The sequence below is a fragment of the Perognathus longimembris genome, chromosome 11 (assembly GCF_023159225.1).
Source record: "Perognathus longimembris pacificus isolate PPM17 chromosome 11, ASM2315922v1, whole genome shotgun sequence".
Classification (NCBI taxonomy): domain Eukaryota; kingdom Metazoa; phylum Chordata; class Mammalia; order Rodentia; family Heteromyidae; genus Perognathus; species Perognathus longimembris.
In genome coordinates, this window is record NC_063171.1 from 56,724,234 (window position 1) to 56,866,073 (window position 141,840).

Sequence of the window (141,840 nt, forward strand, 5' to 3'; positions counted from 1 at the left end):
AGGTCAGTGCCTCCTCTCTCTGGAGCTGAGTCCAGGCCTAACAAGACTCTGAGATCAGTCCAGCTTGAGAGGAGACCAGACACAACCAGGGAGCGAAAAAGGGAGAAGCACAGTTCTCTCAAGTTCCTGGAAGTTCAGCCTGCCTTTTTGTTTGTTTGTTTGTTTGTTTGTTTGTTTAATGCTCTGGAGCTAGTCAAAGGGGCTTTGCAGAAGTTGGGTGAAGGGTGACAGTCCAGGCTACAAGTCCGAGGGAATAGGGAGATGTGAGGCCAAGGATTCACACAGCCATTCCAACCACTTGTGCCCAACCTAATGACTGTCTTTGTACCGTGCATTGAGTCAGGCATCATCTACTGTCTATGTGTGTAGACTTGATACTACCATGCCAATCTTACAGACGAAAAGAAATAAGATGACTCACCTAAGGTCTAACAGCTATTGTCAGAGCAGGATCTTCCTGTTTGACCCCTGGGTCCCATATCCGGTGCCTGCAATGATAGATTCCTAAAAGATTCCAAGGTCAAGAGAAAGCCATTGAAGCTCGCCAGGAAAGCTGAGAGGGAAAGGAAAGCCAAGGATCTATCTGGAGAGTCACGTGTCCTGGCTGGTGGCCGTGCCTATGGGAGGGTGGCCCTTTAAGAGCCCAGGTATGGGTCAAACCCTGAGCACACTTTCAGTTTTGCCAGCACTCTCCAAGGGCTGGCTGGCAGCTTCTAGAAAGGCAGGGGTTACAGACTGGCCAGCAGGCTGTGCCCCTCAAGCTGGACCGACGGAGAGAAGGAAGTAGTTACAAGTAAGTGTGCCTACGGTGGGATGCTCCCTGGGACCGTAGCTCAGGCGATTGATTCCCTTACACCCCTGACTCCCAGTTTCCCTGAGAGCTGTGAGGAGGAGGGAGGGGACAGACCATGTGGGGGCATTAAATGGGGAGGGGGGGCAAGAAGTCCCTACCCCTGAGCTATCAGGAAGGATGGGCAGGCAAGCAAACAGGTCCCAACCTTTTCTGCAGAATAATAGTGAGTGAGAAGGAGCACCTGTGGTCATAAGATGGGGTTCTTCCCTTTAAACGGGGCCCCCAAATTCCTTTACTCCTCCATAGCTTATTAACTGTGTGACCTTAGGCAAGCCACCTGTCTCTTGGACCCTCATCTATAAAATGGGGATATAGCATCTACTGTGCCAGGTAGATTCAGGCTTAACAATGAAATTATGTATACATATAAAATAGCTCTGTGCCCTCTACAGAAAAATTGTGATTTTTTTCTTTGCAATTTATTTGATTCCTCCAATATTTGTTGAGCCCCAGATGTAGCTGAATTCAGCTGATGTGCCATAAGTCTTGAGGCCATCGCAAAGCTTCTTCTAGTCTTTGAAGTGTTCTCTCTCTCGCTTTCTGGGGAGACCACATCCAATCCTCCTTTCTGGGGGTTTTCAGAGTTTCTGAAATGCTTTCTGATTTCAAGCTAGACTTGTTTCAGAAGATTGCTGCCACCAGAAACACAGATATTTCTCATGGTATCATCCCGCCCCTGCTCTAAGTGGGAAAAGAGACTCTCACAGAGTCACAGAGCCATCTCCCCAGTACAGACACAGCCCATGCACGCGCAGCCCATCACCGCAGCTAGGGAGCCTCAAACATGACCTGCCTCTACTTGCCCATCAGGGCAGGATTCCCGAGCCAGTGTGGTGTCTGACAGCATACAAAAGCCAACAGCTGGTCTGGCTTCATCCCTGGCTCCCAGCCCCATTCCTGCAACTGCAGGGGGCTGGGGCTACTCTGGGTGTCCTGTGTATGACAGCTATTGCCTTTGCTTTTATCTTCACTAGAGGGAAGATCTTCCTGAAGATCTAGGGAGGGGATGCTGCTTCCAGGGGTCTTGTCACATTGCAGCTATCTGGGGAGACTCAGAGGAGAGGGTCAGGTCCCAGCCAGGTCTGTATCTCTCCATGTGTGCTTCTTCCCACCTTGGGATAGAGATGAAGAAGGAAGAATTGAACCGGGGGTCAGAAGAGAAACTTGCTCTGTGCTCATCTCCTCTCTTAGCAGCAACAGATCTCTGGTTATAGTTTATGAAAAGTCTGGTCACATCTGGACATTCCCAGCTTATCTTATTCCCACCTCCTACACACACACACACACACACACACACACACACACACACACACACACACACACACGGAGACAGTCGGAGTAGGTACCTTGGTTCCATTTTATATAGCTGACAGAACCATGAGCTCCTGAGTTTCATGAGGGATTCGGAGTCACCCAGACAATACAAATGGTGACATGTAGGTAAAGCCATTCTGATTCGGATATGGTTCTGAGGGTGTTCTTTGTGTGTGTCAGTATTGAGGCATGAACTCAGGGCTTAGGCACTGTCCCTGAGCTTTTTGTTCCCCAAGGTTAGTGCTGTACCACTTGCACCATAGCTCTACTTCTGGTTCTTTTGGTGGTTAATTGGAGATAATAGGCTTATGGACTCTTCTGCCTAGCAGGCTCCTTCAGATATCAGCCTTCTGAATAGCTAAATTACAGGCGGGAGCCACCAGATTTCTGTTATGAAAACATTTTGATACCACCTAATAAACGCACTGCCTAACTTTTAAACAAGATATTATAGCTGGGTGTGACAGTACAGTACATACCTGTAATCCAAGCAATTGGGAGGGAGAGGCAGGAAGGTCATATTCAACACCAGATTGGTCGATATAGCAAGATCTTCTCTCCAAAAAAGAAAAAAAAAATACCTGCAGGTTTAGCATCCTGAAATACTTCAAAACCCAAACCACATTGAAAAGCACCACGATGCAGTAAGAAATTCCACACCAGGCTTCATGTGACAAGTCTTGGTCCAAATATAAGCACATTATAAAATATCAAGTTATTTTGTGGGGCTGGGAATATGGCCTGGTGGCAAGAGTGCTTGCCTCGTATACATGAAGCCCTGGGTTCGATTCCCCAGCACCACATATATAGAAAAGGCCAGAAGTGGTGCTGTGGCTCAAGTGGCAGAGTGTTAGCCTTGAGCAAAAAGAAGCCAGGGACAGTGCTCAGGCCCTGAGTTCAAGGCCCAGGACTGGCCAAAACAAACAAACAAAAAAACCCAAAATCAAGTTATTTTGTGGCTATGAGTATGATCAATATATAAAATATAAATTAAGTTTTGGTTTAGAGTTGGGTCTCTAAGGTATCTCTAAGATGCCTCCTTTCTGTATATCCAAATACTTCTAAATAAAAATGCCTAAGAATTTTATGTAAGGGATACTTAACCTGTATTGCTGTACATTATGTTCAGCAATTCTCCACCCTCCTCGCCCCCCGCACTCTCAGTGAGAAGTAGCAAAGGCCGAGATGCAAGAATCACTGACGATGGTGCAGTGGAATGGAACAGGGAGAAGCATGGGTGATGGTGCTCCCAGTTACAGGAAATAAAGGTGCATACCCTTTGCAGAGTAGATGCTAAATAAATAGCAGCTAATGCTTTTCAGGAAGAACTTTCTCTCTTGGCACCTACTTCTGAGTCTAGATGTCTCTTCAAGGCAGAAGAAGACAGGACAGGATGGAACTTCCTGCTCCTCCCTCACCCGCTGTTTCTTCTCAAAGGAGGACGCTCTGAGGCCCAGTGGCTCAGAGCTGGCGGTGCTCTTCATCTGGAATCTCATCTCAGTCACTTAGCAACTCTGCAGCCTTGAGCAAATGTCTTACCCTGGTATGCCTCAACTATCTCATCTGCAAAATGGGCTTTTCCATTTTATCCTACCTCCTAAGGTGGCTGCAAAGATTAAACTGTTAACATGGGCAAGACACTTAGAAAGAACTCAGCTGTGTTCTCTCAAGCTAGTCTACAGTACGTATCTTCTCTGTCAGCCATGGATAATGCAATAGCTCACTCCTAGTCTTGAAAAGATGTCCACCTAACAACTCTCTATTCTCTGCTCACTCAAAGACAGGAAGAAATACAAAACTGTGTTGTTTTTAGAGAGGAGAAAGGGGAGAGTAACTTTTTTTTTTTTTTGGTCGATTACAGGGTTTGAACTCAGGCCTGGGTGCTGTCCCAGAGCCTTGCTGTGCTCTAGGCTGATGCCCTACCACTTGAGCCAGACCACCACTTCTGGTTTTTGAGTGGTTAATTGGAGAAAAGAGTCTTGTGGGGGCTGGGGATATGGCCTAGTGGCAAGAGTGCCCTGGGTTCAATTCCCCAACACCATATATATAGAAAACGGCCAGAAGTGGCGCTGTGGCTCAAGTGGTAGAGTGCTAGCCTTGAGCAAAAAGAAGCCAGGAACAGTGCTCAGGCCCTGAGTTCAAGCCCAGGACTGGCAAAAAAAAAAAAAAAGAGTCTTGTGGAGACTTTTCTGCCTGGGTTGGCTTCAAACCATGATCCTCAGATCTCAGACTCCTGAGTAGCTGAGATTACAGGTGTGAGCCACTGATGCCCAGCTTAAAGAGTAGCTTTTTAAAAAATTCTGTCACCTTGCTAAGGTTTCTTATGTATACTGTTTTTCTGCACCCTTGTAACAACTCTGCCAGTGAAGCATAATGGTCTCCAGTTTATAGATGAGGAACTTGAGACTCAAACTGTCTAGAGAGCCTTCCCCAAATAACAAGATCTCTGAGTGTCAGGGCTGAAAGCCAAGTGGAGGGGTCCGTGATTTGTGTCACACAGAAACAATGAAAGTCTACGTACGGGGTCCCAGCTCCAAAGCCCTTCTACGCTTAAGAGTAATTATACCTCCTACGATTGAAAACTTGATGCTAATTGAAGTACCCCTATATACATCATCCCACTATTCCCTCCCATATTCTCCCACCCCAAGTACACTAGTTTTTCGAGCTAGAAGAGGCAGAGGTTAATAGACCCATTTTACAGACGAGGGAGGTGAGCCAGCAGGTATGGATAAAGTTCAGAGTTCGGCCGGTAGGCTATGATAGAATAGGAGCTGGATTCCCTAGTTCTCGTCTATGGTCAGAGCCCTTCTTCATTGCATCTGTTTCCAAGCTCCCTCTAGTCTTCTTGTTCTTCTACCGTGAGAGATGAGGGTGACAGTTCCAAATGGACTCAGGCTGTGCCTCTCCAGGAAATAAGGAGAGAGACTATGTTGCTCAAAATTCCTTCTTGCCACGATGGTTCTCGAAGGTTTTCTCTTTCGGTACGTGTGACTGATGTTCTGATCCCTGAATTGAGACTGTGAGAAAGGTAAGGGGTGTGCCCACCTGTCTCCACCCCCCCCCCCCCCCACTTTCTGGACAGACAGGCAGCCACCTAAGCATGTCACAAAACAAGAGGAAGCCTGGAACCTGTTACACAGGATTTACTAATCCAAAAGTCGATTTACTAATCCAAAAGATCTTCTAGTTCTGCCCATGGGAAACCCCATGAGAATACGGAGGGCTACGCTAAACATTGCTGGTTTGGGCACTTGAGAGCATGTGGCATTTGTTCTTCCCTTTTGTGACTATACCCAGAGCTAGCACAAACAGCAAATGGTAAATCTCCAAGAACTTTGTGGCCAGCACACCCAAACTGCTGCAGAAAAGACAAACTCGGGTGTCAGGCCCTCTCCCCATGTCGCACCCCAGCCAGCAACCCCTGAGATGATTCCAGTTTCACTAAGACAACACTCTAGGAGTTTGTCCTGGTGAGAGGGGGCTGAACAATTAACTAGACTGGAGAAAGTGTCTGGGGTTGCCACCTGACACTCCTATCTGTCCCCACCCCCATCCTTGACTCTTCCAGTGAACTAGAGAAACAGAATACCTTTATCTCCACAAGGAAATAAAAGGGTTCCTTTCTGGGAAATTCCCTTCCAGAAAAGAAATAGCAAGATTAAAAAAAAACACAACACTATTGCCTTTGGCTCAAGCTAGTAAAGGAAGTAGCTGGGCACAGGAGTCAGTGTAGGCAGGGAGAGGAGATAATGGCCTGGTGCTCCCTCCAGCTTGCTATCTCCTTATCTTTATGGCTTTCCACTGCTCCTGGGTTATAATAATTGTGCTCTCCTTTAGCACTCTTAGTCCAATCCACTCCAAAGTTTAAAGTCTGTCAAAGTCCTCAAAGTCTGTTGGGAAGTGGGGACCTCTCTCTCTCTCTCCTTGTGTCCCCAAGCTGTACTTAGGTTCCTGATGACAACAAGCAAGGGCCTCAACCCTCCCCAGTCCTGAGTTGTGTCAATGGTCATGACAAAGTCCTCAGGGGTTGCCTAGGATCCTCCAACCTCACCAGGCTAGAAAGGCTAAACCATCTACATTTTAACCCTCGCCCCATAACCTAGTCACCGGGAAAACTTGAGCACCATTCCTTCAGCATATTAAAATTGCAGGCTTCTTATACATAAATTATCTCTTGGTGTGTGGGGAGGAGGGGGAGCCACTAAGGTTTAAACTCAGGCAGTCTACCACTAAGCCATGCCTCCAGCCATGTATCTTTCAAAGGAAGTTGTAAAGCTCAAATGAACAGTGTTAAAGACAGTGCTTTGATAAGCAGCAGAGCCTCTACAACCCACAGGACTAAGCATCAGATATAAAGATGCTGCCATATTTGGATGAGGCAGAGAGCATCATACAGTAAACAGGTGCACAACATGGACTGTGCCTGGAATCCTAGCTAGCACACAGCTAGCTTCAGGTTCAGAGGAAAAACTAAGGTAGGAGGCGAGACGTATAGCCTGGTTGCCCACCATGGAAAAACTCGACGGTGAGACGTTCTAAGAAGTTATAGCCATTATATGAGGTGGGGGCAGGGATCATTTTAACCCTTGTCACAAGGTATTTTTCTCTCTGTCTTGCCCTTTCTGGATCCTAAGGTGATTGCAGAAGAGAGAGAGAGAAAGAGAGAGAGAGAGAGAGAGAGAGAGAGAGAGAGAGAGAGCGCCCTGGAGTAAAGGAGGCAGAGGCAAAATGGAGGAAGGCAAGGATATCAGGCTTTTATCTTGCTTTTAGTTCCAATTGAGGAGTTAGCATTTTTCAACAAAACCAGTTTCTAAGTACCTGTTATATCATGAATGCATAGCTTCACAAAAGCAACTCGTCATTATTGAGGAACATAGGGTGGTCAAACTGTGAATTGTTCTGGGAAAAGGAAGTGTTCATTCATTCATTCATTCGGACTTATTTGGTTGAGGCTCAGAAGACAGAAGGGCTTCATCTACTTGTGGTTCTGTCTTTCAGAATCTCACAGAAGAAGTCGGCCTGAGCAGAAGCTACCAGCCATGATGCTCTTCTGGCTTGCCTTTCTTCTAGCTTGCTTTCCAGGTGTGTCTGCCAGCTAACTGGAACTCTTCTCCTTCGTTCCCTCCAGGATCTAGTTCCCTGGATACATCGAAATCAGACTTATCCAAAGAGATGCCCCTCTCAAAATGTATACTTCCCAAAGAAGGAGTCACATACAAGCAATAAAGGCTAAGTCAGAACATGAGTTGGTGAATTCTGGAAATTGGGGAAGATGGCAATTCCTAACACCAAACCAGTAACTTGGGGAAATATCAGCTCTAGAGATCTTAAAAAAAAAAAAAAAGAGAGAGAGAGAGGGCTGGGAATATGGCCTAGTAGTAGAGTGCTTGCCTCATAAACATGAAGGCCTGGGTTCGATTCTTCAGTACCACATATATAGAAAAGGCCAGAAGTGGTTCTGTAGCTCAAGTGGTAGAGTGCTAGCCTTGAGCAAAAAAAAGCTCAGGGACAGTGCTCAGGCCCTGAGTTCAAGCCCCAGGGCTGGCAAAAAAAAATTAAAAAATTTAAAAAAAAGAACTTGATCTTAAGTCAAGCATCATGCTGTTATGGGATTTTTGAGGACATTAATTATTCTTCTTGGCTCAATATGTTTATCAGGGGGGAACAGTGTTTTTAAACAGAAATAACAGAAACACAAATGTAGTATTTTCTTTAAAAAAAAAAAAGGCTATCTCGTGCTTACATCCATCATCCTTAAAACAGATTACAGTAAATGAATTACAATTGGAATAATGCTTAAGCAGCCATCTTAGCCAATGCAGCAATTGTCTAGCTGGTAGGTGGGAAACTGCGTCACCTCAGGGTGGCCTCCCCAGGATCTCAGAAAGATTCTCTCTTCTCTTCCCCCAGGGGCCTCCACAAAAAGTCCCATATTTGGTCCAGCTGAGGTGAGTGGCGTGGAAGGAAACTCAGTGTCCATCAAGTGTTACTACCCAAACACGTCTGTCAACCGGCACACCCGGAAGTACTGGTGCCGGCAGAGAGGCAGTGGCCCCTGCATGACTCTCGTCTCCTCGGAAGGCTTCGTCTCCCAGAACTATGCAGGCAGAGCCAACCTCACCAACTTCCCAGACACCAACACATTCGTGGTGAACATCGATCAGCTCACCCAGGATGACTCTGGGAGCTACAAGTGCGGCCTGGGTATCAACAATAGAGGCCTGTCCTTTGATGTAAGCCTGGAGGTCAGCCAGGGTAAGGATGCAGGCTCTTTGGGGTCTTGGCAGAAGTCAGAGGAAACCATTTCAGGTGTAATAGCAGGGCCTGAGGAAGAACTGCCAACCAGAAGCACATCCCACCATGGGGTCTGAAGGATTCATCCTCTTGAGACAGACTTTCCATAACAGGATACAGGACTGAGATTGGGGGCAGTGGGTGACTCTTTGTAGGTCTTTGGGTCTGAAACATCTAAGGGATTTACTGAGATGCTAGCTTTAACTGCTATCCAGAGGACAACTTCACTTGTGTTTGTTAAGGTGGGACACAAGGTTTAACAGCATTAAGAGAGAAAAGGCACCAGGAGATTGACAGGGATTCTTAAATTCCTGCCATTAGTATACCCTTTAGATCAAGGCCTCGAGTCACCAGAGTGTTTCATTTAACACAAATATTTTCATAGACTCATTCATCTGTTAAAGCTATCAAACACATAAATCTGATTCTCAGTTCTTGACCAAAGACCTTGGATCCTGAAGGGTCAAGCCACTGAACAGGCCTGTTCTAACTGAAGAAAGAGAGGAAAAGAAAAGCTTGTTCTGACAAGAGTTCAACAATGGGGATAGTCAAGGGCAAGCTAAACAAGAAAGCATCAAGGAGGAGACTTGGAGGAACTCTCCAAGATAGCTGCTGCTCCTTTGGGATATGAGTCTGTGCACAAAATAAAGAAGTCATTCCAATGGCAAGGGAGACTCATAACCCACAGACTCTTCAATGCTGAAATGGATGCTGATGTTGGCAATGCAGGCTTCAACTAAACATTTTCAATAGGAGAAACTCACTTCTGCATAAGACTGCAGTGTGCATATTAGGACTGTTGTAAGTTTTAGGAGCTCTGATTACAATGCACTGGAATCCTGTAGTGATGTTCATTGTGTTCGTGCACATGTTCATTTGGGTACCTACTGCATAGAGGCATTGTGCCCATCAGAGAAAATATCTCTGCCCTCCAGTTGGTGGAAAACATGCTTCACTCTAGCCTACATAGAATTGAGTGATCCAGATGTAAGCATCGGAAGGTGAGAGAGACTAATGCTAGCTTAGGGAAGGCTTCCTATAGGAGGCAGTAAATTGGGCCAAGGAAGATGGAGGAGATGACCCTGCTCATCATAAAGGTCACATCCAATACCTCTATAACAAAATACAGGTAAACAAGAGAAGGTATAGCATGAAGCAGGGATGGCCAGATTGAGGTGAGACAGGACACACACACACACACACACACACACACACACACGAGTGGGAGGTAATGCTAGTAAGGGGTAATACCAGTGGGTGACCTAGTAAAGCCCATCTGTTCAGAATCTTCATGGTTCCCCTAGTCCAGACCCCCAGCTACAGTATTTCTTCTTCTTGGGTTTTGAGGCGGGACCCTTCAGCAACAACACACAAGACTTGCTTTAGGTCCAGCTATCACAAACAGAGATGCAGGAACCCTGAGAGTCGTACTTTTAGGGTTTATGGGTGGCTTTGAGCTAACAGGGTCTAGTTTCTACAGCCCACCTTGGGAATTCTTGGGAAGTTTTGCTTCTTACCTTTGGGGAGAATGGAGTGAGAGACAGGAGGGCATGAGAAAGTCAGTGAGAAACTTAGCCTCTGGCATCTTCACTTTGGGGTAGATTTTTCTATACTTCAATGGAATGGTTTGATCATGCTTCTTTGGCAATCAGGGCACTCTAGGTCTTAGGCCCAACCAGAGACTCCCTGGAAGCAAAACTATGATCCTTTGTTACAAAACAAGGAAGTCATGATTTTCCTCTGCTCCTCATCCTGCAGTTCCTGGGCCTCTCGACGACACTCATGTCTACACAGAGGATGTGGGAAGAACAGTGAACATCATCTGCCCTTTCGAGAGTGAGAATGTTCAGAAAAAGAAGTCCTTGTGCAAGAAGACAGGGCAGGCCTGCGAGACAGTTGTCGACACCACCGGGAATACGAGCCCCAGCTACAGGGATAGAATAAAGCTTTCTCTTCAGGGAACCATTCAAACCCAATTCAAAGTCACCATCAGCCACCTGAGGCCCAGTGATACGGGAATGTATGTGTGCAAGGCTGGGGATGGGCCCAGTGCTAATACAAAGAACATTGACCTCCAGGTGCTAGAGCCTGAACCAGAGCTGGTTTATGGAGACCTAAGGAGCTCAGTGACCTTTGACTGTGCCCTGGGTCCAGAGATGGCCAGAGAGCCCAAGTTTTTATGCCGGATGGGCAAAGAAGGAGCCTGTGATGTGGTCATCAACACCCTAGGGACGAGGGATCCAGCCTTTGTTGGCAGGATCTTGCTCACACCCAGGGAAGACAATGGCCGCGTTAGTGTGCTGTTAACAGGACTGAGGAAGGAAGATGCAGGGCGCTACCTGTGCGGTGCCCACTCTTCTGGTCTGTTTCAGGAAGGCTGGCCCATCCAGGCTTGGCAGGTCTTCGTCAATGAGGGTGAGACCCCAGCATGGGAGAGGGAAGGGTGGGTAATCGAGAAGGTGAGAGACCAGCTTAGCTCCCTGAGTGTATTCCTCAATGTTCCTCCATCAGTCCACAGTACCCATTCACTGGGGATGAATACAAGGATGAATAAATACAATACAGACGAGCGAGACAATGAAGCCTCTATCTGCCTTGTGCTAGCTCCCAATTACTCTCTGTGACCAAAGACTTTTACATGGCTATTCCTGGATAATAGGAATAAGAAGGGCTAAGCTTCTGATAAAGACAATAATTGTAGATCAGCCAGGTTTCAATGCCACAGTTGTCCCCGTCTTTTCCCCTGGCACAGACAGAGCAAAGTAGTTATCATATCCCTCGTGTCCAAATGGAAGGATTGGCCTATCTTGGTCTCAAAGATTTCTAGAAAAGCAATACTCCACCCTCTAAATGTTCCGCTCCTATGCTTCTGAAGGTTATTTGTCATTCAGCACCATCTGGCTATGCTCTGCTGGGCTACCACATCACGTAATCGAAAAGAATTGAATTTCTGCTCTTCTCACCCCAAAACACAGGACATAGAGTTGTCTTCATGAGGAGCAGCAAACAGTAACTTTAAGTTCAAGCATCTTTCCTTGTGACCTTTCTGTGTTTCCCGGGCATCCTTCGTCCTTCAAGCTTGGCATCCTCATCGTGCTCTCCCACTTCTTTGCTTGCTCTGAATTCTGTCTGCACATTGGTATTAACTGTTTGGAGACTGGCTGCCCTCTTTGCCGGACGTTTCAGTAATCCTGAGCCATTCTAAAAGACCGGTGTCACTCATTCCAAAGACAGTGTCTTAATTTAGATACTCTCCATTGAGCTGTTTTTGCAAGATAAACTAAGAACTAGGTTTAAGAATAAAAAGAAACTTAAAGGGCAACTTTTTAAGAAGCCAAGGGAGAAGGGCTGACAGTCTCTCTTAAATCCCTTCCATTCGGTGCTCAGAATACAGGTGATAAAGAGATATTCAAAAGGAAATTACTACTATTGTTCCTAAGGAGGGTGAAATGATCTGTCTAAACTTCCCTCTCTGTCTTGGCTGAGACACTGGGGATGGGGGTGGGGGTGGGGAAGTAGCTCAGGCCATACAAGGACATTCAGAGGTCACCATCTTTCCATGCCATCTCTGCCTATGCTTTCAGAGACCACAATGCCTCAAACTCGCTCCGTGGTGAAGGGTGTGGAAGGAGGCTCTGTATCTGTGCTCTGCCCCTACAACCCAAAGGACAGCAACAGCCTCAAGTACTGGTGCCGCTGGGATGGGACTCAAAATGGCCGCTGCCCACTGCTGGTGGAGAGCCAAGGACTGGTTCAGGATCAGTACGAGGGCAGGCTGGCACTGTATGAAGAGCCGGGCAATGGCACCTACACAGTCATCCTTAACCAGCTCACCAGCCAGGATGCTGGCTTCTATTGGTGTCTCACCAATGGTGATTCTCACTGGAGGACCACGATAGAGCTTAAGGTTGTTGAAGGTAAGAGCAAGACTGGGCTGGGGAAAAGGAGAAAGCTTCCAAAACGATCTCAGTCCCCTATCTATCTTTCCTCCCACCTCACCTACATCTATGCCAACACACGGGCACGGAGAGTTCACAAGAGGAAACCTACCTCCATGCTCTTCTAATTCCTTCCTGTAGCACTTCCTAATCACAGAAGGGCATTGGCTTCTTTTGCAGTAGGTGGGTTCTTTCTATTGAGTCTACAAGAAAGGGAAGTTAGTAAGCAAGGTTCTATGTTCTTTTTCCCCCCTCCCTCCCCCCCCCCCGCCAGTCCTGGGCCTTGGACTCAGGACCTGAGCACTGTCCCTGGCTTCTTTTTGCTCAAGGCTAGCACTCTGCCACTTGAGCCACAGCACTACTTCTGGCCGTTTTCTTTATATGTGGTGCTGGGAAATCGAACCCAGGTCTTCATGTATATGAGGCAAGCACTCTTGCCACTAGGCCATATTCCCAGCCCCAGGTTCTATGTTCTGTAGCAGACTATAGATTGTTCATGGTGGGTATCAATCAGCATTATATTACATCTGCATGTCACGCCCCTGTTTCTTACATATTCAGCAATATTTATTCACAATGCTGTTCTAACAGGAAATACAGACTAAAGACACCAATCACTTTGGGCAGTGTCTCCAACTTCCAACTTCTTGTGCCTTTTCCTTCCTCCTTCCCTGCTCCAGGAGAGCCAAGCCTCAAGGTACCCAAGCAAGTGACTGCCGTGCAAGGACAGAGCGTCAAGATCCCCTGCCATTTCCCATGCAAGTTCTATGCCTATGAGAAATACTGGTGCAAGTGGAGCAACACGGGCTGTCAGGCTCTGCCCAGCCAAGATGAAGGGCCCAGTGAAGCCTTCGTGCACTGCGACCAGAACAGCCGGCTCGTCAGCATGACCCTGAACCCAGTCTCCAAGGAGGATGAGGGCTGGTATTGGTGTGGGGTGAAACAAGGCCACGTCTACGGAGACACTGCAGCTGTGTATGTGGCAGTAGAGGAGACGGCACAGGGTGAGCCTCCAAGGGCAGGGCCCATGCCCTTGGCATCTCATGGCAGGACTCCTCCGAGGTCCCTTTCTAGCATTTTCTCATGCAGGGATAGCCCCTAGGTTTGGCTATAAGAAGCTCGGTTTGAGTGAGATCATGACAGTCCTTCAACAACGGCATCCCTAACAAACATACAAACTAAAAACATAGTAGATTTGCTATGTAATTTGAATATTAAGACAAATCCTATAGGTTCCCTTCAAACCATATTGAAGTCCCTTTCTATAATCTAGAAATACTTTTCTTTATATAAAGAAACTCCAGAAACACTATTGCATACAATATGCTCATTCTCCCTTCCTCATCCTAAGACTCCAAATAGGCCCAGGTACTTGCATTTACAATACCTGACAAAGAAGGTTGCATAAAATGTGCTATCCCCACGAGGATATTCTTAGCACCTTAGAAATCTCAGTGAGAATGGGCTCAAGGGGTCTGGCTCCTGAGGGGCTGTTGCCAGGCTACCACCAGGGGGCAGCATTGGTGCACCCAGCCCTGCAGTTGGGGGGCATGGAGCAGGGTTTCAACACCGTGGAAAATCACCCTAGGTAATTAATTCATTGTCCCTGTTCTCAGCTGCCTCTGCCACACAGAGCCTTGAAGATGGAAATGAAGTAGCTGTGGAGCAGAGATATAATCTCTTAGAGGAGGCGGTCGCTCCTTGGTTTCCAACGCCATCCTGGGCCCCACTGTAACCTTGAGTCCTTGAGTCCTGACCGTAACCTCTCAGAGCACAAGAACATGGAGAAGAAGATGCTCACCTGGCCCTTGCTCTGCTCTGTTTTGCTCTAGGTTCCCGCGACGCCACCCAAGTGAACACAAACGCTGCTCCCAAGGTGAAGGTGGCAGAGTCCGGTGCCAGGGAGCTGATGCCGGATAACAAAGCTGTTCTGAATCCCAGGCTTACTGCTGAAGAAACAGTGCTGGAGGAGAGAGGAGACCAAGCCCAAGAAGGCAGAGCATCTGCCGGGGCTGGCAGGTGAGGAGAGATTCGGGTCTTCCCTGTCATAGAACAACTCAGGCAAGGGCCCCTTAGTACCGCCACCCCTTTCTCCCATGGCTAGGGCCACATGGAGGCTTGGGGTCTATCTCCCAGGCCTGAGGTGTGCTAGGCTCGTGTCTTGCCAGGGCTGGGCAGGCTTCTAAGGAGAATGAGGCTAGGGAACTATGTTTGGAGGTCAGAGTTCACAAACTGGGAGGAACAGTAGCTTTGACACGAGCTCTAAGCCTTGAATCTCTCTTCCAGTGATGGACTTAATCCTTCTTCCAGCTCTGAGGGACATGGCAACAGCTCCCAAGTGCTGCTCTCCACTCTGGTGCCTCTGGGCCTGGTGCTGGCCGTGGGTGCCATCGCTGTGTGGGTGGCCAGAGTCCGGCACCGGAAGAATGTGGGTGAGTCTCCAGGGTGCTCTCTGCCCTACCTCCAGCCCCGAGCCTTCAATTCTGGTGCAGCTGTCCCTAGAGGAGGCTCCCATACTCTCCTCCTTTCTATAGAAAGCATGTGAGGGAAGATACCCCACCCCCACACACCTCTACAACCTAGTTCAGCACTTCTGTCCTGATCCTGCTCTGGTAAAGCTGCCTCTGTGGCTCAGGATCCAACCTCAGTGAGCAGGGCTGCCAAGAAGGTGACCAGAATCCAGGATGCCTGGACACCATCTACTTGATGACCAATTGGCAGAGTACCTTTAGGGCATCCTCATTTCATGCCTCAGTTTCCTTGTGGCTCAAGACAGAGTGATAATAACCACATTACAGGGCTGAGGTAAGGACTGAACAATGCCACTCTGTGCACTGAGAGTTAAGAGGTCCAGAGTGACACTGAGTCTTGATTATCCATGAAAAGACTTAGATGGCTTCATTCTGGCTTGGGTCCATCAGAGACGAGTAGCCCAAGGCCCCACCACCCCCTGGCACCCCAGAGGCCTTGAGAATCCCCCCACAGATGAGTAGCTGGCCTTGATTTGTTTACCCCAGCCATTCCCCAACACTAACTCCTCTTTCTCCTGGGCAGACCGGATTTCACTCCAAAGCTACAGGACAGACATTAGCATGGCAGACTTCAACAACTCCAGGGTCTCCGGTGGCAATGACAATATGGGGGCCTCAGCAGTCACTCTAGAGACAGTTATTGAAGCGAAAGAGGGTATGTCTCAAGGGAATGACCAACCCCACAAGGGATGATTGGACCTGACCCCCCCCCCAAAAAAAAAATATCCATGGTAGAAGTAGAGGTAGCGAGAGCTAACCACACTCTTTCCATGGACAGAGCTGGAGACCACCACCGAGGTTCCCACGGACCCTGAAGAACCCAAGAAGGCAAAAAGGGTGAGGATGAGAAGGGGAGAAGGAGACGCCGCTTGTGTAATGAAGACCTCGTCACTTCTGGGGCTGAAGTTACACATCAGAATGCAATCACCTCACACAAGTGGGCCCCGGGACAGGGAGGATGGTGGAAAGAATGCCAGGAGGACTTTCAGAAGGGAAGACCTAACTTCCTAGATGCGGGATTGGTGTGAACGAGGCTGAGGGAGGAGGGAGGCAGAGGAAGGAGTGACGCTGTGTCTGTAGGCTCTGGGTTTGCAAGAGCAGAAGCCTGGAGATAAGCAAGGCTCGTGCATGTGCATGTGCACGTGGGTGAGAATGTCACGCGTCCGTGGCGGGGGCGGGGCTTAGGCGAAGATCCTTTCTGGACTGTGGAACCTGAGTTTAGATGACGTTCACACACGTGGGGATCAACTTGTCACTAGGAGCCCACCCCTGCCCCTGCCCACCCCAGCCAAGTGCCACAGGACCTGAAATTGCAATGGAGGCAACTCTTCTCTTCCCTTCATTCCCCGCTAAGACTCTAAAACACCGCCTGGCCTCTGACCCAGAGGCCTTAATGATTTTTTAAAAAATATCAGGTCTGCTCTCCCTCAAAGTAGCAGCGAGCCCACATTTCTCCCAGTCAGGAGGAGATGGAGTGAGTCTTAGAAGCAGCCTTCCCTGCTGGTCTGGTGCTGCTGGAAAGCCATGTCTCTGGGTTTTAGGAGAGAGACAAGCACAGGCCACCTTGGCCTTGAACGGCGCTGGCGCAGCTTGCGGGGGGACAGGCCCCACCAACAGAAGTGGTTCCGCCCCACGTGGCCGAGGGAGGTAGTGAGACCAGGGAAGATATTTTTAGAGCCTGCAACTTTCCATTTCTCAAAATGAATCCCTCCACAGGCACGTGAGGGGGTTGGACTGAGGACAGGGAGGGGAAAGAGGGGTGAGTTCAAGACACTGAACGCCTCCCCTTCTTCGGGACCCTCACATCCTGACGCCTCTCCCGTTGCCCCCTAGTCATCCAAGGAGGAAGCCGACATGGCCTACTCAGCTTTCCTGCTCCAGTCCAACAACCTCGCTGCCCGGCTGGAGGATGGTCCCAGGGAAGTCTAGAAGCGCCAGCCGCCTGCCCCACCGCACCGGTCACCTTCGGAATCATGCTGATCTAGTCACAGCTTGCACTCACCCCCTCAGTTAGGCTTTTCCTACCTGTCCTCAGGGCTGTGCTGGTCCCTTCCTCAGTGGCATCAAAGCCTCACCTAATTGTTCCCATGGGGTAGGGGGTGTGGGGAGGGCACTTCCCAACTGAAGCTCATTATGGAGACAGAACTGAAGGTGTGGAGAAAGATTCAGCTCTTGGGGGCTGGGGGGAATCTCTAAAAGTAGAAGGGGGTCCAAGTGGGGGCTCGTGTCAGGCAGGAGAAACATTTGCAATCTCCCTACACATTCATGACAGAATGTCAAATGAGACTTGCCCTTCTGGTCTATCTTCCCTTCCCTCCCTTCTTCATTCAAAAGATATTATTTAGCCAGGCTCAAGTGGTAGAGTACCAGCCTTGAGTGAAAAAAGCCAAAGGATAATGCCCAAGCCCTGAGTTCAAGCTCCAGTACTGGCACACACAACCAAACATGCATACACGGAAACACAGTTGAATATTCACTCAAACCGAGGAGCCCCACAAGATGTGGGACATACGACTCAAAGGTCTTCATGAACGTCATGAACATCCAGTTCCTCTCAGTGTCTGTCTTTTCACTAAAACATCCACAGCAGGTGGACTCGCCTCTGTTCTTATTGGACATCATAAAATGCTTGGAGTCCTCAGGTATATATACACAGCATAATAAACACATGTTCTTCCCACTTCACAGGTAAGAACACTGAGGACCTCAGAGGAGAAAGAAGAGTATCTCTCTAGGGCACCCTTGAGCTAAAAGTATCAAAGCAGGTTTGGCAGCCCCTGTCCTGCTGACTAGCCCTGCGCCTCTGTTAGAAGGCAAGGTTTCATTGTGAGGAGGAGAGGGAAGAGAAAAATGGAAATGACAATTGATCGTTCGCTGGTCCCCCTGCAGGGAAATAAACCCTTTCCACAGCCCTTTTCTTTCCTGTCATTTTCTTGGGACTAAGATAAGAAAGCAGTGGAGCACAACCCCCGAGAAGAAGGGAACAGGAAGATAGGGTTTTTGACGGCGCCTGGGAGCTAAAGCTGAAATCTTTCTCTCCCTACTCTGTACTTCCAGCAGCACCTACAAGCTGGCACTTGCTAACCAATCAGAAATGTGACTTAACTGATAATTAAATGCTGTGATTACCACCAAGGAGCCTCAGACTGCATTTGTCCCCACACTGTGGTTTCCCAGGCAACCCTTTTCATGCATCCAAAGCAGTGGTTACCTCCCTTCCCCACTGCCCAAGGGGTGGCTGAAAGGGGCAGAAGAGAAGGTCTAAACCTGGAACCGACTGTCTTCAATAAAAGAATTGTTTTGTGTCAACTCCAATGATCAAGCCACTGAATTTCTATATGTTAATCAAGACCATTTACAGTAGGATAAATTAAAAGCATTATGATTGGTAATCCTCATGGACATGAAAAAGGAAATCTTGATCAAGCATCCACAGAGATCTTCCAGGAATAGCTCTAGAGGCATTAAGAATGGCCTGTCATTTGATATATTACCATCAAACTAGGGTGTCTTGAACACCTAGCAATAGAGTTGCTTACCTTTATACCAAAAGATTGGCTGAACACCAAAATTTGCATGTAATGGGTGCCCAGGCTAACTTGAGGAGCTTATGCTGCAAAATCCTTATGAGACTTTCTGAAACAAACAAAAACCAACACATGTCAACAGGGCTGATGGTAGTTCCATGTATGCAGAATATGTTAGTGGCAGGATCAAGTGTGCTTTCCTTACTGAGGAACAGGAAATCGCTGAGAAAACAGTGAAGGCACAAGCACAGAGTCATAAAACTAAATAAAAATATAAACTTTTCTTTATTTGTCTAGCTTGGATGAAGTCTATGAGAACTTTCCAGCACTGAGATAAAATAAAGATTTTTTTTGGAAATATAAAAGGCTTTTTGAATAATAAAATATCAAAAGGCTTTTTTTTTTTTTTGGCCAGTCCTGTGCCTTGGTGTCAGGGCCTGAGCACTGTCCCTGGCTTCTTCCCGCTCAAGGCTAGCACTCTGCCACTTGAGCCACAGCGCCACTTCTGGCCGTTTTCTGTATATGTGGTGCTGGGGAATTAAACCCAGGGCCTCATGTATATGAGGCAAGCACTCTTGCCACTAGGCCATATCCCCAGCCCATCAAAAGGCTTAAAAAAAAAAAAAAAAAAAAGCATCCATGGACAATTTAACCTTGAATTTCATGTGCTTCTGGGGTACCATGCAAGATCAAGAGGTAGCTAATTAAAGCCAAGGTAACAACCTTAGTAATCTATTCCTAAAAGGTTATCAACTAGGAGCTAGTTAAATGATCACTTAGGGTTTAGGGTAGTTGATATAAAAATCTCCATGTGGGGGAGAGTGATTAGATAAAAGACCCTTTGCCTATTAAGCTCATTCTAGGTCCTGGCACTAAGCCATGCCATATGCTGTAAGGAATGTCCCAGCTGTCACTGGTAGCTTGCTCCCCTCTGTGTCCCTAGACTCTTCCTCAGGGCCTGTGTCTGGACACTTTCTCTGCAGGGGAGAGTCCTCTCTTGTCTTCCGTCTGGCCTGCAGTGACCTTTGTCTTCTAGGTAGGCATTGAGGATAATCCTCCAGGTACAGACGCTTTTCAGCCTTCCTTTGCTGGGACTTCAACTTCACTCCTCCAGCCTCACTTCCCATCTCCCCTCTAGTGCACCAACCACAGTGCTCACTCTTCAATTTCCTGATGCTAGCTTAGAGCAGAGAAAGCCTTGGGCTTCTCCCCAGGCAGTGGGAACAGCCGTCAGGAAAGGGAATTCACCTCTTTTCTCTGTTGGGGATGGATGCAGTTCTAGCTTCCAGAATTCCCCCAGACCAGGGGGTTCTCCTGGTGGGTCACGACTCATGGGAAGAACCACCTGAGAATGGAGACCTTCTGTGCCGTGCAGGCCCAGAAGACGGCTCTCCAGAGCCTGGCCCCGGGAGAGGCCACGCTAGAATAACGCAGTACTCAAGCAGAACCCGGGGATGGGGTACGTCTCTACGCACTCCCACTGCACTCCAGGCTGGGCGCCAAGCCCGCGTGAAGCTTGTCTCATGCCGTCTTCGCGGGCATCTTAGGAGAAACGCTGTAACAAGCAGCGTGTTGCACCACACAACAAGGAGGCCATGATGGACAGCAGCGAATGAATTCACCTTCAGGGCTCGGGGGGGCCTCCACTTTAACTGATATTGTTTATTTCCTCCTTCTGCCTGTCACCTAGCTAGGAATGTCCTCCATCTGGTTCTTCCCTTTGGGCCTCCAGAGCATGCATGTTGGGTCAGCTGAGTCCCCATTCTTGGTGGGCTTCTGCCTGCCATGCTCCCGGGAAATAGAAGCCTCAAGGGATGAATCAGAATGGAGGTCAAGTGCACACAGGAAGTACAGAAGGGAGTCAGTCCTATCCACAGTCCCTTCTAGCCCGGGGCCTGACTTCCTCTAGGCCCAGCTTCTGAGACCCTGGGGCACCGATCTCAAGGCAGAGACTAAACAAGCTGGGGTCCGAGAGGTCCGATTCCTTCCGTTACTTCTTGACTGTGCTCAGATGCCTTCCTACTTCTTGCTCCTGACCCCGTGTGATTTTTCTTTAAGGGTCTTGTTTGTGTTGCACGGATAAAAAGCTTTCTGACCCACTGTCATCAGGTCCTTTCCTCACTGATCCATCCTGGAGCTTCTCGGCCATACGTATACACCATACACAACCCACGAGACACAGTCCAACGCACATATTCACACAACACACACATGCACACACACACACACACATTCATAGCCACACATCACACAATACGCATCCCATGCTCACACCGCAACACACCACACACACACACACACCTACACACAGGGTCCTCTCACCTATCACATGGTCTCTGTACACACACCTCCCACTTACATTTGCACCCACACTCTCACACCCCTTGCCACATCCATCACCTTCACTCATTGGTACCCCACCCACCCTGGGGTACCAGTTGCCACAAACGTAATCCTAGCTCTTCAGCCATGCAAATGGCAGTGCCCTGTTATACATAGACTTTCCGGCTGGCTTCTGACATGTCAGGCCGTTTGCTGGATGGAAGCTGCTCTGAGCATTAGGGGTGGGGCAGGACAGGGCAGGGCTGCTGGCCCGCCCCCTCACCCACTTCCTCCACACCTGTGCAGCTCCCCACATTCTACAGCCACCACACAGCTTGTTTTGTGTCTTGGAGAACATGTGATGAAAGCTGGTGTGTGTGGGCGAATGGGAAGTGGTGAACACGCACCCCGGAGGCTGGCGGTCCTATGCAAACAGCTGGGATCCTGAAGAGCCCAAAGAGGCTGCAGTGCCTGGAGGGGGAGCCTGGCCCTCCCACATGGTGGAGTGGAAAACCTGGGAAGGGGGCCCTGGAGATCCTTGGCTGTAAAGGGCTCACAGAAATGGGTGTCGTAATGGCTAGGTGAGGCAGGACAGAGACTACCTTCGTGTCATCTGTGAGCAATTTGAGGCTCAGTAAAGCTTGAGTCCTAATGTTCCTCCATGATACCTCATGAACTCAGCGTCTCCCTCTTTCCCCTTGTCCGTGGATCTTCTGCTGGGGCACGCGAAGGGACAGCTCTTGCGACTTAGCGGCAGAGTTGCTATGGTCAGTGGTCAGTGCTCCGTGTCTCAGCAGGAAGGAGGCACCTCGTGGAAACAGCTGGGGGCAGGTGGCAGCTTAGGGATGGCAGAGGCTCTGGACAAGCTGTGGGTGAGACCCCAGCAATGATGTTCTGTGTGAGGAAATGCACCAGGAGTCATCCAATCGCAACCTCACTGAGGCTCAGAGAAAAATGGACAGTTGCTCCAAGTCTGTGGTTAGCAGCCCCCAACATCGCAGATGCTAAGCAGTGTTTGTCAAGTGTGGCTGAGGCGCAAGGACCACCGCCAGCGTCTTCCAGCCAAGCCTCTGCCCGCACAGCCTTCCAGAGACGAGGAGGGTTGGTGACGAGTGTCTTCGGCTCCGAAGACTGGGATAAAATCAATGACTCAAGGTCAGGAGCCGACTAGGATACACAAAGCTCGCACACAGCCACATGCTTCCTCTCGAATGTGGAAGCTGGATCAAAAATACACCCAGGCATGAAATATTAAACAGGACTCCATCCATCCATCCATACACCGTGAGAAAAAAATGGAGGATACTCTTAGGGGAGGACCACAAATCCCAACGCCTACGTGCCCCTGATCATACAAAATTATGTAATATTCACCAAGATGAACTCTAGGAAATGGAAGCAAGAGGTTTTTTTCCCCCTTTGTTGTTGTTTTTCTTTCCTTTTCTTTCTGCCTTATTTGTTTCTCTGAATTTGGGAGGGAAAGGGGGCACAGAAATGGAGGAACAAAGGGTGAACAAATGCAGCAATAGTACTCGCTGGACACTATGTTGAAAATGAACTATGTAACTTGTGGGTGGGATGGGAAGGAAAAACTGGGAGAGAGCGAGGGAAGGGGTGATACTGTCCAAACAGTGTGCTCTTTACCTGACTTGTGTAACTGTAACCCCTCTGTACATCACCTGTATAATAAAATAAAATAGAATATAGCATACCATAGCATACCACAGCATACCATAGCATACCATATCATAACATTACATAACATGTGTGCCAAGGCAATGAAATCCACTGTTCACTGGCAAGGAACCAGATGGCCCTGGTGGCTGCATGCAGTCTTGAGAGCTTCCTAGAGGCTCTTTGAACCCCGGTTGACCCATCTCATGTAACCTGTTTTCTCCACCCCTGACTTCCGCTGTGGTTTGCTGTCATTTTCTTTTTTAGTCTAAGAGTAGTTAGCGAACATGACGGGTTGTCGTTTCCTCATTTTTATGCTATTGCCCCTCAAGAGGATCAGAATCTCCATCAAGCTCACCATTGCGCAGGGCTCCTGGGTGAGGAGCAGGTATCCGGCCCCCTCGGGAGCTCTTGAGTGGCATCGGGCTCTGGAAAGAACCATGGAACTCTGGCTTTGGTCCCTTTACTTCCTGCCAGGTAAGTGCTTTGGGAAAACACTTCCAGTTTTTTTTTGTTTTTTTTTTTTTAAGGATTGAAATGACCATAAAGATTCAATTGCCAGGCACCTCCGTCTGGGACATTTCTAGACAGATCCAGGTGCCAGTCAGTATATTGGGCAGAAGGAGGATGGAGGCCTCCAAGCAGCCTTAAAGGCCCTCCCCATTCCTTTCTAGTGGTTCCCCTCTCCAGGCACTGCTCAGGTAAGATTTATCTATCAAGGGCATTCTCCTGGATACCTTCTGTATGTTTGTTTGTTTGCTTTTGCCAGTCCTGAGGCTTAAACTCAGGGCCTGGGTACTGTCCTCGAGCTCTTTTTGCTCAAGGCTAGCACTCTACCACTCGAGCCACAGCAGCATTTCTGGTTTTTTCTGCGTATGTGGTACCAAGAAATTGAACCCAGGGCTTCATGCATGCTGGACAACCGCTCTACCACTAGGCCAAACTCCTGGCCCCTCTCCTGGATACTTTCTTTGCCTACTGTACTGGGATCCTGAAGGAGGCACCTCTAAAATTTTGTTCCTACCTCTACTTTCTCTTTGTTTATGTTTTTCTTTTCCATACTTGAAATTCCAGCTTTTAGATGAATGAAGATCCTCTACTCTTTCCAACAGCTTGAATCTATTTTCTGATTCCATAATTCATACCAAAACTTTCTTCTGACACCTCCACTTCAACTTCCCTACGAGATGTGAAACACAGCCAGCCTAACACCTTGCCTCAAGCTCCTCACTGGTCACCATGAGAGGCAGCTATTCCACCTGGCCTACGTATCTCTAACATCATTACAGAATAGTGGGTTGCTGTTTTTTTTCCTGCCATTTCCTGCCTTTTATTCCCATAAAGACTGGGTCAATCAGTGGCTGATTCCTGTGTTATCTAGATCCATATTTACCAGGCTAAGGTGTGATCATCAGAAGGAAAAGAAAAGAAAACACACTCATCCTATAATTATCCTTCCTACTTTTCTCAAGGTAGCTGGGAGGGCAGTTCCAAATGGATCTTGACTTTAATCGCGGGATTGCCCTTGTGAAAACTGCAGTGGCCTCCACTGCTTACTAATTAAATATACTTACCATGCCTTCCCCCAAACCAAACAGGACTCTCCCTTGAACTAATGCTAACATTCCTACCACCGTGCCCTTCCTCAGGCTATTCTTGCTGCCAGAAACATCCTTCCTCTCACCTTCACTGCTGTGGGTTTTGTATTGCATCTCAAGCACCATTTCTTCTCATAGACACTTCTGAGTGCCAATCACTGATCACGTTCGGACTGTAGCTCAGTGTGAGTTTATATTCTTTGCTTTATTAAATGATAAATTCCTCAAGGGTCAACTGGTTTCATATCCATACTTTAGAATGTCTTGAATATGGAAGAAACACAAATACTTGTTATGTTGTTGTTGTTGTTTTTAAAAGAATGAAGTACATTGAAAGGCCAAAGGTATGGAATTTAAATGCACTTACGGGAGACTCTGGGAAGTAGAGAGAGGCATGTGTACAACAGATGGTCAGCTGAACATAGGCCCCAGAAAGAAGAGGAAGGAAAGAGTGGAAGATGGAAAGGTATAAAGGGTGCTTAGCTTATGCCTCCACAGCCTTCCTAATGAGCCCCACCATTCAGGATTCTGCTCCAGGCCCCGGCCTGTCTAGCCATGCCCAATGCTCCTGGGTAAAGAGCACGCAGGTCCAGGATGGAACCCCAAGCTCACATTCATTTCTCCCCTGCTAGAGCTGGAATTCCTCATCCAGGTGACTCTGGGCCCACCTTCAAGGCACAAGCTTCTATCCTGGGTCTTTCTCCTGAGGCTGACACCTGGCCTATGAAAGTGGCCATGGTGTCTATCTGGGAAGGAAGTAGGCGTGGGAAGTTGTACATTCAGACTAGTGTGTCCACTCTGTCTATACCAGGACCCTTGTGGTGTAAGCAAGGCTCATGGATGGAAAGAGAAGGCAGAGGGACCACAGGCGAGGGACAGGAAACTTGGGGCCACTTTCCCCTGCACGACGGTGTTATAAAGTGAACATCCGGTATGATTTTGCTAAGATGGGGAGAAAATAAATATTTTCTTCAACAGTTTATTAGCTCAATTATAACTATTAACGATTCAGACAGGTGGCATTTGGACCTTCATTTGCATTGTTACCCTAGGTCCTACAAATGTAGGAGTGGGCCTATCCCTGGAGCCCAGGGCGGTAGACACACACACTGACTGGATCCCAATGAGGAGTAACAGTGTGGGACGTGGGCTTGCAAACCTCTTAGTATCTTCACCTTAATAATAATAATAATACATATATTTAATGTTGTGACCCAGTGCACATACACATACATGTGTACACATACACACATATCATACACCTACAATGAATTTCTGGGTCATTAATATGAGGGTAAGTTTGGATGAATGGTAGCTCCGTTCTGAGAGGGAGAGAAGAACAGGGTTGGGAAGTGGAATCAGGAATTCTCTTGTGGCTGTTATGGTAGCTTCTTAGATATTCCAGCGGAGTCCATATGGGTTGATGTCAGAGGGGCAGGGCAGGAGCTAGAAATAAGACATGAATGGAAGCAAATAGACAGAGGAAAGATATACACTGTCTTCGTTTAAAGCCATTGCATCTTTGATCATAGTTTAGGAAGAGTGGAGTATTTTCCACAACTCTAACATATAGTTACATCCAATTATATATGAAGAGAAAGCACACACAAGTGTATTTGTGTGTGTGTGTGTGTGTGTGTGTGTGTGAGAGAGAGAGAGAGAGAGAGAGAGAGAGAGAGAGAGAGAGAGAGAGAGAGAGAGAGAGTCCTGGGCACTGTGTCTGAGCATTTTTTTTTTCTCAAGGCTACCTCTCTACCACTTGAGCCGGAAGTTCATTTCTGCCTTTTGAGGGAGATTGGAGTTAATTTATTGGAGATAAGAGCCTCACAGACTTTCCTTCCCGAGCTGGCTTTGAATTGTGATCCTCACATCTCAGCCTACTGACTAGCTAGGATTACAGGCATGAGCCACTAGTGCCTGGTAAGAGTGAGTTTTAAAACCACACAGCTCCTCACCTCTATCAGAGCTACTGAAATTTCCAGTCTTCATTTTTACATGTAGTTATTTATACAGGATGGAAGAAGTATAGAGGGAAACTATGTTCCTTTAGAATATAGATTCCACACACACACCCATGGGCTGGGACTATGACCTAGTGGCAAGAGTGCTTGCCTCGTATACATGAAGCCCTGGGTTCAATTCCTCAGCACCACATTCATAGAAAAGGGCCAGAAATGGTGCTGTGGCTCAAGTGGTAGAGTGCTAGCCTTGAGCAAAAAAGAAACCAGGGGCAGTGCTCAGGCCCTGAGTTCAAGCCCCAGGACTGGCAAATATATATATGTATGTATATGTATTAAGCAATTAGGTTGTTAAGATCCTCTGTTAAGAATATCATAGACATATTCTAGTTCTTACATATGAGAGAAACCATGCAACCTACTTTTCTTTGGGTTTGGCTTACTTCACTTAACATAATTTCCAAGTCTTTCCATTTCCTCGTAAAAGGAGCAATGTCACTTTCTGATGGAGACATAGAATTCCATTGTGTATATGTACCACATCTTCTTGATCCATTCATCTACTGAGGGGCATCTGGGGTTCCATATCTTCACTATGGTAAATAGTGCTGCAATGAACATGGCTGTGCTGTTAATTTTTTTATTTTTATTAATTTTTGTCTTTCATCTCTCTTAATTTTCTGTACCTTGTGTCTTGTACTTGTTCTGTAGTTCTGTGTCTTGTATATAAGATTATTCAACCAGGGGAAGGGAAAGGGAATCACAGAAATAATAGGTCAAAGGACAAAATAATATAACAAATGATACTCACTTAACAATAGGTTGGATATCAACCTTACAACTTGGGGGAGGGAGGGGAGTAGAAAGGGGTAAGTGGGAAAACAAAGGATCTGGTAACATTGTCTAAAAATGAATGTAATCATTACCTTACTTATGTAACTGTAAACCCCTTGCTCATCACCTTTTCAATAAAGACAAAAATTAAAATATAGACAGAGATCCCTGCCAGAGATCGGAGGGATTGAAGTTCAAAGAGAAAAGTTTATGTGACTCTTATCTCCCAGTAACCAGCAAAAAGTCAGGTGTGGAGGTGCGGCTCAAGTGGTAGAGTGCCAGCCTTGAGTGGAGAAGCCAAGAGACAGATCAAAGTGCTGAGTTCAAGCCCCAATGTACAGTGCGTGTGCAGTGAGACTTCATAGGCAATGGCCCCATCGCTTCTCTCTCTTCCCCCGTTCCACTGTGTGACACCCTGCTCTTAAGCCTCCCCTCCCAGCCCCCGCTTCTGGCTGGGTTAGACTCATTCAAAAACATTCATGGGTTTCCACGTTCGGGGCTGAGCTGCTCAGCTCCGGGCTCAGCTTTCCACACAGGTGTGGGCTGTCTGGGTGCAAAGGGTAATTCATGCCCCCCACCCCCACCCCCACCTGATTAGTCCTCATGAGAAGGTCACCCTTCCGTCGCCGCAGTCCTGTTGCGGTTCTGCCTGGCTTTTCTATCTGGGCCCTCTCCATCGCTTTCCACATTAACGTCAGCTCCACTTGTAGAACCCAGTGAGCTCCTGTAGGCACCAACTTTCCAACCCCACTGCTTTATCCGGTCTACATTCTGCCCTCTAGCAGGAATGCCCCCAATCCAGAAGCTTCCAGCCCTGCTGCTCTCTGACCCTTTTCTTGACTCTCATTTGACTAGACTTGGAGCTATTCTGAGCATACAGTCCAGATACAGCTAGTCACTGTGACGTCCTGCGTCCAAGGACATGCTCTGGTCTCTCTTGTATCCCCACTGTTACGGCGACTTTTTTCCTTGCCATTTAGACTCCTCTCTGCTCTAGTCCTCTAACCTCACTCCAACACACACACACACACTTTACCCTGCAAATCTTCTTCCTAGAAATACACAAACACTATGAGACCCACTTAGCTGACAGGTCATCATCCCAGCTTTTACCCTCTTCTGTACCAGCCAAACTGCATTAGACTGGCTTTCTCTTACTCACTGCTTAAACTTTTTTTAAGAGTTAGATGCATGTAATCTTATAACAAGTTTGACATTATTCTTGATTTTGTTTTAAGGTTAGATTTATTATTATTATTTTTTTTTTTTTTGGCCAGTCCTGGACCTTGGACTCAGGGCCTGAGCACTGTCCCTGGCTTCTTTTTTTGCTCAAGGCTAGCACTCTGCCACTTGAGCCACAGCACCACTTCTGGCCATTTTCTGTATATGTGGTGCTGGGGAATCCAACCCAGGGCCTCATGTATACGAGGGAAGCTCTCTTGCCACTAGGCCATATCCGCAGCCCCTTAAGGTTAGATTTATGAAATAAATGAGTATTAATTACATGTTACAAATTCTGGAAAGTATACATCATTTTTAGAAAGAAAATCAATAAATGCTTAGCTTATTATAACTATTATTATGTTATAACTATATTAACTATATATTAACTAAATATATCATTGTATTATAATTATATTAACTATTAATATTATAACTATTATATTATTATAAATAAGAAATCCAACAAAAGCAATTTTCCAACCTTTTTATTAATTAATTAATTTATTCATTGTCAAAGTAATGTCCATAGGTGTTATAGTTTCATACATAAGGCGGTGAGTACATTTTTATCACACTCCTCCGTTTTTCTCCCTCCTTCCTTACTCCCCAGTTCCCTCCCCCACCCTCCCCCAGGTTGTGCAGTTGGTGTACAGCATAATGTCTTGTAAGTGTGGCTGTTGCATTGGTTCGCCTTGTACCCTGTGTCTTTCCATTTTGGTGTTCCCCTTCTGCCTAAGCTTTTTAATGGTAGGGATTTTTAATATACATCTCTCTTACTCCTCTCCAACACACACGCCCACATAGGTGTGCACTCACATTCACACACGTCCTTTCTTCCCCTCCTACGAGTTCCCTCCCTCAGGGGGGAGCACGGCCTTTCTTGACCGCTTTTCCTTCCCATTCCTTCCGGTCACAGCTTGCACTGCACCTCTTCCAGAAAGCCTCGCTCCACCTCTTCACTCTCTCTCAGCAACTCAGATCAGGGGCCCCTGCTTGCTCCTCCCAAGGTGCCCTGTGCCTATCTCCATCATGTCTCCGTGCCACGGTGTCTGTCTGATTTGTACGCAAATGAAAGGCTTTCCATACCTACTTGTTGGACGTTTGAAGACAGAGAACTGGTGTAAGGAACAGGTGGCTGGACAAGACTGAGCAAAACAAAACTGAAAAGGAGAGTTTGCTGCAGTGTAACTCTACCACACACCCCAACTCTACCACACCACCCTAAAATAACTTGCTGGGGTGTAAACCATCGCGGGAGGTGGGGATCACCCAAAGCATAGGAGTTCTCCTTTGGCGGGGCATGTGTAGTTTTGACTATATTCTCAGAGGAAAGATATCTCCATCCCTATGTGTTTAGTAATGAGGCTAGGTCTGGGAATAAGGGGCAAGTAAAGGCTGGGAGATAGGGCTGGGCTGGGCATGGAGCTAGCCTGAGGCTGTGACTGAGTTGGGCATGAGAAGAGGCTAAGGATGAGGCCAAGCTAGAGATCACCATAGTGAGGGCACTGAGGGCTGGCTGACACTGGGCTGATGAGGGGGACGGGGCTGGGGCTGAGGATGAGTGTGAGGTTGGATTGGTGCCTAGGGTGAAGAGATGACTCGGGGTATGGAAGCTGCTGGGTTGAACTATAGATGTGGATGGACCTTTTCCTGTATCAACTCTCTCTTCTTTGCAGTATCTGGGGCTCTGAGGGTCCTCCCAGAAGTCCGGCTGGATGGAGAGCTGGGTGGGTCCATTATCATCCAGTGCCCACTTCCTGGCATACACAGCAGGATGTACCTGTGCCGGCAGATGACCGAGCCTGGGAGCTGTACTACTGTGGTGTCCAACATGTTCACCAAGAAGGAGTACTGGAACCGAGTCACCCTGGAACCATGCTCAGACAAGAATCTCTTCGTAGTAGAGATAATGAAATTGACCGAAAGTGACAGCGGCATCTATGCCTGTGGGTGGGGCAGGTACACAGACTTGGGAAAGACCCAGAAAATCATCCTGAATGTACACAATGGTAGGTGCCCCAGCTGCGTGAATGCTCAGGTCACCCGGGAAATGTGTTCATCTAACGGGAACAATCCCTGGGCTATTACGTTATTGTTGTGCTAGCCCGTCCAGTAACAGCTAGGACCCTCAAAGCTGAATGTCGTAGGCACTTCATCTCTGGGCCGTGAAATTTTCTATCCAACAGTGGATGGAAGGAAAAAGATGGGGGTTGTCTAGGCGTTAGCCCATCCTGCCTGCGGCTTGAGGAGAAATGGAAGGCATGAGATTGGGGACAGGCTCCAAGGCTGAAGAAAATTCAAAAAAGGGACATGAGAAATATCAGAAATGAATATAAAAGATACTCATTTATTGAGCCACATTTTAAGAAACATTTATCATTGTTTGTAAATCACAATTAGTATTATTTATCTTGCATCCTGCCTTTATCTTCCTCTTTTGCTGCACCAGTGCAGCATAATTCTGCAATTTACGGTCCATGTATCTCTGATGATTTTGTAAGAAATGTTGCATCAGTTAAAGAGAGAATATTTCCTTCTGAGAAGCCCCAAGCCCATTTCATTCCCTGCTCATCCTCAGCTCCTCACTGCAATCTACCCCAGCTGAGTCAGCATCTATTAATACCCACCATCCTTTCTCCAGGCCTCCTCCATTCCCCCAAGATAACCACCATATTTCTCTTGCCTCCAGCAGCGTATGAGCCATTCTTGGAAGAGGAAAAGATTTCGGGGTCTTCAGAATGGCTGCACAGCTTTCTGCACGTGCAGATCCCCAAGAGGCTCCAGGGGGCTGTGCAAACCAATTCTGGATTCCTTGCTGCAGGTCAGTCTACCAAAACAAAGAGTGGGAAAGATGGGGCTGGGGAGGGAATGTTGTGACATTGTGAAAAATGGAGGACAGATGTGTTCATCTTGTAGCGCAGAGCCGAGTCACACGTGTATTTCCCTACCTTAAGAGAAGGAATCGCTGTGAGATCCGTTCATATCTTCCAAAGCCAGCGCTGTTGCAGGACTTACACATCACCACCAGGTGGCACCACAATACCGAAGTCTGTGTTCATTCACAAAATCTAGATTCCCTTTTGAATGACTGCCCACACCCTGATTGTCCCCACACTTCCCTACTGAAGATCCTCGAGCTTCCTTCTACCTACAGGGTACCTGTTAGTGATTTTAACAAGTCAATTTTGTAATTAAAAGGTGAATCTCATACTAACAGTAACTTCATATTTCAGAATCGTTTTCCAGTTTTAAATACAGTCTGACATACACCTGTTTCATCATATCTTCACACGTATCCTATGTGAAAGATACACTAGTGGGCTGCTGGGTGCTAGAATGGTATAACTGGGCAGGTCATGGAGCCATGGGTGTGACCGACAGGAATAGTGTTGAGGGAATAAATAGGCACACACACACACACACATAGCAGTAGGTAGTGTGAGACTAGAACTATAAACAGAGGAGGGTCAGTTTTCTCCCTGGGAAGTTAGCGAAGGTTTCCCAAGGAAGTGGTGCTTGAAGCGAATGCTCAGGGCATTAATACAGTGTAGATTACACATTGGGGAGACATCTGGGCCATGAGAACGTCAAAAGCAAAGGCAGTCTGGACAGAAGGAAAGAGCTTCATGAAGTCTCTGAAGACTAGAGAACATTGTATGTATGAAAAAATGCTTTCTTTCCCCCTACCATCTCCTGCAGTTACCACCCCAGCTGAAAGCACTGAGGGCTCTCCAGCCCACCACGCCTCCCCCACCACGCCAGCAGCTCACTATGCTGGAGTTTCCAGAACATCTTCAGTAGCAGCTGCCCAGCCCTCAACTCCTCCAACAACCACTGCCTCACAAAACCCTACTCAGGAGGGAATGTTCAGGCCCCAAGTGACCAACTACCACACCAGGGAGAGGTAAGAGGCTTCACCATCCAGGACAGACCCCAACCCAGGCAAAGCAAGCTAGATTTAAGAGAGCTTCAGAGATCATCCATCAATGTCCACTTCTTGGCTCTGTCACCAGAAGGCCGCTGCAAAATATACTAACTATAAATGGGTCACATCACCTCAGTTCTATTAACAAGAACGCCCTGGCCAATCCTCCAAACACTGACCTTGTAGGATGAAATGAGGTATCTTTCAGTCGCTCAGGTTCATTCAAATCTGTTTTGATGGATGGAGAAGAACTACATGAGAATGAAGTTAAGGAAAGCTACTAAACCACTGACTTTTAAAAAATTGCTTTCATCTTTTTAATTTTTTTTCAAACATGGCTACCAGGGAAATTGAAATTACATGGTGACATACTTTGCTATTGGATTGCATTGTTGAAGTTTGCCCTGCAGTGGACCACTAGGTGGCAGAATCACAGCAAATGCACACACACACAGTTCTCAATAATTGGGATTACTTCTGCCTGAGCAAATATAAACATGTTAGGGAGGAAAAAGACATCTCACATCGTTTGGGATCTATAAATGGGGAAACTGAGACCATGAGAGCTAACTAAGTAGTTTCAAAAGAAATCGGGACACTTGATTACCAGTTTGGGTAATTCACACCCATCTACAGGTTTTACTACAGTGTTCACAGCCAGTAAAGGATGCTGTGCTAGCAGTTTGAACCCAAGTCTCTTGTCTCTTTGGGAGACCTGGGGAACTTCTGTTCGCAAAGGGACAAGTCTGTGAGTCATCTCCAAAGGAAGAGTAGCCACCCAAGAGTGCTTCTTTAAACCTTTAAACCTATCTTCCTTGCTAATCTCTCCCCTCTCCCTCTCCCTCTCTCCTTCCCTGCCTAGATCGTTCTACCATCGCCATGGCTCACGGTCAGGGAGCTGGGACCAAGGGTTTCACATCCTGGTACCAACCATCCTGGGCCTTCTCCTGCTGGCCCTTCTGTGGCTGGTGATCAAAAGAGCCATTCGAAGGAGGAAAGGTGAGCAGCTGAGCTGGGGCTTGGGTAGGGGGGCGCCGCACCCCCAAGTACCCAGAGCAAGCAGAACCGGCTTGGGCTTCCAAGGAAATGCAGGGTTAGCAGGAGCATCGCTGGCATGTAGGAAGGGGGGGTGGGGGGGACGGTGTCAATGGACTGGAGATGGGAAAGGGGGGTGGGGAGGGGGGAGGGCTTCCGTGGAGGACGAGGCTGTGCCCCCTCCGTTCTGCACACCGCAGGCACTGCGGGGCCCGGAGAGGGGGCGCGGCCTTTAGTTTGGGGGTAGGGACGGTAGGGTGACCACTGAACCACTGGGGCCACTTGTTTTCACCCTTCTTTTCCCTGTGACGGCCGGGAAGCCTTCTCCAGGCAGGTCCGCCGATTGGCACGGAGGGTGCGCACCCCGGAGTCCGTCCAGCAGCCCCGGGCGCAGCGGACCCGGGGGACGCCGCGGCCGCGCTCCCAGAACAACGTGTACAGCGCCTGCCCGAGGCGCCCCCGGGGCCCGGACACCGCCGGTGAGCGGACGCTGGTGGTGGGAGGCTGTGGGGAGCGAGGGGCACACCCGGCGGGGATGCCCTGCCTGCCGGGCGGAATCCGTGCCCGGCGCCTGCAAGCCCGGCACTCCAGCGCCCTAGTCCTCCCGGGGCTTCCCGCAGGGGCCGGCTGGGGCGGGCTGGATGGGGCGGAGCTCTGGCCATGCCCTCATCTCTGCCCTGGGGCGGGGGAGAGGGAGGGACTGACGCTGTGGCCACGCCCTCATCTCAGCCCTGGGGCGGGGCAGGGGAGGGACTGATGCTCTGGCCACGCCCTCATCCCAGCCCTGGGGCAGGGGAGGGACTGACGCTCTGGCCACGCCTCCATCCCAGCCCTGGGGCGGGGGAGAGGAGGGACTGACACTCTGGCCACGCCCTCATCTCAGCCCTGGGGCGGGGCAGGGGAGGGACTGACGCTCTGGCCACGCCTTCATCCCAGCCCTGGGGCGGGGGAGAGGGAGGGACTGACGCTCTGGCCACGCCCCCATCCCAGCCCTGGGGGCGGGGGAGGGACTAACCCTCTGACCACGCCCTCATCTCTTCCCTGGGGTGGGTCGTGGGGAGGGATTGACTCTGGCCACGCCCTCACCTCAGCCCTGGGGCGGGGGGGGGAGGGACTGACACTGGCCACGCCCTCATCTCAGCCTCTCCACCTTAGGACAAGGAGAGGCAGCTCCTTCCCATCTCCCAGCCTCGGTGCCACCCCAGGGCCCTCCGCAGGTAAGCCTAAACTTGGCTCCACCACTAGTTGTCAGCCATCTGCGTGGACGTGAGCGCAGGTAGTCTGGCCTCGCTTTCTCCCAGCATCGTTTCCCAAATGGGGCACAAATTGGGGTCCTTTGCCTCCTTTGGTGGGGTTCAGAAGCCGCTGGCGGTCCAGCAATTGGGGTAGCCTTGGTTTACCTGGCTGTTGGCCAAGCATTTCTCAAGGGGTCAATAGGTGTCGGATGCCCACAGCTTGGTAGAGAATGAAAGGTGGTAACTAACTCTTATACTGATGTGGGAAAGATTCGATTTCTGGAAGGTCCTAAAGGGGTGAAAGCTACCTGGACAGTTTCTTCTCAAAGGGAGGAAAATTTTTTTTTCCCCAGTAAACTCTGATGAGAAAAGTGATTTCCTCATCACCGGGGCAATTAGGCTAGATTTACACAGTGACTTTGTGAGACTTGGGCAAGTTTTAACACCAGCGTGAGGAGGACTCATAAGCCTAGAAATGGGTAGAGGGAACACTCAAGCTTCCATTAAGTAAGAAGCCTTTAAACTGTTCATCCCTCATTTTCCCAAATTAAGAGACATTTGTATTCTCTGAAGTACCTGCAGTCATTAAAACACTTTTTTTAAAAAAAATCCGAAATTCAAAAGGATGTACAAGGAGGTTACAATGTAACATGCCCATCTAACTGTCCAGGGCTTCTTGATCGGTCACAGTCATCAGAAAAGGAATAAAACTGTAAGAGGAGTAAATACGTATTTTAATTAGTATAGACTAAGCTAATGCAACAGGCACGAAAGCACAGAGCTCAGGAAATGGAGAGCAAGTTTCCTCTCAAGGGACAGAGAAGGGGACAAGAAGATGTGGCCAGAGGTGTGTGGTCACCCAGAGACTTCTTTCTCTGCCATCCCCTGGAGTCTTGCCTGGTCTGTAGTCAGTACACAGCCACCGGCACCATGTCCATATTCCTGTGCACAGGGAGAAAGGTGAAGAAAGCTGCTTCGGTAAGACCATGTCCCTAAAGTTTCACAGATGACCTCCGCCGCGTTCCATGTTGCACTGCAACCCGTACCTTCAAGGGAGGCTGAAATCAGAGCTCTGGCTGGCATGCATGTGCCTTACTAAAACGGAGAGAGTGCAGGTCTGCTGCAGTCTTTCCCAGATGCTTGTGTTTGCCCTCACCCACCCATGCTGGAGTAAGCTTCCCACGGCTGAGGAATGGCTGGGCAGGCCCTGTCTGTTCTACCCAGCCACCTGCCTTTCCCTCCAAAGCCACCATGACCAGGCTTTCTCCTGGGGCTGTACCTGGAGGAATCTTATCCTGCCTCCCTCCCGGAGACCCTCATTTCCACTATGAGGGACAAACAACTTCACAGAACAAGTTTACAACAAGGTTCATATGCCTAATGGCTGATGATTATATGTTTCCGAGGGGGTATTTCCTTCTTCTTCTTTTTTTCATACCAAGGCCTTGAGCTTTTTTGCATTCTAACCATTGAGCTGCAACTCCACTTCTGGCTTCTTTGGTAATTAATTGGAGATAGGAGTCTCATAGACTCTGTTGCCCAGTCTATCTTCAGACTGCAATCCTCAGCCTCCCGAGTGGCTCAGGCTGTGAGCCACCAGCGCTCAGCTAGTATTTTAATTTTTAAAGCCTAGCAAATTCCTCTGTTGATGACAGTGGGAGATATATGTGTGTGTGTGTGTGTGTGTGTGTGTGTGTGTGCACGCGTGCACGTAAGTATACATGCACTAGAGCTTGAACTCTGGGCCCCAAGCTCTCACTTGGCTTTCTTACTCAAGGCTGGTGCTCTACCACTTAAGCCACACAACTACATCGAGCTTTTTGCTGGTTAATTAAAAATAAAAGTCTAATGGGCTTTGTCCTGATTGGTTTGGAAGCACGATCTTCAAATCTCAGTCTCCTCGAGTAGCTAAGGTCACTGGCATGAGCCACCAGCCCCAAGCTAGGAGATATATTTTGGAAGCAGGCTACAACTGCTGCTTCCATCTTTCATGAAGTACAAAACGTAAACGTTCCTTGTAGTGAGCACTTGCTGATGCCCACTGGGTTTCTAAGTTCTTAGTACTTGTGTTTAAATACACGATCACAATCCCTACTGCGGGATTCTTGGATGGGCATTACAGTAATTCGGAACTAACCACCCTGAAGGCAGATGATCCTGAAGTTTCTGTCTGGGGATGAAAAGCCCCCTCACCCGTGCGGTCTGCAGTCCCCCTTGTCTTCCCTGCCCAGCCTCAGTGTGGAATGCATTGCCATGCCACGTCATGCCATAGCCTTCCCAAGCCCTGACACAGGTACAAGAGTGACTCACCATACCAGTGAATAACTCCCGACAGAAGAGGCATAGCTATCCCATAAGTCATAGCATCTCATCCTCAGGGAATACTGCTGTATATCTGACTTTGTCTGCTTCAGGCCATGCATGACCACATGACCTCAGTCTGAGCCCCCACTGAGGCATTTCCTGCCCACATTAGATCTGAGTGTTTTCCTGTTATTTGGGGGTGAGACACCACCCTGAAAACCCCCAAGGCTTGGTGAAGTCCAGCCACCTCTGTGTCTTTGCTTTCTAGAACTCAGCAACCGTACCTATACCCACCCACCCAATCCCCATCCCCTGCCGTGAAAACCCCTCTGGAGAGAGACTCAATTCATCTACCCAGATTGAGTGAGGCTTCTTTCATATCCCCAGGAACCTGAGGCTCCCCGTCTCCTTGCCCAGCCTCTGAAAGCCAGCTGTGACTACGTGAGCTTGTGCCATCCGCCTGCTGTCAAGATGGAGGACACCGATTCAGGCGACTACGTCAATATTCCCAACCTGACCCACCTTCCCAGCTGTTCCCTTGGGCCCAGACCTTGGTGCCAATGAGGCTTAACTGTCCACTCATTTCCAATACCCACTCCATCTTTTTGTAGGGTCCTCAGCACCTCCCAGGGCCCAACTCAACTCTCACCCCTGGATCTGTGCCTTGACATGGCACTGTCTTCAGCCAATCTTACATCCTCCTGTTCACCAGCTGGGCTCTGGGCAGGCATGCAGATCATTTGTCCCAGTGCCATCCGCTTCTTTTCCATGCCATCAAACAGGCTGCAGGCTTTGCAAGTATCTTTAGTCACAAGGTCATTGCTTCCCTGACTTCGATTGCCTAGCATCAGGCTGGACCATAGGCATAGCTGTAGCTTCAAAGCCCCTCCCAGGTCTGGTTTCACACAAATAGAATTCCATTGCATGGCTTGGTGAGAATGTGCCCTGATTCTCAGAGCTAGGAAGGGGGCTGGTGTAACACACCAGGGGTGGTCTTTGCCTTCGCCCAGGTTCTGGCATTTGCTCAGGAGCTACTCCCTACCTTCAATCCTCTAGGAAGGCAATGAGATAGTCTAAATTTTTAGACCCCATCTTATTAAAGACATGGGTAGATATGCATGGCTGAATCCTCTTTAAATCTCCTTCACTTGCTATTGATAAATAGCCCGACTCCAGCATCTCCTCTATTTTAGAAAGAACCTGTCATCTTCTTATCCTTCTTGCACATTTAGCAATGCTCCTTGTGCATTTATTTACCTTAACTTGGGCCCATTTTAGTCAACCCAGCCCCCCACTCTGCTTTTAGAAATATATCAGTTCCAGACAACAGAGAGCAAGGTGGGGAGAGAAGCAGCGCGGGTCTCCTGGGGTTCAGGGGACTCTTCAGGAGCATGTCCCCTTCGGAAGCTGAGGCCTCCTACCTTCCGCATAGGCTATTTTCTCTGAAGTGTTTGATGCAAAGTCATACTTGGACATTATCTTTGGATTGATGACAGCTACAAAGTGCAGCCAGAGCTTGGGGCTAGAGGCTGCTTCCTCTTGCCATTGGCCTTTCCAGATACACAGCCCGTCTCCCTGGGCACTCTTCTGAAGTAGAAAAGAAAGGCTTCCCGACCTGAGTTGACTTGCCAAATAAATGTCCTCACAGATTAAACAGTACACCCAGGGACATTGTCACCATCAGCAATGCTCGCTTGACACTGTCACCTGAGGAAAGGAGAGTGACTACCATGAGGAAAGGAGGACATCGAGGAGAAGGGACGGCCTGGGCTGAGTGCAATGGGCTGAGAGTATGGACAGGACACGAAAGCTTTATTGATCATCTGCTTTGTTTTTGCTGGGCATTTAACTACATGTTGTCTGCTGTCATTCACTTTTCAAACCCTTGCCCCTGACTCCTACCTCAGTGTTCTGCCCCTGCAGATAGGCGATTTCCGTGCACCCGAGTTCAATTTCATATCTCAGCATCTCTCCTTATTTCTCAAGAATCCACAGGCGAACAAAAATCCACTTTATTAAGTGTTTTTCTGAGTACCCATCCACCCCAGACTGCAATTGGACCATGGGAGGTTAAAAGGGGAGTCTGGGGGGGCGGGGGGCGGTCTGCTGCCTTCGAGAAACATGCATCTCACAAATAAATACAAGTCAGTTGAAATACTGAGAGTCATTAAATAGCGTTGTGATAAATACAGGAATCTGCTTCATGGCTTCCGTACAGCATGCAAAGGTGCCTTCCGTGACTGGTGTTTGAGCTACTGAGGGATGAAGTCCCGTGAAGACGAGCCTGGGCAGCAAAGGGGGTCCACTGCCAAGGAGTGCCGTGTTCAGAGGATGGCACAGGAAGGAACCGTGGCTTGAAATGATGAGGAGGACGAGCAAGGAGGGCATCCTGGACTAGATGTTCAGAGATGATAGAATTTCTCCATCCAAGTCAAGAGAATGTCCACTTCCCCAAAGGCTTTGGTCAAAGCTGCTTCTGTGTTCAACTATAGGGAATACAGAGTTGACGGTTGGTGGTGTTGGCTATTAGAATGGTTTTCCTTCTGACTAGCCATGCCTAAAATAGGCCTGACTCCCGATTAGTAACTAGTTCACCTGCACAACGTACCCACCCATTGTTGATGTGTGTTGGCTTCAAGGGTGTGGACAAAGAGGCCACTGAGGCACAGCAGGAGGTCAGGGCCAGGGGGAAATACAAGTACATGGAGCCTCTAACATCAAGAACCATGGAGGGCAGCCTGGGAGGATGTGGCTCCCACCTGAGTGCATTTGCAGATAAAGATATGAGCCCAGGTGGCCCCTTTCCCTCCTAGGTTTTTGCTCTTTACCATTTCTTTGAAAAGTGATCCAAACCTGGCACCGGTGACTCATGCCTATAATCCTAGCTACTCAGTGTCTGGGATCTGAGGATCTCCATTCAAAGCCAATTCAGGGAAGAAAAGTCCATGGGACTCTTATCTCTTATCTCTGTATGTCTTAACCAGTGACATACAAAAGTGGAGTGTGACTCAAGTGGTAGAGCACCAGCCTTGAGCAAAGCAAGCTAAGGTAAGGGAGAGGGCCCTCGTCCTGAGTTCAAGCCCCAGTACCTGCACACAACAAAACAAAACCCTACCAGAAAGAAACGACCCTTTTATTTGTGATGCTTATACAAGATATATGCAAATTGATGCAAATGTACTGAGTTCTGGCTAAATCAGGTGGGTCGGGGGGCCAGGCTGGTGTCATGATCTGCATTTAATTCCGCACTCGGCCTCTGTGGTGCCCTCTGGTGGCAGTTCAAGCCAGTCAGCGCCTGTGGGCCTCACCTGTTTAAATGCTCTCCAGAACAGCAGAAACCGCCTGTGGGCACTCTCCCTGCAGGACAATGCTTCATTTTCCTGCTGGACAACAGAAAAACAAACCGATAAATTGTGCCACTAGTTAGGTAGCAGCAGAGGCCAGCTCCCTCCTGCCCTTTCTGGTCATGCCAGCGGGTTCCCAGGGCCTGAGAGGACAGAGCTGAGTTCCGCCGTGTCTCTAAGAGCCAGTGCTCAGCACCCAATGCCTGGCAGGGGTTCTCGGATTTCATCCACACAGCAATTCCTGCAGGCAGAAGTGTCAACTGCGTTTCACAGATGACAAAACTGAAACCCAGAGAGGTTGAGCACCTGGCAAGGTGTCACCTGCTGATCAGACCAGATCCAGACTTATACCCTGAACACTTTTCTATGATGCCCCATGACTTGCTGTGGTGAAATAAAAGCCAGAACCAGATAAGGGGAAGGGAGCATTCTTAAACACTCCATTCCCCGGGCAGCCAGCCGCCAAGTTGCCCATACTCACCTTGGGTTGCAGTTTTGACATGATGGCAACAAAGTTGTTGGCGAGGGTGGAGAATGGCTTCAGGATCTTGAACTCAACTACTTTGCGGTGGTAGTCTTTGAAAATGGTATGCAAATAGAAATTCAGCAACTTGTAGGCGAGGTAACAACTCTCGGCATCCTGGGGAAGACTTGGGTCATGGTAGAGCCAAGACCTCTGCCCACCCTTCCCCTGGAAGGACAGTCCCTACACCACCGGGACCAAGCTGGGCACAGGAGGGGCCAGGGCCTCTTGGGACGTGAAAAAGGCATTAGATCCAAAGGAGCTTGAAGCCCCACATCTGTCATCCAGACACAGGCTTGGCACCCAGGACACCTGGCTCTCCATCCAGTTAGTAGTCCCTTTCTTCCATAGCACATGGACTCTCTAATGCCATAGACACTAAAGGCACTCGGACTTGGACTTTGTGGGTTGAGAGTTGGCAGGGAAGTGGCTTCGAGGGGAACACAGGAGAAACCTGACATCCTTGAACAGAGCAATTGCACCCTCGCCCCCTGGGCTCCTGAAGCTCTCAGTGTCTCTCAGGGATCCAGGCTCAGTATGTCTGTGCTCACTGACTAAATAATGGGTGATACGAGAGTAGTAAGTGAGAGAAAAGATGGAAGTGGAAGAGGGGTTCATTTGTGTTCCCACAAGCAAACGGAAAATAGGTTGGTGGCAACTCCGGCCCAGTGACCTCTACCCACCCCTCCCTAGGCCCACAAAGTAGTAGCTGCCGACCTAGACCACTCCTGTGCATGCCTGGTCCCGTCTAATGTGGAGTCAGCCCATGGAAAAATCTATGTCTCCTATCAGCCCCACAGAAGGAAATGCCCTCCCTCTCCACCATCCAATTACCGAGACGTTCTGGAGAACCTCCTGTTTCAACAGCCGGACACTCGTGATCTTATCCTGAGCTTGCTTCGGGAGCAAGAAGAAAAGAGGTCTCAGGTTAAAGGCACCCAGCACTGCAAACATGTACTACTCCCCCAGACCCTAAACCATCCAGGCAGTGAGCCTTCTGAGACTGAGGGACCAAGGAACCCAGAAACTAAGCTGGTGCCTGAGAAGAGGGTACAGGTCCTAGTCATTAAGCTTGCCCACCACATTCTCCAGGGGCAAGTGGAATCCCAGGAATTCTTAGAGTCTAGACACAGGTTTCATGAGGGACATTTGGTTCCTTGGGTCAATTGAAACAGCAAGAAATAAGCCTGCTTGGCTCAAGAACAAGGGGCTGTAATCCTAGCTACTCGGGAGGCTGAGATCTGAGGATTACAGTTCAAAGCCAACCCAGGCAGGAAAGCCCATGAGATCATCTCCAATTTACCACTCAAAAACTGGAAGTGGAGCTGTGGTTCAAAGTGGTAGAGCACTAGCCTTGAGCAAAAGAGCTCAGAGACAGTGCCCAGCACCTGACTTCAAAACCCACGACAGGAAGAAAAAAAAAAAAAGGCTAAGGGGACAGTACATCATTGGTCCTGAGTTCAAGTCCCAGTACTGATACCAAAATTAAAAGGACCAGAAAGGGGACAGGCAGTACTCAGAAGATGTCTTGTCCCAGGACTGTCCTCTGCCTTGTCTGATCTTGAACTCAGAACCAGAGTATATCCACAGAGAAGCTAGACCAAGCTCCATTTCCCTTGGACTCTTGTCCTTTCACGAGGGTCTGGCCACATCTTTCTGGGCCTTGGTTGCCGGCTGTGTAACAGGTGGCTTGTGATGTTTCCTGATGTCACAGAGATGCAGGACACTGCAGAGAAAACCATGAAGACTTCACGATCATAACACAGGGCAATGCCCCACTCACCACAGAGTCCTTCATGGCCTGGAAGGCCTCCCACAGCTCCAGAAGGGCTACCCCCTCCACTCGGCAGGGCCCAAAGCGGAGCTCGTGGGCCTGGAACGCTGGCACTTGGCTCCCCACAAGCAGAAACAGGCTCAGCCAAGGGATGGCGGCTATCTGCAGCCCACGGCCCATCTGCAGCAAAGGAAAGGCAGGGGATCTGATGAAAACAGAGACAGACCTTGAACCAGGAGCATTGTGCCCCTGGAATAATGTCCCTCAGGTCTGCCCAAGCCTGCCTAAGAAGAACATGGATGGGGAATAGGAGCCTAGCTTAGTGTTGTGGTGTGCAGGTCCCCACCAGAACTCATATTGAAACTTAATCCCCCTTTAAGATGTAACTGGCGGGGGGGGGGGGTGGGGGTGGTGGTCAGGAGTTTGGCCTAGTGGTAGAGTGCTTGCCTAGCATGCACGAAGCCCAGGGTTCGATTCCTCAGAACCACATATACAGAAAAAAGCTGGAAGTGGTGCTGTAGCTCAAGTGGTAGAGTGCGAGTCTTGAGCAAAAGAAGGTCAGGGACTGTGCCAAGGCCCTGAGTTCAAGCCCCAGGACTGGCAAAAAAAAAAAAAAAAAGAAAAAAAGTTGGATCTCAGGAGGGAAAAGAAAAGAAAGAGAAATGGAGGATTCCAATGCGCTTCAGCATGTGTATCTCGAGTCTAAACTCAGGAGGAGAGACAGCTCTCCCAGGCATCTGCTTGTCTGGGACTGGGCCTTGAGTCACTAAGCACACTGGAGCAGGTCTAATTCTCCTCCTAGGAGGCAACTCGCTCTGGTTCCTCACTTCAAGGGGCTACCAGGTCAATCTAGGTCCATGGAAGGGACAGGGGCCGAGGGCAGGTCTGGGGCACACACACTGCCACGTCAGCTGATCTGCTCACCCCTCACCCCAAGAATTGACTTTTCAGTCACCTCACCACAGGGAGGAATCATAGTTCCAGATGAATCAGCTCCAAAACTTTCCTATAAAACACCAGATCCACCCACTACAAGTGCAAGTAGAGAATTCCTCCCCAGTGCCCCTCTTGTCTTTTCTGTTCTTCCTACTTTCCCCTCTCCCTATCCTCTCCGGTCTCTCTCTCTCTCTCTTTCTCTCCCTTCTGTCTTACTTCAGTCCACAGCTACTTAAGAGCCTGTCCCATTCCAGGCACTGTCTCACACCTGAAGAAACATCTCCCAGCACCCCACTGAGCAGGAAGAAGCCCTGTGTTTGGAAGGAAGGGCAACATCTAGAATAGGGAAGAGGCCCCCCCAACATCCTCTTGGGTCTGTGTGTCCACATCTTCCTCAAACTCTTCTCAGTGTGGCCTTACACATGCTATAGGTCTTAGAACCCCTCTTGAAAGTTCGTCTCTGGGTCTCATGATCATGCTGACCTCCCTCCTAGACAGCCTAAATCGTCTTTAATATCAAGTGGGGAAAGGCAGCTCCTCCATTCATCTTGTCCTAACATATAACCATTTTACCCTTATCCCCTGTTCCCAAACAGGATGGCAGTCTACTGCTTCAGAGGACACAGGAACACACACACACACACACACACACACACACACACACGCACACACACACACCCTCACCCACCTCAGCTCCTATGAGTGCTGACGTGCGGCTAGATGTGTGCAGATGGTCAGTTCTCAGTAGGGAAGGGGCCGCCAGGCAGGCTCGCTCACCATTCACAGGTGGAGGAGATGATCCTTGCAGGTGGAAAAGTTATTTCAAAAAGTCAAGGTGTACAGGTAAGCAAGGATCCGTGGAGATGTGTATATAAGGGGGCTGGAGGAGGGGCAGATGAAGAAGAGGGAGGTGGAGAAAGGGAAATTGGTCATGCTTCTCTAGAGAATTACTTCACTGCCTAGTCACCCTTTCCTCTAACACAAGGGAGCAAGGAAGAAAGCAGGCCCTCAGGTCAAGTGACACCTGGCTCTGAATGATCGGGGCATAGCTCCCTTGGGCTTCCTGCAGTTGTTATGCCAACAAAGTTTTTTTTTTTTTTTTTAAAAAAGGAGAAATTGTGTACATCTTACACCACCACCCCCGCCCCAAGGGCAAGTGTAAGGATCAATGAGAAAGCCAAGCAGAGCAACTTGTGTGAAAAGAACTCAATAGTAATGCCCTATTGGTGATGAAACATAGCTCACAGACTGAGCATACCCCTTAATGACCTCACCTTTCATGCCTTTGGGCCAGGAATTTGAGGAAGTGTATTCTGACATGCAGGCAAGCTACCCCATGGTCCCTCTGCCCAAATATAGCTCTTCTTTGGTTCTAGAAACCAGGAGGAATAAGGAAGCATGAGATGGACAGGGATAGGCAACTGGGGGTGGAGGGGAGCCCTCGGAGGCCATCCGGAGCCTGTACTGAGCTTCCGGGCATCCCCCAGGGGACACGGCACCCAGGGGACACAGGCAATGTATCCTGATGGGAATACCAGAGCAGTCGAAAGATCTGACCATGTAGCCAGCCAGCTAGGCGCCCGGGCCTCAGGCCTCCATTCCCCCAAGTGTGGAATGAAGGCACCCACGGGAGCAGGGTTTCCCAGAGGGACATTCCTAGAAGTCCCTTCCTACTACAGAAGAAAATGCCAAGACACAGTGGCAGACAGAACAGCGGGCAGGGCAAAGGGTGAGGACGGGAAGCTGAGGGGGAAGGGCAGCCTCTCTCCCGCAGCTGCGATCTGGCAGGGGAGGAGGACAGGTTAGATGAGCTGGTACATGACAGGCCAGGTCAGAGGCAGGAGGAATCGGTAAGCCCCGGCAGGCTCCAGGAGACCCACCTGGCTTGGCTAAGGGAAGGATAACAGGACACGGCTAGTGCAGGCCAGTGCAGCCTGGGCCTTATCCTTAATGAATCTCCCTAAGTGCCAGTACCTGAGAAGAGAGGGCAAGGAGCGAGCAGAGACTTGGCCCAATATCCATTGAGACTGCCGGACTTGAACACAGGCTCCTGAGGACACAACCCCTGGATGTATGAGACCCCGGACACACAGCATCTTTCTCCAGCTGTGGTCCAGGAACTAGCAGCAAGAACATGTGTTTGTTAGGGACACAGATTTCCAAGCCTTTCCCAAGCATGTGCTGATACCCCCAAGGGGAGTCTATTGTCCATTCGACTTCTAAAAGCATCTATTTAAAGCTCATTAAAGGACTTCTTCATCTAGTACTTTCCATACAGGAAAGCTTCTAGAAAGGATTAGAGCCCAGGGCTCTCAGTGGGCAATTTGTTTGCCCCAGGGGGCTTAGTCTGCAACATCCAAGGGCACTTGTAGCTGTCATAACTAACATGGGAGCTACTGACCCATGGTGGAATAAGCCAGGAAGGCTGTACACATGCTAGGAGGTACCCCCCTCACTGTGGAGAACTATGTGACTCCAGATGTGAACTCGCTGGGTTACAGAGAAGCAGTGGCTGTAGGGGGAACAAGCTTAGAAAAGAAATAGGGAAGGATAACAGGTTAGCCAGTACTAGAGGAGAGGCAGCAGGCGGGAACACGTGGGTGTGGCCCAGCCCATTGGCTCCACCCTGGACCAGACCAAGATCTGAGGTTCTTCTAATCCTCAGGAGAGGATGGAACTTGAGGACTTCCCTTCACAAAAGCACTGAGGAAAAGAAACGTTCACCCGAGGATACACTTTCCCATGCAAAGGCTGGTGTTTTGTTTTCCAAAATAGTCTTAGATTTAGGTATTTCATTTGAGTGATCTTATGCCACTCCGGTCCTTTATTTTTCTCTATAGAACCTGCAGTTTATGTTTGGAAAATAAACCTGCTCACATTTTATAACATCTCTAAACGCCTCTAAATCTAAAGGAGAAGGGAGACTTCCGCATCCCCTTCTGGATTGAGTAACCAAAAGCCACTCTAAACCTGAATTGACACTTCCTGATGGATGGAAGTTCCCTGCAGGTGAGAAATAATGAAGGCTTCAATTAGAATTTCCTGGAAGACAGAAGGTAGGAGAAAGTTACATCATCCTCTTTTTCCAGTGAACTGTGAGTTTAATCTTTTAAAGAGATTTTTATCTCCCCACTGGGGCCAGGAACCCCGGGTGGTAATGGATGTGGGCCCCCTGGCATATTGCTAAACTTTTCCCCTGTCCTGGCTGCAGTCACTCCAGGAGCAAAAATGTCCCGTCCAATGATCATTCGACAACTGGACTCCTTAGCCTGGTGCCTTGATAGGCTGCCTTCCCCAGTGACTTGCTGTGATACACACCAAGGATGAGAGTAAACACAAATATACATCATCGTTCTATAACCAGTCTCTGAGACATACAAGGGTTCTCATTTCACATTCTCACCATAGCACCCGCGTCTGTGCGTGCGTGTGTGTGTGTGTGTACGCGCGTGCACATGCGCGTGCGCTGAGGCTTGAACTCAGGGCCTGGACACTGAGCCTTAGGTTTTTTACTCAAAGCTTGTGCTCTAGCACTTGAGCCACAGCTCTACTTCCAGCCTTTGGTGGCTGATGGGAGAGAAGAGTCTCCCAGATGTGTCCCCCCCAGGGCTGGCTTCAAACGACAGTCCTCATTTCTGATAAGTATCTTTTATGCTAATGAGATGTTCCATGACTAGGGGCTCCTGTGTAGCTTGCCGCGTGATAAGAGGATTAGAAAGTTCAACACCGCACCCTTCCTCCCCTCCTCCTCCCCTGTACAAAACTTTGAGTTGCTCACCCAGGGCCAATGTTTCAATCAGGGATGCCTATGTGATGAAGTCTCCATGAACTCTAAAGGGAGGATCAGAGAGCTTCCCACTGGTGAACTGGAGAGGAGATGGAGGTCTATACCCCTCCCATCTAAGCAACTCTTCCATCTGGCTGTTACAGTCCTATCATTCCCTTTGGAGGATGGGTCCTAGAGCTTGAACTCAAGGCCTAGGCCCTGTCCCTGAGCTATTATTCTCAAGTACTGCTCTACCATTTGAGCCACAGCTCCACTACCAGCTTTTATGCATTCATTCATTCATCTTGTGGTGAGTTGTAGATACAGTCTCATGGACATTCCTGCTAAGATTGGCTTTGAACCCCAATCCTCAGATCTCAGCCTCAGGAGTAGCTAGGATTCCAGGCATGAGCCACCAGCACTTAGCTGAGTAATATCCTTTTATAAAATACTGGTATCTGTTAAGCAAATGGTTTCCCTGTGTTCTGGGAGCCATTCGACCTTTGTTGGGAGCAGATGTTCTGCTCAAGGCCCATGAGAGCCTGCATTTGCAATTCCTGTCTGAAGCGGGGTGCCTTGTGAGACCCAGCCCTGAACCTATGGGCTCTGATGCTCTCTCAAAGCAGATAGCATCAGAGTGGACAAGCAGCCCAGGCTCACTGAGAATTAGAGAATTGGAGGACAGGGGAAATCCCACAAAAGGATAAGATTACAGACTAGATAGACTTTCATTTTCATCTTGAAACATTTTGCAACATTTGCATATAAGAGCTGCATGCACGCTTACCACTTTAGAGAGACAGAGGTTTGCATAAAAATTTCACCCAAGGAGTGACACTGTCCAATAAAAGAAAGAAATGCGTTCTTTATCTGACTTATGTAACTGTAACCCCTCTGTACATCACCTTTATAATAACAATTTTTTTTAAATTTTAAAGAACAGTAAAAAAAAAAAAATTCACCTACTCAGAACCACTTGAGGTCATTCCTACAAGCTGCAAGGAATTTCTGTTACCCCTAAATTTGTTTTCTGTGTGTATGTGTGTGTCTTTCTCTCCCTTTCTCTGTCTCTGTCTCTCTCACATACATTCTAATATCTTGGATGTCATCTGCTTCTCTTTCTCACACTCGATAGAACAACACAGTAGCTTGTTGAATAAACAAAACTACTAGATGTGAAGCATTCAGAATTATTTCAAATCCACACTTGATTGGCCTAACTTCATCACTTGAATCAAATATTTTAAGCCAAATGAAGTGATTATACACCTATAAATTCCAACACTTGGAAGGCTGAGGCAAGTTCAAAGCCAGCCTGGGTTATATAACAAGACCCTTTCTAAAATTACGTTTTAAAATTCACTAACATAATTAATTTAAATGAATGTATTCTAGATGTCACATCCACTCAAAGGCATGATAGACATTGTAGTTGTTCCCTCACGTGTATAGTTTTCCTCCATTTGGAATACAGGAAAACGGCACTTGCCAGGTGCTCTGAAAGTTCATCTTAACTTCCATTGAAGTCAGGGATGATCATGTGACTGTTTGGACCAATGAAATAAAGACAGGAGTTAGCAACGTGAGTCACTGTAGGTGGATGGGATCCACACCCAAAACAGCACTCTCCCTGTCTCTCCTTTCATGGAGTTGATAGCATTATGGACCAAACATTTCCTTCAGCCTGAGCCCCAACTACCCGGTGAGTAAGGCCCTCAGCCTTGCTGACAGACAGAATAAAAGTCAGAGATAATTGTTGTTTAAAAAAAAAACAACCCACTGAAAAAGAATAATGCATCACTTGTTACTGCAGTATCACTGAGCCTAACCTGACTAATACAGAAGCCATGGCCGAGAAGAGAACTGAAATTCTTTAAAAAAAAAATGTTTAAAATGGGGGCTGGGCTTACCTCGTATACATGAAGCCCTGGGTTTGATTCCCCAGCACCACATATGTAGAAAACGGCCAGAAGTGGCGCTGTGGCTCAAGTGGCAGAGTGCTAGCCTTGAGCAAATAGAAGCCAGGGACAGTGCTCAGGCCCTGAGTCCAAGCCCCAGGACTGACAAAATAAATAAATAATAAGTTTAAAATGGATTTAGACTCTATCAGCAAATCAATTTAGATTGCCATACACAATGGCATATGCCATTCAGACAAGAGATTTAGGCTCCTCATGGCTAACACTTCATGCTAGCAAGATGTTGCACTGTTAATCTCAGAGATTCTCCTCTCCTTCCTTAATGGAATGCACTGGTTTCTCCTGGGGCACAGCGTTAACCGTGCATTCAACAGCATGAGGTTGGGGTGTCATTGCCTGGTGCAGACCCCTTTGGGGTCCCGCAGTTGCCTATGCAGTTCACTCAAGGGTCACACAGTGGGGACAGCGATTCCAGATGACGAAGAGATGACTGAAAGCCCATCTGCTCTTCGCAACAATAATGGAGGCAAACTTCTTGCAGAAGCTTAAGATGCCAATAAAAATCTTAACACAAGCACACACACACCACACACACACACACACCACACACACACACACACTCACACACCACACCACACCACACCACATAGATTTTTAAAACAGGCAAAGGAAGGCAGGTCTGAGTTTGCCCTAGAATAAGGGAAACTAGAGGGTGTATCCTTAAAAAGGCTGACATTTAATGATGATGTTTGACAAGCAGAATGTTGAGTTCCTAAATTTACATCTCCTTTTCTTTTTCTTCTGGGTCCTTCACTCCAGCCTCTGCCAGATTGGACCCCAGGAATCAATCAAAGTCCAGAGCAGAAGCTGCTTCTGGCAATCACGGAGTAGGGCTTCTTCTATTCAGACTCTGCCTTCACCATTCAAAAAGACCCTCCTTGAAAAACGCCATCGCTCATGCAAATGAACACTGAGTGTTTTGCTCTGTAGAGTTATTTCCTACCTGGGAAAGTCTCCACCCTTTGCCCAGGCCTGAGGGGTGGCCTCTCCACATAGTGGATTTAGTAGTCTAACTCCAGCTTAAGGGGATTCCGTTTGCTCCTAATTAAAGAACAATGTTCATCCAGGATAGCATAATTTGCATGCTGTATCTCTGTAGCCAGGGTTGAACTTTAGAAATGAGAAGTCAAGTTCTGCTGGTATGAACACGGTGGTCTCATATACAAATCTCTCTGCTGGACTGTTTTGATAACTCCCAAAGGGGTGTTTCTCCTAAGTCCGTGTACCCAGCCCTCGGGCCAACCACAACAGCTCCTGCCAACCCCAACAGCAAGGGTGAGCACCGGGCTCCACGCACAGGCTTCTCTGTGCCTACCTGCTCCTGCCAAAACAAATAAGTCACTAAGACATTGTCTGGAGGTCACGTTCATTCTTACCAAGGTGTTTGGGCCCACCCAGGCAGAGTGTTAGGGGACTGAGCGCAACCCCTTTCTTCATTTGTATTCCGAGCCCTGCTTGACCCTAGGATAGACCCAGGCCTCCAGAGTGGTGGTTTGAGGGACATTTCTGGTAGCCTAGGGTACAAACTCTGGATATTGAGACTGCTCCATCAAGCCAAACTGCTTTCCTAATCAAGGGGAATTCTTTAACAAGGAGGGATTGCCCCATGCTATCTGGCTTCTCTCTGCTCTGTCAGCCAGGTCTGAGATGTCTGAACCCTCAGTGTGAACAATTTCAAAACCTTGTCCTCCCTCCAGAACATTTCTTCAGATCGATAAGAACTCAGTGAGAGCAAATCCACTCACAAGATTGGGGGTGGGGGGTGTCTGTCCTGCTAGGTGGGGTGCTTGCGGGGTGCAGGCTGGGGCAGTCACAGTTCTAGTCCAATAAACCAGCTGGTTGTGTAATGCTTCACGAAGCACATCTCCAAGTGGGCAGTCAAAACCCCTGGTGAGATGAAGCAGATACCATTATCTCTGATTTTTGGATTCAAAAGTCAAAGTAAAGTTTAGTGACTTGCCCAGACTCATAGACTTAGAAAAAAAAAAAAAGAATAATCTGGAATTGACCCCAGGTCTCTTTCTGCAAGTCTAGGTGTGCAGGTGGCAGAAAGGTGAGCTGGAGAACTCACTCCCCACCCCATGAGTCACACTCTACCTTTGCAGCCAGGCTCTGCAACTCACTAGCCATATGACCTTGAGTTAGTCAATCATTTCATTCCTCGGGGCCTAAGTTTCCCCATCTGTAAAGTGAACGTGACCACAATGAGTGTGCAAGATTCCAACAAACGAACACATGCAAAGCATACAGAAGAGAGCTTGGCACATTAGTAAGCACAAGAAAGGGAGAAATATAGAAAAGGAGAGCGCCTATTAAAATATCACTAGTATTGCTTTTATTTCATACCATGCTACACAAGCAAAGTGAGCTTTGATCACAGATGCTGAATGACTATAAGCAATTTTTATGCGTTATAATTATGCTGTATAATGTTAAAAGGACAAATATTTGATAAAAATGTTCCTAGGTGTACCCCAGTAAGGCAATGAGACATATGGTAGTTAATTTCAAGTTTCAGGGAGTCTGCAAAGTTGATTTAAGACAGCAGGAGTCCAATCCCAAAATAAGTTGGGAATAATGTGTGGAAACTTGAGGATCATAATTCATTGAGCAAGCTCTTTCTGGCCTAGCAAAAGTAATAAGAGGAAGTGAAAACCAAGTCACCTCTTAATAATGCAGAACATATTCCCTTAAATAATGGTTTCTACTTGCTCCTGATGTTTCTTAATCCCAAACTGCTTTTGTTCCAGCCTCATTTTTTTGAGGCAATCTCATTATGTAGCAAAGATTGGCCTTGAATTTGCGATCTCTTTGTTTCAGCCTCCCGAGTGCTAGGATCACAGCCGTGTGCTACCGTGCCTGCCTCTTCATTGTAATTGTTTTTTGGATTTTCAAAGGTGAGGCTTGCTTCTTGCCAAGGCCAGCTTTGGCTGCATCTTTCTACTTGTGCTTCTCCCAGTCACTGGAGACGACAGAAATGACCACCTTGCCCAACCATTATGTTTCCCCTATAGCTGGGATAACAGACAAGTGCAACTGCACCCAGCCATTGGTTGAGATGGAGTCTGGCCTCAGGCCTCAACCCCCTAGTCTCTGTCTTCCATGAAGCTAGGATTACAGGTATGCAATACTTGCCTGGACCATTTTTTTTTAACAATAGCTTCATTGAGATGTAATTCACATCACGTAACTTCAGCATTTCAAGGTTTACAAGTTAGTGGGGAGGGCTTCGTGCGTATTAACAGTTGGACCATGAATACCAGATATTTTCAGGACATTTTCATTAAGAAAGAATCTTCACACCATCAGCACTAGTCTGCATTCCCTATTCCCCACAGTTCTTAGAAACCATGGGTTTCCTTTCTGCCCCTGTGGTCTTGTCTGCTTGGAACGTTTCCAATGAATGTGGTCATGCAATATGCATCTTTGGTGACGGTTGCCTTCACTTCATTCAATCTTTTTAAGGTTATCCATGTTATAGCATGTTATCAGTTATTGCATTACCTTTTTATTGCTGAGTAATATCTGTCTATCAGTTGAAGGATATTTACATTGCTTCCACTCTTTGGCTGTCAAGGAGATCCATGCACAAGATTTTGTGTGCGCATGTCTTCCATTCCCTTTTAATATGCAGATATGGGATGGCTGAGTCCTATAGTAACTCCGTGTTTAATATGTTAGGGAACTACTGAGCTATTTTTCCCAAGTTCCTGCCCAACTATGCAGTCTCACCAGCTATGCATGAAGGTTTCTGCTTCCCTCGGTCCTCTGTAATATTTACTGCTATCTCTTTTTATGTTTGTGCCATCCAGTGTGCATTACTAGTGCATTGTGGTTGGATTTGGATTTCTTTTCTCCTCCCTCCCTGCTTCTCAGTGTTGGGGGTGGAACCCGTGGCCTGGTGCATGTAAGCATGTGCTCGACCCCTGAGCTGTTCCCTGGATTCAGTGATCTCAATGGCTAAGAATGTTGAGCATCTTCTCACATGACTATTTACTTTTCCTATGTTTTTTCTTGGAAAATGTTTATTCAGTCCATGTTGTCTTGTTATATCAAAGTTGTGGGTCTTTTTTTAAAATTGTTTTTATTTTCGTAGTACTAGGATTTGAATTTGGGACCAGACAAGCACTTTAACACTAGAATTCACAAAATAGGCTCTCCTGGTTCTTAGTACCTCGTTCTTTTTTTTTTTTTTTTGCCAGTCCTGGGCCTTGAACTCAGGGCCTGAGCACTGTCCCTGGCTTCTTTTTGCTCAAGTCTAGCACTCTGCCACTTAAGCCACAGCGCCACTTCTGGCTGTTTTCTATATACGTGGTGCTGGGGAATCGAACCCAGGGCTTCATGTATACGAGGCAAGCACTCTTGCCTCTAGGCCATATTCCCAGCCCCAGAATATTTTCTGTAACCAGTATGCTCCCTCCCCTTTCTAACATGTAGTAAGACTGAGCTTGGGGAAAGCCATGAGGCTTCTCTACCCCATTAAGCAATCCACACACTGAGCTCCTGACAATGGGTGTCACCTTTCCTCTCCCTAATCTTCCAGGGAAACAGGGGAGAGGCTGCGTGCAGTCACTTTTCTGCATCCCCAAGTCATTGTGAAAAGGAAGCACAGAGAGGACTTTTTCTGTTATTTCCAGTCAGTGGCATTTGGGCCTCACTCATAGGTGTGGGGTGTTTCTCCTGGGGAGCCCACTTTCGCAAGAAGGAAGGCTTACTCGAGCTCTCTGGCATGCAGGGAGCCTCCCAATAAGATGGACCTACCTGAAACACTGAACCCAATGGTGCAATACAGTTTAGTCCTCACATCAGTCTGATGCAGCAATATAATTCCCATTTTACAGATTAAAAAACAGAGGATGGTTATGGCATTTGTCCAAAACAGTGAAGGCCAAAGTCAAGATTTCCCCTCATGACAGGCACCAGTGCCTCACGCCTATAATCCTAGCTCCTCAGGAGGCTGAGATCTGAGGATCATGATTTGAAGCCAAGCACAGGCAGGAAAAGTCCATGTGACTCTTATCTCCAATTAACCAGCAAAGAGCCAGAAATGGAGATGTGGCTCAAGTGGTAGAGTGCCAGCCCTGACTGCAAAAGTTAAAAGACCTCAGAGCCAAGGCTCTGAGTTTCAGCCCCAGCACTAACACACATACAAAGCAGATTTTCATGTCTCTAGAAAACAAAGCCTGTTATTTCTCTCTACTTATGCTTCTGAGCACAAGAAGCCATTACTGGGAAAGAGGAAAGCAGAGTGAGAGCATTGTTAGGGCTGTGATAGCAGGATGCCTCTCTTCAGGGCTTTATTATGTCAGCTGTAAAATCTTGCACTAATTACTTACCGTCTCTGAACCAGTCATCACTTAGAGTAAGAAAACTACCTATCTCACAGGAACATGAGGATCAAATAACATAATGCACGTGAGATTCCCAGTGCAAAGCCTGACATTAAGCACTTAAGAAGTGACACTGGTTATTTAATTCTTAATACTCCTCATTATCCTCAGGGGACACACCCTAGGTCCCCAGAAGATGACTGACAAATGGGAGATAATAGTAATCCCTGTCTACAGTAATCCAACACTATCCGTGGCAGTCAAGGAGCCCTGCCCTACGCAAGCTTGAATGTTCAAATCTCTTTCACAAAACAGTGGCATGTTTATATATAACCTGCACATATCCTCCAGCGGGCTTTCAATCACCTCTAGATTGCTTATAACACAAAATGCGGGCTGGGAATGTGGTTTAGTGGCAGAGGGCTTGCCTAGCATGCATGAAGCCTTGGGTTCGATTCCTCAGCACCACATATATAGATAAAGCCAGAAGTAGACTGTGACTCAAGTGGTAGAGTGCTAGCCTTGAGCAAAAAGAAGCCAGGGACAGTGCTCAGGCCCTGAGTTCAAGCCCCAGGACTGGCAAAACAAAACAAAACACACAATGTAAGGGAAATGTGATATAAACCTCTGTACTGTTGTATTGTTTAGCAAATGCTGACAAAATAAACATCTGTGCATGTTCAGTACAGATACAATTATTTTCAAATATTTTTGACCCATGTTTAAATTCAAATTCAGAAACCTCAGATACAGAGCTGACTGTGTGCTATTTTTCCCTATATACATGCCCACATACAAACATACATGCACACATGCATGCAAACCAACATGCATGCAAATAACACGTACAAAGTGTAGTAAGAGATGAGCAACAATCAGCATTGACAAAAGAGCACAATTTGGACAATATGTAATGAAAGTGATTTGAAACTTGGAAAATCTTTATTTCTGGAATTTTCCATGTGATGTTTTCAGACAGTGGCTGACCACAGTTAAGAGGACTGGTAGAAAGTGTGAGCAAGGGTAAGGGTAGCTGCTCTTGTTACCAGAAAGGACCATCATAGCTGTTCCATAGAGTCTGTTTCTCGACAATCTCATTTCCATGAAGTTTCCCCTCTCCCTTCAGTCAACTGTGACCTCTCTGCTGCTCAATTTCCCATTTGTGCCAGAAAAGTTAAGCAGCGATAAGACAAGTAACTTAGAGGAAATGGATGGGAATGAGAATTGCATCATGAAAAGGAAAAATATATCTGTGTGTGTGTGAGTGAGTGTGTGTATATGGAAATGTTGTCTATGGTTAGTTGGATTATGAGTGATTTTAACTTCCCTCTTTATATTTTTATGTGCTTTGGTTCATTTCAAATTTTCTCTAGAGTCCTTGTTAACTGTGTATTTAAAAAAAAAAACAGTGAACTTATTAAAAAAAATCTATCAGGTGCCAGGCTAAGGATAAAAAGCAGAAATTAAAAAGGCAAAAAGATCTGGCCGTAGAATCTTGGCATGGGCTTGTCTGTTACTCCCAAAATCAGAAAGAACAACGCAAGTGAGGAAGCTGCATGCGCTTCAGAATGAGGTGGAGAGCAAGGAGAGAATCCGCAGGCCAGCTCAGAACTCTGTTACTGGGTGTCCAAGGATGCTCAGTCTACAGATGGCTTGGAAAAGGGTTTTCACTTAGTTTAGGCGCAATGACAAAGACTTCACCCAACAACAGCGGGAGGCCTGTAAGAGAGGGCGCACACCCCTCCCTGGGAAGCCTCCGGGCTGCACTCTGCACAGATGTGTTCTTAACCCTTATCACAGAGGCCCGTGCCCGCTGAAGCTGCTGTTGTAATCTAGACCCCTGATGCAAGAGTATGGGAACAGAGGAGAGAAATGGGTGCAGAGGAGACGGTGCTCCAAGCCAATCAGCTGACAGCAGAGACAGCCAAGCCTCCTTAGTCCATTATAGCACTTTAACTAGGAGGCAGTCATGGAATCTGGAATGTGTGTAAGCTGAAAGAGAGATAGACAGACAGAGACAGAGACAGACAGAGAGAGAATGCTAAGAATGAATTTGCAACAGAAAAAAAAAAAGAACCAGGTTCTTGTGTGCAACTTCTTCCAACAAGGAAACCCTGCATGAACTACCAAGACTCAAGCTCACTCTCCATACTAATTCTCTCCGGAAGTATTTTCAAACTCCAAACAGATAATGTAGAATGAAAACTTTATTTTTAAGAATTCATATTGAACAGACAAGATTCCACAGCTAGAAGATACACAAGTACAGCACTGGGAAGTTGGCCTGAAGTGCTCAGTAAAACAGGCCTATAATTTAATCTCAGGACACCTTCCATAATCGGCTGTAAACACCCATTTGCTCATTTTTAGATGTCTCTGAGCGTTGACAATGAGTAACTATGTCCTTAATTTATTTTTTTTTAATGACTAAACCCAGGAGTCACTCATCTAAGATTTAGAGGACTTCTTTACTATATGAAATATATTTCATGCTCTAGTCAGATTATAAATATATTTCATGAATTTTTTTTCCAGTCCTAGAGCTTCAACTCAGGGCCTGGGCACTGTCCTTGAGCTTCGTTTGCTCAAGGATAGCACTCTACCACTTGAGCCACAGCACTACTTCCAGCTTTTTCTGTTTATGTGGTACTGAGAAATGGAACCTAGGGCTTCATGCATGCTAGGCAAGCACTCTACCACCAAGCCACATCCCAGCCCTGAACCTGTTTTAAAGACTCACATTCAAGTACAAAAATAAATAGATGTTCAATAGCAAAAATAAATATATATATTAATAAATAAATACATATCCAACAGTAGAAAAGATATTATTAAAGAAATCTTATAAAATTATGGTATACATTAAGATTTGGGACACTTAAGGGCAACCACATTGAGAAAACAAAGAATAAATAAATACAAAACACTCTGACTAGCACCAAATCAAGTAGTAAAAGATGGCGGTTTGGGAGTCATGTCTCCATGGTACCAAGGATCCTTAGCCGGGAGGATTCTCAGGAGTGTCGTCACTTCCTCCTACTCTGACTCTTCCATCCATCGCAGGAGGATGTCCAGTTCTCCCAGAGCCTTCACAATTGCTGCCCGAGGTTCCAGCTGAAAGAGAAGCATGCATGGTTAGCAAGTCAGAGACAGACATTTGCTCCGGGGACTGTTCTCTTCCATTGGCGGTGCACTTGGGAATGGGAGGAGAACATGTTCTTTTCATGACTTAAGATCTTCTGTGAGAGAGGGACATCATTGGAAGCATTGCCTTGGCCTTGTATGGGGAAACTGAAGCCCAGGGCAGGCAGGGGGCGGGGTGGGGGGGGGAAGAAGGAAAGAAGAGTGGGAGGAAGTGGGAGGGAGAAAAGGATGGAGGAAAAGGAGGAAGGAAGGAAGGAAAGAAGGAAGGAAGGAAGGGAGGGAGGAAGAGGAGGAAGGAGGGAGAAGAGGGGGGAAGGGGAGGAGGAAGGAGGGAGAGGAGGAGGAAGAGGAGGGAGAGGAAGAGGGGAGGAGAGGAGGAAGAGGAGTTGTCAGTGAGGAATGCACCCAAGACTTGCTGGTTGAGATACAAAGGTGTCAAGATAAGAAACAACATGGCAAGGGTGTGTATGATATTGTGAGTATGTGATTTTAAAGGCATCCGTGTGTGTGTGTGTGTGTGTGTGTGTGTGTGTGTGTGTGTGTTGGAAATAACTATTGTCTTTTGTTTGTGCATCTGGAAGATGCGGATATTTCTGGAGTGACTTGGTAGCTCCATGGCCATTCCCCTTCCATTCCCAGCACCATCATGTAGAGAAATCATCTTAGAGGATGCCCCTAGGTTAAAGCAAAGGATAAGCCACGTGACCTCAGAAAGGCTTAACCTGAGGGCTCTAGGATCTCAACCAGCTTGAATATCCTTCCATTCATCTATGATCTTAATTCTAAAAACATACCCATCCCCACCAAAATGCCAAAATGTCATATACCTCTTCTAAGTGACTCAGAATCCGGCTGTATTTCTCGGTCGCTTCCTCCTCACACTGGCACGTCCCGTGGGCATGCTGAGAAGGACACAGAGAATGATAGCTTTTATGACCAGTTCTGATGTTCTGCTGTCGGGGTTCTTCGCCCCCAGCGCTCTCCTGGCCAGCGAGAGAGGTGGGCCAAGAAAAGGTGAAGAGTCGACAGACCGCCCGCACCCTTTCGCTGGAGGACAATCAGACAGCCCAGGAGAGTGTCACACATGGTATGGCTTTATTTGGGAGGAGCTTCAGCCTTTAAAGCAGCAGGAAAGGGAGGGGTGTAGGCACACCTAGCTAGGGACTCAAGGGAAGCCTGAGCTGTCCATCAAGGGTGGATGGCCGAGGGACCAATCCTAAGAGGCGGCCTAATTATATGTCACAGCCCACAGGACGCTTCCGGGTTCACCACCAGGCGCCATCTTGGCTACACGTGGTCCCAAGGCTGGGAGGCGGGACCAGCTAGAACCGCCTTTCTGGTTCTGCATAATCGCCCCACGTTGGGCGCCAGCTGTTGGGGTCCTTTGCTTCCCCACCTCTCCCGCTGGCCAGGAGAGTGCTGGGGGCGAAGGACCCCGACATTCTGCCCTTGTCGTTGACAGAAGCAGGGAATTCTGTGTCACCCGCAATCCTGCAAATGTTCAGGCCTGTGGGCAAACCCTTTCGGAACTCATCATCAGGGATCGTTAAATTCATCACCAGCTGGAAGAGGAAGCCAGAGTTTCAGCCTCAAGGAGCTCCTTGCTCCCTTTCAGAAACAGGAAGAGCCAAGGAAAGCTTCATCTCACCTCAGCAATTGCCTAGGAGCCATGTTCCTGAGCGAACTGAGCCCTCGTGGGAAGAGAAAGCAATTCCTAGATCCTATTCTGAGCATGTCCTGAGATCAAATCCAACAGCCTAATGACTGGCGGCCTAAATTCAGGATGCACTAGGAGGCTACCAAATACCATTATATAGAAAAAAAGGTATAATTTCATGGCTAATAAATGTTACCATGAGTATCAAAAAGAATCACAAAGATTTCTATTTCTTGCCTACATAGTACTTTTTGCACAGAGCAGCAACTCAAAAGCCAACAAAACTGAGGTTTCACGAGTAATTACATGGTTCATCATAGGGAAACCAATTTTTGGATTCTGTTTCTCCATCCCATAAATGGGAGTTGGAAAAGGAGCGGGGCGGCTGAATCACCAAAGCTGTGGTGGGTGGGTGCTGTTACTCACACAAATCCGGAGGTCCTTCTTGATGATAAGAAAGGAATTAGCCAGACTGCTGATCATCCGGAGGGTATGGTGATCAGAGGTTTGGTAGTTCTTGAACACCCTTCCCAGATAGAGGCTCAGTAAGTGGTGGAGGAGGCAGCACTTCTCTGAGGGCTGCAAAGAAGACAAGACTTGTTGGTGGGAGGATCCAGAGGGCAGAGATTAAACCAGAGTATAGAGAGAGGCTCTGGCTTCACCAGGTCCCTGTAGAGCTCATCTGGGCCATGCACATACCTCTGTGTCTTGCAAAGACTCAGTACTCCTTAAGATTCTGATGTCAATGTTCTCATCGTTGGCTTGCTACACATAAAGGAAGAAAGGACAGATCAGTGGCTGCTGCCAGGATTGGAGACAGCACAGACATTTCCTTCCTACCAGGGTCCATTGGGGATGTATCTTTTTCCAAAACATTTTTTTTTTTTTGGCCAGTCCTGGGGCTTGGACTCAGGGCCTGAGCACTGTCCCTGGCTTCTTCTTGCTCAAGGCTAGCACTCTGCCACTTGAGCCACAGTGCCACTTCTGGCTATTTTCTGTATATGTAGCGCAGGGGAATCAAACCCAGGGCCTCGTGTATACGAGGCAAGCACTCTTGCCACTAGGCCATATCCCCAGCCCCCAAAACATTTTTAATGATCAAGTGCAGATGTATCTTGGGAAGGCATTATCGTGGGAAAGAGATCCAGCCTTCCTCCTTTTGCAAGCACATTGCCAGGGCTGTCTGAGGGAAGAGAGACAGACAAAGGAGGGAAGAAAAATGGCAGCTAGGAGAGAGGTACACCTGCCTTCACATACCACACTGTCCCGGATCTGAGAAAATCCATTTTGTATTTCTTGGAGGTTTGTGGTGATCACACAGCTTCCCAAATGGAGCGTCTTCAGCCCATTGGAAGGTCTTCCAAGGACAGAAAGCACAGCAGAGATCAGGCCGAAGACAAGACCAGTACCTTTCATCTTCCACCTGGAGACCACAAGCTGGAAATTCAAAAGGAAAGATAGTGGACACTGATTTCATCTTCTCAGCCTTAGAATCCATTATCACCAGGGAATGCCTGTCCCAGGTGTCCACCAGGGCCGGGGAGGGGAAGGACCTATCTACTCCAGTACTGACTGAATAAGTCCCATTCACAGAACTTATTAAGCTCCCGAGCTTCCCCACAAAAGAAGCTTCTAGGTGCCTGTTCAGGGTCCTTTATTCTGTCTCCTACTCCTGTCATGGCCTGGCAGGCAGGGCTTGAAGCAGCGGCCGCCTCCAGCGAGTCCACTGAGGATGCCATTTCAGAAGAAGTATCAAAACTTGTTTGGAGCAACTGACGTAGGTAGCCTGTCCTTTCCAGAATGTCACCACCTGTTCACCTCTCTGGTTCTTTTAGGCCCGCAGGGCAACTGGGGAAAACAGAGTCTCACAGAAGCCATGATTGTGCCACCCAAAACACTACAGAGAAATTTGTCTGGATTTTAATGGTCACCCTTAGGGCAAAGGAGTCTCTCCTTCTTTTTGGCATTTGTCTGAGATCAGAGCAGTTGTTTGAAATAATATCTTCTTCACTTCAGCCCTGAAGGCAAAAACCAAGTCAACGATTTCATAACAATCGTACCGCCAGAGAAAAGGCGAGATCTGATGGGCAATGGTAGGATTCCACCTCATCTTCCCGCCCCCTCCCCCCCCGACCAACAACCTGGGTTCTACAGTGCCCTTTGCAGGAGAGCCGTAGTCAGGCACACCAAGAGCAGGCACTTTGCTGGCCCTGAATAACTGGCCCCAGGGCTGAGTGATTCCCAAACAAAGGTTGTAAAACAACTCATGACTTCTTGAGGTGAGGTTCCTCAGAGTGGGGGTGTTTTTTGGTGTCTGTCAAGTTTTAAGAAAAAGTGAAATAGGGGCTGGGATATGGCCTAGTCGCAAGAGTGCTTGCCTTGTATACATGAAGCCCTGGGTTCGATTCCCCAGCACCACATATATAGAAAATGGCCAGAAGTGGCACTGTGGCTCAAGTGGCAGAGTGCTAGCCTTGAGCAAGAAGAAGCCAGGGACAGTGCTCAGGCCCTGAGTCCAAGCCACAGGACTGGCCAAAAAAAAAAAAAAAAAGAAAAAGTGAAATAGACTAGGGTTCAAGTAAGATGAGAGAGGTTCTCAATAGGGGTAGGGAGCAAAATTTTAGGGGACACCAAAAAACTATTTTAATTCAATATTAAAATGAGTGGAAAAATCCATAGTGGACAAGATAACAAAATCATAAATAAAAATAGTATCCAACAATGCTAGATAGAGCTATTGTGACGAAAGGGGAAAATATAGACTTAAAAAAATAGTCTCACATTTACTTTGTACATATTGAAAATGAACTTAAAAATAAAGCAAATACATAGTCCATTTTGTTTACATAGTGTATATTGAATACAATGGCTATATTTGCTCACCCTTTGAAAATAGGGACTTCTACACATGTTTTCATATATTTTAAATAGCTTTTTTTCTCAAAAGTATATGGTAAAGCCAGTATATTACAGTAGCCTGTAATCCTAGCTACTTGGGATGTTGATATTGGAAGGATCGTGTTTGAAGACCAAATAGAGAAACAAGTTTGTAAAACCCATCTCAACCAAGAGCATGGCATAATGGCACATTCAAGATAGGCAGGAAACAAAAATAGGAGAATTGTAGTCTAGGCTTTACAGGGCAAAAAGAACCTATCTCAAACTTAACCAGAGCAAAAAAAGAGGGGGAAATTCATTTCTCCCCAGCATTCTTTATCTTTTTAGATAGAGTCACATAATAGCCCAGGCTGGTCTCAAACTTGCAATCTCCTCAGCCTCCTGAAGAAAACCAGTATGGTAGGCATGGTAGGCTGGTGTACAACTTGATCAGCTCTTAGTTGCCTTGAACTTATTTACAGTCTATCATACATTTGACAAGTGGATCAGCATTTACAGAGTACTCACTGCCTTAAAAATTATAGTAGATACTGAGGTACAAATGCAAATGTCCTGTAAGTGATTTCACCCTCATGGAAAAAGTTTCCTTTGGACATGGCTCTGGGTATATGATGAAGAAGACCCCAGCTGATTTCCAGAATGATGTGGGAAGGCCTCTTTCTTACCTGAGCTCAGGAAGGTCTCTTGCTTCTGATCTCCCAAGAGTCTCTCTCAAGTGAAGAGGCTTCTGTCATGTATATGTATGGCATGTGAAGGAAGTGAGCTAACCCTGGTGAGGGCGGAACTCCCTTGGAATTTCTCCGGTGGCCCAGCATTTCCTCCAGGGCTAAGGCACTTAACTGCACACTGTATTGCTCCAACATCTTCCTGCTCCAAGAAGTACTGCCCAACGGGTTTGATCACTGGTTATAGTAGTAGATAAAGGATGTATTTCTTCTAGGCTCCACCTTTCGACTGGATAAATGGTTGTGAGGGCCAAAAAGATCACAGTTATGGAACTGGAAGAGAATTCCAAGAAGTGTCCTTCCCTTCTCCTCTAAATCCAATACTCCTTAGCCAAATATCTTCCCAGACACTGGGAACTCACCCCTGCTATTTTTCCTTTACTTTTGCTCTTCGCACTACTGTTCTCCAGCAAGACAAACAGAGGTCTTTCCCTCTATTCATCATTAAAGAAGAGACCCATATACTACCTCTACGTGATCCTGGCCTATTTCCACCTTTCCTTCTCTGACTCCAGTGCAGATTTTCCACAGCCTGGGAGAGCCCTTGATGTTACCTTCTGTTTCATGGGCCTCAGCCATTTCTCCTCCCAACACTGAAAGGTTTTCTTCAACAGGGACTGGTCCGTCACGTAGGGCCACACTGCAAACCAGGTTAAATTCAAAGCACCTTAAATGAATGACTAACAGCGCCTTGAAAAGCATCAAGGTGATAGAAGCTGTGCTGAGTTCCTCTTCAACTAGGAGTTCTAATTAACAGAATGATTTTGGCATATCATCTCATGATTCTGCGCCTCAGTTTATGAATTAAAACATGGAGAGAACCAGTAGAGTGCACAAAGTCCTTCTCGGTTCTGACACTCAATGGTTCCTTGCACTTTTGCCTTTGAGGTCAGAATGCTCTTCTGATTACCTTTCAATGTCTGCATAAAGTTCCCGGAAAGTGAAGACCATGACTTTTCACTGTAATGTCTGATAAGTGTGGAAAACCAGTGGGGATATCTAATCTAAGTATTGCTTAAACTGTTTAATCCCATGCCTGTTCTTCCACAATAGTGACGCAGGACAAATTAGGGACACTGAGGCATGAATGCAAAAGGAAGTTAAAATCTAGAGCATGAAAAATAATCAAAGTGAACCAAGAGCCAACAGCCACGAATAAACACTGCATTCACAAGTAACTTGAATGCTTAACCTTGTACTAATAATTTGCGCAAAGCTCTTAGATAAGCACATATTGGGTAAACATCTCCAGACTAAAATCTGGTAAAACTCTTCCTTGAACTAAAAAGGAGACTTTGTGAAAGGGGAATACATACTTTTTCTGCCCTAAATAAATGTCTTCTAAAAGAAAGCATCTGGCCGATCTTCAAACATGTATCACCTTATGTCAATTGAGACTTGGTGCTTGGAAATCTTGAATCTATTAGTCTCAAAGCCTAAGGTACAATCCTTAGCCTGTGTCTAAGGTACAGTTCTTAAACACTGTAAATGAAGAGAGCATACGTCTTTTTGCTTTCTTAGAGAACAGTGAGGGGGCTACCCTGGCCTTGCCCTCAGATGAGTGATGTCCACAAAACTAAAGATGCCTGGTACAGCACTTAATCAAGGGTGCCAGTCAACGCTGTAAAACGATCCTTTAATTAGTAAGGTCGTCTGGAACACTCTTGCCTGGAGTAAATGTGGAGCTGAACAACTGAAACTGGCTCGAGCCTTCTAAATGTTCCTTTCCCATGGATTTGGGGGTGCTTCTCATGAGCCCACATAGGGACCAGCTTTATTTCCTGCCTTGCTAAATAAAGCTTCAAGAAACTTCTCACCCAAGACTAGATTTGTCCTAAAACTTTTTTCTGTGATAATGTTACAAACATGGTTGGCATTAAGGCCATAAACACAGCATCCAATGTCACAGGCTCGGTACCCCCGTGCCTTCTGGGAAGCTCCCTGGATTTGAAAAGGCCCTGGTATCATTGTGATGATGGCCCATAGGAGGTGTCTTGTCTGTGTGTTTATTTTTTAAGTGGCAGTACTTGAGTTTGAACTCAGGGCCACCTTCTTGCTAGGCAAGCACTTCGCCCCTTAAGCATGCCTCCAGCGGAATACAGGGAATTTTTTGAATAGTGGTTTTGGCAATCATTGATGCTAAGTAAATGATTTCTCATGAGTACTCATAAAGGTAATCAATGTAAAATTGGGTAATGTAGTCTGACAAGAATACTTGAAACCAAGATTTTCAGTAAATCTAGGTTCCTTTTACTTAGGTGCAATCATAATTTACACAATCATATGTTTAAAATATATATGCACATACATACATATATACAGAGAGACAGAGAGAGAGAGACAGAGACAGAGAGAGAGACTTTTCTTACCTGGGATTGAATTTATGACCTCACACTTGCTAGGCAGGTGCTGTACTACTTGAGTCATGCTCCCAGCCTCCTTATTGACACTGATGATTTTGAAGGTAAAATCTCACTGTATGCCTAGGCTGTCCTGGTCTGTAATCCCCCTACTTGTGCTTCCCCCTAGCACTGGGTATGACTGCTGCCCACCTCCACTCCCAGATGTTGATTAAGATGGAGTCTCAAGAACTTTATGCCTAGCCACATGCTGGTGGCTCACACCTGTAATCCTAGCTACTTGGGAGGCTGAGATCTAAGGACTGAGGTTCAAAGCCAGCCCAGGCAGCAACACAAATGAGATACTTATCTCCAATTAACCACCAGAAAACTGGAAGTGGCACTGTGGCTCGAGTTGTAGAGTGCTATCCTTGAGCTGAAGAGCTCAGGTACTGCACCCAGGCCCAGAGTTCAAGCCCCATGACCAACCAAAATAAAAAGAACTTAACGTAAGGCCTGTGTGGCCTCAATCCTTACCAGTCCCACCCCAGTGTCTGCTTCTGAAGTAGGCTAGGATTACAGGATTTAGCTGCCACACACAACAAAACACTTTATTAAGCCCATTGACTAGATTCCATATCACATATCATATAAATACTATCCTCATCTGTCCCATTGAACTTTCTCTGACATACCCTGTCTCCCCTCCACTCCTATTTCTCAAGGTATCGTTGATTCTTCCCACATTTCCACCTTCGCTTCTATATGTGTGTATATATGCATATATACATGTATCTATGTGTATTTACATATACATATACATATGTGTTTTGTACTTAAAAATTCACAACTTTTTGGTTACATAGCTATATTTCCTTCTAGCCTGGGAGCTCTTTGTGCAGATATCTTGTTCAGCTAGTATGTAATGAACACTGAATGAACACATTGATTTGCAATTGTTTCTTCTTTATGTTGTGTTCTAAAGCATGAGCTTCATGATTTAACTTGTGAGAGGACCAGGAGCTCTTGACCACGGTGCCTTCTCCATTAAGGTCTGAGTGAAGAAATTCTACTCCCAGGGCAGGAGTGCTCCTCTCTAACGACCCATTGCCTCCCCAAACCATAGAGCTGGAAATTACTTTCAGTACATCTAGTCCCAATTCCCCCACTTCACAAATGGGGAAACCATAGTTCAAAGAGGTTAAGTAACTTGCCCTAAGGTCACTAGGTTGGTAAAATGTAGACTCAGAAGATGAACCCTGTGTGTTTATTCCACCATGTGTGTTCACTTAAACTGTTGTGAGCTGTTCTTACATAGTAAATAGCTTTCCTCATTAATGAGACTAGGCAAGACACTTTTTCTACCTCACAATTCTAGTCAAAGGAAAGAGACTGTGATGGAAAGTGCATGATTGTAGCAGTTCGGATCCCAAGGATCCCACTTCTAACATTCACTTTCCCACCAACTCTCAGTGTGACCACAACTGACCCAGACCAGGTCTTACACCTTCCAGGCATTGAGTATTCATCAACAAAATGTGATGACTCTTACCTAGTCAGGCTGGCTCACTGACTTGGCAACAGCAATGTTTATATAAACCTTTAAGCACAAAAGATGATTTTTATCACTCCCGTGTTTGATGAGATAGATTGTAAATGGCATTGATTCAATGAGCATTTGCTAAACACCTACTAGGTTCAGAACAGTAGGCTAATGCTGTGAGGATTACAACCCCTAATTGCTGAAAGCTTTGTTGAGGGGATTAGGGTTGGACTTAAAGAACCACTGAGGCAGTTAGTACTACTGAGTGCATAGAAGGGAAATGCCAAGATGCCCCAGAGGGACACCTATGACACAGAGAAGAGTCTGGGATGAGATTGGAAAAGCATGGGCCGAATTGAAATGAATTAATATGCTTGGGAGTGTGGTTGGATAAAGGGGATTCAGAGTGGAGATGAGCTAGAGCTATCAAGTCTCCTGTTCTTGACGACTGGGAAATTGATTTATTTGACTGGAGCTGGGGTGTGCACAGAGGAGCAGTACAAGGTCAAGTTGGAAATAAAGTCATACCGTGAATGACAAAGGAGATCATGCCAAGGAGTATGAATTCGGCCTGTGAGGCTAGGAGCATAAGTGCTAGCTCTAGCCTTCCCTTTTCCCCACTGGGTGATCTTGGGAAATTCACTTGCCTTCCTCTTCTGAGAATGGTGGGAAAATAAACGAAATCATTTCTTAAGTCCCTTTCAAATTGGACCTTCTTGATTCTGTAATTGGTTGCTTGCTCTCTGAGGCAAGAGGAAGCCATTGAAGGGTTTCTGAGAAGGAAGAGCCACAGGAAGTGCTGTGTATTCAACAGGAGCTTTTCAAGGACAGTGAAGGCTCGATATATGGTTAGTTACCGAGTGGAGCAGATGGGGTCCCAGAATAGAGTCACTGGGGGTACATTTCATGCACACACCAAGCCAACTTGACAAAGTGAGGTTTTATTTATTTTTTTCCCTGTCTTGGGAGCTTGAACTGAGGGCATGGGCACTGTCCCTGACCTTCTACCACTTGAGCTGCAGCAACATTTCCAGCTTTTTCTGTCTATGTGGTACTGAGGAATCGAACCCAGGCTTCATGCATGCTAGGCAAGCACTCTACCGCTAAGCTTCATTCTGAGCCCCAAAGTGAGGTTTTAAAACTGGAGGTGTGGGGGGGGGGGAGCAGCATCTAATAAGTGCCAGTGACATTGTAAAGATAAACTGAGGAAAGAGGAGAATCCCTTCTTATGGAATATATTCAGCTTACTCAGCAAGCCATTTTTGGGGCAGTAAACATTTTCAAGGCACATTTTTTTTTAAGGGAAGTCCAGCCTTTTTCCCACGGCAAGTCCTGAGTTTGCCACTCAGGGTTTTTCATGTGTACGACGTCATAGTTACTGATGTCTGGCTTCCTGCCCAGTTGCATCACTTTGAAGGGAACTCTGAGGAACACAGGCCTTCCGGTTCCTCTGGAGGAAGAACTGCAGCTCGTGGACTGGCCAGGCAGGTAGAAGACTTTGCCACTCCCAAGTCTTTGGTGCTGGAAATTTTGGTGCGGCTCCTTCTGACTTCCGAGGAGACAGGCAGGATGGGGTGGGGTAGAACAGCTGACTCTGCCAGGAGCACACACTTTCAGTTCCCTGTCTTCAAGGCTGCCAACAGGAATGACCTCACTTCCCTTTCCTGCATTTTTCTATCACACTCTGTTGAGCCAGCTCAACTTGCACGATCCTTTCTACCTCCAGCTGCACTTCCTCTGACATCACTGAGTCTCCAGAGTTGGGTAACTCAGCTTGTCCCTCTGTCTACACTGTGGGGAGCTTCCCCAGGACATAGAGCCAGGAACAAAAGCCCAAACAAGGCCTTGAATTCACAGTTACTTCACTTAGGAGAATGGGAATTTACTTGATTCCTTTTTTGGAGGTCCTGGGATTTGAACTTAGGGTCCATGCACTTGCACAGGCTCTCTACCACTGAGCTCCACTTGCAGACCTTTTCATTTTGTGTATGTGTGTGCTAGTTATTCTCAAGATAGGGTCTCGCTTTCTGCTCAGGGTCATGATTGTGATCTGCCTATTTTAGTCTTCACATTGTAGCTAGGATAACAGGCACCAAGCACTGGGCCCAAGAGAAAAGAAACTTGTGAACTCTTCTGCCGAGGTTGGCCTTGAACTTTCCATCTTCCCAATCTCAGCCTCCCAAGAAGTTAGGATTACAAGGGTGAGCCACCTGCCCCAGATTTTATTCCTTCTTTTATTTCCAAAACAAGTATGGGGAATCTCTCATGTGTGGACCCTGAGCTTGATGGAACCAAGTGGTCAAGACATCATGGTGGGACCCTCCAATGGGCCTCAGAGTGCACAGCCTGGAATTTCTAACCTAGGAGAAGATAAATGGAAGGATTCTGTGTCTTCCTGTCCCATTGTGGCTCACACCTACAATCTTAGCTACTTAGGAGGCTGAGTTCTGAGGATCATAGTTCAAAGACCGCCCAGACAGAAAAGTCTGTGAAACTCTTATCTCCAATTAAATCACAGAAAAACCTGGAAATGGCACCCAGGTTCAAGTTGTAGAGCGCTAGCCTGGAGCAAAAGGAGTCCAAGGAGAGCACCCAGACCCAGAGTTCAAGCCTCAGGACAGGAAAAAAAAAAAAAAGCTATGTCTTTTGTTTTCACTAACTTTCAATCAAAACTAAGCATTTTCTTTAATTATGAAAGATAGATAACAAACACAGGCCATGGTAGCAATAGCAACACAAATACAGTGTTCCACTGACAGAAATCACAGGCAACTTTGTGTTCTATTACAGTGGCTTCAGATATCTCAAAATATCATTTATACACACCATTGCTTAGAAAGTCTGCCAAGTTATATTAATCGATACCCTAATAGATATAAATATCCTACCTATCATTTCCATATTCTGGTTGCTATATTTTTATATTATTGGTGTCCTTTATAATTTTTTTCTATCTCTGCTATGTTATAAATTTAGAAACCTTATTCCGAGTAGAGTTTCTAAATTTAGAAACTCAGAATAATGTTTCTAAATTTCACTAGTATGCTGAAGGCACACAAAAGGAAGGGGCAAAGACCAATGGTGTGATGGTCAAACCTCTCCCACTGCGACACACACTCTGAGAAGGATGAGATGGTTTGGTCATAGGATGGGAGAAACTATCATCAGGCCTTTCCTAGAAAAAGCCAGAGCCTGTGCTCCTATAGGGTCCTGGGAGGGGAGAGGAGATTGAGATGACTTCTGAGTGGCAAGGCCAATGTCTGAGCTTTCTCAAAGTGGTTTGAGTACGGCCTGGGAGGGCTAATGGTCCAGTAAGCTTTTGGATGGAGACTGTGGCAGGATCAGGAATGGCTTACTCCTCACAGCAAGGAAAGCTGGACCAAAAGTTTTGAGCCTACATAGTATTTATTTTCTATACTATTTTTTAAATTGCTAATCCTGGGGCTTGAACTCATGTCCTAGCTTCTACCCCTGAGCTTTTTTTTATGTTAAAGGCTAGCTCTCTATCGTTTGAGCCATAGTTCCTGTTCTGGTTTTTTGGTGGTTAGAGATAAAGAGCCTCATGGACTTTCTTGCCCCTACTGGCTTCTAATGGAGATCCTCAGATCTCAGCCTCCTGAGTAGCTAGGATTACAGGTGTGAGCCACCAGCACCTGGCTGGTTACAGAGCATTTCTGTAGCAGCACTTTGGTGTTAGTGAGGTTGGGGCATGGATTGAAGGAGTTGAAGATGAGCCTGATTACAATTACTATGAGCACTCAAGTTGATCATGAGACTTTCCATTCCTGAGTATCCATGTCTGTTTCCCTCTGGTAACCCACTCAGAGTCTGAATCCACCACATCTCTTCTCCCAGGAGCTCACCTGACTCACTTACTGAACATGCTGAGAAGCTCTGCCCAGCATGGGAAGGTGCTTATTTGATTGATGCCTTGGGGGGGCGGGGCAGATGAAGCCACATAACCTGCGCTCCTGACCACACAGCTGCCAGGTGGGCAGGGCCAGGTTTGTGCCTTGCTCTGGGGGGGTGGGGTGGCTAGCCCAGGCACTGGGTAAGAAGCCTGCCCTTCAAGCTTCAGGGTTGTTCAATTAAGGACCATTCAAACAAGATTCTGAGGCTAAATCAAACTAACACAAGTGGGTCAGACAGAGGGGAACACTGAGTTCTTGTGGTGAGCAAGAACCCAGAGAAATGAAGTAGAGGGTAGAGATTCCAAATGGAGAACAGAGGATCAGATGAGAGACGGACTCCCAAAGCCCAAAGACAAAGCCACAGGCCTCCTCAAGAGGGCACTGGTTGCACTGCTTCTGCTTGCTGTACACCTACATTTCCACGGGGAACATGTAATTACCGAGTGTCCTTGGAAACTTTGATTCTAGAAAAAGGAGTACTGAGATACCTCTAACTTGACTCTGAATCCCAAGGAACACAGTGGGTTGGAGGTGTAGAAGAAAGCAGCAAGAAGATTGATTTCTGCCCTGAGATGGGGCAATTGTTCTCTGAAAATTAAGCCTGGGTTGGGGATACAGCTAAGTAAGGTATAACTGAAGTAGGGAGGTCAGGTCAGGCTGGCGCCATATTGGCCACACAGTGAATGGTAGGATCTGGCATCTTTTCCTCATGCTGGGGGAAGGTAAAGCCCACCCACTTCAGGTGATGGGCATGCATGAATCCCTGGAGACAGGGGTGGGCACTTGGCTGATGGGCTACTAATCCTGTCAGTCCAGTGTCTGGGTCCGGACCTGTGACCCTGCCCCCCTGCCTGAGCCTATTTAGGCCTGGACGAGTTCAGGTGCTATTGTGCCATGCCACATGGCTCCATGTTCACTTCCTGTGTCCTGTCTCCTGGCTCATCTCTGGTCACCATGGCGTCCCACTTCAGCTCTCCACTGGAGCTGAATTGGTTTGTTGGCATTGTTTCTGTTCTTTCCTCTCTGGCCTGTTTCCTAACTGTGCTAAGTGTATTTGCAGGCTTCAGGCCTTCGTAACAATCGGCTGCCTACAGACCACTAGTGCTAAGACTCCAAGATTCCACCTCTCAAAATGTGGCTTCTTCATTTTCTCTGTTTTTACCACCTTACAACATAATAAAGGATAATCATAGGCTTTGCTTGTGTGTACCTAGGATTTAATAAAACGCTAAATCATTTAATCCTCGTGCAACCTCATGAGGCAAATAAGACTGTTTCATTCCCAGAGTCTGCTTAGAGTATCCAGGAACATGAACAGACCGATGTGGTGTTCTGAGTCACAGCTCCTGTTACAAACACTGGATTCCGAAGCTCTCTCCCAGGCCTGGTGGTGGCCTGCCCGTGCAGAGGACCTGGCTCCTGGATCCAGCTTCAAACTAAGACACCAGGAGAGGTATGGCCAACGGCACTCAAATCTCCAAATGAGCAAGGCCGTGGGAAGGGGGTAGCAGGGGTTCCATGGCTGGGCTGAGTATCTGAGAGCTCATAGCAAGGTGTGTGCATGCATGTGTGTGTGTGTGTGTGTGTGTGTGTCCATCTGTCTATCTGTGTGTCTGTCTGTGTCTCTGTGTGTATATGTGTGCCATTACTGGGGCTTGAACTCAGAACTTCTCTTTTTCATTCACTTGAGCCACACCTCCTGTTCCAAACTTGCTGGTTAATTGGAGATAGCACTGACAGACTTGTCTGCCTGGAATGGCACAGAATGCTCCATTCTCAGATCTCATCTCCCTGAGTAACTAGGATTATAGGTATGAGTCACCCGCATTGGGCTCATAGCCACTTTCTAAATCTATGTCTTCACCCTTGCTCACAGGTGATGCGCTGACCCCTGCCCTGAACTCACCTCCAGGAAGGATCAGTTTGCTAGGCCACCATGCTCAGGCATTGGTCTATAGAGGCACGGGGCACATCAAGTGCATAGGCTTCTCTATGTCTTGTTCTAAGTGTAATGAGAGACCATCCTGACCCAAGCAAGGAACTGAAGCCAGTCCAGGGAAGACTCCTACGTGGTGCCCCATGAAGGTGCCCCAGTGAGAGCTGTAACAGGAAAAGAAGGGTAGTGGACCACCTGCAATACAAGAGCAGGAAGGCGGTCTGGAGATGGATGCCCATGCAGAAACAGCCAACCCCCAGCAGGGACTCCACGCAGAGCTACGGGGCTGTACGCCTCTCCCATTCCGGAGATGCAGATCCACCTCTTGTTTGTCTTACTTGACAACTGTGAATTATGGGAAATCATTCCGTGGCACCTATCATTTCTAGTGAGCATGTCATACACATCTAGCCCTGAATACACAGGAGCTCAAATCCTTGTAACAATTCCACAAGGTAGAAATCTCCAACGCTGCAAAGATTCAGTCTTCGTAAACTGTCCAGAGTCACTGAGTAGGTGACAAGGCCAATTTTCTCTAGGGGAAAACAAAGTGGAAGAAGGCTAGAGTGTCCCCAGGAGAAATGCAGAGTGTCCTCTGGGCCAGAAACACTGTGTGACACATTCAGAAGCTTGCTTTGCGCTGGCCCATGAACTTGTGTGTGACTTCAGAAGCTTGTTGCGTGTTACTCCGGGCTTCTTTTGGTATGTCTGGGTTTAGTTATATGCATTGCTCGCATTCAGAGCAGTAACCTGGGTCTTGGGTCATAGGACTGTGGCCATTGAGAAGTGAACTTCCCCAGCAGGAGGAAGAGAGGATCCCAGGACCAGACAAAGCCTAGACTCCACTTCTGCATCTGCTGTCTCTTTGCCATGGGGCCTTGGGCAAGTCCCTCACTGCCTTCGCTGACCTGATGGGGACCAGAATGACAACCCCTGGGGCTGCCTCTGAGGTGTTAATGAGATGCTGTATGTGAAGTCCTGCCATGGTCCTGGCATAGGAGTCCCCTTCCCCAGTGCCAAACAAGTGCAGGTGAACCCAGTTTTTTCAGAGCTGATAGAGGACTCAGAAGAAAGGTCTGGGTGGTGGGGTAATTGTATACTTGGTTCTTTAGCAAGAATTTTGTTCTCATTTTCTTTTGTTTGGCTGTACTGTGTTTGAACTCGGGGCCTTGTGCTTGATAGGCAAATGCTGTACCAAGAGCCATCCCTGTGTACTTTAGGTTATTTCTTCACATAGGGTCTTACACTTTTTGCCTGGGGCCAGTGTCAGACCAAAATCCTCCTTACTCCTACCTCCTGAGAAGATGAGATTACAGGTGTGCACCACCACACTCAGCAGTTAGTGAGCATTTTGTTTGTTTTGTTTTGTTTTGTGCCAGTCCTGGGGCTTGGGACTCAGGGCCTGAGCACTGTCCTTGGCTTCTTTCTGCTCAAGGTTAGCACTCTAGCACTTGAGCCACAGCACCACTTCTGGCTTTTTCTATATATGTGGTGCTGAGGAATTGAACCCAGGGCTTCATGTATACGAGGCGAGCACTTTACCACTAGGCCATATTCCCAGCCCTAGTGAGCATTTTGTAAGAAGCAGTTCTTTGAAGGAAAAAAAGCACATCTCCGTGACAAGCCTGCTTGGGATCCAGAGAAGAGTTGAGACACTTCAGGGTTGAAAGGAAGGAAAGGACTGGGCAGGCAAATGAGGCAAGAGACAGAGAGTTCAGATAAAATACCTACCTGAGATCAGAGAGGGGTGTGTGTGTGTGTGTGTGTGTGTGTGTGTGTGTGTGAGAGAGAGAGAGAGAGATCTGCACCATCAATTTCCTTCTCCTCTTTCCACACTCATGGACCTTACATTTGAATAGGGAGGCTGATAAGAAACAACGCAGGATGCTAGGAAAACAGGAAGGAGAGGTAAGGTTTCCAAAGGTGGGAGTGGTGGGGGTGGGGTATGGCTTACATAGGGGTCCTTTTGGATAAAGTCTGTAGGAATGAAGAAAGGTAACTATAGCTCTAGCCAGGTGCAGTACCAAGGATGGCTCAGGATAATGCACACAGAGTATTTTCAGCCTTGGGAAATGTCAGCTGTTAATTCACTCTGGTTATTGACAGGCCTTTGTCCTCTGAATCACCATACTAGTTGGTGCCTTCTCCACAGCCCCCTGGGCCTTGATGGGCCCACAATGCCCCAGGCCTCTGGGCTGTACCTGCGTAAGTTGGTCACCATGACAACCATCCATCATTAGAAACATACCTTCAGCCCAGCACAGTTAAGAGAATGAATTAGGGGTAGATTAGTCTTTGTATCAGGAAAGGAAAGAGAGATATAGCAAAGACAAATGCACACAGAGAAAATCGGAGAGATGAAGGAGATGGAGAGAGAAGACAGAGGCACAGAGAAAGAGACACCAGGAATGGAGGGATGTGGAGGGGAAGTCAGAAGGGGGGTGAAGGCCCCTCTGCCCCACCTGAGTGAACAATGTAAAGACCCGTGCTATGGTTGGATGTGGCTTGCCCCTTCCAAGGTCTCAGATGGGGCCTGGTGGGAGACCCTCAGGTCACTGAGCGGGTACCTTGGGACTGAACTAAGCAGCGTGTCCTGGGATCTTAGATCCCCTGAGAACAAGCTGGGACAAGAGCAAGTCTTTACCCCGACAGAATTTTCTGCTGTACTGTCTCAAGGTGTCTTCCCTCTGTCTATGCTTTCTGTGTTCCCATGCCTGTCACCATGCGGTCCTCACCAGGGCCAAAGCGTGGCCAGCTCCCTGTCCTTGAAGCCGCAGAACCACCAGCTAACTAAACTTCTTTTCTTTTGACAGTAACCCAACCTCAGGTATTTTGTTTCAACAATAACAAAAAAAATGGAGTCAGAAAACACAGTTTGGAACCATTTTCTGCACCAGTTTTGAGCCCTGGGTAACGTTCTATCCCACTCTGGGCTTCAAATGCCCTGCCTAGCTAGGTTCTTGATGCCTCTTTTCTTCTCCTAGGCTGTATTATGAGTGTCTGACTGATTCTCTGAATCATAAGGCAATTCCACTCAGAGGTAAAGCAGAGTGTTTATTCAGACAAGTCCATCGGTACCACATAAACTATAGAAGACATGACTTTACAATAAGTTAATGGGAAGCTGATCCATTCCTTCCAGGCTAGCTCCCAGAACCTGGAAGACATGTGTCATAAATAAAATAACAAACTACTTGGCTCTTTTCAAGTGGGATCAGAAAATCCAAGACCAGCCATTGGGATTTTTCATTTGCAGGGTGAAAGGGGCCCAAACTCATTCCCCCTTGCTCGTGCAATGCCCTAACCCCAAAGGAGAGACTCCCAAATCAGCAAGGGGACCCATCTCTTTCCCCTTCAAAGTCTGATGTAATCACAAGAAACTTCCCCGGAGATGTTCATCCCTGGATAATTAGGCAGGAACTTGGTGTCGAACATGGGAAGTTCCCTGGTGATTCTTACTGATCCAGGCTAAAAAGATGTCAAGCTCACCCAAAGACTTAATGGCAGCAGCACGGACCTCCAGCTGAAATCAATAAAACCACCATGAGCTCCCACTTCGACAGACTGGGCCAGCGTAGGCTAGCAACGTGCCCCGACTTGAGTTCCATGTGGTTTGCGTTTTATTTATCAAATATATTTGCATAGCAGCCATTTGGCATTATTTTCCTAATAGATGACCAGCTTTGTTTCTACAAACAAGCCATTAAATCATGTCAACTCCTTATAAACAAAATAAGAAACCCTTCCTTTCCCTCCATCTTACCTCCCTCCAACCCCAGTCAACCACCACCCCTTGCTGTTCACAGGAAAGACTTTCCATTTCTTTTCTTGCTTGCTTTTCATACCAGCTTGCTTTTAATGCTTTTGTCTACCCAGAAAGTCTTGGTACCTTTGGTGAAAGGGAGACCGTGTTGTCCTCCTCTGACACTGAAAAAGCACCCCTAAGGGCTAGTATCCCTCACAGCATCGCAGCTGATTAGCCAGAGTCAGAACTGGACTGTGACTCCCGACATTCCTACCTCCTTCCACAGAAAAAGGAGATCTTAAGGATCCATGGAGCTAGCCAGTGGGGATCAAAAATCCTACCTCCACCACTTAGAGGCAGAGAGAAACCTGATAACTCACTAAACCTACTGAGGCCCAGTTTCCCCAATTCATTCAGGGCAGATGATATTCATAGCATTATTATGAAGGATCCATGTGGCCACACATTCATGGGCTTGGAACAGTATCGGGCTCACAGTAAGAACCTCTTGGCCCTTGGCTCTTTCTACATTATCTAATGTAGATAGCTCTGCACAGACCCCCTACCCCCAACCTCCTTGCTCTCCAAAGCCAGTGATATCATCCATTAGTGTGATCAGAACACAGAAACTCCACCTCATCATGGACCTACTGAACCAGTTCTTGCGATGATGCATGCCAATGAGAAGCACAGCTTTTATATTGACCACCCCCCCCCCCCGCCCCCCGGCATGGGAAGCATTGTGCCTTCATCAGGACACAGAATACTTGCAGCGGGTGCTGCCAAGGATACCCCCCACAGGACACATTGACTTCATGCAAAACAGCCTAGGATTCACTGTGGATCTTGTGTCCTCCGTGTCACCCCCATCTTACCCAGCATGTACTCCTCCCCGACTTATGATGCAGTTAGACCTGAGAAGTGAAGGTATGAAGAAACTAGGAGAGGGATAATGGAGAAACACACACACACACACACACACACACACACACACACACTTTGCAGATAGAGACTTGCAGGACAAACCTGCCACAAAGACTCATTGAGTACTACATGAGTGACTTGGAGTGGCTGAAAGGCTGTTACTCTCCATCAAGACATCTACCCTTTGTCATTGTCTCTGTCTTCTTCCCAGACCTCACCTGATTGTAGTTGTCCCAGATGCTTCTGGTGGCATTGGTGGCTTCCTCACTACAGTGACACCATCTCTGTGCCTGTCATGACACAGTGGAGGTAGCGCCTGTCAGTGGACCTTACCACGGGGCCCACTGGCACGCCACCTCCCACCTGAGCAGTGACATCTCTCCTCCCACCCAGGTGAGGAGCAGGTGAGCAAATTCTAGTGGGGCAGAGTAGCCTGTTTATGGACATGGTTGACATCTGACCACAGCTTTGGCTTTTTTCTAGATTCACAGCACCAAGAGAGCACACACAACATCTATTGGTCATCACTGTGTGAACGCAGCACCCCAAAAGGTAAGGCACTTGATATTTGTTGGGTTGAGGAAATGCTTAACTGAGCCCATTGAAGGCCACGATTATAGTATTGTAGGCAGGGCAGTTCATTGCTTTTCTAACAATGTTAGAATCTGGGGCACCGATTGGTGAAGTCACTTGCCACAAAGTTACACAGGAAGCGAACATCAGGACAGGGCTGGAAACCCAGGTTTTCCTTGACCTACTGTGAGATGGTTCCTCATGATTCTTCCATAGATGGCAGGGCAGGGAATTTCTTTTGACACCTCCCATCCCACCTCACCAGCCCAATCAGAAAGCATGCTGGGAGCCAATATGGCCCAGGCCCTCCCTAGGCAGTCAGGGAGCAGATGTCTGAAACCCTGACTCATGGACTTACACATTGCTGCAGCGTTTTCTGCGTGTGGAGGAAAGAGTTGGCAATGCTGCTGATTTGTCTCCGGATTTGGAGGTTTGGCTCCTGGTGATCTCTGAATACTTTGTTCATGTAGAATGCCAGGAGGTTCCTGGTCACGCAGCATACATCTACGGGCTACAGACACGGGCCCTTTTATTATCTTAGAGACCAAAGTAGGCTGTCCAAGTGGGGACAGCAAGAAGCGAGAGAACTAGATGTTATTTCCCAAAATTCATAACAGCCTCAGCGTGTTCATCCACTCTCCCCACAGCCAAGGGTGGAAGGCCGGGAGGTACGGCAACCCAAAGATGGAGTCCAAAACTCCCATCAGAGATTAGAATCCCAAACATGTCATCCCTAAATTCTGCTTACACTTGTTCTGAAGAGGGCTTGGTGGCTGAGCATATTATTTATTATTTATTTATTATTTTTGCTGGTCCTGGAGCTTGAACCCAGGGCCTGGGCCCTGTCCCTGGGCTTCTTTTTGCTCAAGGCTAACACTCTACCACTTGAGCCACAGTGCCACTTCTGGGCTTTTCCTCAGTAGTTTATTAGAGGTAAGGGTCTCATGGACTTTTCTACCTGGGCTGGCTTCAAGCCTCCATCCTCAGATCTCAGCCTCCTGAGGAGCTAGGATTACAGACATGAGGCACTGGCACCTGGCTGAGCAGATTTCTTGAACAGGATTTCCTTACATTATAGAGCCTGAAGCTGCCTGCTTGGGAATGTCTCCCACCCATCAGGACTCTGGCTACGGCACATCCGGTGTGCTGGGCATGATGCTGTGTTTATCCTGGCTACTCTGCTCTAGACCACAGTGCTAGACTCTCTTCCAGTCGGTCCTTTTAACTGCAGGGATCATTTGAATGGGGCTGAGATTTGCAAGACAAAACTGACTGCATGCATGTGACTAAGAGATTTCCTAAACTCTCCCATGGAAACTGGCTAAATAGTGTCTTCTAACAATCTGTACTCTGCCCATCCAGTCAATTACTGGTAGAAGGTTGTATTCCAAGTAGGAAGTGGCTCTCAGCATACCCATCTTCATTAGCCTGAAAGGAAGCAGCCTCTCTGGCCTCAAAGGCAGCTTTTCCTAGATGGCAGCAAATTCAACTTGCCACACAGAAACCCTCTTCCTCCATTCTCACTGGGCCCTTAATTAGAGGGGCAAAAGGTTACCGTCCCTTGTGCTACTAAAGATTCAGCACTAGAAAAAGGAATGCAGTACTAAAAGCAAAATGAGGGAAGGAAGAAACAAGGAAGGAAAAAGAGGAAGAGAGGAAGGAAGAAAGGAAGGAAGGAAGGAAGGAAGGAAGGAAGGAAGGAAGGAAGGAAGGAAGGAAGGAAGGGGGAAGGAGAGAGGGAAGGGAGGAAAAGAGAAGCAACAGAAGGATGAGGAGATCAAATTCTTTTTGCACTTTGATCTCCACAGAGAGGATTTCACACACTTCTAAATCATTTTGTAGCCATATAACTTTTGTATCCAAACAGCCTCAGGGACTCAGTAGCCTGGGTTGGGAATGCCGGGGCTCAGCCTGGCTTCCAAAGGCTTCACGGGAGTTGTCCAGGTCCTCCCCGGCCACTTACCTGCAGGTCCTTGTTGTATCACAAACACAGTTACCTCCCTGCCCTCTCTACCCATCCCTGGGTTCACCAGTCTTGTACCCATTCTCCCATGCACCCCAAATCCCTTCCTCCCTTCTGTCCCCTGTGCTACAACCTTCTCAGATTTTCAGTGACTCTTCTTTTAATTCATTTCCCTTCATAGGAACTTCCAAAGCCCATCACAATCTAAGGAAGTGGCATTTCTTTAAGCCCCTGGGACAGAAGTGTGCCCAGACTTCTTAGTTAAAGAAGTCTTAAATACGGACAACACACTGGGTAGAGATTTCTTTCTTAGCCCAGGGCCATGTTACTTACAAGATTAAAACACACTTAAAACAAAGCAAACCAAAAACCCAGTCATAGACCAAGCAATACCTTAATGCCCTGCAGACTCTCCAACGTGGACAGGATGGTGACATTTTGCAAGACGTCCTGGCTTTGCTGGGGAAGGAAACAGAAGGACAGGTATAGATGATGCCATCTGGCTTTCACCTGAGACGCCAGGGGTAAGAGGAAAGAGCTTGCCTTTCCAGCCACACCCCTGTGCCCACACCCTCACCCAACCCACACTCACCAAAGTTCTTTTGATTTCCTGGAAACTCCTTTCTAGAAGGCGCATGTCCACAGAAATAAGACATCTCTGGAGACCAAGGTTCTGCCCTGAGGACAGGGTGAGCAGTGTGCCCAGCAGCCAGAGGAAAACACTCTGTACCTTCATGTTCAGTCCAGCCTAGAGGGCAATGGAAAGAGAGAGATGCCGGTGTGTTCCTTCTGGGGACCACACCATGCAAGCCAGGAGGCGACCAAGACCGGAATCACAGTGCTGAGATGTTTCAGGGGCTCTTGTCTCCTTTTCTGGACGTCTCGACTCTGTTAAAAATGAGCTCTCTCTGCCCCCCACCCCCCCACACCCCAGCTCCAGGAAGCACAGGAGATCCTCTGAAGTCCTGGGGAGCACATTTGTGGGTCTGTCACTATGCTGACTCGGCCCAACTTACTTTGTCAACAGGAGACAACAGTATTGTTTTTAACCAACTGAATAAAGAAAAATAAGATTGGTCATAAGCCATGGAAATTAGGCAACAGATCTGAAAAAAAAAAATCGAAGCACATTTGGGCTTTTTATTGTTGTTTGACCCTAAAGTAAGCAACACCCTTTTACGATAAAAACCTCAGAGTGTATCTGCTTAAAAACATTTGTTTGGAGCTAACTAGGCAGACTTTTGCCTTCTGGAGAAGGCAGAGAAGAAAGGCACAGATAGCTCTTAAAAACTACTTAGTCACAGTGAGGAGCCTAGGAGAAGAATGCCTTTTCTCTCTCAAAGGCCAAGCTGCTGGTTTCACATCTGTGTCATCAAGAGAGAGAGAGAGAGAGAGAGAGAAAGAGAGAGAGAGAGAGATTTGCAACTAGCTTGTTTGTGGCAGAACAGGACTTCATGATACATGCTGTCTCTTCTCCCTCGTCCTTCTTGCTTGCTTCTCTCTACCTCTTTGTTTAAAAATGTGTCCCAGGAGCCTGGGGCCGGTAGCTCATGCCCTGAATCCTCACCACTCAGGAGGCCAAGATCTGAGGATCAAGGTTTGAAGCCATCCTGGGCACAAAAGTCTATGAGACTCTGATCTCCGATGAACCACAAAAAGAAGCAAACAGACAAAAACAGGTAGAGATGGGTGTGTAGCTCAAGCGGTAGAGTGCAAGCTTTGAGCAAAAAAGCTAAGGGACAACAGCCAGACCCTGAGTTCAAGCCCCAGTACTGGTACGTGTACACACACACACACACACACACACACACACACACACGCACACACGCACACACGCACGCATGTCATATGATGCTCATAGGGACACAGCCCCATCGCACACCTCATTGTACAGCTTGTTATCTTTCTCTGGCCCCTCTCCGGAGCACCATCTTCACAGACAAAGCTTAGCCTTAAAGATGAGTCTTGGGACAACACATATGGCTGCACCAGCCCTGCTCCCAGTGTCCCCTTGGCCCCATAGGGTCCTCACTTCTGGTTGTGCCTGCTGGGCTCAGCATGTCTATCCTGGTGTAGCAGTAGAGAAGAGGCAGCCTTCCAACCCAGAAAGCCAGCTAGGGATCTGCAGAGCCTCCACCCCTACCCTTCACTGTGGTTGTAGTGGCTGTAACTATAAAGAAAAAAAGAAGGCCCCAGGCAGCAGGAATCACAGTGTCCTTCCCTCCCCACCCCCCAAGACTCCCTGGCTCCCTCTCCAGAAAGCCCAGGACCAGTAACTCTTGCCTCTCCTCAGCTCCTGCCTCCCGAGAGCCCAGGCAGGTGTCTATGGACCCTTGCCCTCACCAGGGAGAGGGACGGGCAGTAGGCTAAACACCTTGATTCCCCTGTTCTCATTTCTTCCTAAGCAAGAAGGAAATCCTTCCTACCTTCAGAGAAGTCTGTGGCAACCTACCCTAGCTCTCTCTGCCCCTCTAACGGTCATTCCAGACATCTTGGCCAATTCAGATAATAACAGAAGGTCGTTACTGTGTGTGTTGGAAACGTTTCTCACAGTGATTACATCTGTACTCACCAGCAGCCTTGGGGGGGGGGGCGGAGAGAGACACCTGACAGAGCTAGCACCTGAAGGGAAGCCGATAGCCCCGCCCAGCCCGCCCCTCCTTCCCTCCCCGCGCCCCAGTCGGAGATCCCAGTCCTTCCCTTTCCACCAGACACAAAAGGGAACCATTTCTGAAAGGGTCCTGCTGGACCAGGACTGCACTCTACCCCTTAAAAGATATTTAACAGCGCACAGGACGTTAGAAGTTATTCAAATGAACTATATACAACGTGGAGGGGAATGGGAGGGAATCCCTCCCCCCCCAACATTGTCCAAAAAGCAACACACTCTTTACCTGACTTATATAACTGTAACCCCTCTATGCATCACGTTTATAATAACAATATTTTTTAAAAAATAAATAAAAAACTATATGCTGTAAACAAACTGTACAACTCATGGGGGGAGGGAGATGGGGAGGGGGAAAATGATGGAGGAGGGAACAAGCTGGATAAGAAATGTATGCACAGCCTTATGTATGAAACTGTAACCCCTCTACCCATCACTTTGACAATAAAGAAAGAAAGAAATTTTAAAAATTAAAGAGAAAAGTAAAACTTTTCCAGAATAAAAAGGCAATAGTAAAGACATTGATTCTTTCCCTTTTTTTCATATCCTTCCTTCCTTCTTCCTCCTCTCCTCTTTTCTTCTTTATCCATCCTTACTTTTCTCTTTCCTTTCTTTTCCTTCCTTCCTTCCCCTTATTTTCCTCCTTACCTCCTTTCCTTCCTTCTTTCCTTCCTTCCTTTCTTCCTTCCTTCCTTCCTTCTTTAATTCCTTTTATTTCTTCCTTCATTTCCTCTTTCCTGTTTTCCTTCTTTCTTTCCTTTCCTCTCCCCTTCTTTCATTCATTCATTTTTTTCTTTCTTCTTCTTTCCTCCCTTTATCTCTTCTCACTGAAAGAAGGTACCAGGAAATGTCATCCCCATATGGAATACCCACCCCTTCCCATTCTACAGAAGTCCTAATGCCCAGGGCAGTGCGGGCTGAGCTCGGTGGAAGCAAAGCCGGGGATGGAGCCTCGCCACCCTCCCCTCTCACCGTGCCTGCCAGCAGCTCTGGTGTCTTCTCTCCAGGTGTTCCCTGCCACTTGGGGAGGGCCGGTCACTTTTATGCAAGAGGGTAAGAGGAAATGCTGTCAGGATTCACTGGGTGGGTCCGCTCTCCGGAGATCATTATTCCCCCTCTTTCTTGAGCATTTCATTTCCTTAATGGTTTTTCTTTTCTTCTTCTTTATGATATAGCTGATTAATCATTACGAAGAAATAGTTGGTGTTTTTTTTGTTGTTTTTTTTTAGGTTCTGACACGCAGCTTCTGGGAAAGAAATAAACTCCCCACCATCATGCAAATGAGACTCACTTGCAATTCTATGTCCATAACAACAACAAAAAAATTCCAACTTAGATCACTTCTGTAGGATCTGTGGCAGCGTATCACCACCTGAACCTGTTTACCCTGCAGGCTGAGTCAGGGAAGCGCTTTGTGGTGTACTTGGCCTAACCTTGCCAAGCACCCAGCCTCATGAGACTCCACAGGTGCGTCTAGTTCCAGCACAAACCAACTCCCTGGTGTCTCACGCAGGGAGGACCCAACATGTGTAGGGGCCAGACGCAAGCTAAATGCGCACCTGCATCCACTTATCTAACTTCACAGGGGTCAGGTTATTTTAAGGGGGATTGGAAGTACTGGGGTTTGAACTCAAGAGTCTGGACGCTGTTTCTTAGCTTTTGTACTCTAGGTTAGCACTGTATCACTTGAGTCACACTGCCCGCCACGTCTGGCCTTTTGCTGTCATTGGAGAGAAGAGTTTCATGAGCTTTTCTTCTCTTGACTGGGGGTGAACCTCCAGTCTCAGATCTCAGTCTTCTGAGTAGCTAAGATTATAACCATGAACCACCGGGGCCCAGCACAAGGGACAATTCCATTTTAGCCTCTTGAATGTAAAGGTCTCTTTGCTCATCATGTCTTTCCTCTTTACCTTATCCTCGAAAGGTTCTCTATACTTGATTAGTGCAGAGAAAAACAAAATATAAGACTGAGGTGGAGCCAGGAAGAAACCTGGAATTCAGAAGACCTTTTATATAAATTACTTTTCTTTTTTTTTCAAATTTTTATTATCAAACTGATGTACAGAGAGGTTACAGTTTCATACGTTAGGCGTTGGATACATTTCTTGTACTGTTTGTTACCTTGTCCCTCATACCCCCCTCCCTCCCCCACCTTTCCATTCCTCCCCCCCCCCCCCGGAGGTGTTCAGTTCACTTACACCAAACAGTTTTGCAAGTATTGCTTTTGTAGTTGTTTCTCTTTTTTTTACCCTGTGTCTCTCAAATTTGGTATTCCCTTTGAATTTCCTACTTCCAATACCAGTAAACACGGTTTCCAATATACTCAGATAAGATTACAGAGATAGTGTAGGTACAACCACAGGAAGGTGATACAAGAACATCATCAATAATAGAAGCTACAGATACACATAGAACGTTGAAAGTAGTTACAACTGTGATATAACAATTGTTTCCATAACATGGAGTTCATTTCGCTTAGCATCATCTTATGTGTTCATTAGTGTATAGCTATTGGGCTTGTGATGCTCTGCTATGTCTTGCCTAGACCTGTACTAATTATTCCCAATAAGGGAGACCATAGAGTCCATGTTTCTTTGGATCTGGCTCACTTCACTTAGTATAACTTTTTCCAAGTCCTTCCATTTCCTTACAAATGGAACAATGTCATTCTTTCTGATAGAGGCATAAAATTCCATTGTGTATATGTACCACATTTTCCTGATCCATTTGTCTACTGAGGGGCATCTGGGTTGGTTCCAGATTCTTGCTATGACAAATTGTGCTGCGATGAACATTGTTGTGCTGGTGGCATTACTGTGATTTTGTTTGTGGTCTTTTGGATAGATACCCAAAAGTGGGGCTGCTGGGTCATAGGGGAGTTCTATATTTAGCCTTCTGAGGAATCTCCATACTGCTTGCCAGAGTGGCTGAACCAGTTTACATTCCCACCAACAATGAAGTAGGGTTCCCTTTTGGCCACATCCCCTCCAACAATTGTTATTATTAGTTTTCTTGATATATGACATTCTTGCTGGGGTGAGATGGAATCTCAATGTTGTTTTGATTTGCATTTCCTTTATGGCCAGTGATGTAGAGCATTTTTTCATATGTCTCTTGGCCATTCTCATTTCCTCATCAGAGAAGTTTCTTTGTAAGTCTTTAGCCCACTTGATGAGGGGGCTATTGGTTTTTTGCGGTTTTGTTTTGGAAGAAGGTAATTTTTTTAGTTCTGCATATATTTTAGAGATGAGGCCTTTGTCAGTTGAATGGCTGGTAAAGATCTTCTCCCAGTCTGTGGGCTTTCTGTTTATCTTGCGAGCTATGTCCTTTGCCATGCAGAAGCTCTGCAGTTTGATGCAGTCCCATTTGTCCAACCTTTCTTTGATTTGTAGCCTTTCTGGGTCTTTGTTAAGGAAGTTCCGTCCTGCGCCAAGGAGCCCAAGTGTTTCTCCTACTCCTTCCTTTAGTGTTTTCAGGGTGTCTGTTTTGATTTCAAGGTCTTTAATCCATTTGGAATTGATTTTGGTGCAGGGTGATATATAAGGATCTAGTTTTAGTGTGTTGCATGTGTTGAGCCAGTTTTGCCAGCACCACTTGTTAAAGAGGCTATCTTTCTTCCATACTATTGTTTTAGCTCCTTTATCAAAGATTAAGTAGGCGTATTTCTGTGGGTTCAATTCTGGGTCTTCAATTCTGTTCCATTGGTCTTCAGGCCTGTTCCGGTGCCAATACCAAGCTGTTTTTATTACTATAGCTTTATAATACAGCTTGAAGTTGGATATTGTAATTCCTCCAGCACTGTTCTTTCTGCTTAGGAGTGTTTTTGCTATTCTAGGTCTTTTATTGTTCCATATGAATTTCTGGATTGCTTCCTCTATTTCATTAAAGAATGTTGTTGGGATATTCATGGGTATTGCATTGAATTTGTAGATAGCCTTTGGCAATATTGCCATTTTGATTATATTAATCCTCCCAATCCAGGAGCATGGGAGGTTTTGCCATTTTCTTAGTTCTGACTTAATTTCATTTTTCAAGCTTTTAAAGTTCTCCTCAAAGAGGTCTTTCACTTCTTTGGTTAAGGTTATTCCTAGGTATTTTATGTTTGGGGGGGCTATTGCAAAAGGAGTTGCTTTCCTGATTTCAGCCTCGGTCTTCAGGTTGTTAGCATAGAGAAAGGCCATTGATTTTTGAAGGTTTATTTTATATCCTGCAACTTTGCCAAAGTTTTGGATCAGCTCTAGTAGCTTGGGGGTAGAGTCTATGGGATTCTTGAGGTATAGGATCATGTCATGCTGTCTCTGCGATGTCAGGTCGTCTGTGCTCAGCTGCCGTCCCGGGTGCTGCGCAGGTGTCGGCACTGGCGCGGCGGCAGGACGCGGCGCGGAGCTCAAATCTGTGTTTTCAGACCAGCAAAGTCGATTTTTCCTTCCTGTTCAGAATCCCTGTACTGTTAGAACTTACTCTGGCTGTCTTTCTAGGAGTAACAGTTTCTATGGGGTGAGAAAACTACGATATCGGAGGGAGCTCCGCAAGCGCTCTGCTTCTCCTCCGCCGTCTTCCTCGCTACTTATAAATTACTTTTCTGTACAAACTCTTCACCAGGAAGAACCAGAGGTTGAGTGATGGCAAGGTAGGCATAAACAGCTTCCTCTCCAAACATGAATTCCTAGAATAAAAGGAGCTTATGTTTACCAAATGAAGCAACTCTGGGATGGAATACAGTTAGACACCCTCCCCCACCCAGACTAGGACAGACACAGCTCCTGCAGGCAGACATAGGACGTGGCAGAGCAGGAAGAACAAGGAGGATCAAGGTCTTTTTAGAGGACTAGATACAAGAGAAAGGAACCCCAGGTGCTGGAAGACATATTACCCAGGATCTTGAACTTCATGGAATTATATCTCTTGAGAGATAATACAGGCTATGGCAATTGACTCTGTAGCCCCGAATTCAAATTTGGGGTTTTCCTCTTCTCTAGGCAACTCTGGCCTAGCCACTTAAGATCTTTCTGCAGGTCCATGAAATAGGACCTGAGAATTTTAATAGTTAAGGGGCGCACATCATAATAAATACTCCTACAGTGTGCAGCTGGAAAAAGAGAAGATACCTTCAGTGGGAACCAATGGGCATCTCTGTCCCTTCTAGAAAGGAGCAAAGATCAGCATTCCAGCCCTTGCCCCTTGTCCCACCTGCTTCCCAGGGTGGCTTCAGGTGGGGGAGCAGCGAGCCATTGTCCCAGGCTACCTGAGCTGCCTGGTTCAGAGCCCAGCCTCCCACCAGAGACGATTGCAACATGGCCGCTCCCAGCGTCTCCGCACGCTCCTGCCTCTCCGCTCAGACTGTCTGTACCAGCCCAGCCTTCAGTTCAGGGCCAAGATGTCATATCAGGAAGTGTGCCTGGGAAGGGAAAGCATAGAGCATGTGCTCTCGCTTGACAGCTCCTCTCCCAGCATGCAGAGTCAGAGGGGGCTGTGGCTGCTAGCTGGGCAGACAGGTTCCACCCCCACCCCATGGCTGTCCCAAGGAGGCAAGCCACTCAACCTCCAGTGCTTGTTGATTCACCTGGAAAACGATGCAAACTGTGCCTACTGAATGCTCACCATGTAGACATGGAGTGGAGATTAAAAAATTAAATGTAGCCCTCAGCACAGTATCTAGCTCAAGTCAAAAAGGATGACCATAGTTATTAATTTTACATCGCTGTTTAAGCCTCTAAATTAAGAGGAAAGGGGAACAATAAGGTAATTTCTGTCCATTCTAAGCCTTGCTGCCCAATACTTAATATAAAAATAATTAAAATATATGCTGGGCAGTTGTTGCTCATGCCTATAATCCTAGCTACTCAGGAGGCTGAGATCTAAGGATCACAGTTTGAAGCCAGTCTGGGCAGGAAAGTCCATGAAGCTCTCATCTCGTTAATCACCAAAAAGGCCAGAAGTAGAGCTGTGTCTCAAGTGGTAGAGTGCTAGCCTTAAGCACAAAAGCTAAGGGACAACACCTAGCCCAGAACTGGCACACAGACCACCTCTCTCTCTCTCTCTCTCTCTCACACACACACACACACACACACACACACACACACACACACACACACAAAATAAGTAGTCAAAGCTATTGATAAATATACCTTGGCCATAATTGTATTTTCAGAATCATGTATGGTTTTGAACATAAAGGAAAAAAACCAATTTTCCAGTTCTGGGGAAAGTGAATCGGAAAAGACAGCAGAAAACACACAGTTCCACCTTCGCATGAGAGCCAAGAGTAAAGAGATGAGCCATTACCCGTGGGACCCTGGGAGAAGTGCTCCACAGTTTTCAGACCCCATCCCCTGACTCAGTGCCCCTCTCAAGCAATGCTCAGGAGAACTGGGAGCTATGGAGCCCTCAAGCCAATCCAGCAGGAAGATGAGCTCACTCTCCTGGGCCAAGCTCTTCTGAACTGTGCTTCTCCACGAAGCTAATGATGCGAGTAGAGCTAAACTGGCCACTCCTGAGCTAGTGGGGACAGAAGGACCAATCCTGGGCATATCCTCCCTTCTTCCTTGTTTGTTACCTAAGGGCTCTCCATCAAAGTCAGCTGATCTAGAGCCTCAGACCGACGTTGACACCTGTGCGAGTGCCTGTGGTTCAAATGTCATGAAAGAGCCCTGTGGAGATGAGGTACAGGGACTGGAAGGAGCCCACTATGGATCTCTGGGGTCCCTGACCAGGCTCACTCCAGTGGCATCCTGCTGACCCTTGACCTTCAACCCTTGGCAGCCACACTTCCTAAAGGGCATCTCTTGGCTTGGTGCCCCCAGGTCCAAACTCCCAGCATGCTCTATGGTGCCTCCGGGTGAAACAAAAGCCCCACCCTAAGAGCTCTACACCTCACTGTCTACCCCCCTACTTTCTAAAAGCTCTCTCCTGGCTCTTCTGCCTGCAAGTAAATACCCACCCAACTTTCAACACTGAGCTCAGGATGAGCTTTTTGGTAAAACCTCTCCTCTTCCTTTTCCTCATCCCCTTTTCCCTCTCCCCTTTCCTGTCCTGTCCCTCCCCACCTCCACTGAGCTGGCTATACCTCTTTCATGTTTCCACCAAATAGAGGATGTCCAGTTAACTTTGGATTTCAGAGAAGCACATCTCCAGTGTTGTCTCAAAGTTACCTGGGCATTCTGTGATTTTATTTGTTAAACTCTATGCTAGACCTCCTACCACCAGGGCCAGCTAGATTCAGGTTGCAGAGGTAAAAGCTGGTAACAATTTGGTTTGAGCCAAGAAGTGGAACTCAAAAACAGAAGTGTGGAGGGGCATGGTGGTACATGCCTATAATCCCAGCATTGTGGAGTCTGAGGGAGGACGTTCATAAATCCAAAGCCAGCCTGGACTTCAAAATAGAAAAAAAAAATAGAAGTACAATATTAAGGGTGGGAAGTAAATATTTGTTTACAATGAGAAAGGAAGTCACAATTTACATTTCTTATAACACACTGATACATACCACAAACTCCACAAAAATTCAAAAACAAGCCAACACTTTTATTCATTATCTTATATCTTAGTTTGTTTCTTCTATAACAATATTTTACTTACTCTTATCCTATATAAAGTGAATTTTAAAAATAAGTCAGTCTTTCTTCTGATACAGATGTGAAAACTGGGGTTTTGTTATCCGGATTTGTGCCCTACAGGCAAGAATTCTGATAAATTTCACGTTAGAAGATTCCCGCTAGAAAAGGAAGAAGGCTGTGACTCATTAGTAAGCATATTTATGGAATTTCTCTGGGTAAGTTCACTCGATTTTTAATGAAGACCAAATCCTTGGTTTCCAGTTTTCCATGTCAGATGACTAGAAGAATTTTCAACATCTTTGCTTCCGTGGCCATACATTTTTATCCCGGCTTCTTCCCCCCATCCCACCCCTCCCCTCCCACCTTCCTGGAACAAATCAGGAGTTGCACTGATTTCCAGATGGCTCACAGGATTACACCACACACAGATGTGGTACAAGCCGTACAAATGGACGTCTCCAAGAGCCACATGCCCCAGCTACTCAATAACCACATTGCCTCACTAGTGCCACCTGGCGGGAGGAAAAAAATGGCAGAGGGGATGCCAGACTGATGGAACCTGGTAGGCTGAAGTCTCGACTTTTGTGAATTTGGTAAGAAAAGGCATCATTGGCACCCGTTCAGGATATCCATGCAAGAGTCCCAAAGCTAAACAGTAAATCCCCCCTCTAACCAGCTATCTGGACAATAATTGTTCTATGGGGACAATATATTGGATTTATTCGTGTTTTCTAATCAATGATTTCTAGGTAGATGGTTTTAGAAGGCAATTGATCTTTTAATTTTTTTTTATTAGCAATCGTCTCTGTGACCCTGTTCCTCTGACCGTGGACAACAGCTCTCAGTGTTCAGCTTCCTGTTCTACTCTGTGGATCCAGAATCCTAAAGAACATGCGCAAACTAACTCTTAATGCTTCATTTTAAGAATTATCTGTCAGTTGCTACAATGAAAGGTGAAGATCTCATCAGACTCATACATTCATATGTTGAATGGGACCCCTTTTGTACAACTACTTGAAGATAATTTTAAAAATAAATTTTAAAAAATTCAGTTAAGCTCCCAACTTCTTCTTAATAAATCTTATATTGAAAAAAATACTAAGATATAATCTTATTTTTAAATTTTTATTTATTTATTTTTATTATCTTTAATAACAGGGGCTTCAAGTCAACGTGTTAGTTTGTAAGAATAACGCATCTTTGTCAAAAAGATTTATTTTATAATGGGCCAATTCTCAATCTCATCCTTAAACCTATTACAATGGAGAGAGCCTCATTCTAGGCCTCTAGTCACTCAAGTCAGCCCAGAAGGTGGGAGCTATTGGCAAAGGTGAATTCTGTTCTCCTACAGCCCTTGTGTCTTGACTTACTCCAGGGAGAACCAGAAGAATGGTATCAGGTCCCAGGTGGTTTTGGGTTTTGATTTGTTTTATGTCTCTTTCATTCTAATATTTAACATTTCCCCTGGCCATACTCAAGAAAGAGATGTTACACAGAAAGAGATATTCTTTTAAAAAGTGATTGTTAACCACCAGTGAGCATATTTACCTGCCCACAGGCTCTGTGTAAAGAACCTTTACGTATTATCTACTCTGAGGTAGGCCTTATTCCTGTGTCTATTCTTTTGGGTGAAGAAACTGAGACTTGTAGCTACTAAATGCCTGGCCCAGGAGGCAAGCAATCAGTACCAACATCTTTCCTTGGGGGTAAAGGTGTGAGTCAGGGTCTCTCTAGGTATTCCAACCTGGCCTCCAACTTGTGATCCTCCTATCTCAGCCTCCTGAGCACTTCACTAAGCCTGACAAAAGAAGATCACCTAGAGGGCTGGGGATATGGCCTAGTGGCTAGAGTGCCTGCCTCGTATTCATGAGGTCCTGGGTTCAATTCCCCAGCACCACATATACAGAAAATGGCCAGAAGTGGCGCTGTGGCTCAAGTGGCAGAGTGTTAGCCTTGAGCAAAAAGAAGCCAGGGACAGTGCTCAGGCCCTGAGTCCAAGCCCCAGGACTGGCCAAAAAAAAAAAAAAAGAAGATCACCTAGAGACAGAACTTTCCTAGGGAACTTTCCTATCCAAAGCTACACAGATGGCTTGTAGTGGTGATGATACTAGAGCTCACATCCCTGAATTTCCAGTCTAGTGTTCTTTTTTTTTTTATTTATTTAAAGCTTTTGTGTTTATTGAGCAAATGATGAGCAGGAAGGTTATAGTTACATAAGTAAGGTAATGGCTACATTTGTTTTAAGACAATGTTACTGCCATGCTTCATTTTCTCCCACTTATCCCTTCCTACTCCCTCCCCCCAAGTTTTTTTTTATTAATTAAATTTTGTTGACAAGGTGTTGTGCAAAAGGGGTACAGTTACATAATAGGGCAGTGAGTACATTTCTTGTGATATCTTACACCCTCATTTTTCTTTCCCTTCCCTAGGTCAGGTAGGCATATATACAATACCTGTCGGGATCTCTGAGGACCCCTTCTCCTCACTTCTCCGGAGAAGATGCCCAAATGCTGGGGTATCTAGGACCCTTTGCCCCCCATCTCCCGGGGAAATGCCTGAACCTCGATTCTATGGAAGAAACTCCGCCCTACCCCTCATACCGGCAGAAGGAGTAAGGCGTGTCCTTACTGGACTGCTCTAGGCTGAAGTGGGATGCCGAAATCCCTTCCTCGGCCCCCCCATAATGTGTCAGGAATCGCAGGACCAAGATAACGGGGAGACGGTTGGATGGTTAAGTCTCAAAGGATTTAATTGGGAGGGGGGGTTATATAGCGGTAATGGCGGGAATGGGAAGGACTTGGGCCATTGGCTAAGCCGGGCTGCCCATCAGGTGATGTCATGAAACTTCCTTTGTGGGCTGGACAATGCTATCATGGTGGCACGCACGTGTTCGCCCCCCAGGGATGGGGGGCTTCTTTTCCAGTTGAGGCCAGAAGGTGGGAGGGACTCGCTGTTACACTGTCCCAGGGCTGGGGGAAGGGCAGCATCTCGCTCTTGGCGCCCTTCCCCCACCAAGGCCAAAACTGAGTCCCCAACAAATACCCAGTGTACCAAAATCATATACAGTAACCATGTAGCACACGCCAAAGGAGATTCACCTAGAACTTTAAATATAACATCACCAATAGAGTTTGCTTATCCTCGTCTTACATGATCATGTGTACATAGCTGTTGAGCTATTGTGATCCACTGAGAAGTCTATTTTAGACCTTTTTATGTTTAGTAGTTGTTTGGTTTTAGATACATAATGTAAGGTCACTGACCAACCAGTTTAGTGCTCTTAATTTGCCTCTTGGCAGTTCTGGGATTTGAACTCAGTTCCTTGTGCTTACTAGGCGAACCCCCTTCCATGTGAGCCACATCCTCAGCTTGTGTTCTTTCCCTTTGTGACTTCTTTATCACCTCCTCTAACTTCAAACTTTCTTCCTACAGAGGTAAAGACATCTCTCCCTGCTCCAAGCAGCAGAGGCCAGGCGGAAGTCGACGGAAGGGGATATGGCTGGAAAGTGATCTTTCCGACCAACACATCCAGGCATGTCACAACAAACGATGCTTCTGTGGAAATCGGATGTGGTTTTCCCCTTACTGGTCAAAATCAACTGTGTCAGTTGAAATGCCCGGCACCTGTGTGCACCGTGAGCCTGGGAATTCCTGGGGAGGGTTTGCCTCCAGATACCTGGGAAGAGGGAGGGGCGGGGGCTGGGCCCAGAGCTGCTGGCTTACTACTGAGTCAGAGCAAGCACGTGGCACAGTGAGGGCCGCTCAGTGTGAAACACTCCAGGTGTGTCAAGGCCATCTTTCTTCACCCTGTGCCCCACCAGCAGCGCTCTCCCATAGTTCCACCCTTCCCTTTTCTACTCAGGAAGCCAGAGCTTAGGCTTCTTTTCCTACAGGATTTTCTCCCCTGGGTCAACTACATCGCCGTTGTATTCCAGGTGCAAATGCATTCAGTAATGCATGCTGGATGGGGGCTGACAGTCAGGATCTACTTAGATGTGAGCTGGGATTTTCAGAGTAGAAGTCAAGGCAAAACGCAGTACCCTCCCCCTCCCCCTGCTGCCAGCTGCACTATTTCCTCTTTGCTCTCCCCTGAGCACCTGCAGGCTGATTTTGTTCAGCTCATTTGCACCTTAGACTCTTTGGGCCATTCTGAAATCTCTCTCCCATCAGACGTGTTAGGAGGGCTGAAACCAGGCTGGGGCCTAGCAAGCATCAGGGCCTGAATTCAAACCCCAGAACGAAGGAAGAGAGGAAGGAAGAGAGGAAGGAAGGAAGGAAGGAAGGAAGGAAGGAAGGAAGGAAGGAAGGAAGGAAGGAAGGAAGGAAGGAAAGGAGGGAGGGAGGGAGGGAGGGAGGGAAGGAGGGAGGGAGGGAGGGAGGGAGGGAGGGGAGGAAGATGGAGGGGAGGGGAGAAAAATGTAAGTCTAGGCATGACAATCCACACCAGTAATCCTAGCTACAAGGTTACAACCTAAGACCAGCCCCTGGCAAAAACCATGAGGCCTGATCTGATTTTTTTTTTAACTATAGCAAAAAAAAAAAAAAAGCATGGAGGTATGACTCAAATAATAGAGCACTTGCCTAGCAAGCACTAAGACTGAGTTCAAACCCCAGTATCATCAGAAAAAAAAAAAAAAAAGAAAGAAAGAAAGACTGAAACTATAGATCCCAATTTAGGAGTCTACAAGAATGAGTGACGCGGTAGCTTTTAGTTTGTCTCTCATATAAATTCCATGGTGGCCGGGATCTTGTCTCTCTTCCTCATTATTTTATTCCCCAAACCTTGCACACAGTAGGCATTCTATAAATGTCTGTCGAGTGAATGGACAGGGAAGGGGGCAGCCGTGGGGTTCCTGGCATTTCCCCCACACCTACTATGCGGGCTTGGGCACGGGTCCACATGAACAGCAGCCTGCAGAACTTCCGGGCTCCACCGGGTGAGGCTTTCCAGAAGTGACTCCCAGCAACGGGCCCTGGGGGGGGGGGGGGCTCGGGTGGTTCCTTTCTTCCTTTCCAGGGTCCAACACAGTTACATTCAGCAGGGGCTGGTGGCACGCCATTCTCCCTGTGAAGAATTTAATCAAATCATTGTTGGGTTTTCTCTGTGTGCTTGCATCTATGTTGCAAATTAAGCACAAAGGAGGGAAGGGGAAAAAAAAAGACACTTGGACAAATTGTAGAGCTAGGGTAAGGAACTGAGAGCAGGACATTCAAGGCCAACTTGAGACGGGCATGAGAATTGTGCTGGTGTCATCCATGATGCCTGTATCGGGTGACCCAGCCTGCTCCAGTGTCAGAGGCTTGCTAAGGAAGGGAAGTTGAAGCCTCAGCAAGACAGAGGAGGACAAGTAGGAAATCTCAGCCCCATTCTCCCTCCTCCCCGCCCCCCACCAACCCCATCACCCATCAGATGACAGCATCTTCCTCCAGGACTCCTGCCCAGCTCTTTCCAGCCGGGGTCTTTTGGGGCCCTAAGTCTGCCCATTCCCACGTGTGTCCTGCTCTCCAGCCCTCTCTCCAGGGCTGCCCTGCCCCCTCCCGGCCCTCCTCTGCTCCACTCCACTCTTCATGCCAGCCTCTGATCCAGCACCTTGCCCAACCTCACTTTCTCCCAGGGCACTGGGGGAGGGGGGGGCGAAGCTTGGACATCTCCCTTCTTCCTTTGCTTCCTCAGTTTTGTTTTGTTTTTTCACATTTAATCCAGAACCCCACTTTCCCCAGCAGTCTACTATTAATCACAGTTCCTCCTTCAGGTGTAAGGAGGAGTTTGGGACTTTTTAGCTCCTGGCCACCCCTTCAAGAACAAAAAAAGGCAGAGGAAGAACAGGGCCTGAGAGAACATGAAGAGACCAAAGGGGCAGACCGATCCTTCCCCCAAAGTGTGACTGGCTTGGGGTCCACTGGGCGTGCACCCCTCGCCCCCAGCCTTCCCCAGAGCCCCTCCTGGGCCGATGGGCAGTGGGAAAGGAGGGCGCTGCTCCCTGGGCGGGGGAGGGGGGGGCGCATGCCATAGCAGCCTGTCACCGAACTCACTCATGTCGGCCTCTCCTCAATCCTGCCAGGCCTGGAAAAGCTCCAAGACACCTGGCAGCTGGCCACCCAGCAGCCAATCAGAGAGCAGCTGGTGGGGAGGGAGCAGGATGGAGCCTCTGCCAAAAGAAAGACACACCCAGACTCCGTGCGTGTGCAACAGCCTTGCTCTTCCACATGATTCCTCTTTTGGGAATGCGAACCCCCCAGGGAACCCCCAGAGGAAGGGAAAAACACCTGTGGGAGCAAGATGGTTCAAGGCCCCATTCAAGGAAAAACCCTAACAGAGCTTTCCTACGGCTGCAGGAGTGATAATACTAACACTGCAGCAGTAGGGGTTTTAGGGTGCTTACTGTGTGTGCTTCATATGTCCTAGGGGATCGACCCTATGAAGTCTGAGATCCAGAAGGAGCTGCTTCCTGAAGGATTGACCCCCCCACCCACCCACCCTACTGGTCCAGGCTCATACATACACACACCAGGCAAAACCCCAGGTATGAAGCTGACCTGCTTTAATGTGCAGGCAGGGCTGACTCCTCAGGATGCCTGGGAGCTGTCATGGTAAGGGAAAGGCGGGCATGCTGGACAGAGGTCTGGGGATGGCCTGGGACAGCAAGTTGATAGGAGCAGAGTTTGGAAATGGAGTGAAGAAGTAAGAGGCAGGAGGGCATACAGCAAAGTCATGAGATCCTTCGAGTTGTGCTAGAGGAGCCTTCCTGTGCAAGTCCAGCTGCTGCCCCGTGCAGAAGAGGTCAGGGGTTCTAGCCAAGCCATGCTCATACCTCAAAATCACGAGGAAATAAATGATTGCTCTGTGTCCTCCTCATTTTCCTCTTCCTCCTCCTCCTCCTCCTCCTCCTCCTCCTCCTCCTCCTCCTCCTCCTCCTCCTCCTCCTCCTCCTCCTCCTTCTCCTTCTTCTTTTTGGTGCTAGTCTTGTACTTGAACTCAAGACCTGGACACTGTTCTGGAGGTTTTTTGCTGAAGGCTAGTACTCTACCACTTAAGCCACAGTTCCACTTCTGGTGGTTAATTGGAAATAAGAGTCTAACCGACTTTGCTGCCCAGGCTGGCTTTGAACCACAATCCTCAGATCTCAGCCTCCTGAGTAGCTACGATTATAGCTGTGAGCCACCAGTACCAGGCTCTTTGACTGGGACCATCACTTGGATTAAGTTTAAGAGATAGAATTTATACTTATTGAAACTGCAAAAAAAAAAAAAAAGGTTGGGTGGAAGGCAAGTAAATATATGAAATGACAGAATGATGATCCTAAATATTTTTGAAAATCTGGAGCCTATTCCAATTAAACTGAGTTTATTCCAATTAAAATGAAATGTAGCAGGGAGGAATATAAGAAACCTCCACAAGTAAAGAATGAATGAGGTACGGCCTAAGCACAGAACATACAAGACTCACCTAAAAGGTCAAGCTTCAGTGAACCTTAGCAAATTACTTATTTACACCTCTGTGACCCTTAAGTTTTTGCTGGTAAGAATGAAAGGATATCTGTGTCACGAGTCTGGTTATTAGTCCACTTTCCATTTTTGTGACAAAATACCGAGATAAGCAACTGAACAAGAAGAAAGGATAACTTTGGCTCGCAGAGGTTTGCTTCCACCGTCACTTGGCTCTGTAGTTGTGGGTGCTCAGCAGCAGGGTCCATGACAGCAGCAGTGTGCGGCAGAGATAAGGGCTCCCTTCCTGGCACCTAGGAAACAAAAGCAGTGCTGGTCACTGGAGGGGGCCCAGGGACTGCAGTTCCGCCTCTAGAGAGGGACTGGCTGGTGGTGGTGAGCCTAAGGGGCGAGGAGGATGGTACTGATTCCATGTTGGAATCAGCTGCTTGTGGGAGAAGGCAATATTGATGTTATATGATGGTTTGCTGGCTTGATATTCACAGAAACCATACGCAGATGGAAATCCTCAGGAATCGTACAGAAAAAAAAGAATGCCTTGTTCCTCCTCTGGCTTTCTATATAGTGTCCCTATTATGAAAGACAACTGGAAGAGCACAATGTGATTTACTTTTAATTTTAGGATTCGAGCTCTAGGAACACAAACAAAAGCCACAGGGTGGGTTTTGAGCTGAGATACAGTCCTCCCTTTGGCTAATCACTATTCACAAAACTACTCCACCAAAATGTGCACTTTTGTATGGCATAAAAATGATCTGTTTCTTCCTAGTCTATATATAAACTAGGACAGTCAACCTTTCTTCCTAACTCAGAATTGTAAAGCCTCAACAGACATTGCATTCAACTCTTAGCCATATTAATTACTTCTCAAGTTCCATCACAGTCTCATTTGAGTATGTTTTCTAAGAACCAAACTGTAAACTTTCAACAAAATTTATATAAAATAATGGATGATATCTAATCACAGAAGATTGAAACCAGACCCCCAATCACTCATCCTAAACAAAAACCAACTCCAAATGAACCACAGAGCTTAATAGAGGACCTGAACCATGGAAACTACTAGAGAAAATATTTTAAGATACTGGCCCAGGTAATGATTTCCTGAATAAATATCCAATAGCTCAAGAAGTTAAAGCAAGACGTGATCAATGGGATTATGTCAAATCAAAAGATTCTGTGCAACAGAAAGGAGCATGATGGAGGTTCCTCAAAAAAAATTAAAAATTGACTTACCCACCTATACATGCTCCTGAGTATTCACTGAAAGGAAATGAAGCCAGCATACAAAAGAGAGACACTATACAACATGTTTATGTCAACATTATTCATAGCACCCAAGGTATTACATCTGCCCAAGTGCCTATTAACAGAAAAATTCATAGAGGAATATATATATATGTATATATATATATATTCCTCGATGCATTTATATATATATATATATCAATGGAATACTATTCAGCCTTAAAGATGAATGAAATTTTGTCATTCACTGGAAAAAAGACAGAACAGGAAGTCAGACAGACACAGAAGACAAATATCACGTTTTCTTTCATATTTGAAAACTTGATTTAAAAATAATAATAATAAAGATGACTCTGATAGAAGGGGTAGGAAAAAGCAATTTGAGGGGGAGAGGAAAAGGGTAAAGAAGGGAGGGATGGTCAAAACATAATTTAGGATTGTGTGGAAATGTCACAATAAACCCCACCAATCTGTACAAGTAATATACACAAATGATTATAACAAAATATGATTAAGAGAAGGAAATCATGAGTGTGCACACACATACACTAAGCCAGTAACTGATCATGGGGCCATAATTGACATTTATAACTTCCTGTTTCCACTACCCATTTTATGTGTCTTTGGTCTGCATCCAGATCCTCAGGTTTGGGAGTTTGTATGGTGGGGTGACCCAAAGGGTCTGAGTCATCTGTGGTTATGCCTTAGCCAGTGCTGGGTAAGTTGTCATCTTTGGTCAACTTTTACTATGGACATGAGATCCTGAAAGGAACCCTGAAAAATCCCCCTGGGTTCTAGCCTGACACCTCCCTGTCCCCACGAAGGAGCAGCAACCCAGTTCCCTTCAGTCATCAAAATATCCATCCCAACAGTCACAGCGTAGCCCTCTTCTCTTCCTGCCAGTGTGGTGGCACAAGAAGCTAGAAATGAACACAAGGAAGTCTTAGTTCCCAAATCAAAAGAACACTGGTGTATTTCCTGATTGAGACATTTGCTCCTTAAGAATAAAAAAAATTCCACACCAAAAGTGCTCTGAGTCACAGAGATGGAAAATGAAAGTTCTCTGAGTGGGCACGAGCCCATGCCCAGGTAAGTCTGGCTATGAGGAAACAACCATGTGATTATCTCTGATGCCAAGACCATGTGCAGTCTTTGAAGTAGAATCCATCCTCTCAGAGCATACCCAGCTGGTGTCTTGCTGAATCTTGGAAGGACATTACATCTTTCTGTTAGACCAGCTCTTCCGGATGATGGAGGATGGGAGGGCACCAGTTAATCGTGTGTGTGTGTGTGTGTGTGTGTGTGTGTGTGTGTGTGTGTCTGTCTGTCTGTCTGTCTGTCTGTCTGTCTGTCTGTGTCTGTGTCTGTATGTGCGCACATGTGTGTACCAGTACTGGGGCTTTGAACTCAGGGTCTGGGCCTGGTCCCTTAGCTTTTTTGCTCATCTCTGGCATTCTACCACTTGAGCTACAACTTCACTTCCAGCTTTATTTTAGACAAGAGTCGCATGGACTTTGGAGTCTTACTGGAGATGAGAGCCTCATGGGCTTTGCTGCCTGAGCTAGCTATGAACCATGATCCTTAGATCTGAGCCTCCTCCGTAGCTATGATTACAGGCGTGAGCCACTGGCACTCAGCCAAAATGGCTTCCTTGACCAGAAGCAATGTCTAGACTACACTTTATTTTTATAAACACAGCCAGTGGTGCTAACAGATGAGGTGGGGGCAGGAAAAGAATCTGTACTCAAGTGAAGCTGCTATGGGTTTCCGGAGATGTGGATGCCATGGTTGATTCCACATCTGTGGTTGCTGAGCCACAGTGTGCAATCCACTGATTTATCTAGGGAAGTTCTGTGACACTCACTGTAAGTGAGTAATAATATCCCGGAAGCCATGCCATGGAATGTATTCTCAGGCCCTCAGTCTACCCCTACCTCCATCCCCAGCTATTATAAATAATTCTGTCAAGTCAGTAGGTCTCTTATCTCATCTGCTACAAGGAAATTGTTGTGGCACCATCTAGTGGCAACTGCACCTCAAACTTTCGTGTGTGTGTGTGTGTGTGTGTGTGTGTGTGTGTGTGTGTGTTTGATGTTGATAACATGGCCTCGTGCACAGGAAGAAGGTAACTGTCAAAGTAGGTTAACGTAACTATTGCTTCCCATGGTTGCTGTATGTGAGAGAGACTAAAGTAGTTGAAATCTACTTAGTTAACCAAAATCTACAGTAGAATACTATTTTATTTCTCTCTGTTATTACGTTGAACATTAGCTCTCTGGATATGTTCACAGTCTATTTCTGCTACTTTGTGTCTGCTGTTCTGTATCACTGTACTTCCTCTGTCACCCCGACCACCCGGGCCCCAGGAACCACTGCTCCACTGTACATGTTCTTCATCTTGGATAATCCCCATGTAAGTGTGATCACACAATATTTTGCTTTCTCTGCCTCTTTCAAAGCCAGAGCCTCTTGCTTTCTAGGCAGGCACACGATGGTTGACCCACACCGTGAACTCTCTGTTGCTTTTTAAATTTAATCCTCCAGGTCCATTCATGTTGTAGAAAATGGCAGGTTTCCCTTAAGACTGAATACGTAATTCTTATACATATATCTTTGTATATTTGTAATGTTTTCTTTATCCCTTCATTCCATCTGTTGTTTGCTCATCAGGGGTCTTGTGACAGTGCGATGAACAGGAAGAGGGCCGATGTCTTCATACAGTGGATTTCATCTCCTCTTTTGTATATACTTTTTCTGGCAGCATTCCTAAAACTATACAACGGATGGATACATCGCAGACTTTCTTAGAGACTTGGTAAGGGATAAAGTTTTATTTAATGGCCCTACCAGTGAGCCTGGCATGGGAGTACATGCTTATAATCCCAGCACTTGGGAGAGTGAGGCAGGAAGCCCCCAAGCTCAATATCATCTTGGGCTGCATAGAGAGGCATTATCTCATAACAGTACATGAGAGGGAGGAAGGGAGAGAGGAAGGGAAGGAGGGAAGGAAGGAGCGAAGGAGGGAGGGAGGAGAAGGGAAGGAGAAGGAAAGAAGGCTCAACAAGAGTTGTGTGCTGGATAGAGGAATATTGTTCTCAGTGGCCAATAGATTTCCTCAAGGCTGAGCTGAAGTGGGACCTACGGATAGCATTTGTAGACACTCCTGCACACTCAACGCCCTCAGTGTTGAGGAGCAGGATGCGGGGATCATGACTTATTCACCCCTGCTTTCACCTGAGAGCACAGGCAGCACTAGCTTGGGTTACAGAGGCCATTGTTCAACACAGATCTCTGCCCATGAATACCATGCCTGCCTCCCTCCTCACCTCTAGAAGCCCCAAGCTACAGCCAGCAATAGCCAGGGGCTGCCTTAAGGGGCATCGTTACCAACATACAGGCCGGTTATGTTCCAAGAATGGAGAGAAGCTCCACCCAGGAGCTACTCCTGGGATGGTGGGGAATCGTGCACATTTGTGTCCAGAACCTTCTGTCAGGCAGGATCCCTACGCACCCTCTTCACTCCTGGTGCCCACCCAGGCTGTTTGTTCTTCGCTGCCTCCTTCCTGTGGCCTCTGCTACATCTGTCCCTCACCTTCTCTGTTGTGCCACAAGGTGTCCTTGTTGTCTGCAGACTGACTGGGCTGCATGAGCACACCATCTAGGTACGTGTGTGTGTGTGTGTGTGTGAAGGTTGTCCCCATAGCAACTCTTTCCACAGGCCCCTCTCTCTGACTCCTAACCCTTTGTGAGTTCTCTGCATGCCTGAGTCTTGGATGTTCCTCAACCTCCCGCCACACCCAACTTACTCTCACTCAGTTCCAGGTCTCTTCTCACTTAGACTTTTTCTACCTTAGACCCAAACACACACACACACAAACACACAACATACACACACACTTAATGCCCTTCCCTAACTCACTAATTCTATCTTTCTTCAAGGCATAGTCCTCCTACATGCCCAGAGAATTCTGCTCTCAGAACTCCTGCATCACATCTGTGTTGTCAATTTTTTAATATTTTTTTCTTTATTGTCAAAGTGAAGTACAGAAGGGTTACAGTTTCATCTGTAAGGCAAGTACATTACTTATCCAACTTGTTACTCCCTCCCTCATTTTTCCCCCATTTCCCCCTGCCCCCCCCATGAGTTGTACAGTTCGTTTATACCAATTGGTTTTATAAGTATTGTTTTTTCAATGGTTTGTCTTTTTATCCTTTGTCTTTCATTTTTGGTATTCCCTTTCCGTTCCCTAGTTCCAATACATGTCTATATATTATCCAGGGTGCTTAGATCAGTTACAGTAATAGCAGGAGTAAAACCACAGGAAGGGAATATGAGAGAACAAAAGTTACAGTTTCAAATGGTATGTTGAAATTAACTACAGCAATGATATACCACTTATTTCCATAACATGGAGTTCATTTCGCTTAGCATTATCTTATGCGCTCATATGGGCATAGCTATTGAACTGTTGTGCTCTTCAGCTATGTCTATCTTAGATATGTACTAATTATTCCCTATGAGGGAAACCATAGGGTTTGTTTCTTTGGGTCTGGGTCACTTCACTTAGTATGACTTTTTCCAAGTCTTTCCATTTCCTAACAAATGGGGCAGTATCATTCTTTCTGATAGAGGCATAGAATTCCATTGTGTATATGTACCACATTTTCTCGATCCACTCATCAGCTGAGGGACATCTGGGCCTCATTTTCATATCTCTTCTCTCATTCTACCTGCAAATAGATATTGTGTAGCATTCCATGTCACCTGGTGCTATACAAAATAAGCATGGTCCCTGCCTTCACAATCTAAAGCACCCAAGTGTACATTCAGGGATGATATCTCTATGTGAGTATATACACATACATGTGGGCTTACATACACATACACCATTCGTGTTTGTCACTAATGATTTGAGACAGGAATATCCAAGAATGCAGTAGGAAGCATAGCAATTTAGATAGTGAGACCAGAGAACCTCTGAGGATGTGACATACAGAAGCAAAACGCCATGGAAGAGAAGGAGCCAGTCAGAGTGGGTGGAGGAGGGTAAGTTCCAGATGGAGGGAATGGCATAAACCAAGCCCTGGTAGAGCAAGGAGCTTGGCACACCTGCAGCCCAAGCTGATGGTGGCCATGTACTGAGTAAAGAGCTGAGTGTGGTCAGAGATCAGGAGGAGAGGCAGAACCAAGCCAGGTCTTGGAGGCCGTGGTAAGTGCTGTATTTATTCTACATGCCAGAAGAGGCAATGAGATGATTTTAAGCCAGGAAGTGATATGTCATGTTTACCAGGAGACCATTGGATAGTACATGGAAAATGGCTTAAACAGGTTTAAAAAAAAAAAAAGAAAGAAAGAAAAGGGAGAAATAGTTGGGCACCCATGTGCCTATGATCCTAGCTACTCAAGAGGCTGAGATCTGAGAATCACAGTTAGAAGCCAGCCCAGGCAAACAAAGCCAAGAGACTCTCTTATCTCCAATTAAACAGCAAAATGCCAGAAGTGGAGGTGTGGCTCAAGCATCAAGGCATCAAGCCCTTAGTGGCAAAAGTCAAGCTGTAAGTCCAGAGTTCAAACCCTAGCATTTGTGAACACATTTTTTTTCAGCTTGCTCAGGGAGAGTCCTAGAAATTATATTTTCTGAATGCATATATTCCAAGTGACACTTCACCAAGATAGAGAATGCTTGGCTCACGCAACATGTTTCCTTTACAGTTCCCCCAAAACTTCATTGTCCTGTAACATTTAGATCTGTGTAAAGGAGAAATCTGAAGCATGGTTGACATTTTTGTCTCCCTATATATGTATGTATAAAGGGAGGAGGTTGGTCATCTTTTAGAAGTCAAAGTTCTACCCAGAAACATCTGAAAGTAGCTGTTCACCTGCCTGACGTGATGTCTTTATGCCTTTCCATCATCTTTTCTTCTGGAATTTCCCTCTTGGGATCTGTCTCTGCCTACTTGCAGGACGATGCACTTCCAGGACTGAATGTGTGCTGCTTATGTAGTAAACGCATCATTATTGCAGGTACGTAAATTGACTCAAGGGTGACTGTATGACCTAAACCAAGCCAATCAAGGTCAGTGAAGATTTTCCCAAGACTCATAGCACAGGCAATAGAAAGGGAGCATTCCTGTCCATTGGAGCTGGGAAGCTGGAAGACCCCACCTCTCTGTGGGAGTCCTCCAAACCCCGCCCCCAAATGAAGTCAATCCAGAGCAAAGCCAGAGCTGGAGAGAGATGTTCGTGGTGAACCCTTGGATTTCGCTATGACTAAGCCAGCTTGAGCTGGAACTCTGACACAACCCAGAGTCTTGATTAATACAGTAAATGCACTCAACATAGCTTATTTGGTTTGGGTGCTTGGAACACATTGAATTTGAAAATGAGATTTTGCTTAAAGCCAATACGTTTTATGTGTGTGGCTTCTGCTTCAAATGATCTGTGAATTATTTGTAGGAAGTCCTGCTATTTGTGGGTTGACCCTTTGATCATCTGTCCTTCACAATTATTCTATTGTTTCATTTTCATTCGTTTACCTTTTCCTTTTGCGTTCTAGGAACTTTATCTTGAGTTTGCCTTTTACTCATTGCATCTTATGAAATGTCTATTTGCAAGTCATGGCTTCCATTTTAGAATTTATTTCAATAATTAGGCTTTATACAGCCTAATAATTTTTTCTCCTTCCACTGGGATTGTTCCTTTCATGAATATGGCTTACTTAGTCGCAAACATTTCCAGCCTGTAGCATACAGTGTTCTTTGCTTGGATGAATAAATAGAAACCTTAATGAAGTTGTCCTTCATTTTCCTAATAGGTGGTTTCTCTGCTCACATCCCCTGGGCTTGCACTGTCACGACGTACACTCATGCCCAGCACCAGCTGTCATTCCAGAATAATTTTGGGACATGTAAATGACCAGATCAGTATAAGCTCTTATTCTGAATGTATTCAACACTCCCTTGAGAAGGTAAGACCGCACACAGAAGGAGATAGCCCCAGGCAGTTAACTGAGATGCACACGTGACAAAGAGCCAAATAAATTGAATTTCACAGATAGAGGTTTGTAGTCTGGAATCCGAGTCTGCTGTTGGCAGGTGGGGTAGGGAAGCTCCCCAGGGGCTTGAATTGATGATGACAGTATCCACAAAGGATCCAAGGACTGAATGGACCTCTGTAAAGAGGGGGTGATCTGGAAAGGAAGAGGGACTGTAGATGTACACACAAAGAACACTCCTATCACTCTACCTAAGCAATTAGCACCATTCCATCTTCAGAGGTACCATGATATTTCCTATGATGTGAGGGACTTTCAGGGCCTGAACAAACAAAAGATTTCAGCTGAAAGATTACAATCCACCACTCACTCATCCACCCCAAACAAAGCTGCAGAATGTGGGGCGCAGCGGGTGGGGGGCGGGGGGGGGGGGCTGAGCTCCTGGAAGCCTTGGTCTCTTGTGCCTCTGTTGGATCCCTGGGATATTCCATTCGGTGTCTCTGCTTAGAACACTTTTAGACATCTTCGAATCTTTTTCTTATTGGGCTTCCATTATACCTGGAAAGATAATGACACCAACAAAAAGAGCATTGTTGATCTCGAAGACGCAAGCTATGACTCAAATGATGCACACTCGAGGAGACTCCAGACACTCTCATACCTTCCATTTCTAGTCACTTTCAGCTTCTCACTACTCAAATTATTCCAAAACACCCAACCTGGGGCTTCTGTGAAGGTAAAGAACATAAGGAGGCACAGGAAATAGATAAAAAGCAAGGGAGAAAAAATGCTCAAAGAGGTTAACTTCTAAGACAAAGAATGCCACACTCTCCCAGCTCAGAGACCTCCGCTCCATGCCTGACACAGAACACGTCCCGCAGTCCACATTCTGTACTGACCTGAAAATTTGGGAAGCAGGTGTAAGTGACAAAAACCAAAAACCCTTATTTAAATATCCTTGAAGTCCTCTTGGTTCTATAATGAGGAGATTTTTCTAAGCCGTCTGACATGTTATTGTGGGAAGAGCGAGGACCAAGATGGGGCAAAGAGAGAGCAAGAGAGTGACAGTACGGTAATGTCCCCGCTGGAATGGCTTTTTTTCCTTTCGTGGAATGGTGTGCAAGTCCTGTTGGCTACAGTGAGGCCGGACTTGATTGTTCCAGAAACTCCAGGAAGCTTTATGCATATTCCCAGATTCCCAATCATTAAACGTTGATTGTGTTTAAGCTTCTGATTACCTTAAAGTGCGTTCTGACCTCCAGATTCCATTACCCCAATACCGGTAGTTTAAAAGAATTCATACAAACATAGGACTGTCACGTCCTCTGATGGTTTTCCCTAACAGTGTTTTGTGCTAGATGAGATTAAAGCTTGCCTGCTATCTGTCCAAACCCAGTCTGTCCTTCCGGGGCTTGTCTGTGGCCTGGGCCTGAGCCTGGGCTCCTCTATCTCAGCACAAGTCCTTCTTGTCCCCCGTGTTCAGGGCTAGCCAAGTTGCTGACAGGAACAAAAGTGGCTTGTTTTTGAGAGTAAGGATCCAGGCTATGACTCAGATGACGCACACTTGTTCACGAAGGGAGACTCTCACATCCGACCTACCTTCTTCTGTCCACAGACAGTCACGTTGCTACTCTAACCACATCACTGATTCTCAAAGATGGGGACTCCTACACACAGCCTCCAGGTCAATGCCTCTGGGTAGGGCGGGGGCCTGAAAGACGACTTTGCCTCCAAGTGCCTGGCATCCCCACCTTTCTTGGCAGCAACAGCAAAGGGCCCCATGGTTGAGAATGACATTGTAAGAGCAGTGTTCTGCATGTGTAGATTCTTTGGTTGGGGTGGGTGGAGTTGTCTCCGAGAGGAGACTTGGGCCCCACAAAAGGCTTTCTGGATTTTGGGGTGGGGCCAGGAAATTGCCTCTTGAGCCAGCAGGCTCAGGTACTGCAGAGCAAAGTTGTGTTTGAGCCCCAACTATTTGTGACCGAGACCCTAAAAACGCAAAAAGAGCTGGGAAGGGGATGGTTCGTCCCTACCATCCCAGGCCCATTGCAACATCGCACCCAGAACTCTCCAGCTCCCACTTCTTTGTGTGTGTGTGTGTGTGTGTGTGTGTGTGTGTGTGTGTGTGTGTGTGTGTGTCTTTCACTTCCATCCTTCTTGAGAAATGTCCTTATCGGCCAGGAGATTAGAGTTTTGTTTGAGGCTGGCCATGAACTTTGCTTGAGGTTATAGACATTTGGATTGTAAGGACAGAGTAAAGAGAAGAGTAAAGTGGGCAGAACTGTATATGGAAGAAAGGGACAGTGTTGGGAGTGAACATGCCCACAGCAAAAAAAAAGAACGCTATTAATAATAATAATTAATTAACATGTAAAATCTGCGCACATTACAATTCCTAGAGAATCAAATTCGTGAATTATGATGCCTACCTTCAACTCTTCCCTCATGAGCCTGGGTTACAGAATCGTTATTAAGTCCATCTAACTCCCATCAACTATTGACTTTGTGAACTTCGACAAGTGATCAAATCTCTCTACGATTCAGTTCCTTGTCTAGAAAAGAGGACTAGGGCTGGGGATATAGCCTAGTGGCAAGAGTGCCTGCCTCGGATACACGAGGCCCTAGGTTCGATTCCCCAGCACCACATATACAGAAAACGGCCAGAAGCGGCGCTGTGGCTCAAGTGGTAGAGTGCTAGCCTTGAGCGGGAAGAAGCCAGGGACAGTGCTCAGGCCCTGAGTCCAAGGCCCAGGACTGGCCAAAAAAAAAAAAAAAAGAAAAAGAAAAGAGGACTGATCATCTAATAGGGCTGCCATTTGGGGTTTGGGTTTGTTTTGAGCCAGTACTGGGGCTTAATTTAGGTGCTGTCCCCTAGCTTGGTCCACTCAATGCTGGCACTCTACCACTTGAGCCACAGCTCCACTTCTGGCTTTTTTTTTTTATTTATTTTTTTGCCAGTCCTGGGGCTTGGACTCAGGGCCTGAGCACTGTCCCTGGCTTCTTCTTGCTCAAGGCTAGCACTCTGCCACTTGAGCCACAGCGCCACTTCTGGCCATTTTCTGTATATGAGGTGCTGGGGAATCAAACCCAGGGCCTCATGTATACGAGGCAAGCACTCTTGCCACTAGGCCATATCCCCAGCCCCGTACACTTCTGGCTTTTTAAATTGCAGGTACAAGTCTCCCAGACTTTCCTGCCTGGGCTGGCTTGGAACCATGATCTTGAGATCTCAGCCTTCTGAGCAGTTAGGATGACAGATGTGAACCACTGGCACCTGGCTTGCCATTGGTTTTGATGAGATGACATATGCAAATTGCCCAACTCAGGTTTGGGCACATGGGAGGCCATACAAACAAGACCACCATGGATACAGTGAATGACAAAACCGACACGGCACCTTACTTCCGTCCTTACTTCCATTCTTCTTCACTTTCTCTAGGAACCAGGCAACCCAAGCTGCTTACTGTTCTCTTCCATCTGATCAAACCGAAGCTTTAGTGTCCCAACAGAATTGGTCCACTCTCCTCTCTAGCATGGTCTTCCTGAGCCTCAGTTTCCCTCTTTTGTCTCCTCACCAAGATTTTGCAAAGGCCAACTGAAACCATTACATGAAGAACCAGCTCCAAGATGAGCACATCATTCTCCTTTCCCTCTCTCTCTCAGGATCCTCGTAGTTTTCCTTGATGCCCACCACACCATGGAGCCTTTGTCCATCTTTTGTCTCCCATCGGGAATGTGCTCCCCACTTTTTGATCATGTGAATTCTTCTCAAATCTGCCTTCCTCTTATCCCAGGTCTAATAAACAAGATGCACAAGCAAGTCACCCTTCACTGATGAGAGAATTCCCTTTGAGAGTCTGTGGTGTGCTGGCTACTGTCTCTAGTGGCCAGGGACACAGAGATGATTGAGCTGTAGTCTTGAGCTCCAGAAGTTCAGGCTATCATCCTAGCTCCTTGGCAGGCTGAGAGCTGAGAATCACAGTGGAAAGCCAGCCTGGGCAGAAGAGTTCACGAGACGTTTTACCACCAATTAACCACCAAAAAGCTGGAAGTAGAACTTTGGCTTAAGTGGGAGAGCTCAGCTTTGAACAGAAAAGCTAAGGGAAACCATCCTGGCCCTGAATTCAAGATCCAGTCCAGCACCACGATTTTTTTTTAATTTAAAAAGGATGAGTAATATCTGAAAGGGAGGAAGCTGTCCAAGACTGACCCAGAGATGGACCAGCGCATCTAGGGGCTACTCTGGAGCTGGATGAAGCAGAGGCAGACGGGAGCAGGGTGTCAACAGTTTGGACTCTGACTAAGGGAGGATCCTGGGAATTAAGCTCCGTGCCACCCTGTGCAGGCACATGAGAACATTGGAGACAGGACCTGGGGTCCCAGGAAGACTGTGTCCCAAAAGGGACAGTCTCTAGAAATCCCTTCTTTCTAGTTCTCACCACATTGTTGGCTAAGGGACCATGGGAGGAAAAGATCCAAAGGACCTGGAGAGAGAAAGGCTCACTTCCACTTTTTTTTTCCTTCTGAATTTTTCAATTCAGTTGCAAGATTTAGAAAATCCCTTCCCTCATGAGGCAGTGAAAGTGGGTAGATCCTGTGCTTTCTTAAGATGATTGCAATAGGGGAATGAGAAAAATGTCTCCAGTGTCTCAGCATCCAGCCACCTCAGTCACTGCCAGAGCCAGGGGTCAACGACCGCAGGGCAGAAGCAATGCCTCATCACAGGGCTTTCTAGAAGATGTTCCTGGCCAGAGATTGTTGCTGCTCTGTTGGCAGCAAGACTCTTGTTCCTGACCCTTCTGCCTAGCTGACACCATTTCCCTTTCGGACCCCAGGACAGCCAGCTACGGATACTCTCAGGCTTAGCACACAAAACCAGAAGGGTCTGTAGTCAATCTCCCCATTATTTCCCCCCATGTCCCCTGCACTCCAAACACATCAGCCCTTTCTCCATGCCTGGAATCTCCTTCCCCATATATTACTCTATCTGGAAGAATCTGCTTGCTCACCACTACTCTTTTCTCTTGCTCCTGCACCATTCCCCGCCAAACACAGGCACAACAACTACTCAAAGAACACTCTGCTTAGGAAACTCCTGCTCACCCTGCAAGTGCAGCCTTACGTCACCTCTCTTTGCCAAACCTCCCTTGGGCGCTCCTTTCCGCATCCAGCTATAAATCTCATTGAGTGTGACCGCACATTTTCCCATCCCATAACAATACTGTCCTCTTATGCAGCAACATATCTGATCATTTGAGGTCCCTCAGGGGTACTGATTTCCTTCAGGGCTAGGGTGGAGATTGTACATATCCCTATCCACAGTACTCAGCATAAAGTACAGTTGGCTAGCAAACTCTGTTGGCTGATGGTCTCCATCAGGACTTTTTGTTACTTACCTGCCATGACCTCAACAACTAAGATACTTCCCGTTCTATAAAAGGTCCTCAATGAAAAGTGGTTCGTCATAGAATAAGGGAGTAGAAGAATGATTACCAGAACCTGGGAAAAGTGTAGTAGAGAGGGATGGGGAGAGGGTAGTTACTCGATACAGGTATGCAGTTGAATGGAAAGAATAACTTGCAATGCTCTAAGGCACAGTAACAGAACTATGGTTGACAACAATTAATTGAATGTTTCACTGCAGCTAGTAGAGGATTTGGGGGTGTGCCCTTCAGACATGATGCACACAAAGACATGATAAATTACCAGTGTTAGAGATACCTGGATAGAAACCACCTGGATATTATTACACATCAAGTACATGTATTGAAATGCCACATTATCTTTTGGGTTGTTTGTTTGCCAGTCCTGGGGCTTGAACTTAAGGCCACAGCTCTACTTCAGGCTTTTTTTTTTTTTTTAGTAATTTATTGGAGAGGGGCTGCGAATGTGGCTTAGTGGCAGAGTGCTTGTCCAACATGCATGAAGCCCTGGGTTCATTTCCTTGAGAGAAAAAAAAAAAAAGAAGTGGCACTCTGGCTCAAGTGGTAGAGCACAAGCCTTGAGCAAAAAAAGCTCAGGGACAGTGTCCAGGCCCTGAGTTCAAGTCCCAGGACTAGAAAAAAAAAAGAAAGAAAAGTAACTTATTGGAGATAAAAGTCTCACCAACTTTCTTGTCCTGGCTGGCTTTGAACTGCGATCTTTAGATCTCAGTCTCTTGAGTAGCTAGGATTACAGAAGTGAGCCACCAGTGCCTAGCTATTTATCACTGTTTCAAAATTGATTGAATTTAATCAACTCAGGATAATTCAATAAAATGAAAGAATGTGGCCAAAATGCTTAAGACTCCTAGAACATTATTTATTTGTGCATCATTATGACTTCAGCATTTATTAGGAATGTATCCAATCTCTTTCCATAAGCTGCAAGAAATATGAGAATTTAGCCTGGGAAAGGGGTGGGTGTTTATAAAAAAAAAAAAAAAACCATGCTAACACAAAGGCAAAAGCATCAAATGCCAAGGAGAAGGACAGATAAAGTACTGTGGGACTTGAAGAGAGAAGGGACTTCTTCCATGGAATTACTCAAGATCTTCATGGAGGACAAGTCATTTGACTTGGGACACGGTCTAGGATATAGCCCACCCTAACCTAGACAGCTATGTAGCACTAGTGCCTGGATGCACATGGTTGGGGGGGGGGGTAGACACATAAGCTAAGGTACTCTATTAGCCTCTTGCCTCCCTTAAGAATTTGACTTGGGATTTTAGAGCACTAGTGAGTCTTCACTGGCTCCTTGAGTTCAAGACAAGAAACTTCAGGAACTGGGTAGATGTGATGTACTGAAAAAACAGTAGTTGGTGTGAAGGGGGAACATCAAGTAAAGAAGGAGGGGTGGCCACGTGGCCTTAGAAATCAAGGGCCGAAGGCTGGCTTTCTGAGGACTTTCACCATTGTTCCAGTTTCTCTGTGGACTATAGCAGCTTCCATCTGAGGATATTCTAAGATACCCCAGGGTCCTTACAGTAAAAGCCCCCTTGTGCTTCAGCTAGCTAGACTACAGCTTGGTGAAGACTGTAGAGAGGAGGACATGGGCCATGACCTTCCCAAGGGCCAAAGGGAAAGGACATGAAGGTATAGTTGATTGGCCATTCTTTCCACTCCACTTTCCCTCACATCCCCTTAGCATCTCAAAGCCAGAGTTCCTCCATCCCACTTAAACTTGACCAGCAGCTTGGCAGAATAGGGCCTCATAACCAGGCAGATGAAGTCCTGGCAATTTCATGGGTATTTGAAAGCCCTATTTGATAGACTCTTACAATAAACTGGGTCCCAGAGAATGAGTGCAACGGAAGGAGCTCACCCAGTACAACACAGAAGTGTCCAGAAGTGTCCGCACATATACATGGCTTTGCGGGTTCACATGTGGATGGGAGTACTCAAATAGGAGTACTCCCTCAGGGTGTCTTGAAATCATGTTGGTGAGTGTATGAAAGAAAACTCATGGAGTCATCATTACAAAAAGCACACTATGGCCCCACTTTCTGGTGGCCTTGAGGTCTACAAAAGTGCACACATGGCAACCTCTTTACAAAAACTTGACCCAGCTTCTCTGAGTTGACTCATACCTTCAATCAAGGCTCCTGGCATGTGGGAGGACTCCGAAGCAGAGGGATGGGCTTTGTTTCTCACAGCCTTGCAGAGCTGTGCTGCACACCTAATCAGCTGGAGTGGGGCATAGGGCTTTGGAATGGATAGTCCAAGAAAGAGCCCGAGAAGCTCTAGCTTCACTGGCATCACAGGAAATAGTCTTGAGGGGCGGGAGATGGGAACTTGAACTTCACTTTCCTTTCCTCGGTCCTCAGCCTATGCAAGTTGAAGTCTACAAGAACGGTGATTCCACCACTGCAGCTCTTGCCTCTCCAAGGTGATGTGTCTACACTGTAGTGTGGTCTTCTGCGAGGCCCTGCAAGTCACAGAGGAGGAGACTGGATTCAAACAAAAATAAATAAACACCTTGCCAGGTGCACAACACACCGGAAAGAAAGGAGCGCGCCATTAAATTTCTCTTCCTTGCTTGCTATTCCTGTAACTCAGCACTCAAGCTTTCTTCTCCTGATGCTTTTGCTTCTCCCTTTCGCAGATCATCTTTTTTTCTGGACCCAACAGGTGACAGGCCCCTTCTTTGGGGACACGAGAGCAGCCACAATATAGCTAAGACAGTGAGCTTGGAGTTGGGCTGCCTAGGTTAGAAGCCCACCTCTGCCCCTTACTAACTCAGACCAGTTATTTTAGCTTTTTCTCTCACGTTGAGTTTCTGCTTTAGAAAACTGAGATGAAGTTACTCAGGCCCCCACCCTCCTCCATCACCAACACATCAGGTTATGACAATAACTTGGAGAAAATCTCCTACGTAATAAGCAGCTGTGAGGCTGGGTTAAACTCACGAGTGTTACCAGCCAGCTGCTCTTGGATCTTAGCATCCTGGTCTCCTAGTACTTTCTTAGAGAATTCCTTCCTCAATCTCTCTGAGGAGCTTAAAGCCTTTTCTCAGAAAGACTGCCTTGGCACAGTAGACAGAAAAGTTGGGACAATCCTTCCATTGTACATACACCAAGATAACACTGGGACCGTGACTGGGCCAAAGCTTTAGAGAAAAGCAATTCAAAGCAACAAGTGTCAAGATCTCGTGGTCCCTCAATAGTCTTCTCTGGACAGGGAAGGCCTGGAGCTACCCACACACAACACTTTGACTCTTTCCAGTATTCTTTTTTTTTTTTTTTTTTTTTGGCCAGTCCTGCGCCTTGGACTCAGGGCCTAAGCACTGTCCCTGGCTTCTTCCCGCTCAAGGCTAGCACTCTGCCACTTGAGCCACAGCGCCGCTTCTGGCCGTTTTCTGTATATGTGGTGCTGGGGAATCGAACCTAGGGCCTCATGTATCCGAGGCAGGCACTCTTGCCACTAGGCTATATCCCCAGCCCCCAGTATTCTATTAAGGAGGAGGGATAGGCAGCAAGTGGTACAGGGCAAGTCAACCTACAGCAGGTAGAGTCTCTTTCCTCCTTGAGCTCCAGTTCAGTGCAACCGAATACAGAAGGCTCTAGGTCCTCTGACAAAGACTGTCAGTCCAGATGTCTGTGGTCCTGTCTGTTCCTAGCCCTGCAACTAGCTTGCTCTGATAGTTCACTCCTGTCTGTAGGAGCAGAGATCGGACTGGAAGATGTCTAAGGTTCTTACCTTAAACCTCTTCAGAAATTGCTCGATCTCAACATCACTTCAAAGATGAGCCAGAAGCCAATATTCTTGAATGGAACACTTCCTCCCAACCACAGCCTGTCTCGGAGGGGATATGTGCTGAAATGGCCGGTGCCCATCACCCATGGGACTTCTGTGAGGGATGCCAATGAGTGGCAACAAAAAGTTAGATGGACTCTCTCTTTCTCTCTCTCATACACACACACACACACACACACACACACGGGTAAGGGAATACATGGGCATAGCTACCTTCCCATATGAGAATTCCTTTATGCATGTCCTGTCTCCTAGAAAAACCCGTAGGAGGGTCAGAGTGAAACTATAGTAGTAGAACTTTAAACATTCCCAAGGATTCTTTTTTTTTTTTTTTTTTTTTTTTTGCCAGTCCTGGGCCTTTGGACTCAGGGCCTGAGCACTGTCCCTGGCTTCTTCCCGCTCAAGGCTAGCACTCTGCCACTTGAGCCACAGCGCCGCTTCTGGCCGTTTTCTGTATATGTGGTGCTGGGGAATCGAACCTAGGGCCTCGTGTATCCGAGGCAGGCACTCTTGCCGCTAGGCTATATCCCCAGCCCCTAAACATTCCCAAGGATTCTTGAGCCCACTGAGTGTTAACATACTGACATGAGTGACCATAAGCCGATGTGGCAACCCTTTGCTACCTCTGATTGCCATGGGTTCTGTTTAGAGCATGCCTAACATGACCCTTCACCTCAAGCCACCACAGATTACTCTCCTGCCTGAGAACTCTAGAATTCTGCATGAGTTGAGCAAGAACCAAATACAAAGGAAGACTGACTTGGCAAAAATCCAGGGCCCTGGTGAAAGGAACAGGTTTGGCAATGAATATGTCACAATATGACCCCAAACAAGTGACTTGACCATGCAAAAATTAAGGATGTTCACATCCTGTCCAGCCACGAAGTCCCTCTATTGCAGGAATGAGTTTTTATCTTTAAAGGCCCCAGTGGCACTGTTAGAAAAAAAAAAAAAAAAGAGGCTTTGTGACTTAGTCATCAGGCAATGCTAACCCCCTCCTGGACTGCAGGCATCCTTGAGTTCATGGCCCTGAGCAGAGCACAGGGTGAGAATGCCAATGAAAATGAGGAAATGATTGCCTTCAAGGCATGCTCTTGGCATGGTGGATGAAGTGGCCAGATTAATAGGGATGATAAAGTACACGATGACATACTAGTAAGGGATGTCCAAAAGGAAATGCTACTAAGTGGAAAATTAACATGGCAACAAGCCACCCACCTAGTAACGGATGAAAGTTTATGATGGTTAGTTGTTTTGTGTGTATACTGGTCCTTGGGCTTAAACACAGGGCCTGGGCACTGTTTCTGAGCTTTTTTTGCTCAAGGCTAGTGCTCTACCACTTTGAGCCACAGCTCCACTTCTGGCTTTTTAGTGGTTCATTGGAGATGAGAACCTCACAGACTTTACTGCCTAGGCTGGCTTGGAAACATGATCCTCAGATCTCAGTCTCCTGAGTAGCTAGGATTACAAGCAGGAGCCACTGGTACCTAGCCTATGATCATTAATTTTATGTTGTTCATCTACACTGATATCTGATTAAGCAATTCTTTTGGGCATGTCTGTGAGGATACATTAGCATTTGAATCTGTGGACTAGGTGAGGTGGATTGCCCTTCTCTATGTGGGCATCGTCCAATCTGTTAAGGGACTGAACAGAACCAAACGGTGAAAGAAGGGAGAATCCAGCTTCTGTCTGACTGCTTGAACTGAAACCTTCATCTTCTGTCCTGGCTCTCAGGCCTTCAGATTGGAACTGAATCTAACCATCAGCTCTCTGACTTACAGGCTTCAGACTGACTGCATCAGGCTTCCCTAGGTGTCCAGCTTCTCAGTCAGCCAAGACCGTAGGTGGGGTAGGTAGATAGGCAGACAGATATAGTTGTTCTATTGTTCCTATTTCTCTGGAGACCCCTAGGACAATGATTAGCTGCATTGATGCAGGAACAATTCTCCGAGAGAGCGAGTTTTCAGACTGATAATAGAAGAAAGAGAATTGAGTCATTGATTCAGACAATTGATGGACTGGACAGTGGGTGGTGAGGGAGGCCACAAAGACAAGCTCTGCTCTAAAAGCAGGCCAGGGCACAAGTGCCTATGCATAGAGCCTGAATGTGTTCACCGCAAGTTACTTCCAAGCCCTGGGTCTCTCCCTAGCCATAGAAAGAGGAAGCCAGTAAACTAGCTAGTTAATACAGCTTCTTTGAGCCATTTGAGAGTCACAAAAGTAGAGGAAGGAATCCAAAGGCACATTGGCTGGAGTAGGGTAGAAAATAGACGGTAAGTACTTAGAGAGTTGGCTAAGGCCTTGAGGTATCCAACCTAAATGAACTCAGGTGGATAAGCTTGTGCTGAGCAAACTCAAGTCCCATCCCTGGCCAAACATCACTCAGGACTAGTTTCTGTAAAGCAGCCTCACATCTGATTACAGAAAGCAACTAGTGTGTATGACAGAATAAACGCAGAGGGATGAAAAGAAAGTAGATGCCTGTAGAAGGTGGGGCAAAGTCTGGGAAAAAAAGCTACAGCTTTGAGATACGCATCTACCCCTCTACCATACAGGTTCTTGCCAAGTGGGGCAGTATCAGCTTCAGTACCAGGTGTTACTCTGCTTCTCAGGTTCTCCAGCTGGCTCTTGGGTCTGGATATAATCTTCATGCCTCAATTTTCTCATAGAGAGAAAGAAGCCACATGGGGCTGGGAATATGGCCTAGTGGTAAAGTGCTCACCTCGTATACATGAAGCCCTGGGTTCAATTTCTCAGCACCACATATATAGAAAAAAGCCAGATGTGGCACTGTGACCCAAGAGGTAGAGTGCTAGCCTTGAGCATAAAGAAGCCAGGGGCAGTGCTCAGGCCCTGAGTCCATGCCCCAGAAATGGCAACAAAAACAAAACAAACAGAGAAAGAAGCTACAGAGAGGTCCAGGCCCCTGCAGGGATACCTGGGTTGCTTTCCTGGGCACAGTAGAGATCTGTAGAGCACAAAGAAGTTTTGGAGCCTTGTGCACTGGCCCTTGCCATGACTGTACAGGATTTTTCATCTGATAGCCTCTTTGCTGATTCACATGGATGCAGGGGCAGAAATAGGTTTGGGAAGTGGGGAGTGTGGTAGGATCACGGTTTGACAAAGCCCAGGGCTTGGTACAGGTCATAACACACAGTCCAGGGAAATCCCCCCAAAAGAAGCACCCCAGCTAGTTTCCCCGCCACTCTGGGTAACTTTCCATTGCCACACAAACCCTCGTGCCAATCCTCCAGGTCTCTTCTCAAAAACGTATTGCTCACTTAGTGACCTGTCATCATGGCCATCAAAAATAAAGACAATAGGGCTGGGGATATGGCCTAGTAGCAAGAGTGCCTGCCTCGTATACATGAGGCCCTGGGTTCGATTCCCCAGCACCACATATACAGAAAACGGCCAGAAGTGGCGCTGTGGCTCAAGTGGCAGAGTGCTAGCCTTGAGCAAAAAGGAAGCCAGGGACAGTGCTCAGGCCCTGAGTCCAAGGCCCAGGACTGGCCAAAAAATAAATAAATAAATAAATAAATAAATAAAGACAATAAATCCAGTTCCTGAACTTGAGAAACTACAGTTGAGGTGAGGAAACAAAACTCACACTTACAGCTTCAAGTAAGAAAGACCCAAGAGGCATCCGACAACCAATGTCAAATTCAACTGCCAGGGACTCAGAGGAGGAATGGCAGTGAGGGCCGGAGGAGTGGGAACGGGGCTTTGTGGAAGAGGAACATTAATGCACATTTAAGAAAATAGACTGCATGGGACTCGGTGGGCGTATGAAAGGCAGGAGCTTGGGAGTCGGGGGACAGGAGACAGAATACTGGAATACGGGAAATGACTGACCACGGAGGGAAACCAGAGGTAGGGGGGAGTAAAGCACCATTCATGGTCTTCGGCATGTCCTATCGGTTAACATTGTTTTTATCCTCTCAGCCAGCGTGCTACTGTCTTTATTCCATTTTGTCGGTTCATATGGATTTAGATTTGACTAGGAGGCAAATGAGCAGTCTGGCCAATCTAGGAAGTACCTGGGAAATAACCCGATGGTGGTGGGGAAGGGGTAAGACAGGCCGTGATGCCAAAGGCTATGGAGGAGAACATTGCCAGTCTGCTACCTGATCGTCAGGACCTTGGATCCACCTGCATGTCTGACCGTTATGACTCTGCTGCCTCTGTCCCATGGGCCTGTAACCCCTGAGGGTCAGACATGACCACCTGTCTCCCCATGTGCTCAGCCTCTTTCTTGTAAATAGCACACCCCTCCCAGCCCCATGATGGGATGATGTAACTAATTACCACCAACTGTTGGAGAGGCCAAGGAGGTGTGATATCACAAGCTCCCGAACCGTGCTTATGACTAATCTGGTAGCATTTGAGATTCAGAAAGCCTTAATAATTATTCTAATTATTTCTTCCTGCCTTTGTGTCCTTTCTGTTGTTGAGGTTCCAGGTGCAAGGGGAAGGGCAAAAAGGGAAACTTGATTTTTCCGGAATCCAGAGGATGTGCCGTATTTGCTCAGCCCCTCTCACCCACCCGCTCTGTGATGAGTCTCTGTTGACTCCCTGGTAGCACCTTGATGGATTTCTGAGCAGTCCGGGGGCTGGGGTGAGTCAGGCCAGATGGGGAATCGGAAGTGTTCTACCAGAGCACAACTGCCAGGGTGTACAGCCGGGGAATCCCTCAAGGGAACCATGGACCCGTGCTGAGCCACACCAGCTTGGAGGAAAACCCTGTCTTGCTACATGACTCCTGATTCATGTCTTTCTCCTCTGGAGGCCTGTCTCGTGTGCTGCCCCAATACCATCACCAGCTGTGATGGTGGTACTATATAATTTTTTTAAATGCTCATCCTATAAACTCCTCTGAGATAGACCAATTGAAGGGTTAGAAGCTATGAATGTCAGGAGCAAATGGCCCAGTCAGGAGCCAGCTGGCTCTGGAGAGGGTCAGTGCTGTCTGTGGATGCCCCGCATACCTCCCTACATGCACAAAACCCAAGTCCTCCTATCTCTACAATGGATCCAGAAAACCCACCATCCCAGTGTTATCAAATACAAATCAAGGGGCTGGGAATATGGCCTAGTGGCAAGAGTGCTCACCTCGTATACATGAAGCCCTGGGTTCGATTCCCCAGCACCACATATACAGAAAACGGCCAGAAGTGGCGCTGTGACTCACGTGTCAGAGTGCTAGCCTTGAGCAAAAAGAAGCCAGGGACAGGGCTCGGGCCCTGAGTCCACACCCCAGGACTGGCAACAAAAACAAAACAAAATACAAATCAAATCACTAGTGGACACTGGTGGCTCATGCCTGTAATTCTCTAGCTACTTAGGGTATAGCTAAGGATCATAGTTCAAAAGCCATCCTGGACATGAGTCCATGAAACTCTTCTTTCCAATTAATCACCAAAAAGCCAGAAGTAAAGCTAGGGCTCAAGCAGTAGAATGGCAGCCTTGAGCAAGAAAGCTCAGAGACAGGTACCCAAGCCCTGAGTTCAAGCCCCAATACCACACTCATGCAAGCGTGCACACACACACACACACACACACACACACACACACACACACTACAAACCACTCCTGGGCAAGGCAACTATTATCCATTAGGTACAGTATGTGTTGAGTGCAATGAAATTCTTCATTTCAGCTAATAACATGCTCCTGCACTATGATAAAGGTCAGCAAAGTGTGAACTCGGTAGCATGCTGCCCATATTCCCATTCTGACACTTACTGGTAGATATGGATTGTGTAAATAACCTCTCTGAATCTATTTTTCCAACTGTGAGATAGGCTAACGATAGGTACCTACATCACTATTGGGACTCTGGCAATGAAAGATAGATTAGATAGATAGACAGACGGACAGATGGATAGATAGATAGATAGATAGATAGATAGATAGATAGATAGATAGATAGATAGATATAGGAATGTCTATCTATACAGATAGACATCTATACAGATCTCTACAGAGAGATCTATGTACAGATTTATATGTATGTATATCTATATATTTGTATCTAGGCACACACATATCTTATTTAGAGCCATGCCTGAAGCATCTCCTGTTTCTTATTTATTCTAAGTAATGCATAGTTCTTCCATCACCATCAGTCTTGGGAATAACTCTTAGTGGAAGGAATTGAAATGAGCCCCAAAGGAGCAACCAGTGCAACATGTTTTCCCCATTGCCCTTCTCTTCCTAGGGAAACCCTGTCTAGGAGTGCGGAGGCAGGGTGGCCAGTGTCTCGCCTCCGCTGGGAACAAGGAAGGAGAGCTGCTCTTGAGGAATTCAGACCTGCCCTGACCCAGCCACATTCATTGACTTGAGCATGCAATGGGTTGTTTGCATATTATTTCCAGGGTAGACTTTTTATACTGTCCCCCAGGCTTTTTCAGAGAAAAGTCATCTGAGATTCAGACTTCATAAGCTACAGACATTCCCCAGATGGGGCAATTCCTGAGACGTGACCAAGTGCCTATGACTGGCACTGTCTGTTCACCTTTCATATTGGAAAGGGAAGATGGCATGATAAAGACAACCAGACTGGGAAGGCCCAGGGCCTGCCCCATCACACCCTCGTGTGTGTGTATGTGCATACACACACACACACACACACACACACACACACACACACACACACAGAGCCAGGATTTCTCTGGCTGACTTAAATATTACCAGTTAAAACTACAGGTGTTTTCCTGGGAGGGTGAGTGATTGCCATTAAAACCTATTTTTGTAAGTGTTCAGTTGGACAATTACCTATAAGAAAATGGGGTTGTTGGTTTTTTGTTTTTTTTTTTCAGAGAAAGAGAAGGGAGTGTCTGGCAAGGGTGAAGGTCTGGGTGAAGCAAACCACACTGCAACTATGAAAGCAGAACAGATGGTATGGGGCTACTGGAGGGCTAGGCACAGGCCACAGGAACAGAATGAGCTGGGGACAATGTCCAGAGAACCAAGGTCAAAACATCTTTGTCATGTCCAATAGCAGAGACAGTAGGAATTGGCCTAACCCTATCCTGATAATAAGCAAACCCTTTTCATCAATAAATTCTGTCTACCCAATCCCACAGCCATTCTTGAAACAATCTCTCTCTCTTTTTGTTTTTTTTTTTATCTAGGAGGAAATGAAGGTAGTTACCCTGACACTGTGACTGGAATCTGACTAGTGGTGGTGCCATCATGATAACATGGGAACTCTGAGAAGTCCTGGGAAAGCCCCCTGCCCAGAAATGAAGACATGCACTACACAAGAGGGAATAACTTAGCGAAAAAGAAATGGAGAAAAAACATTCTCCACTAAGATAAAGTGCTATGGAATCATGGCTCTCACTCAGGGGATTCCAGAGATGCTAAACTAGGCCAGGAGCCTCTCCTGTACCTCCAAGGTACCTACCTAACCTGGTCCTGTCAGTGAGTGAGTGGAGGGAGAGCAACAGATGAGGTGTCAGAGGTCGGCGATGAGCCTGCAAACCCCAAAACACCTGCCAGAGCAGTAAACTTGCGTCAAAGTCTGTCTCCATTGAAAGGAAAGAAAACAGCAAGGGTGCTACAACCAAATCACAGCAACCAGAGCGGAAAATGTAGCTCTGCCATGGGCTGTTGGCTCTGGGGAAAATTCTGCCGATGAACCATACTGAAATTCAATAATGTTTATCGTCTACGGTTGCTGAGCCGGGGGCAGGGGGAGTTTTCGTATTTTTCCCTCTTTTTCTATCTGAAAGACAGTGGGTGTTTTTCTTTCATGGTAGTAAAGGGGTCTGGGTTGCAAACCCACACCCGGAAAGAGAGGCTGAATGCCATGGGGTGTTAAGAAGATGGGGTGAAAGCAACAATTCACCCTTAGAATATTTCTTCTACCTCTCAGAAACTGGTAGAATTGCATGGCTTGCCTCAGTACAGTATGATGGGGGGAAATTTTAACTGATTATTAAGAAATCACAGTTCTTTCTGATGATTGTGGTTCAAAGCCAACCTGGTAAGAAAGTTTGAGACTCTTATCTCCAATTAAACAGCAAAACCCAGGAGTAGAGCTGTGGCTCAAGTGGTAGAGCACCAACCTTGCATGAAAGAAGTAAGGAACAGTGTTCAGGTTCTTGGTTCAAGCCCCACGATTGGCACACAAAGAAAAAGAGAACAAAGTCTTAATTCGTGCTCTGTTACTCAGGCATGTTCTTTAATGGCTCTGCAAAAAGAGAGGGGTGATATAGAAATAAACTCGAAAATGCAAATTGCAAAAGTCATTTGGTCTCTAATAGCTGCAAGCACTTGACTGGAAATTAAGTTATTACGTGTTCATTTTATCTAACTCACTTTGGACACTTGTGTCAGTTAATCTCTTCATCTGTAAAAGTGCAGCAGGAACCTACTTTATGGCCAAGCACCATGGCTCAAGCCTATAATCCTAGCCACTTGGGAGATGGAAATCTGGAAGATCATGGGTAGAGGCCAGCCCAGGCAAAAAGTTCTCAAGACTCCAACCAAATCAGTGGCTGAATATAATAGTGTGCTCCTGTTACCCCAGCTGTGTGGGGAAACAGAAATAGCAGGGTCAAGTCCAGGACAACCCTGGCACAAAGCAAGACCTTTTCTTGAAAATATCCAATGCATCTAGGCAGATGCCTAGCAAGTGTGAAACTCTGAGATCAAGCCCCAGTACCATCAAAAGGAATGGAAAGAAGAGCCCACCTTGCCTCCCTCCTGAACTAACAGGCCAGGGACTGAATGGTCTGTTGTATCTAAAAGGCTCTTTGTGAACCTTGGAGTCTCTAGACGCATGGAGAGAGAGTTTGCATCCTTTCATTTCCCAGGGCCAATGTGAATAGAAACTTGGCTACCAGTGTAGCTAACAAACAGCTCTGAGTAAATCAGGGGAAGGTTGTTTTTAAAGAAACTTTTCTGACTATCAGGATCAGATGAGATCTTTGACTGAAAAGTTTCAAAAGAATTGGGGACAGGATGGCGCCAGATTGCTTAGTCATTTCTTGAAGAGTTAGTCCAAACGATGGCATTCCCTACTATCTCAAGAAATGTGCAAGGGAAGTAATGGACATGGGTAGATGTAAACTGGCTCATGTCCGTGCTTACTGGAATGTGAAATGCTTCCTGGAGAGGGTATGAGTTCACGGACAATGTTTTCCAAGAACAATGCATTGAGAGGATGGGTGGAGTGATGAGCCATGTCATTTAGAAGAAATCAAGAGGTCATTAGTAGTTTCAAAAGAGGGCTGAGGAATTGTTTACTAAGTGGATAAAGTTACTTGGGAAAAAAAAAAGTCTTACTGCATGGAATAGCTCTTTCTAAAAGGTCCAGATCAAATCTAGGTTCCCATTTTGTGTCTCCATCACTTAACAACTGTATGGCCTAGGGTGAGTTCCTCCCACCTTAATTTACTTTCCTCTAAATGGGGTCAGTCATTGAACCACTTCTTGAGGTTGTTATACTATTTGAAATGAGCTCATATAAAATATATTAGTGGCATATCGTGAGAAATCCAAGTGGAAAAGAAGGAGCGGCTAAGACAGGTAGCCATTGGGAACAGTCTTCATCAAGAGTTTTGGAACAGGGGTCCAGATATGCCACAACCCTAGCATCCTGAAAGTGTCAGATGGCTGGTGTCCTTTAGTCATAGCACTGCAGTCAAACATGCACATACACATGAGTGCCCACACTGGACAGATGGGATTGCTTAAGCTCACCAGCTCCAGGGGTGAGAAGATGAACAAGATATCTGCAGGCCAGTGTGTTTCCCCAGCCATGTCCCAAAACAAGAAAGACCCACAGGAACCCAAGAATCCTAGACAGAGGGGGATTTTATAGGGAAGCTCACTGAAGAGCACCAAGGCTCTGAAGGTTGCTGCCGGAAAGAAAAGGAAAGTATGGGGCTGGGAATATGGCCTAGTAGCAAGAGTGCTTGCCTCATATACAGGAAGCCCTGGGTTCGATTCCCCAGCACCACATATACAGAAAATGGCCAGAAGTGGCACTGTGGCTCAAGTGGCAGAGTGCCAGCCTTGAGCAAAAAGAAGCCAGGGACAGTACTCAGGCCCTGAGTCCAAGGCCCAGGACTGGCAAAAAAAGAAAAAGAAAAAGAAAAAGAAAAAAGAAAAGGAAAGCATGAATGGCGATACTGCATAGCCCAGAAAAGGACCACGTGACACAGTGGTCTGTGGTATAGCTGAGCAAGAGGATCTCCTGGACCCTGCTCCTGTCACTGCTTCTAGGAAAAGCCACAGAATATCCCTCCCTGAGTCAAAGTCAAGGCCACAGAGGAGGTAACTCTCCCATGTGTTGAGCTACTTTGTGGTCTTGAAGTATTTCAACCTGTTGACTGGCCTTGGTAATCCTCTGCAAGGAAGGAGAAAGAAGTGAGGGGTCTCTCATTTCTGACAATAGAAACTAAAGTGCGCTGAAGTTGGAAGACATTGCCACCATCACATAGAAGAAAGACTAAAACCCAGCATTCCTTTTCCTAGGCCACAGCCTTTGCCCTTAGTGAATCATAAACCTAACCTATCTCCTAGCCAAGATGAACAAAATAGTCACACCCAACTAAACTGTGTCTTTCCTTATCCCTGGCATATGTGAAACATGGGTCCTGGCCCAAAGGACAAAACACACACACACACCCTTTCCACATACATACATCATACATACATACATACATACATACATACATACACACACACACATACGCAAAGGGAGAGAATGCATTTCACAACTCTACATGGCATATTCCAAGAGTTTCCAAGTGTTCCAAGAGTGATGAAGCATCTTCTTTTTTAATGAGCTCTCCAGATGCCAATGGCTCACGCTTGTCATCCTAGCGACTCAAGAGGCTGAGGTCTGAGGATCATGAGAAAACTTATCTCCAATTATCCACCAAAAAGGTAGAAGTAGAGCTGTCACTCAAATGGTAGAACACTGGCCTTGAGTGATAAAGCTAAGGGACAGCACCCTAGACCCTGAGTTCAAGCCACAGTACCAGAATGAATAAATAAGTAAACAATAAGACATGGTAGTGGAATCAAGTAATGAAGAAAGTCTCCTGGAAGAGAAAGTCTCCTGGAAGAGGTGTTATTGGACTGCAGGAATTCTGCAGGTGGAAAGGGAAAAGGGAGAGGGGAAGGTCACTGCCAGCAAGTAAGGCCAGGAGTGGAGGCCAGGAGATAAAAAGCATCGGAGATCTTCTGCTAGCCCTGTGTTCTTGGCTAGCCTGTACAGAGAATCTGTGGGAAAGATTCCGTGTTATTTTGGGGTACGAGCGGTAAGCTGGATGACTGGGCTGTGTTCTGAAAGCACTGGGCAGCCAGTGAAGACTCTTAAAAATGAGAATTAGGTGATGAAGAAAAAATAATTCATGAATGAAAAAGATGAGCCTGGTTTGGTGAGATGGAGAACTTCGTTAACAGAAGTAACCATTGGTTCCAGTTGAACCTACAGGTGGTCACTAGCTCAGCGAGGGTGGGAAGTTCAGGGAGGCCACAGCGAGGCTCAACCTCTCTCACACATTTCACCAGACTTGGGTACTGAGTACAGTAGCCACAGCAACCTCAACCCCAATTTTCCCACCATTGTAGCCTGTATGGGACAAGCCTTAGGTCAGTGGGGTAGCCTGCGACCTAGTCTCCCTCCTCCCCTGCAATTTACTCTAAAGACCTCCGCCTTTACATGAAATGAAACAAGAGCTCCAAATGTGGTCATTGTGAATAGCAGCCTCTGGGGCCTGCTCCCCCACCCCCCACCCAAGAGCCACCACCCAGGGCCCAGCCTCATTAGTCTCCTCTAGCCTCTACCTACTCACATCAACCTTTCAGCGTTCAACGTTGTTTCAGGAAACCCAGAAGGGAAAGCGAAATTGTGATGGCATCAATAGTCATAGCAGTTCTGATAGTAGAGGCTGTAGTAGTCATCACTGTGTGTTACTACAGTGCTGGGGCAAGCAATGAAGCAACAGGCTGATCACAGAGTCCTTGCTATGTGCCCAGTGCTAGATGCGCATTTGTCTCATTGTCTTCTTTTCTTTTTTTTCAGGATTAAGTATGTATTTATTTTAGTTCAGTCAAACAAACATACATTGTTTCATTGAAACTGGTGTAAGCACTCTTTGCCAACAAGCCACACTGGAATTGTCGGACCTAACAGTACAGTGGGACCTATTTACACTATATACACACCAAGCTGACACACCCAGGACTTCCAAAGGCTTTATCACACTACATCACATTTGATTTCCTTGTAGGCCACATTTAGGTAACTACTGCATTTTGAAAAATTTAGACCAGACTTAAAAATCCAATTTTCATGGTGTGTGTGGTGCGGGGGTGGGGGGGGGGAATCCAATGTCCAACCAGTTTATTGCAATATAAACAAGTATCAAATGTTTAGTATTTGCACACAATGTCAATTTGTTTTTAATATGGAATTCTCTGTACAGGTACTTTTTTTGGGTGGAGGAAGGGATTTCAATGTGTCAATTCATCAAAATGCAGTTAAGAAAGTTACATGTATATATGTACTCAAACCCAAGACCCAATCCTGACATTATATACAACCTATTTACAAATACATATAGACAAGACAATGTATGTATATAAGGTTATCATAAATATTGAAAAATAAGTTAGCTTTAATGGACTAATGCTGTTCCATAAAAACATTACAGTTATCATTGTCTTCTTATAACCATGATGTGGGTATTATTATTATTATATCTACAGATATAATGGGTTTCCTTGGAAGAGGTATAGTTGGGAAGCCCACAGTAGTGCTACATGGAAGCCAGGTTGTACACAGTGCCCCTGAGAGAACTTCTATTTCCCCTCCCCTTCCAATTCCCCGGCCCTTATCACCAGTGCTCCTAACACACAGATCATTTCTCAAACCCATGTTGACCAGACAATTGTTTATGCTGTGCAGAGCAGGTAGCTGTTGGCTTTTGCACAAATGTTTTAAGTCACTGTTTTAGAAGCTAGAATGATACCTGCATGAAGCTGGAAACCAGTGGCTCATGCCTACAATCCTAGCTTCATTGGAGGCTGAGATCTGAGATTCAGAGTCAGCCCAGGTAGACAAATCTGTGAGATTATCTCCAACTAACCAGCAAAAAGGAAAAAAAAAAAAAAAGCCAGAAGCAGATGAAGGGCTCAAGTGGTAGAGTGTCAGAAAAAAAAAGTCCAGCAGGAAGCCAAGAGGTTAAGCCCCAGTACTGGTCAACAGTATCTGTATAAAAATTTCTTTTACAAATAGATTTGTTTCTGACCTTACAATCCAACTGGGTTCTACTCCAAATAGCCCAACCTTTGGGTTCTTGAGACTTACAAAAGAGACTTTCTCCAACTAGACACAAAGTCATTTGGGGTCACCTCCAATCTCTCTCCTCCCTGCTACTTTCAGAAATGTCACTTTACCTTTTCCTCTGAGGAGCGCTAAGTCCCTCTTTGAAACTCTATCTTCACCCTGCTTAAGCAAGTAAAGTGCTCCCGACAACCTGTACCCCACTCGTCCAATCCCTGATTCTTCTTTCCCACTTCTGCTTTTGACCCCTGGCTCTCAGGAAGTTACTGGTCATTTCACGAAGGATTCCTCACAGAGGGAGTAAAGGAAACCGTGACTGGCATGTAGGTCTGTGGGAAGCAGGCCCTTCTAAGTGGGAATGGCAATGTGGTCTTTGGTACTGCATGTTCCTCTTTTGTGGGACTTCCATCCATCTGCTCCATAGAGCTTGCTTTCTGGGTCCACAAACCTGCTTCTCCAGAGCCTGAGTGATGGCAGTGTTAGTCTACAGTGGTCAAATAGCCTGTCTCTAGCCCCCACTTTCCTCCCTGCCTTTCTTCCTTTTCCCTGTGGGGTACAATGCAGGGGTTGGAGAGACTTTAATAGCTCAAAGCTGATAGCTTCTGACAACACCAGGACTGAACCAACCCCCATACTGGCTTCATTGTGCTGTGCCAGAAGAGTCCAGCACCCCATTGGCCAGCTCTGCTAAGAAAACCTATCTCCCTCGTCATGAGTGAATCACACGAAGAAAAGGCTTCATCCTCCAACCAGGCAGCAGATACCAAAATGGCACACGTTACAGCGGGGTGTGATGGTTTCTTGAGAACGAGAAGATCCTTCGGAAGGAGATATGAAGTGCTCTCGAGGGTTTTCCGGTAATATTCTTTCCTCCCTGAGCACAGTCGATGTGAGAAATCCACTTCCGGAAGGCAATCACCTCCCTCGCACACACACACACACACACACACCCCACCCACTCCCTGTCCTCATCCTAGCTCTTGAGGAAAAGGCAGCATCATGTCCTGACACCCGACGGAGGCCTCTCTGGTTTCCACTGCTCTCAGCACGCTTGACTCACAATGAAACTGCAACCTCAAAGCGCCGGGGGCCAGGACGGCAAGAAGGAAACACAGGTGAACACACGCAAGAGCCACCCAGGGAAAGGGTTTTGTTTCTCTTACCGAATGGCACCTCCAGGGCTACACCCGAGCAATGATGGAAGAGAACGGAAGGGGCTTGGTCCAGCCTCTGCTGACCTGGGAGGTTAGGGCAGGGATGGAAAATAAGTCTCAGAACTACAAGTGCCTGCTCCTTCCTGCCAAGGGGAGGGAGCTGGAGGGGGGGGGGTGGGTAATCACAACACTCTAGATTGAGAGTGGATTGTGGAAAAACAGCCCAAACTAGCCTCTTGATTTACAAATGCACAAAGAAGGATGGATAGAAGGATCAGATAGACAGGATAGGAAGAAGGATTAAGAATGTATCCGGTCTTCTAGTACAAAGACCAGGGCTTAAAGCCAAGTCCTAAATGCCAGAGCTCCTTCTGCTGCAGGACTAACTTCTGTGTTCTGTAAGGAATGTCTCAGAATATCAACACCGGGACCTGCCCCAACTTGCTTTCCAAGTCCTCAGGTTCAGAAGCAGGTATCTGGATTTCTAGGAGCTTGAACATTGGAATAGGAACACGTCGGCACTCCTTCTCAGGTGAGCCAGTCGGGGCCCAGGATGACGGACGCTCATCTAAGCACTTGTAGACATTCTCGTGTTCATCCGGGTGTTGTGTCCACTCCTCCATGCCCACTGTTCTCTGACGTGGTTGTGTAGCAACTGTCCCATAACCCATCTTCCCCGTGCCACAAAGGTGCAAAGCTTGGTTACAAACTCAGGCTGACTCCAGGGCTTCCCCACTGAACCACCAAACTCTGATGCAAAGACAAGCCCAAAGACAGGGCACATCCTGGGACTTTCAACAGAACACTTGGACCCAGGCCAAGCTTGGGGGGAAGGGAGGAGCAAAAGTGGCAAAGATGAGATCTATGGCACGGCTCTTGACCATGCTTGTGTTGACCACACAATACCAGTCGTTACCCAAGCCTCCTGCGTGGGACTCCTGACCCCAAAGTGCCTCCTAAGAATTCTAGGGTCACCCCCAAGTCAAGGCACAAGCACAGTCTCTTTACTCGAAAGAATAATATTTCTTCAAAAGCACCGATGTCATCATCAAAAGAATGATCAAAAACCCTTCAGGGGCTTCCTTAAATACATTCGCCAGATTACTGGTGTGTTATTTTGAACTACATTTCAAGGTTACCCCTCAGAATTAGAGGACAGAGAAGGGAAGCGAAATCAAAAGTCATAGGAGTGGAAGATAGAGCTTTGAATCGTCTCACAGGGGAGCCCCTGAAATAACGCTGTGTCCCCCAACTACACCCAGGCCCCGGCCCTAGGGAAAGGGGTTTACTGTAATAGGCACTGCAGATCAGTGCAGAAACTCCCCAGGCTCCCGACTTGAAACCACAAACACCAGCACCGTGCATGAGACACCTCAGCTTCCATGACATCCGAGGTGCTCACGGGAGCTGCCCCACTCAAGCTAGTAAATAGCTGTTTGGAAACTCTGAATCGAGGAGACAGCCCCTCAGCCAGGTGCGCTGAGAACACAACCCCACCCCTTCCTCCAACGTCATGCTTCAATCCTTCCCCTCTCTCTCTCCTCCTCACCCAGATTTTTATGAACCAAGTAAGAGATCAGTTCTCAAAGGGGGGTCCCAAAGAACCCAGGGAGCCTTTCCCTTTTCCAAACTACTGCTGGGTTTTCTTCCGACTCTAAACAAAACAAAACACTCCTAGCTCTCAGCAGGAGCTCAGTAGGAGCAGTTGCAAGAATCCAGCTCCTTCCATTAAGAGATTTGGAGGGGGAAAAAACAGGTAAAATACTGCCAGTCTTCTCTTGTTGTATTTTTTTTTTTTTTTGGCCAGTCCTGGGCCTTGGACTCAGGGCCTGAGCACTGTCCCTGGCTTCTTCCCGCTCAAGGCTAGCACTCTGCCACTTGAGCCACAGCGCCGCTTCTGGACGTTTTCTGTATATGTGGTGCTGGGGAATCGAACCTAGGGCCTCGTGTATATGAGGCAGGCACTCTTGCCACTAGGCCATATCCCCAGCCCACTGCCAGTCTTCTCCCTAAATGTGTTTTGGTTTGGGAAAGAGTTGTATCTCATTTAAAAAAAATTGTCATACATCTTAGTGTGGGATGGGTTTATGATTGCTCATGACTTTTAAAATAATGTCATAAGTATATATATTTTTTTCAATTAGTGGTAAATATAAGTAACATCTCTTTGCAGCTCCTCAAGAATCTTTAAGCATATAAGGGATCCTGAATTTCAAGAGTTTACCAATAATAGCCGAGTTGGGGTTCACACAATGCTAGGCATAGCTCCACACCCCACTCCCTTATCTTTCTCCCTTAAGTGGGATCTGAGGCTTGAACATGTAAACGTCATCGTTATCATTACAGCAGAAGTAGCAGGTGAGAGGAACACCTGGATCTTCCGCGTGAAACACCAATGTGCACTTAAAGCACATTAAAAGAACACCACACAAATGAGCGAGGGGTTGAAGTCAGGGCAAAAAGCAAGTGGAAAATGGTTGAAGACTTTGACATAAAAAGATCTCTAAGGAGATCTCCTATCTCCTTTCTCTTTAGCAAGGTTTGTGTTTTTTTGTTTTGCTTTTAGTACTACTGCAGTCAGGTTATAATAGCTACTGCCAAATTATAGTAACAATACTGAAAAAAAAGCTAAGGCTTGGGGCTGGGGATATGGCCTAGTGGTAAGAGTGCTTGCCTCGTATACATGAAGCCCTAGGCTCGATTCCTCAGCACCACATATATAGAAAACGGCCAGAAGTGGCACTGGGCTCAAGTGGCAGAGTGTTAGCCTGGAGCAAAAAAGAAGCCAAGGACAGTGCTCAGGCCCTGAGTTCAAGGCCCAGGACTGGCAAAAAAAAAAAAAAAAGCTAAGACTTGACTATTTTCCCAAGACAAAGATTGTCTAAGCAATCTTCACCTCATCCCAGGTCCTAAGCACGAGACTGGGCGCTGGCAGAAGAGTCATCATTGCTGGATGGAAGGAAGTGTATTCTCACAGACTTTCAACTTCTCCTCATCACCACAAACCCACAACTGCACACATCCTAGACATTTCTCCCCCCACCACTTCCACCCCCACATTGTTGGTAAGACCCAGAAATTCAGCGACTTGGTTGTAAGTTGGGGAATCAGGTATTGGCCTGAGAAAGAGAACTGGGTTTGGATTCCACCTCTGCTGTGTCAACATTCTAGTGCCTGGGAATGTCATTTTTCTCTTCTGGGCCTCTGTTGGTCCATCTGTAAGATAAAAAGCGAGGCTCTCACTTGTTAAAAAGGCCATTCTTCTTCTGACATCTTGTACATCAGACATTTTTTACCTTCCAACAAATATGGAGGATTTAGTTAACATCTGCCTGGAAGAACATCAATTAGTAACCATATCAACTTAAAAAAAATAAAACTAGAGTATCAAGGAACTAGACATATTATATGGGAAGGTAGCCGTTTTCCTCTACTGTATATGAGATGGAAGACTGCTACTTAAAGCCATAAAAAGGTTTGGAAGCTATAGATAGTGGTACATACTTGTAATCCCAGCACTTAAGAGACTGAGACAGGAGGATCATGAATTCAAGGTCAGACTGCACTACATACCAAGACTCTGTGTCAGAAAAAAATAGCAAAAATGAAAACAGTTTAAGAAGTATATGTTCAACTCATTCAGTCTGCCACCAGGTATGCAGTAAGAACCTTGCCTGTGTCCTGAACTATGCTAAATAATGGGCAAACAGTCATGGCCCAAAACTGACTTAGAACAGGTATGGTAGTGCTTGCCTACAATCCCAGCACTCAGAAGGTGGAAGCAAGTGGATCAAGAGTTTTAGACCAACCTGGGCTACACCAGAAACCTTGTGATGGTTTACAGTAATGGAGAGACAGAGACTGATCAAATGATCCTATCACCACATGCAATTACAAAATGGCAGAAGTCTTATACAGAAAAGGAAGAAGGTATTTTGAGACCAATACATCCAGAGAACATAATCTGGATGGAAAATCAGAGAGAATAAACATACTCACTTGAGAAGGTAGCATTTGAGCTGAGAGCTAAAGAGAGAGAAGGAAGGAAGGAGCCCTGTGGTACGAGAGAAAGCACTGACCATTTGAAAGAAAACAGAAAAATAAGGCTCCCTCACAAAGAGAAGTAGAGTTGAATGGGAAGTGATAGGCAGGGAGTTCATATAGGAAGTTTTAGACAGCATTAAGAATACCAAGCCTTCATTTTACCAAAAGAAGGAAAGTGAGGAGCCATTGAAGAATTTAAGCAGGAGAGCCATGATCACATTCTTGTCTGGAAATGGTCACTACCAAGTGGAGAACAGTTTACAGAAGACATGTTAGAATACAAATCAGGCAGGGGCTGGGAATATGGCCTAGTGGCAAGAGTGCTTGCCTCCTATACATGAAGCTCTCGGTTCGATTCCACAGCACCACATATATGGAAAATGGCCAGAAGGGGCACTGTGGCTCAGGTGGCAGAGTGCTAGCCTTGAGTGGGAAGAAGCCAGGGATGGTGTTCAGGCCCTGAGTCCAAGGCCCAGGACTGTAAAAAAAAAAAAAAAAAAAGAATACAAATCAGGCAATCCTTTTTTTTTTTTGATCCAGGAGAGAGAAGATGGCAGCTTACAGCAGTCATTAGGGGTAACTGTGGAGATCAAGAGACATGAGCAGAGTGGAGAAATACTTGTGATGAAAAATCTGAAGGATCTGAGAATCAGTCGGTAGAGGAAAGGGAAGAAAGACGTACTGAGTCAGGGGTGATCAGGTAAAGGTGATGTCACAGAAAGAGATGATTTTAATCTTAGATACACAATTGATTGCATACATTAGAGGCCCTGTGCAGAATGAAGATGGGGGCCTCTGTTTAGCAATTATTGAGAATTTCAAGATAGAGAGGCCCGAGGAAGGGCAGGGCCCTTCTACCCCTAGAGCCCAGTGAGGCTGAAAAAGTAACGTGTCACAGAGCTGTCCCTGCCAGGATGTGTCATGTTTAAGGTACCAGCCATGGAGAGGAGATTTGGATAAACCAAATCTCATCATGGAGACAGGCTCCAATGCTTTTAGTTACCTAAGGGGCGACATAGAGGTGGAACAGAAAGCAGTCTGGGCCTCTGAGCAGCCTGTGAAAACACCTGGTGTCCCCGAGAAGCTTTACTGCTCACATGAGAAGTTACAAGGCAGAGTGCCCTCTAAGGAAAATCCAAATTGCTTGACTTGGCACCACAGTTGCACAAAGGGGAATTCCACATTGGACGTTGGCTGTCCCAAAGATCAGCTCTTCCACTGTGGTTTGCAGTGTCTGCCCGCCACCATCCTCAGAAAAGCACCAGATCGAGTTTGCCTAACCTTTTTCTGACTTGACTTTGTTTGGTTTTAGCACTAACCCAGACTCTTCCTAAAACTACCGAGGCTTAATGTCAAAGTACCCCCATCGCTCCCCACAGACCTTTTATTCCCTTGGACCACACCTGGCCACATTTTGTGGGTGTGGTGCTTCTAAAATCCATGAAGAGAAGCCAGGAGATCTCTGCCCTAGGAGCTGAGGAAGGTTATTCAAGGCAAAGCTGGAAATTTCAAACCAGCAAAACGATTGTGCATACTAGATATCCTGGGTAAGAAGAAATGAAACTCGCATTCTCAGCCTTAGAAAAACAGCGACAGGCTAGCGCTGGTAGCTCGTGCCTGTAATCCTCACTACCCAGGAGGCTGAGGTCTGAGGCTCATGATTTAAAGCCTTCCCAGGCCGAAAAATCTGTGCGACAATTATCTTCAAGTAATTAGCAAAAAGCTGTAGGCAATGGTGTGGCTCAAGTAACAGAGTGCCAGCCTTGAGTGAAAAAAGCCAAATGAGTACATGAAGCCCTGAGTTCAAACCCCGCCCCCCCAATAAAAATAAAATACTAATGAGAAATAAGAGGCAAGCATTAAGCGGCCTCCATTTCCCCAGGTGAGCACAAGTCTACCTTCTCTGCCTACATCATGGACCTGTCTGCTCCCTGTGTTGACCTCTGCTGAACAAGCTGGTGAAGCCTGAATCCGGCAAGCCCAGACTCCTCAGCCTTCTTCTTGCCTCCTCAGTGTACCCCACAGGGCTCCCAGCATGGCCCCATTTGTTGAGTCTCAATTGCAGGTCACAGCAAGGCACAGGGCAACCATACCAGAAGGCCGCCATTTTGCTGAGCATGAGGGGAGATATCTAAGATTTTGTGCGCTACAGATGCAACCTTCCTAGACTAACACACACACACACACACACACACACACACACACACACTCATCATCATCACTATCATTGTCATCGTCATCACCAGTTTTCATCTGCCCATATTACTCTGCAACTAAAATGGTGAAACTAAGTAGAGCATCCCAAAAGATTTATTAGGATTGCCTGGGCTGGCCTGCCCTCAGACTTCTACTCCACCACCTTCCTGCTTTATAACATCTTGCAGGTGTACATGAAGAAAGAAACCATGGTTCTTGGAGATTGAGTATGACACCAGCCCTCTACTGCCTGCCTCTGGTTTTCTTGTTGGGTGAGACAGAAAAATCCAGTCCCAAGCTCAGCATGGTAATGCATATCTGTAAGTTCAGCCCTGAGTGGCCTGATGCAGGAGGAGAACTAGCTTAAAACCAGCCTGGGATACACAGCAAGACTTTTCTATTTTGAGCCATGTTTAGTCTTTTTCTCTCATTGGCATCTTACAACAAAAATTGGGAAACTCTGTTTGGATTATGGGGCAGACGAGGAGAGCTATTTCTTCTCCCACAACCTTGTTCTTATTTACTTAAATTGAACCCCATAGGACATTGGTAGACACCTGTTAAGCATCTTGACTTGGGTCATTTGCTCCCAAGAAGTTCACAGTCTGGTTAGTGACAATTGTGTCCTCGTGACACAACTCGTACCCAGTATGATATTCCATCCATTCGACCATCCATCCATCCACCCAACTATCAATCCACGGGTGCCTGACATCTCACTCCTTTCCCCCCCATGTCTTCTGCTCTTGTACTAAAACCCAAACTCAAATGCCCTGACACACATCTGTGGGAATCTGTATCTCACATGTGGTTATGTAGGCTTGGGGCTTTTCCCAGTCCCCATGACTTTTCAGATGACCAGATGTTCTTACTCACTTGGAATATAGGAGATAGCTATGTGGTTCCCATTCTGTCAGTAACAGAGCAGTCTTCACTTATCGCAAATGTCTACACCAAGTTCCTGGCAACAAAACTAAGGAAATAAATTGTCACAAAGATAATGTCTCCATTGGCTTGCACCAAAGAGTTTGCCTATGGTTATCTCTGACCATTGAGATGCTGAAAGGTTAAGGTGAGAGTGGGCAACAAGTTCAAATCATGTGACTGGAGATCATTGGCTTTGAGTCAGATACTAACCTTAACCCTATTTCTTGGACTATGGATTAAAAATCATGAATAGCTAGGAGCTGGTAGCTCACATCTGTAATCCTAGCTACTCAAGAGGCTGAGATCTGAGGATTGCAGTTCAAAGCCAGCCTGGGCAGGTAAGTCCGTGAGACTCTTATCTCCAATTAAACACCAAAAAACCAGAAGTAGAGCTGTGACTCAAAGTGGCAGAACACTAGCCTTGAGCAAAAAATGCTTGGGGATAGTGCCCAGGCCCTAAGTTCAAATCCCTAGGACGGACATAAACAAAAAACCAAAAAACAATGGTTTTTATTCATCTCTCTTCACCTTGCTATTGTGGGTGTATATGCATATATTATGCATGATATAATAATTATTACATAAATTCATACTTTGTTATGTATTCATATAGTATAGTATAATGTATAATACATGCTGATAGGCTACATTTTTATAACGTACTGGTATAGCATAGTATTTATAATTATGTATAGATAGATAGATAGATAGATAGATAGATAGATAGATAGATAGATGATAGATATGATTGTATAAGAAGAAGGTGTAAGAGATGTTGCCCATCTTCCTGAGTTGCTCTCCCTGCCTCTCTGGCCAGTGTCAGGCCAGCCTCTTCGATGTTCCACTCTCCAGCCCTGGTGGAAGCTCGCAGGGCACTATGCTTGCCAGTCTCAAGTCTAGATGGTACGTTCTGTGGGCCAAACTTGATGCTGGGTGTCAAGAAAAGACAACATCCTGCTCAGGGGGGCTCCCAGCTGAATGAGCAAGATGATCGTACACAGATGACAGTGATGTGGTGGGGAAGATTTTCCCTGTGCTAAGTGCAGGGCTCAATGGGGAGAAATTTAAGAAGGAATCTATGTTGACTGTGTCTGGGATGACCTCATAGCCTTGCCTGGGATTTGGGCCCCTGGGGCTGGTTTGTCTGCACCTAGACTGCATAGCTCAGAGAGGAGGTCCCTTCTCTAGGATAAAGCAGACAACTCAGAAAACCCAGGAGCCAAAAAAGAAGAAGAAAGGTGCAAGTGTTGGAACTGGAGCCTTGGTTGCTTCCCTCTAGTGGCAGAATGCAGCCCAATCTGGCAGGAGCAGCACATCTTGAGTCAGCCCCATTCCAGTTTCTGCAAGGCTCTTGACCACTTTCACAATTGGTCGACTTCTGCATTACTCTCCCTAGAGGCTTGGGAGGGGAAGCCACAGTCCCCTGGTCCTGACCCAGGAGTCGCCACAGTAGCTAACTCCACAGGGTGTACCTGGGCCCTCTCGCCTTTCCTTCTTGCTCACTACAGACTGGGTGGATCCAGGATGCCTGGCCCACGTGCGGTGGCACAAATGTTTTCACCAGTGGGGCACACATGGAACCCAGTGCCTTCAGAGATGCCTCCCTCTCCAGAGGCAGGAGTGGGAGGATAGCATAGAACCCGGGAGAAATGCCCCCCACTGAGCTCTACTGCTTTTGAAGCTCAGAGCCTCCTGATCCCTTTGGGTCAGATGGGAAACAGACACATGGAGGACAAGGGACTTTCCCTAGGTCCAGGGTGACAAAAGCCAGGGCCAGCTCAGGCTCATGGCCCTAGGCCAGTGCTCTTTGCATTAACTGTCCAAACCCAGGTGGTAAGAGATGCCCCTGTGGACCAAGGAGATCCAAACACAAAAGACCACTGAATATCTGCCTTGATGTCACTGCCCTGGTCCTTTCCCAACCAAAGGTAAAGTAAAGTGACCCTCCTTATCCTCACACAGCAGGCCCGCCCTGCTTATGGACACACACACACACACACACACACACACACACACACACACACCTGCAAATCCAAGGCCAGACTGAGGGATAGAGAGGGGAAATAAAGGTTCTTTCCCACAGCTTTCACAAAACTTTGACTTATAGCTCTTACTTTTTTCTCCTTCTTCCTCCCCATCTCTCAAGCATTAGGCTCCAGCCACAGACAATGGAAAGAAACCTTAAGGAACATTTCATCCAACCTTCTGTTCTCACTCTGGAGATGGGGTAGGGGGGCGTGATCTTGGGCAGGCTGTACAACAGCTCTGGATCTTGGTCTAGCCAGTACAAAAATGGAGATACTAAAGGTCATGGTAAGAACACAACTTGACTGAACACAGCAACTTGACTGGAACACAGCAAGCTTCTAGGAAGTTCAAGCTAGCCTTCCTAACTTCCCCAGGCTCGGACAACTGAGGGGAAAACGGGGACCTGAGCTTCTCAATGAATCCATGGCCAGAGAAAGAACAGAAGCCCTACTCTGATCCTGCTTTGGGTCACTGAACACCAAACGAAAAACTGTAAGGGAGCTTTAAGAAGATTTCTCCCACTCCTTATTTTTCCTTGGTGGAACTGAGGCAGGGAGATCTAAGGTAACTTCTGTAGTCAGCACAGAGAATTCTTGATCATTCAACCCAGGTTGAGTGCAGATCCACTTATTTCTCAATCCTGGTGTATTCTGGAATGGCCAGTTGGTCCACGTCATTGTGACCTAGGCGCACGCGAGTGGAAGTCACAGCTGTGGGTCTCTGTGCACAGAACAGTTTTTCATTGAGAAGCAAAGGCATTTATTTTTTTTTACAAAAAAGGAAAGAGAGAGGTAGCCCGTTCTAAAAATAGCATAATGGAGAAGTTCATATTTTACTAGTGCTTTTGCTTAGCATGCAAAAAGTGCAAAAATTGACGCCTGTTGAATGTATTAGTTTTAGGGTGGGAGGAGTTACCGGGAAATCTGTTTGTGGCTTTATAAGTGGAGAGATTTTAGTGGAGCCCAAAATATAAAAAGGGGACTGAAGGTCTGTATATCAGGGGCTTGCTCTTGGCAATACTAAACCACAAGGTAGCCTTGCAGGAGAAAGCAGAGTTCCACCATGCACAGCTCAGTGCTGCTATGTTGCCTGGTCTTACTGGCTGGAGTAGTGGTGGGTCAAGGTGAAGATACCCAGTCTGAAAATAACTGCACCCACTTCCCAGCTGGCCTGCCACACATGCTCCGAGATCTCCGAGCTGCCTTTGGCAGGGTGAAGACTTACTTTGTGAGTACAATGCCACCCATTCTTTCTTCCTGGGACTATCAGGGCTAGGCATTCTGCTGGAGCTGAAAGAAGAGCCCTCCTCCTCCTCCTCCTCGTCCTCCTCCTCCTCCTCTTTCTCTTGTTCTATCCCTTTAAACTGTTATTTTTAAGTGAATCCTAGATCAAGGAATTAAATCCAAGCCCAGATGTGCAGGTAAAGCTGCCTATAAGGTTGAATGCTCTGTCTTTCCTATATTCAGAAACTTTCTATAAGATTTCACTGGAGCCCCATGCTTTATTGGTGGAGAGATTTCAAGAAGGATCTGATTGGAGGGAAAGGTGTTTCCCCTACTTTATGGCTGGAAGACAAATTGCTTCTGTTCAGTACCCAAACCCGAAAGCCTGAGGTTTGGAACTGCATTCAGTATGGGGTAGACCTGCCTTGGGAAGTGTTCTCTTATTCCCAGAGAGCACTCAGAGCTGGAGTACGATGTCCACGGTAGACACACTAAAAAGTAAAGGACCGGCAACAGGGCTTGAGGACTGAAGGGCTCATAGAGATGCCCTTGGTACCTGATAGGGCTCTGCAGAAAGAGCCCTCTGGAAATTCTGCCTTTCCATCAAAATTAGCAAGATTAAACAACAATAACAACAACAACAACAAAAAAAAAAAACTGATCCTGAGAGGGAGGGTCTGATTTAATCTTTACTTTCAGCACTACCAAATTGTTGTTGCTGCTGTTGTTTAACTCTCTCCTTTCAGTTTTTGGGCCAATGGCTACATGGGTTACAAATGAAAGCCTATAAATAAACAGGGATCAGGAAGGCATGCATTGCAGGTGTTTCTCCAAGCCTCACCCTCTCTCTGCTTTTGTTCTTGCAGCAAACAAAGGATCAGTTGGACAGCATGCTGTTAAGCCAGTCCCTGCTGGAGGACTTCAAGGTGAGAGCAGGCACTGCTTGTTTGTGACTGTAGGAGCTGGGCCACTGCCTTAGCTTTGAAAAGGAGAAGTGGGAAGACCTTAACTCAGCATTTCATCAGTAGCCAAGGGTTACAAAGAGCTCGGTGCTAGGAGGCAGAAGATGGGGACAAAGCTGACCCCTTCCATCTAGGTCCAGCAGTCCCTTCTCCCCATCAGAGCCCTCCCAACCTTTGGCTCCTGTCCTTAGGGTTACCTGGGTTGCCAAGCCTTGTCAGAGATGATCCAGTTTTACTTGGTGGAAGTGATGCCCCAGGCAGAGAACCACAGTCCAGACATCATGGAACATGTAAACTCCCTGGGAGAGAAGCTGAAGGTTCTCCGGTTGCAGCTGCGGCGCTGTGTGAGTAGCAAATCGATTCTTTCTTTTTGTAGCTGCCCCCAAAATACCCTGAGCTTCTGCAGCTCAGAAGAGCCAAGCTCATCCCGAGACTCCCACGGAGACCTGGACTGGCAGGGCTGTGTGAATCTGGAAAGACTCCTGGAGTCAGAGCTCTTGCTCATTTCTTTCTGAGCAGGGTTGGGGGTTGCTACTAGGCATTTACATGTGAAGATTTGCACTCAGCTTTCCTGTTATTTCTGAGTCATTTGTGGGTTATTAACTGTTCCTCTCTCTGTTGATGAAAGGGGCCCAGAGGTTCAAGCAAGGCTACTTCACCTCTTTGGACTTAGGCTGGGAGCTAAGGTTCCCATGCAGAGGAAAACATGCACCTCTACTTCCTCAAAGTCTTATTGCAACCCAACTGGCTGCTAGGCAAGAGGCTACTGTCCCCAGACTAGTGTCCATGAATCATTCCCCACAGATAATTTATTCTCCAGCTGATCATGAGGTTAGCATGGATGCTTTGCCTTCTCCTCTTGCTGATTTGGGGGAAATCCCTTGGTGTCTCCTTGCAGGACAGTGCTAGGCGAAAGATCTGCTCCCACTAGATGTGGTTATGTGCCATTCCTCAGGCACTTAAGAACAGCCATGGCTGACATTCAAGGAGACAGACAAAGGCAGGAAAATGATAAGAGACATGGGGAGGTTCTAAGAGAAAGCCAAGACCCGGGTTCTCTTCCCACCCCTACCCCTGCCCTCGAGCCTTGAAAACACTCCAGTAGCTCCAGGCACCGGCCTTCCACCTCTCTGGGTTGTTTTCTCTCTGTGTCCCGGGTGGTGCGTGTGGAGGAGGCAGGGCTTGTAGGCATGTAGGATGCACCTGATCCTTTCTTCACACCACCAGTGCCACAGACAAGGGAGCTGGAAGTCGGGCCCATTAACA

At 46.8% G+C, this 141,840-nt stretch overlaps 6 protein-coding genes across 9 annotated transcripts in view; 3 read left to right on the forward strand and 3 right to left on the reverse strand.

Moving 5' to 3' along the window:
- Nucleotides 1–668: 668 nt before the first annotated feature.
- Pigr (polymeric immunoglobulin receptor) lies at nucleotides 669–17,092 on the forward strand. Its single transcript, XM_048357769.1, has 11 exons — nucleotides 669–793; nucleotides 7,169–7,252; nucleotides 8,081–8,425; nucleotides 10,223–10,879; nucleotides 12,049–12,381; nucleotides 13,083–13,406; nucleotides 14,235–14,421; nucleotides 14,689–14,834; nucleotides 15,457–15,588; nucleotides 15,712–15,770; nucleotides 16,767–17,092. The coding sequence occupies exons 2-11, from the start codon at nucleotides 7,210–7,212 to the stop codon at nucleotides 16,860–16,862; spliced, it is 2,322 nt and encodes a 773-aa protein (XP_048213726.1). The 5' UTR covers nucleotides 669–793; nucleotides 7,169–7,209; the 3' UTR covers nucleotides 16,863–17,092.
- Nucleotides 17,093–22,741: 5,649 nt separating this feature from the next.
- Nucleotides 22,742–37,684, forward strand: Fcmr (Fc mu receptor). 2 transcript variants are annotated; one of them, XM_048357475.1, is made up of 8 exons: nucleotides 22,742–22,933; nucleotides 29,747–30,079; nucleotides 30,760–30,891; nucleotides 31,770–31,974; nucleotides 32,858–32,994; nucleotides 33,351–33,509; nucleotides 34,186–34,247; nucleotides 36,957–37,684. In XM_048357475.1, exons 1-8 carry the CDS (start codon nucleotides 22,744–22,746, stop codon nucleotides 37,131–37,133), a joined length of 1,395 nt encoding a protein of 464 aa, XP_048213432.1. In that variant the 5' UTR covers nucleotides 22,742–22,743; the 3' UTR covers nucleotides 37,134–37,684. The 2 variants fall into 2 exon arrangements, with proteins under 2 accessions (XP_048213432.1, XP_048213433.1); XM_048357476.1 differs by having other exon boundaries at nucleotides 30,763–30,891.
- A 1,287-nt stretch (nucleotides 37,685–38,971) lies between these two features.
- Il24 (interleukin 24) lies at nucleotides 38,972–42,390 on the reverse strand. Its single transcript, XM_048357766.1, has 5 exons — nucleotides 42,220–42,390; nucleotides 41,271–41,333; nucleotides 40,395–40,553; nucleotides 39,878–39,952; nucleotides 38,972–39,055 (listed from the first exon to the last, which is right to left on the reverse strand). The coding sequence occupies exons 1-5, from the start codon at nucleotides 42,388–42,390 to the stop codon at nucleotides 38,972–38,974; spliced, it is 552 nt and encodes a 183-aa protein (XP_048213723.1).
- Nucleotides 42,391–57,033: 14,643 nt separating this feature from the next.
- Nucleotides 57,034–60,461, reverse strand: Il20 (interleukin 20). 3 transcript variants are annotated; one of them, XM_048357749.1, is made up of 5 exons: nucleotides 60,280–60,461; nucleotides 59,722–59,787; nucleotides 59,449–59,601; nucleotides 58,193–58,267; nucleotides 57,034–57,335 (listed from the first exon to the last, which is right to left on the reverse strand). In XM_048357749.1, exons 1-5 carry the CDS (start codon nucleotides 60,436–60,438, stop codon nucleotides 57,258–57,260), a joined length of 531 nt encoding a protein of 176 aa, XP_048213706.1. In that variant the 5' UTR covers nucleotides 60,439–60,461; the 3' UTR covers nucleotides 57,034–57,257. The 3 variants fall into 3 exon arrangements, with proteins under 3 accessions (XP_048213706.1, XP_048213707.1, XP_048213709.1); XM_048357750.1 differs by lacking the exon at nucleotides 59,722–59,787; XM_048357752.1 differs by lacking the exon at nucleotides 58,193–58,267.
- A 15,101-nt stretch (nucleotides 60,462–75,562) lies between these two features.
- Il19 (interleukin 19) lies at nucleotides 75,563–80,315 on the reverse strand. Its single transcript, XM_048357780.1, has 5 exons — nucleotides 80,172–80,315; nucleotides 79,973–80,038; nucleotides 77,975–78,127; nucleotides 77,262–77,333; nucleotides 75,563–75,897 (listed from the first exon to the last, which is right to left on the reverse strand). The coding sequence occupies exons 1-5, from the start codon at nucleotides 80,313–80,315 to the stop codon at nucleotides 75,784–75,786; spliced, it is 549 nt and encodes a 182-aa protein (XP_048213737.1). The 3' UTR covers nucleotides 75,563–75,783.
- A 59,069-nt stretch (nucleotides 80,316–139,384) lies between these two features.
- Nucleotides 139,385–141,840, forward strand: part of Il10 (interleukin 10) — a 3,863-nt gene continuing 1,407 nt past the window's right edge. Inside the window, exons 1-3 of the mRNA XM_048356958.1 lie at nucleotides 139,385–139,616; nucleotides 140,479–140,538; nucleotides 140,766–140,918. Of these exons, the coding sequence (XP_048212915.1) occupies nucleotides 139,452–139,616; nucleotides 140,479–140,538; nucleotides 140,766–140,918 (378 nt within the window). The 5' untranslated portion in view covers nucleotides 139,385–139,451. The remainder of the gene's footprint in view (nucleotides 139,617–140,478; nucleotides 140,539–140,765; nucleotides 140,919–141,840) is intronic.

Coding starts and splice junctions, on each gene's coding strand:
- Pigr (XM_048357769.1), top strand. CDS start 7,210: ATGATGCTCTTCTGGCTTGCCTTTCTTCTAGCTTGCTTTCCAG. Junction 10,880..12,048: donor GCAGGTCTTCGTCAATGAGG/GTGAGACCCCAG, acceptor CTATGCTTTCAG/AGACCACAATGCCTCAAACT. Junction 15,771..16,766: donor AACCCAAGAAGGCAAAAAGG/GTGAGGATGAGA, acceptor GTTGCCCCCTAG/TCATCCAAGGAGGAAGCCGA.
- Fcmr (XM_048357475.1), top strand. CDS start 22,744: ATGACGGGTTGTCGTTTCCTCATTTTTATGCTATTGCCCCTCAAGAGG. Junction 22,934..29,746: donor GTCCCTTTACTTCCTGCCAG/GTAAGTGCTTTG, acceptor TCTTCTTTGCAG/TATCTGGGGCTCTGAGGGTC. Junction 34,248..36,956: donor CACCCCAGGGCCCTCCGCAG/GTAAGCCTAAAC, acceptor TCATATCCCCAG/GAACCTGAGGCTCCCCGTCT.
- Il24 (XM_048357766.1), bottom strand. CDS start 42,390: ATGGGCCGTGGGCTGCAGATAGCCGCCATCCCTTGGCTGAGCCTGTTT. Junction 41,334..42,219: donor AGGCCATGAAGGACTCTGTG/GTGAGTGGGGCA, acceptor TTGCTCCCGAAG/CAAGCTCAGGATAAGATCAC. Junction 40,554..41,270: donor AGGTTCTCCAGAACGTCTCG/GTAATTGGATGG, acceptor AGTCTTCCCCAG/GATGCCGAGAGTTGTTACCT.
- Il20 (XM_048357749.1), bottom strand. CDS start 60,438: ATGAAAGGTACTGGTCTTGTCTTCGGCCTGATCTCTGCTGTGCTTTCT. Junction 59,788..60,279: donor CTCAGATCCGGGACAGTGTG/GTATGTGAAGGC, acceptor CTTTATGTGTAG/CAAGCCAACGATGAGAACAT. Junction 58,268..59,448: donor AGAAGGACCTCCGGATTTGT/GTGAGTAACAGC, acceptor TGTCCTTCTCAG/CATGCCCACGGGACGTGCCA.
- Il19 (XM_048357780.1), bottom strand. CDS start 80,315: ATGAAGGTACAGAGTGTTTTCCTCTGGCTGCTGGGCACACTGCTCACC. Junction 80,039..80,171: donor AGGAAATCAAAAGAACTTTG/GTGAGTGTGGGT, acceptor TTCCTTCCCCAG/CAAAGCCAGGACGTCTTGCA. Junction 75,898..77,261: donor TCTGGGACAACTACAATCAG/GTGAGGTCTGGG, acceptor TATTGATTTCAG/CTGGAGGTCCGTGCTGCTGC.